The sequence below is a fragment of the Apteryx mantelli genome, chromosome 2 (assembly GCF_036417845.1).
Source record: "Apteryx mantelli isolate bAptMan1 chromosome 2, bAptMan1.hap1, whole genome shotgun sequence".
NCBI classification, from domain to species: domain Eukaryota; kingdom Metazoa; phylum Chordata; class Aves; order Apterygiformes; family Apterygidae; genus Apteryx; species Apteryx mantelli.
The window spans coordinates 81,715,497-81,859,675 of NC_089979.1; positions in this window are offsets into that span (position 1 = coordinate 81,715,497).

Sequence of the window (144,179 nt, forward strand, 5' to 3'; positions counted from 1 at the left end):
ACCAAAATATCTGATCATCAGCTGGTGAGATTTTACAACTTAATGTCCCGAGGAGACAAAGATTGTAAATAGTTTTAGTTGAATGGGTGGTAAGTTTAAGCAATGAGTCATAGTGCCTGGCATAAGGTAGTGTATGGATACTACAAAATTTATTGTCATTTTAAGCATGCATTTTGTGTAGAAGGAAGAAATGGGAGCATTTTTGTGAGAATGAGCATCAGTTTGATACAGAGTCTTTGGGAGAATACCTTATTAAAGTTAATAAATTAAATGCAAGTGGGCAGGTTTCAGTGCTGTGTTCAGTTCATTCTGTGCTACCTCACTGAATTAAAGCTGACCAGTTCAGCTTTATGAAGATCATGAAGATCACACTGTGAGGATTTCCCTGTTTCTGTTGAGGCTGCTACGTCAGCTTCTTATGAAATTTCGAGCCATCAGCAGGTAGGTAAGTAAATATCTGTGGTTTTCATTCTTCTAATGATTCTTACCATCCCTTATTTCAGGTGTTTTCTCATCTTTCTTTTTCCCATCACGCCCATCTCCATAATTCTCTCCTTTCACCTTTTCCAAGAACCAATTCTGTTTGTTTGTTTTTTTTATTCTCTTCTTGAATTTCTGTGGTGTTGTGCTTGCTTGCATTTTTGCTCGCTATTCTGTATAAGTACTAGAGCATGAAAGTATAAAATGTTACTGGGGAGATACAATGAGCTTCTGCCCTACAGGTTTTCTTCATGCTCTAAGATAATAAAGCACAAAAGGATAAGAGAGCTCAGGAAGGGTTAAAGTGCCTGCAGCTATAGAAGCCATTGATAACAGTATCAGCTTGCCCAAGAAGTTTTTTATATGAATAGAGACATCCTTAGCTGAGGTCATCTAGCCTGGCTCTTATACAGTCAATGGAAAGGCATGTGTTGGCTTTGTGTCAAATATGGATGATGCTTCAAAACACCATGCTTGATGGAAATAGTCTCACCCTATGGGAAATGTTAGAAAGGAATCTCACAAGGCCAGGGTAGCTTATGTTTGAACAGGGGAATGAAAAGATAGAGAGTTTAGATATTATCTACTTATTTAAACTGTATTCAAATGCTTGATGGTCCTTTCCATCACTAGACTTCTGAGAAGCTTCAATCTTCTGAAAAGATGTCAGTGGCAGCGCTGAAATTCTCTTGAGTGCTGAGAGTCTCTTGATGGCCTGGGATGGGCTTTGGAGTCCTTCTAGGAGTGAGTGTTGCAATTGCTCGTATACTTAAGCAGTCAAGTTTCATTGCTGTATTGATTTATACATATTCTGCTGGGACATCATGATTGTAGTGAAAAAGATACAGGGGTAAAATACAGTAACCTGGAATTTCCAATTTCCAGATGTCATTGAAATGATATGTTCAAATCTGTCAAATAAAAAAATGAGGACAGTGGAGATGAATTATTAAATTGGAGCAGTGGCAAAACCAAATTATGCTGGTTTCTGTTTCTTACATTTTGAACCTATGGCAAGTTGTTAAAGGGGCTTGACGTGGCCTTCAGTGCTTTTACGCCTTCTCTTCTCTGTACATCATTATTCCTAAAAGAATGATGAATATAGTACAGGTGACTTAATGCTATTACTCACTTCTTAACTGAGCAGAAAAAAAATTACATAGAGAATGAAGTTCAGTTAAACATAGCTATAGCAGTATAGGCAAAAGAATTGAATGGCAAAAAACTGCTGCTGCATGAGAGGAAATCTGGAGGAAGGGGGATAAACATAATGGATTGAGCACTGCAGAGGCAGATTGCTGCACTGGTTGTAGGCAGAGGCTAAGGAGAGAGCAGAGAGGTGTCTGTGTGCAGCAAGGGATGACTGTTTATGAACTGAGAGAATAATATCTGAGGAATGAAAAATCAAAGAATAGCATTTAAGCTAGAAAATGAATTACATATTCAGATACATGCCATGTGTGCATGGAAGAGCAAAGGTTATACATTCAGTAACACAGGAGGAGGTACTTAGAGTAGTTACTGCTAGGCATGTGGAAACAGGCCTTTTTTTGGAGAAGCAGTAACTTCTTCAAGTCAAATAGCACTGTGAAATTCATGTAAAAATGTAAAACACCTTGCTACGTGCATGAATGGATAAATAAAGTACATGTAGTTGCATGCAATTGTTCTTTCCTGATAATCTAAGAAGTGTAAGACACTGATTCTTAGTATTGCAACAATGTTTTGTTTTTCTTTTTAAACTTTGATTCTAAATTTTGTCCTGAACTTTTTTTGTATTGAAATTATAAAATATTTTGGTCTATGATAGTTGAAACATTTCAGGTTGCCTTTTGCATTATACCTTTGAAAAGAAACATGTCTATGTAGAGCAAAACTCAATTCAGTACTTTAATAAATGCATATTACATATTAATGAAAATATTTTATATAATACAAAATATATCTAAATAAAATATTTAGATACTTCTAATACAAATATTTCCTTTTGGTCCCTAAGATTTAGTGGATAGTAACATGTTTCCACAAAACCTTTCAAGACTGTTGAATTTGCATTTTTACACAAGATACTGCCTTGCAGGCATTTCTTCACCTGCTCTTATAACTTCATGTCTTTCATTGTTCAAGAATAAATAATTAATTGTAATCCTTTTGCATAATATGCAATAAGAAATTGAGCAAAAGTCTTAAACTTCTTATAAGAATGATCTCAGGAGTCAGCATTCATTAATACATACTCTTTCATGATGTACCATATATTGACACTGGAGGCAGAAAAATCAAAAGCTTCTCTTTTTCTCCCAGTGAAAATGCTTCTATGAACTGCTGGAAATACTAATATCATTCTGTGTGTCCTTAATAGCTATGGCTATAAACAGCCATAGTCTAGTCCGCTAGGTAATTTGCGGGAGACAGTAAAGGGCACTTCAACAGCAGCCACAGGTCTAATCACAGTGCTTAGACAATCTCTTCCTTAATTTTTTTTTTTAAATTAAGAGTGTGCATGCAGGTGTTTATTTTGTTTAGCTTTATTTTGTTGAGCTTTTGTTTATTTTGTTGAGCTTTAAAAACAGTGATACTGTTATCTTAAAGTTTCTGTTAAATTATTTTAAAAAATCTTGTGTCTTGCAAAAAAAGTGAGTCCTCATTAAAAAAAAAAAAAAAAAAGCATTTCATCCCACTTTTTTCACAGTATCACTCTGTTTCATTTCTTGTGCTTTGCTCTTTTTGTGGAGTTCTGCTTGAAGCAACCGTGAACTGTAATTAGATAATTAAGATTCTATGACTCAAGCATTACTGACCTCTTCTTGTTTACAGTATTGGCTGGCAAGATTAAAAGGTTGTCCTCTCCTCATCTACCTGGAGCTCTGCAGGGTGTGATTTCTAATTACTTTCTCAGAAATTCTCACCCCGAGTAATCTGGATATAGGGCACATACCATTACTTCCTCCTTGCATGTATGCCATTTGCTGATCTAGCAAGCAGAAAGACACAGAACTGGGAAAGGGTTGTGAATGTATATCTTCTGCACAGGACACATCATTGTACTTACTCTCCCTATTGGTGTACTCAGCAGAGGAAAACAGCATTTGATATTCCTGATATTTTTGAAGGAATGCACCTTTTCCTAAAGAAGGCAAAAAAACCCCTCACCCCAACTCAAACTGTACATCAGAAGCAAATTAGAGACACAGGCAGATGTTGTTCTTCCTTCATAAATCACCTTTAAAGAGACATTTTTATTCTGACTATTTCATTTGCTTTTTTATTTATTTATTTTTTTTAACTACTAAAATCAAGTTTTATACCACTGATAAAAGTTCAATAGCATACAGCTTAGATGTCTGTACTTTACCTCTGAGGCAAGCGGGCTGTTTCTATTTAAGAGATTTTCTAACTTGTTGCGGAATCACCCGCTCTATTATGCACAGGAGAATCATTACTGTAGTATTTACAGTTGTCACAATAGTTGATGTGATCTAGGCACAGCTACTTGTTTACTTGTTCATGTGATGTGACATTTTAATAACAACCACCATAATCATGAGTATATACGACCAGAAATAATTTTTTACTCCTAAGGAGTTGTTGTTTTCATCTTCTACCAAGGGCATTGTATCTAGTCTTTTAAATTAGTGCACTTCAGTGGAGGCGTTAAAGGCTGTCTTCTAGCTTTATCAGCAACTTAAAGACAAACTGATTTATCTGTTTCCCTAAAGAAGAAGAAAAAAAGGTGGCAAAGATTTTATTTTTTCAAATGAAATAGAGAATTCAATGGTTAAAAAAAAAAAAGTCCTCCAGCAAGATGAAAACTAAATACAATCAGCTATAAGGGTGTTAAATGCTAGAACAAGAAAGGAAAAATTGATGACACACAAGGATTTACTTTGATGTAAAAGCAGAACAGTTTCCAGCATACTTAAATGCCTAAAGCATGGATCATTTAATTTGCTTTTCCAGATACTGCTACATTTTGTCTGTATTCTATCAGGTTCAAATTAGAATAACAATCTTTAGCAATCTTTTTCATCTTCTTGAAAGGAGGACATTTTGGTATTCAAAGGACAAGGTTCCTATGGGTACCAATTTGGATATTTTGTATGACTAATCCCAAATCTCCTCCCCTCACCTGCCTTTTAATGGCATACAACACCCCAGAGATGGGAAAATGTTAGACAGCCAGACAGTCCTTCATTTCTCTTTCATAGCATGGTGAAGCAAGAAACTCTCAGATGGTAACAGAGCAGACCATTGCATTTGTTAAGCTCTTAATCTTAGTGTCAACCAAAGCCTCACCAGATGAAATGAAGTTTGACTCTTGCAGTTGCGTGAACATTTGTATTGTAGAAGCTCACCTGAGACACTGTAGTTGGATCTTATGTCTATCCGAGACTGGCACATTAAAAAGCCAGAAATAAAGCCCTTGTGTGGCTACTCAGTGTGAATGTATTGACAGATCCCTGCAGGAAAGAATTAAACAGAAGGCTTTAAAAGAAAAGGCAGTGAATTTATAACAGGATTATACAGCTGTTGGAATCAAGTTTGTACAATGTCGAGCTGAGAATTCAAAGAAAAACAAGAGAGGGCACAAAGAATTGGCATTTATAATTGGCTAACGAGAGCTTTCAGCGATGCAAGAATTTTGCGGCCGCAGCAGCAAATTTTCATATAGTTAGGAGGACTGAGGAGGATTTTAATTCCTGTGCTTCACCAGTTAGCGTTACTAAAAGATACATCCCCAAGTGGTAAGTTACACCTAGTTCTTTCTGCTCCTCAAAACTTGGAGATATTTTCAATTAAAGAATTCTTTTGGCTATTCATGTGCATCAAGTCTGGTCTAAAGTTCATGGTGATTTAAAGGCTATTATCAGTTGATCAAACTGTAGTGGAAAGCCTTCAGAACTTTCCTAAATTAGAGGAATTTCATACCCAGAAGGTTCATCTCCTTTTACTTGCTCTATTTTAAAGGTGAATTTGTGGCTTCTTTCATAATGGTAGAGTTAGACTTAAATAAAACATTCAATATAGAATTTTGCATACAAACCAAAGCCCAGACGATGCAATTACCAAGTTCAGTGGGAAGATATAGCAAAGGGAGACAAAAATTAAGAGGTCCAAGTTAGGCAGGATAAAAGCACTTTCAGCTGGGATTTGAAATGAGACGGAGAGTTGATGAAGCAAAAAGACACAAGAAGGCTGTCATTTCAGGTATAAGGTACATATTGTTTCAAAAAATAAAAAATAAAAAAAAAAATCACATTTTACTGCACAAGCTTTCAGCCGTGTTTACCCTTCAGCTGTCATCTTCCTTGACTATTCACATACTGTACCAGACTATAAAATCATCTCTCTGCTGCTATAGAAAACCTTGCCAGAGATTAGACCTTGGGGAAATACTGTCTTTGGTTATTTCACACCAGCGCTGCATACAAAAAAACCTTTCTATTGTAACATGTAATGTAAATTTTTGGATTATCACAAAAAATCACACACATACACACACATATGTATACGCATATATATGTGTGTGTGTATAAATATATATATATATATATATATATATAAAGTAACTGAGGAGGAGGGGTCAAGCACCTCTGGCTTTCCATGGCAGTCTCCTGTGTCCTAATAAACTCGCTACCTGGAGATAAAGCTGTCCTTTCCCCTTGAAAAAGCCTAGCTCACAGCCACAACCAGAAATTTATGGGAACTACCATGCTCTCCAAACTGTATCTCCACCTTCATTAGTGCTTCCCAGACCACTATCTCCTCCTCTAACAAGTCACATAATAGTTATCTCATACAGCAGTTTTAGAGCAGATATCCAATTATATATATTTTCCTTCTCCATCATCAGCCCCATCTGAGCCCTTTTGCCATTCATCTTCAGTGTCCCCTTCTACTCACCCTCCAAGCAACAACCACTTGGTCAAGGCCTAAATCCTCACCCTGCCTTAAACTAGCAGCTTCTTCCACAGGATGCTTTTTGTCTTCAGTGAGACTGCTGCTGTGGGTAGCAGCTGCAAATCTGACTCTCTCATTACAATAAATTGGAAGTAATCAGACTTGGTAAATGGGAACATATGCTATTACATTTTGAAAATGTGCATCACTCAAGAAGCTGGAGTAACCTCCCACCCTACATTTTTTTAAAGTTGATGAGAGAGCACAGGTATTACTATAAATAATTTAAAGCTGCAGCCAGTTCAGTGTTTTGTTTAGTTTCTTTTTTTTCTCCTCCCTTTCTCATGCTCCTAGTCTTTCAGAGAATTTGTGATGATTTGCCCACTTGAAAATAAAATGATAGTCACAAAACTTGGGCATGCAGAGTCCATAAATGTTCTGTTCGGCTCTAAGAGGGATCATTTAGCTGAGAAAGCTAAGGCTGTGTTTAGAAACGATTAAACCTGTCACTTTAAACTGTACCTACTCTCACTTTGACACTGATAAGGAAGCTCCTGCTGCCTAGATGTTCTAAATTAAATTATTCTCTTGAGGAATGTCAGACCCGTTGCTTTAAATGTTGCTTCCCACTGCAGTGTTGATGAAAAGTCTGTGCTTGGCTGAGTTTGCCAGGATTATGCAAAAAAAAGTTCTCTGCAAATTTCCATGTAATTTCCTTTCCTATGGATGTGCATATCTTGAAATGTGTCTGCATTTTAAGTTACCATGTTAAATGTAATAAATGATGCTTTTGTTTCATTAACCACTGCAGCACACTTTGGTCTGGTGGGACACCAGCAAATAAGCTTCACAGAAACCAGTGGCATGTTTCTGAAGCTTCAGTGACATGAGAATGAACTTCAGTAATTTTATTTTATGTCAGGCCTAAATGTTTAAAAATTTTCACAGCAGTCAATCAAGCCTTTTTCTCTTTAGTTTGTTCTTTCTTTCCTTCTCTTTCTCTCTCTGGTGTAAATTGGGAGCAATCCTCCCTGAATTCAGTGGAGTTATAATAGTCTAATGTCTGCTTAAGGAGAGAAAAAGGCCATTCTTGTGTTAGCCTTGCTTTCTGACAGCTGCCTTAAAATGAGCATGAGAGAATCAAAGAAAAGCTAAACCATACTGACAGGGTATGATAGAGGCAGCCAAACTACTGAAAGTCAGAAACCCTGTCAGTCAGTGTGATGACAACTATGACTGTTTGTTTCTTTGGCCTGGTATATGGTCATTTTATCACGACCTCAGGTTACAGTGCTTGCCTAACATTATACAATACCCAGAGGTATTGACAGGCCAGGTCCGTAACCCCTTCATGCACATAACTCTCACAGAGTTTTTTGGGAGTTAATTGTTTAGAATTTTGGTGGACTGTGACTACTATTTTTGAAAAACAACACTTGGGCACTCATTATGTTGTAAATCATCAGATATTATGAGATGATACCAAATTTTCCTTATAATTCTCTGTGTAGTGTCTCCTTGTTTATTTTTAATATAGATATTGTACCATGGGTTCTTCTTTATGGGTGTGTGTGTGTGTGTGTGTGTGTGTGGCAGAGGTTTGATGTATTTTGCCTTGTGATAGGGAAATGGAATAGATGACCTTTCAGGGTACCTAGTTTTCATGTTTCCCTATTTAAAAGATAGAAAGCTTCTAGGTATTTACAATATACTTTGCAGCCCAACTTTATTGTGTCTGCATTCAGCTGAAGTAATATACATATAACAGGAACTTTAGAAGAAATTCATAGATATTTGCATTGCTAATCATTTATAGAAAAGATTAGGAATGTTACAATGTGTTGGTGATATTTGATTCTGTGAAGTAGAGCTGAATTTTAACTGGCTTCATTTCTGCTCTTGAAAAGCAGATATATGTAATCTTTGGTTAAACATTTTACATATTCTAATTTCTTTTATACTTTGATGGTGAAAGTGATTTAATTCTTTAATTAAAATATAATTTTGATTAAATTTTATTGGCTTGTAAGACATTTTTCATTGTTAATCTTCATTAAATGTATTCATTATACACTCCTTACGTTTGTATGTTTTTTGTATACAGACTCTCCAGGTTCTGCTGCTCATTAGAAGCATTCTAATGAGAATCAGTTTCTGCACAGCATTAGAAATTGAACTGGTCACTTAACTTATGAGTGTACTGATTCTTCTTTTGTTTCCAGCAAATTGATGGAATGCATAAGCCACTTGCCTATGATGTAAGGTTTAGTCTCCTTTATAAGTTACAAAGTGTCACTTTTTACACTGTAAAAACATAGTATGGTAAAAATGTCATTACTATGTGATTCTGATACACTACTTAGATGTATGCAACTGGAACTTGATTCTCTTTTAATTGAAATCTCTATTTTGTCAGTCTTCTGTGCTGCTGCAGGCAAAGGAAGGAATATAAGCGCAACCCCCTTCATGTTGTTTTTGAAATTCTTGGCTTTTCTCTAGGTTTTAAACTTCAGTGTGAAATTTACTGCACAACATTTTTTTTCAGCAAAATGACAGTGTTTGGTGAACTTGGAAATACTAGTTTTGAAGCATCTTTGGTGAAGTGAAGTGAACTTCTAAATCCAGGACATCATTCCAAGGATTCTCATCCTGGTGCACTCTGGAGCCTTGCACTTTCCTCCAGGGATGATTGGCTCTCTAATGCTGCTTTACTTTTTTTTCATATTTCCAGAAATCTGAAAGGAAATAATTTTCATGGAGCAGCTGACAGTATCAGGAAGTTTCAGGTCTGATGAAAATCACAGCTTAAAAAATTGCAATGGCTGGTCTGCTCTTGTATCATGCTTTTAACAGTAATCATTAACATATGCTTAGATGTAGGTGTATAGCTGCTTATAATAATCCTAATCATAGTACTGTCACAGGTGGTGTGAACCTTGCTACCATCAGATCCACCTTCTGAGTCATGAACATAGATGGTGACACCTTACATGTTGCTTCTTTGTAAACTTCAAAAGTTTTTTTCTAGGCATGTAATAGAAAAAACTGCCTTTTTCTTTTCTTTTCCTTTTATTTTTTAAGAGTTGGGAGAAGATTACTTCCCACCTCACTTTATGGCAGGTGTTTAGGTTAAGTATTTAGGGTCCCTACTCTGTGGGCTTTTGCAGAGCCAGGGATATAAGGATTTCAGGAGTTGTGCTACAGAAGCAGAATCATACAATCTAAGTGACTCTTGGAGGCTCCTACATAGCCTGCAGTATGTCTCTAAGGTCCTGAAACAGCCCTGGAGTGCTGACAATCACCACTAAAGCCAAATCTCTGGCTATAGAAACAAAATTTCCATCTTCTACTGTCTGGGTTTTGGTGTGCTTAAAGAAAAAGTCCAAAGTGCAATGCCTGAAAGCACAATGTGCTTTCATTTCTTTTTTCTTTCTCTTTCTTTTTCTTTTTTTTTTTGCTAAATAACTCCTTTTTATTCCAAAATGAAAGATGTTTATTTTTTCCAACATTTCATGTTGAATGGAGATTCTTGCTTCGACTCTGCTCTTGCTGCACAGAATTAACCATAGCCTTCTATAAGCCTGATTTGTTTTGCTTTGCTGTGAATGAAACTCACAGGTCTGTTTTTTCCAGTTCTCAGAAAAGGGGTTGTGAGAATGGGGTTAAATGTACACATTCCATGAATTTCTATTTTGTGTATTGGGCTTTCTCAATATATCTTCAAAAGAGAAAGGAAAAAAAAACCTTCCTATTCCACTAGTTGAACAGTTTATATTATTTATTTATTTATTTATTTATTTATTTTATTTTATTTATTTTATTTATTTATTTGATTTAGGTTTATTTTATTTACATTATCCTATTTACATTAGAAATGTAAAGTATGCCTGATTTTCAGAATACAACCACGATGCTTTTGGTTGTGCTTTCCAGATGCATGCAGCCAAAGTATTTGAGCTGCTACTCTTTGATTTGTAGTAAAAAATCAGAAAACAAAGCAATGAAAGCTTTATTCAGCTGTGATTACTAGTATGAGCATAAATATTCCAATATCATGAGGTAATAATGGATTGTGTTAAAATATTAAAAATATAAAAAATAATTGTAGATTAAAAAATACGTGGATTTTTTTAACTTATTTTTGACCTTTAGGCCTCACAGTTTCAGACTCTGAGTAATCTTGATGGCTAGATTTGTAAGTAAAGTTTCGTATATTCACAAGAATCCGAGACTTTAAAAATCAATTAAATTCACAAGATTTGGAATAAAATGTCAAGTGGTGTCAAATGTTGTCTCAGGCTCTTATCAATATCTCTTATGCTTGTAAAACTGAGAAGTGTCTTACGACTTAGTACTTGTCATGCCAGAAGTATAGGTTCATCTGTAAGGTAAAAAGTTTAAAAGATGGTGTTTGTGACATAGTATTCGGGTGAAGACTCTCTTTCTCCAACACACAATTCACCAAAAAACGTTTCCATTGATTTATTGGGGACTATAATGTTTCAGGGAAATACAAGCATCTGTGAAGTTGCAGAAAATGACCAAGAAGCCTGAGAAACCCAGAGAACAGGAAGGTGCTGAGTTTCTCTATAATCAGATTGAAAGGCTGCGTAAAAGGTAGGTTTCCACAGCTGCAGAACAGGCCAATCTTGCAAGGCTTCCATGCTCCTTGGTCCAGAGAAGTGCACATATTCCTAAGGACTGTAGATGAAGAGAGTTACAGGTTCAAGGAAACATATTGGCTTGGTGATCAGGCTTCAATGGTTGTAGCTCAGCTACCTCACCTTTCATTTTTTCAGCTTCTCAGATCTGAAAATGAAAATTTTTTTCCTCCCTTCTTTGGAAATTCTGAAAAGTATTAGAAAAGTCAGAACTGTCATAAAGTTTATGACCAATTCTACTTCAATTACTGTTTAGAATATCTTTTTTTTTTCTTTTTTTCCCCTCTAGTGATCAAAAGAATGTTGTATTCAAATTACGCAAAGTAAAGAAAAAGCAATACAAATTTCCCTATGACTCTTCAGCTCACTGCACTCAGATTAACCCTGGAGTTAGAAGCCCAGGAGATGAGTTTTAGGTGCCTGGATACAGAATCAATATGCAGATCATGCTCCAGACCTGTGTAATATGGGCATATTAGTCTGGGTTAACACAAGTTTGGGACCACTTCTTCATGCTTCACACTGCTGAATATTTCAATCTGTGTACTTCAGTATGCAAACTTCAAGTCTATGAATACTTGAAAAATATATAAACTTGAGGAATAATATCTTAATGGCAGAATTTGTCTCAAAACTTTTACATTTTGTAGAACTGTAGTATCATGATTTCAGGTCAAAGAACGGTGTTTAAAGATACAAATGACTCCAGTTAAATCTTGAAATCAAAACATTACCCCGGAGTTTGTGATTAACTTCCGAAAATGTGCCATACAGTGCTATTTCTTGACTTCTAATATAACGTTGTTTGGCTCACTGTTCAGATATCCTTCTCCACTTCCCATCAGTGGAGGGAAATATTCAAATATTCCTCAAAATATCTGGACATGTATAATACACGTTATAATAGCACAGAATAAGACCACCTTTCCAGAGTATTTGCTTTTTGTCCTGGCTTTAGGCTGCTTCATTTTGGATCTGACTGAGCATGCTGTAGCGTCTAAACTTTCTTCTGGGCTTCCAGGATCCATATGTAGAAGGCAAAATGTAATAGAAACTGAGAATAGGGATAGAAATAAATTACCTATTTAGATTAAACAAAATACAATGAAATGTGTTCCTTATATGTAAATTAACCTTTTTAGATAAACTATCCTCAATTTGACAGGTTTAGGTTTTTGTAATGCAAGTACTTCAAGAAATAAAAGTGAAGAGGCTACCCATTTGTGTTCACTTCTATTAGATATAATAACATTGTGACTGAGACTAAAATGAATTATAGTCCCTGAAAGGAAGTAGTCAACCTGAGTCATTCCAAGTGGAAACCGCTTAGCACCTTAGATACTCACTTCTAAAAGCAGTAGATCAACTTTCATCTTAGTTTCAGATTAGTGTTTCTATGGCTAAAAGTCATTTCTTTGTTTTACATAGAAGGAAAAATATAATCCAGACACTTTTTTAAGAAACTATGTTCATCCTGCTGGATATCTGGGTATTCTTGGACCAGAAGTAATCAGTTCAATAGCTGCTCTGAGAAGAACAGTGAGGAATCATGCCAGTTTATCGGTGTACAAATTAGTTTAAAAGAGATTATATCAAAACTGTCAAGTCAGATATTTAGTTCAGGAAGGTGATAATGGGAGCTGCATAGAACAGCCCTACCCTAGAAGAAATGTGAAGCTGCTCTAGCATTTTGGAGTAATGGCAAATTATGGGATTAATTTAAAATCACAGTCCAAATTTATGGGACCTTACAGAAGCCTACATAAGGCCAGACAGATTTAATTTACTCTCTATTTATGACACATATATATAAATTCTTCTCTTTATAAAGTACTCTGCCTCGGTGAAATGAGTGTATTGGGATATAGCTATATATGTCTATCTGTGGGCACAATGTATTTATTATGTGTGTGCAGATAACTCAGATTTCAGATGTGGAAGTCTAGATCACTAGATACAACATGCTGTCACATCAGTAAGACAGTGTAAAAGAGATGGTTTTGGCTAGCAGAACTCCATTATGAAAAATTAAAATGATGCTTCCATGGCACATGCATTTTAGTCACTATCTGAGGCCCTGAAGTTAGGAGCCTAAATCCTCTATAATCCTTCTAGAGTCAGAGGGATCACCTCCATTTTAGGAATGGAGGGACCACCAGAATTTTAGGTTGGCTGAATTGCCAGCTGGAGTTCTGCACTGCTTGAGTGACTTGTAGAAGTAGGCTAAGATAACCAGGCTCCTAACTCTGGCATTTCAGCTGCCTAGAGTGCAGCTGACAGAGGCAGCCAACAGATGCAACACTTTACACAAAGGGGCACACAGACTGGGTCAGCAGCTCTGCTGGGAACAGCATCCCAGTGCCCAAGCAATGATGGTGATGTGCCACAGGGCACAGTTCCCAGTACCAGCTGGAGCAGCTGTCCCTGTAACATAGACACCAAGACCAAGCTCCTGAGGGAGAATGCAGCCCTGGAGGCTTGGGGCTGTGGGCATGCCTGGGACCTCTTGCTGAGGCTGGGGCAGTGGGAGATGGTCTCCTTGGCTGCTGGAGGGGCATGCTGGTGGATGATCTGCATTGCCAAGTAAAAAGCTAAAGGAGGAAGTCAATAGACACTGTAGCATCTGAAATGATGAGGAGACTGACCAGATCTTCTCTGAGATCTGGCGTGTACAAAAGCCTGAACCCTCAGCTGTCCTGAAGGAGGGACAGACAGAGTCCATGCTCATTGGGCTGGGAAGTGGGGACCTCCATGAGGACAAAAGCTGGAAACTTGTGACATTTGGCAACAAGAGGAAGGCTCCTGCTTCACCTGCAAATCTGCAAACGCAGAAGGGGTTCAGTGCACTGGTAGCAGAAGAGGGCCTGGGAGCTCAGTCCAGTGAAGCATCTGAGCTGGCTGAGACTGAGCCATGCAGCAGCACCAGGGGGAAGCAGGGTATGATGGCAGTGGGAGACTCCCTGCTGTGGGGTATGGAGGCCCCACCTGCTGACCTGACCTGCTGTCTCAGGAGGCTTGCTGCTTGTCGGCCATTCAGATCTGGGATACTGTGGAAAGACTACCAAGGCTTGTCTGCCCTCAGCCTATTATCCCCTGCTGCTTTTCTACATGGACACCAACGATTCAGCCAGAGGAGAGCTGGAGCATATGAAGCATGACTACATGGCTCTGGGGGTGAGGGTGAAGGGCTCGGTGGGCCAGGTATTTTTCTTCTCAATCCTGACAGTGATAGGAAAGTCTTGAGGAGAATTGGAGAAATCCTGTGGGTCAACAAATGGTTATGCAGCTGGCATTGACAAGAGGGAATTTTTTTTTATGACCATGGGACTCTCTCTGAGGATTGAGGGCAGCTAAGAAAAGATGGGATCAACCTCACTAAGTTGGGCAGAATTATCTCTGCCAACAGGCTGCCAAACCATGTGAGGAGAGCTTTAAGCTAGGAACAATAAAGGAGGGAGATGGTGACCCATGGTCTACTGAGAAAGTGGTAGATCAGGTTGGCAAGCAAAAGGTGCCGGGTGATGTGGCCATGAGAGACCTCATAATTAGTAAAACTGGTCTGAAAGACCCCCAGCTCAAGTGTATGCACACAAATAAGGAAGAGGCTACAGGACAGCTTTATGAAGCAAGCTCTCGTACCTTTTATGGGAAATCAGCAAGAATGGGTATCTCTCTGAAGTGCCTGTACACTAATGCAAGTGGCAGAGAGATCAAACAGGAGGAATTAAAATCTGTGCAGTTGTAGGACTACGATTTCATTGGGAACACAGAGACATGGTGAGATTGCTCTCTTGACTCAGTCATCCTCTATGTGAGAGCAGCAGGAATGCATGAGGTTCTGCCTAGGAAAGGGGTGATGAGCCAATTGAGAGTTTATGGGTCAGGATTAGAGGGCAGACTGACATGTGTGACATCGTGAGGGATGTCTGCTAAAGATGGCCTGATCAGAAAAAAAAAAAAAAAAATAGATGAGGCCTTCAGACAACTGGAAGAAGCCTCATGTTTGTTTACTTTAACCAGGCCGATATCTACTAGAAGGGCAACACAGCAAGGCACAAGCAATCCAGGACGTTTCTGGAGTGCACTGCTGACAACTTCCTAATGCAGGTGATCAAGGATCCAACAAGGGAAGGCACTCTTTTGGGCCTAATATTGCCAACAAGGAAGAACCGGTTGAGCATGTGAAGGCTGGGTAAAACCTTGACTGCAGCAACCATGAAACGGTGAAGTCAGGATCCTGAGAGAAGGCAAGAAGGCAAAAAGCAAAATCACAACCCTGGACTCCAGGAGAGCACCCTTTGGCATTTTCAGAGATTCACTTGGAAGAATCCCATGGAACAGGGCCCTAGAAGGAAGAGGGGTCCAGGAGAGCTGGTTGATTTTCAAGAATCACCTCCTCCAAGGTCAAGAATTGTCCACCCTGACGAGCAGGAAATCAAGAAAAAGTGGCAACAAGCCTGCATGGATGAACAAGGAGCTCCTGACTAAACTTAGTCATGAAAGGAAGCATACCAGAGGTAGGACCAGAGTCAGGTGACCCAGGAGGAATACAGATACACTGTCTGAGCATGCAGGGATAGGTTAGGAAAGCCAAAGTCCATCTGGAGTTGAATCTGGGGAGGGACATGAAGAGCAATAAGAAGGACTTCTATAGGTGTATCAGCAGCAAAAGGAATACCAAGGAAAATGTGGGTCTGCTGCTGAATGGGGCAGGAGAGCTGGTGACAAAGGGCATGGGAAAGTCCAAGGTATTCAGTGCCTTCTTTGCTCTGGTCTTGACTGGTAAGACTTGCCTTCAGGAAACCCAGACCCTCGAAGCCCATGGGAAAGTCTGGAGCAAGGAAGACTTACTCTCAGTGGAGGAGGATCAGGTTAGGGAACATTTAAACAAACTGGACATAAACAATTCCATGGGACCTGACAGGATGCAGCTACAAGTGCAGAGGGAGCTGGTCAATCTTATTGTGGGGCCAAGCTGGATTACCTTTGAAATGACAACTGGGAGAGGTTCCTGAGCACTGGAAAAAAGCAAAAATTGGTGCTATCTTCAAGAAGGGAAAGAAGGAGGAGCTGTGGAACAACTTGCTGGTCAGCCACATCTTGATGCCCGGGAGGGAAATGGAGCAAATAATCCTTGAAACCCTTTCCAAACATACTAAAGACAAGAAGATGATTGGGAGTAGTCATCATGGATTTATGAAGGGAAAATCATGCCTGACCAACCTGATAGCCTTCTATGATGACGTGACTGGCATGGTAGATGAAGGGACAGCACTGGATATTATCTTGACTTCAGTAAGGCTCTTGATGATGTCTCCCATAACATCCTCATAGACCCACTGGTGAAATACAGGCTAGATAAAAGGACAGTGAGGTGGACTGAAAACTGGCTGAACTGCCAGGCTTAAAGGGTTGTGATCAGCGGCATGAAATCCAGCTGCAGGCCAGTCAGTAGTCAAGTATCTCGGGGGTTGATGCTGGGCCAATACTGTTTAACTTCTTCATTAATGACCTGAACAGTGGGACAGAATGCACCCTCAACAAGTTTGCAGATGATACAAAACTGGGTTGATACACCAGATGGTTGCGCTGCCATTCAGACGGACCTCGACAGGCTGGAGAAATGAGCTGACAGGAACCTCATGAAGTTCAACAAAGGGAAGTGCAGAGTTCTGCATCTGGGAGGGTGAGAGAACCGCATGGAGCAAGGACTACCTGCAGCAGGGTGGAGCAGTAGCTTGAAACCTGGCCTTGCTGCCTAGTGAGGCTTACCAATCCCTAACTGATATGTGAGGAGTAGCTATAGGAGGAGGGAACCAACTACATGACCTGGAAGTTGTTTCAGGTGAAAAAAAGACTGTGAAATAATTATAGTTATACTTCAGGAATTACGTATTGTATGGTATGGTTTATCTATTTTGTCATCTTCTTTTCTCCCTTAGTAAAATATTATTAGTTAAGCTAATTGATTTAATTGATTAGTATTTGTGAATAGAGAAAATTAGTTCATTAAGTACCAGCAAGTTTAGCTTGTTTTCCTGGGTTTCTGAGTGAAAATTCAAGCCACTGTTTTGTCAGCAGACTGTTCTGTTTTGAAGTTAATTCAAGTTATTGCCAGTCCAAACCTGGGAGGCGAATTATATATATGGATTTTCTACAAATCATTTACCTATTTAGTGCTCATTACAGTTGCTGATAATTTCTGCTCCCTTTAGATATTTTGGGACAGTGGATAGACTTGTAGATAAATCCTATGAACAGGACCTAGTAATCTAACTTCCACCAAAATTAATGGGAAGTTAGAGTTTTCGAGAGTCTTCCTAATTTTTATTCGTATCTTTAGACACCTAAATTCCTAGGAAAAGAGTCTTTAAAAAATCATCAGAAAAACTCACAAGACAGCATCATTTTCTCCCAATAAATTACCAGCAAGGCTCTTGTAGGTTGAGGAAATCCTCTCTCAGATACAGAAATGATCTGTATATCTCTAAAAAGATAGATGTAAAAAAATAAACAGTGTATGACAACTAATAAAGAAGGGAAAAATAAAGGGGGGGAGAAGAGGAAGTGTTCATTGAAAAATTATTTTTTTTCACTGAGAGGGTCTACCAGCAGGCTTGCCTGGATTACTGTTGAAGTAAACATTCAGAAAGGGAGTAAGTTTGAACTCTCTAGTATGCATATACACTCTTGGGGCAATTGCACCTGCACACATTATGTCTTTCAGTGCAATGGGTAACTGGATTAATTTAGTTAACAGGCTGATGCTTTAGGCATACTGTTCCACTGGTTTGCTAGCTTTAATACTTTCCTAAAGTTTAAATTAGAACTTTGACTGCTGCTGAAATATTGAAATTACTTCATCTGATATATAATTTCAGTAGCTCAATGCCAGTAAAAATGCTAATTATTACTTAAGTCCAAATGTAAGTGGAGTTTGTGAAATACAATAAAGTCAGATTTTCTAAGTGTTTTTATAATGTCCTGTTGCAAATGTCATAAAATTTTAAGATACTAATAATTCTACTACTTGACAGCATTATGAATTATGAACAAAGCATATCCTCCTTTCATACCCCTTTTGAAGGATGTTTTTAACTCAAGTAATAAGCAAAAGTTTCAAGTTCTTAAAATATAGCTTCCTTGGTCAAATTGGCTTTGAGGAAATCAAGGCAAGTCCACTCTGTGAGCTTCAACAGAATTATACAATGGACATAAAGGAGAAAAAATAAATTGACAGAGAAAGAGATGTTGAAAAGAAAAAAGGGGAGGTAGAGAGTTTTAATTAATGACAATTTTACTATTGCTGTAGTTTGCAAGCCAAAAAACAAGCAAAAAAAAAAAGAGATCTGAATGAGATTCATAGTGTTTTATAGTTTTCCTGTTATTTTCAATTTTTTTTACCAAAATAGAGTACCAAACATCTGAACCATGATAGTGATGGTTATTAATGACTTCTGATGTCTGCTTCAGCTGTTTAGTTTAATTAAATCGATTCTGGGCTGCCTAGGAGTTCATATTGGTGTACTTCCTGCGTGTGCTTTTCCAGTTTTCTCAAAAAGCAAACCAACGTGCTGAACAGACTTTACACCTCACAGAGAATGATAGTGAACAATAGTAAGAAGGTTGGTATTTTTGTGTCTGGTCTGAGAACAGTGGTCACATCTGTCTTAAATCTCGGGCCAATATTGACTACATTTTTAAATAAATGTCTATTACTTTTATTTATCTGAAAATCTAGTAGAGTTTGAACTGTGCATGAGACCCATTTTATTCAAGTATTCCTCATCTTCTTCTGCATTAAAAAAAAACATTGCAATTTCAAGTATTTCTAAGCTAGCTGTTATTAAGAGGCAACTAATCATTGTTTCTATTTCTGGGCTTTAGGATACACCATCAGGTTCAGTGTAAAGCAATGCATTTTGGGGGGATGAGAGACTCAGCAATCTCTCTAACATCCCAGAACCACAAAAGCAGTGCCTCTGATTTTCCCTTTACTCGCCAGCAAATCATTACCGCTTTCTCCGCAATTCCATCTGCACCTTTGGGTACTCCCGACTCCTCCTTTAACTCTGCGGCCACATGACAGGAAAGCAAGGAATGAAGACTTAGCAGAAGAGTCTTTTCATCACTTCCACATTTTTCTTTGACCATCTTGAGAGTCAGCCAACTGAAAATTAACAAAAGGGCTTGTCTAACTCTCTAACTTTTCCTCTCATTCGGGCTCCTCAGCATTTCAGTTCAGACAAAAGTCCCATGTTCTTTTTCTCGTATGATATGGATGTCTGCAACACCACCCAAAAGCCCCAGCTACGGACCAAGACTGTACTACACAAGGTGCAGTATAAACACAGATCCGAAAGACGATTCCTAACCCAAAACGCAAATAAGGAGCAAAACAGCTAAAAGACTTCTGTAGATTTTTTAGTTGGTCTTTAGATGCTTTGTAGGAATATATATTTAACACTTTGGAAATGATAAATTAAGCCTTTTACTTGAAATGAGGTCCCAAGGGGTATCCAGGAAAGAAGAATCAATGGAAGTGGTCATAGCTGAGAATCTGTAAAAGCAGTGTACTTTTTGTCTATAATAGCTTCAAGTAACCACAGACACAAAATCAGACTACTTTAGAAAACTGCATGGTTACAAAATTAGACTAAAAATTGAATCTAATTTTCCTGAAGACACATAACAAGTTAGAGATATCTATTTGTCAATTTATATTAAAGCAGTTTTCTTTTAGGGATTAGGTAATAAAAGAAGGACTGGCATGATGTTCCTCATATTCACTCCAGGGTTTCCACCTCAGAGACAGAGAAGAGACCCTTGATCTTTTGCATGTTAACATCTAAAGCTTGGGCAAGACTTAACAAGGAGATAACCAACTTGTGATTTTTAGAACTTATATGTCTTAGCATTAAGAATGCTTTCTTTCTGTTAAATCTGCAATATTGTATTTTATTTTGTATTTCTATTGTGTTCATTTGCTGTATTGCATAATTAATATTTTCAGAAACTTTTGGAAGCATTTCATTGGAGAGCTTAGCTTCTTTGAATCAAATACCCCAAACTCTTGATAGGCAGCTCATGCCTATCAATCAGCAATGTGCTGCTTCTATGTGATGGCAACTACCTCTCCTTTCAAGAGTCGTACTCCAGTCTTACAGAGATTCTCCCTATCCTGGATGGTTTCAGTCCCTTCAATTATTTCTTCTGGCTTTGAAACTATAGACAAAATGTCCAGTATGCTATGTGACTGGCTTTATAATTAAAGAAAATTGAGTCACTAGGTCCATGTGTTGGTGTTTTCTCAGCTGAGAATGAGGTATCGACAATGGCTGTGTAAAGTAAATCTATGTTGTTTACATTTAAATGTTTTCAGCATGAAGTTCAAAATTGAAAGTTTAGCATAATTTGGAGCTCCAAGCATGATACAGACTGATCACAATCTGTAACAACAATTAATGTCAGTCAGATGCAAAAATAGTCTGAATTACTTAGTCAGCTTCCAGGAGAATTCCTGAAAGAGGAAATGTTAAATCAATGACTGGCTATACTCAGGATAGGCTTTAATAAGAAAGAGTAAATTATCTTGACATGAGTAAAGTGAAGTCTAGAGGGAGATGAATTAGCAGTAAATTAGTAATTAAAATATTTCTTTTAACATTTTAAGTGTCACTAAATTTGTTTGTGGTTTTGATACAGAATAAAGTTGTTGACATGCCTCCTATGAAAAATTAGGCATTACTCTTAGAGTTTTTCAGCTCAAGATTGATCTAAGTTTAACTGTTAAACTTCTTTTCATGCTTACTCAGAAATGCTCTTTCCAAAATTTAATTCCATTAACATTATTCATGGCCACTGGGATTAAGATTAGGTCAAGCAAGAGATTTAAGTTTTTGATCTGATTATCATAAAATCTGTTTGACTTGCAATAATTTGTGGTAGATATAATGCAGATTTATAATCCCTCAGACTGAAGGGAAGAACAGTCTGTGAGAAGTAAATTGAAATTTATGATTTAATGACCTGATAGACACACTGTTATATTAGTTCCCATTTTTAAGCCTGGAAGAACAACAGATATTTTTCTTCTGTTTTCAAATATCTTAGACCTAAGATGTTTATGAACTCCAGCAGATTATGTATGCCCCAGCTAATATTGTTTTAATAACATAAAGCTGCCCTGGAGTAAAAATATCCGTTTCTGTGGCAGCTTACTGGAAAATTCTAGTCAAAACCAATTATCTATGGTTATTTTCTAGCCTGTAGATCATTCATTATTAATGGATGAGTTAATTAAATTAATTTCAGTGAAAACATCAAGACAGAGCAATTCCTGTTCAGGTGATATGCCAAGATATGCCAGGAGATGTCTGCTTCTTCATTAATTTTGTCTTGACTGAAGTTAGGTGAATCCCTCTATGAGTCTTGTACCAAACCTAAGTCCTATAGATGACAATCAATTTCTACTAAAGGGACTCTTTGGTGTAGCGATGATTTGTTTTTCTCTTAGCTAAAAGAAGAAACTGAGAGTTATATTAAGCCTTCCTATATTATGACTGCTTTTAATTTGTTAAGTATAAACATTAAAGCTTCCGGCTTGTGCAAAATATATCAAGTGCTGCTCCCTTCATGTCTTCTGGTGAGTGGAAAAATTTTTATGGCCTTGAATTAGGTTTGAGCCCTGGCTTCATATTTTAGGTTTTCAGTAGCTTCTGCTTCAAGAACAGGCAAGCGAAAAGTGAAGTAAATTTCTATTAGCAGGAATGGAATTCCCCTGTGCTCCAGCCACTCTGGGCAGTTAGGAAGGTCTGAGCAACACTGTGCAGACATCTCATGATACCCCTTAGAGAGAGAGTTTTCACCATTTAAATTTCTCAGCTTGCCTTGTACAGCTAGGCAACATGACCTAATTATTTGCTCTTATGTTTCTCAGTTCAACAGGAAAGATAGACTGAAACACCAATATAATTAGATGTTGAAATACTTTTTAATAGTGACCAGAACAGGATCTGTGAATATGTTGGTGGAGATTTCATTCCATTCCTGATGGACCCAGTTTTGTGTTTGGAACACACTGGAGCAGAATAGTTCTACTGGGAAAGATCAGGGAGAAGATTCTGTGAGTAAATACCAGGATCCAGCTCCTTTTTTACTAGCCATGTCTAGAAGCATAATTATCTGCCAGACAGAACTTAGTCTATGTGATCTTGTCATATAGCCCTTGCAATCAATACAAGCAGCTTTAACTCCTGCTTGTCAATGGAGAGGATGGAAGAAGTTGCCTCCGTACTGAGCTCTCTCCAGGGCTGGGGGTGCCCTCGGGGACCTGGCAAGTCCTAATACAGTTAATGCAGTCTTTACATTCAGTATAGTTTTATGTGGAGCTTTGAAATTGGCATTTATTTTAAAAAGTACAGTGTGTTGACAGAAATGTTTTATTCCAGAATTCTGTGTTTATTATGTAAAGGTGTTATTTTTATTGAAGGAAGAGCTGTCAATAAAGAGAAAAATTGTCCAAAATACTGTTGCCAGCTGTACACCTTGTTTTCCTTGTGTAGGCTGGCCATATTTAATTGCTTGGGATGAAGCTGTTCAGATGAGGTGTCTTTGCCAGGTTGACTTGTAGTTTCTAATAAAGAGGAAAGTGAAAAATAGGAGGTATTTTGCCCAGCAGTTAACCTTGCACCTATCTTATCAAAATACCTCTATGCCTACAAACAAAGACTTAAAATGTGGTCATCTTAGTGTCAACTGTGCCTTTTTTCTTTGTTCCCTTTTTACAAATGAAAAGACAATAACAATATTTCAATGGATAACCCTAAGAAAACCTGCTGCACACAGACAATTAAAGCAAGTAATAAAATAGTCTGAGGTTTTAATCACCATTGGCCAAAACTTGGCCTGGAGGTCCTGAGCAGGATTTATATGAAACAGACTGGTGGCTGGTCATGGTGGTGGTTGCATGACAGAAGTGAAAGTGACACAGTGTTATTGTGAGAATTATCTGGGGCAGAGCTGCTTTCTCCCCTTTGCTCTCATCGGAGAGAGTTGTATAGAGGGGACAGAGGAGAGCAAGGAGCTGAGGAGTGAGGTAGTTCAGGAAGATGGATCTGGGAGAGAGACCTGCACTGATGGGAGAAATACCAGGACTTTAAAAAGGAAATGAGACTTTTTTAGATGGGCAAAAGTTGGGGCTGTTTCCTTTTAACCTATCACTGGACACTAGGAATAGAGATGAGAGCCAGGGTGAAGGAGGAAAGGGTAAAGATCGCTACTTTTGCTGCTGCTGCATAGCTTTCATCTACCTATTGAGGCCATAAAACTACATCCTGGGAGGAGTGAGAGGAAGTGGGTGGAATGGCAAAGGTCTATTGAATGCCGTGGATGGGTTTCTTTGCTTCTACTGTAAAGAGAGGAAATAACTGCCGGATTAATGTCAGAAACATATATTGATTTAGGGGTCCCTACTATATATACACAAATATGGTGAATTCAGGAATTATTTGTGATGATTTAGCTCTGACACTTTCTACTTTTTGACCAGTTGATTTGGAAAACAATGTTCTTTAAATGTAATAATTTTGTATGAAATCTCCTTGGGCTCATTATGCTTCTCGACATCATTGTTTGCTAAAAACATGGGAGAAATGTAATATAATTTTCTGCTTCTCTAGAAACCTAGCAAGTGTCTGTGGGAACCATTTACCACCTTTAACATAAGTGATTATAGAATTAAGAGCACTCTCCTAATAATATTAGACTTCTTCACAGTATGAAGATGAAGAATTTCATTGTATTTTTAAATGGTATGACATAAATATCTTTATTCACTTTGAATATTACATATAGATGAGCTCATTTCACATAACTGTGAAATCTGAAAATAGTATATAATAACACAGGATTGCTTCAATGACAATATGCTGTTGCCATGTGCATAATTATTATGAAAGGACTGTAAACATGGAAGGTAAACATGAAGTGGAAGGCATAAAAATATCTCATTTTTTGAGATCTTCATTGTGAGAACGTGTGCTGTTTCTTCAAATTTCAGTCAAAATCTCTGCAATGAAGACATGATGTACGCTTTTCTTGTAATGGGATGTACCAATTTATATTAGAAAAATATGATTATTCTGCAGCATTGCATGATTTTTGAGCCCACTACCTAGATTCTGAGGTATCATGCTTGAATTACATCAGTTAATTTCATTTTATTAGAAAATCAGCCATAGTGTCCAGGTTCGATTTTAATGACAAGGGTTCTTCAAAGCTTTCATTCAATAGAAATTCCATTCAGTAATCAGGTACACTCAGTTTTAAAGCTTACAAATCCATTATCATATATAGACAGCAATATTCATCAGTTAAAAGTCTACAGTATACTAAAAACATTTCCTTATTCAGTTTGTTTAGTGTTTTTATTAAAATCTATTTTAAACTGATCAATAGGAATTTATGTATGCATTTGTTCATGTGAATGTAGATAACATTTAATGAAAGTAAAAGCTCCTAAACATTTAACTTAAATAAGAAGCCACTTAATGAGCTACTTATAAAACCCAACCTACTTAGCAGAAATAATCACATTATGATTTATTGCACTTTTGCATAGTTAAGCGGGCAACTAAAGAAGTGATTAATTTATGTTCTTAACTTTAATTTCTTCACAAAGTAAATATTTGCACATAAAAAAATCAGTATATTCTTATATTGATTGTTGTAATTATTTTTCATAATACAATCACAAATTCTAATGAGTCTCCAGTCTTGGCCTTTAGAATAAATGACTTTGATAGATAAAAACAGGTAACTGTATTGGAATAATGGATGTCATTAGAAAAGATAGAAACACTTACATCTATTTAAAGAACCTATGCCAGTACTTGGAGTACAAAAGTAGGAAATCTGCCCAAGTAATTGTCTCTTTTGGGCATATGATGCATTAATAGTTCTCCTAAAACATCTGAAATCACCCATCCCCTACGGAAAAACATATCTGTGGTAGATGAAGGTGTCTCTTATTTGCGTTCTTCTACCTATAGCAACTTCACACTTCATAGAGACATCTTATGCAAACGGGAAAGCTGAGAACAAATTCTTTCTTATGGTAGAGAATGGTTGAGGTTGGAAGTGACCTCTGGAGATCATCTAATCCAAACCCACTGCTCATATCAGGGCCAACTAGGGAGCAGGTTGCTCAAGACATTGAATATCTCAAAGGATGGAAACTCCCAGCCTCCCAGGGCAAATCTGTTCCAGTCTTTGACCACTCTCACAATAAAAATGTTTTTGTTTTTCTTGTGTTTAAATGGAATTTCCTGTATTTCAATTTGTGCCCATTGTCTCTTGTACTTCCATGCAGCCCTGCTGAGAAAAGTCTGGCTCCATCCTCTTTACTCCCTCCCATCAGGTATTTATATGCATTGCTAAAACCTCTCATGAGCCTTTTCTTCTCAAGGCTAAACAGTGCCAGCTTTCTCAGCCTCTCCTCCTGTGTCAGGTGCTGCAGTCCCATAGTTCTCTTCATGGCCTTTTGCTGGATCTGATCAGGTGTGTCAACATCCAAAATAATAAAAGCATCTGCAGTGCTTGCCGGTGATCCCCACTGTCTATGCTGTGTGACAAGTTAGGAGAGAATCAAGATTGTACAGGCATTCTGTGTTTCCTCATTTTCAACCATTTGAGTTATTACTGATGAATTTTTCAAAAAAGTTTAGGTTTTGTTGCACGTGATACTTTCAGAATGTACTAGCTACCACAAACAATTTTAAAGCTTTATAAGCAGCTTTGTTTTGATATTAATTATTATTAAAGAGTTTATTAGAGGTTTGAAAGAATCAAACTCTGTCAATGAAACCTGTAATTTAGCATTTAGCTTATACACAGTGTAATTTATAACTGTGTCATCACTGATTCATATCTTCGTAGATACAGACTTGACCTGAAAAGCATGTAAGTCCCATCGCTGTTTTATATCATCTGTCTTCTACTAGAGGTAGTGAAGTAATGAAATAGACTGATATAATGGGAAATAACAAATATATTGAAAACTGCAGAAGGGATAACAACTATCCTACACTATCAAATAGCTGTAATTAATCTTATGATGCATTTTACTTTTACCAAATGTGCTCACTATGTCCAATGTTTCTTTTATTTGAATTATGCAGTAGTTGAAAGCACATATCTAGGGAGTAAAGTTCCAAACCCCCCAAATAATAATTTATGACAAGGATCATCAACTTTAACTCAATTTAATTTCAAATCCCAAAGTGTGCATTGAAATTTCAATGAATATTTCTAGTGCTAATTACTCAATTTCTATATTTATAAGGGAACTGGCACCTCATAAATATCACATTGTGCTATTATCTCCATGTGTGCCTCTTCCCTCTAAATATAGAAAATCAGCAATTAGCACTAGAAATACTCATTAAAGTTTGAAGGTAGATAAATAACAAGCTGGAATGCCATTTATTTATTAAAATTTACAAAGCAAAGAATCTAACTGCTTCTCATTTGATTAATGTGCCCCATACCACCAGTTACACTAAATGCTTAATCTGACTAAACTACCACTAGATAACATTCATATCACTTAGTGAGAAGATGCAGTACATGGTTTGTCAACTTTGGCATGGAGTAATACACTTTTAAGTTTTGATTATCCTCACCTCTAATGTAAGGATTGCAAAACTGTCTTAGATATACATTCCCCCCACATATAGGATTAGTTCTTTTCAAGTAGAAAAGAATAAAATGGAGTGTGCCTGGGCATGCTGTATGTCAGGAATATTGTTTCTTTCTGTTTTTGAGAAGCTGTCTGTCAAATCAGTGCACCATCTCTACTCAGAGCCAAGCCAAACTGGAAGGGTCAGAATGGAGATTTGACTTCTACATGCAGTATAATCTCTCCAAAACACATTCTCATGATTATTTCTGTACCGTGAACGATCTAGCTAGCTGCTCTTTGCACATGCTAACTGTTCCTATTTAGATGTTGCACTTCTTACTATGTAGAGCAGATTATATCAAGATGTTTCTATACCTGCCCAGTTATCAGTTTTTAGTACAAAGAGGACTGAATACAAAGCTCTAAGTTACTCTAACAGTATTCATACCTCCCTTTGTACCAAATCTCAGTGCAGGAGAAATTTCAGATCTGTACGCAAGGGTATTTGGGGGTTACTACGTTGCCTTTCCTACTGTTTCTCTTTCCTTTGATTTATGACTTAGATGTCTTGTCACATTGCCTCAGCTATTAGTGATATATTTGAAATATAAAATGATTCTGCTTTAAGCAAGTCATTTTGTTTTAAGCACACACTCAATAGAAAACGTTAAAACAAAGTTGATTTCTTAGGTTCTGGTAAATGAATTATTTGATTACGAAAATAAAGGTGAAGAAACATTTAAAAGTATTCTTATAATCTCAGACTGATTTTCATATGGTTTCAAAGTTTGTTTTCTTTTTTCAAGTTTTTCTATTAGTGCTTAATATGCATGTATTCATGTGTTTCTGAGGAAGTCATTTCAAGTTAGATCAGCTTCATGTCTCATATAAGTCAGTATATTTAAGCTGGATATACCTGCTTCACTCACAGTAGATTTGAATTTTTGTGTGTGTGTGTACGTAGATTCTGGAGAGTTTTGTAAAGTGATTACAACAGATACCAGTTACAAAAGGATGTACATTTTAATCATTTAAAAAAGAAATCATCTGAATTTGTCAGGAGTAGGAGGTTCTTCCTAGTATTCTGCTTATCTGCTCTGAATACAAATCATTCAGATTTTGACTGGAAGTACAGAAAGAGGAAGTGTCACCTATTGGTTATTATAACTAATTTCTCTACTCACATGAGCCTGTCAGTAATGGCAAGAGAGCCTTGAAATTGGAAAGAATGAGAATTGGAAAAAAAAGTTTTTGTGATAGAGGATACTGTTCTGTGAAAGCTTTGGCTATCCTAGAGTTGGTTGAGCTTTTAGACAACATTTTCTACTATCTTATACCAGGAATATGTCAGATATTACAATATATCAGATTTAATGGCACTAAAATCTTTGTTTTCTCTCGTTCAGTGCAGAAATCCATTTTGGGACAATTATTTTGGAAATATTTATAATTACCAGCAAAACTGTAGTAAGGCAATGTCAGCACTCACTGTGTGACTTTATTCTGCTAATTGAGAGGCAGAAGTTCTAAAAAAATGAAGGCATATTTTTATGACTACCTAGCAATCTGAGGTATCTAAATCTGACTCCAAATTTTCACAGAAACAGATAGCCTGGCCATGCCCCAGTTTGGGAGGCAGGCAGTGAGCTCCAGAGATCAGCACAAACAACCTCCATAGCACACTGAAAGACCAAAGGGGCATCCATGACTGTCATATATTACACAGGAAGGAAGATAAATAATTGGCCAATAGCAAAGAAAACCACTTGGGACCAGAAGCCATACAAGAAGAGAGATCAGGATGGTTTGAACAGAACATAGCAGCAGCTCAGGTTTCATTTTTATATAATGCTCAAGAATACTGCAAGCTTTGCTACAGATGTCTCTGTTAAATTTATCTGTGTTTTGTTTGTAGTTGACTTTTACTTTCTGTAGTGCTACTTCATGACGTGTATCTGATAAAGCATAATACTTACATAAAGCAAATGTTACCATGCAATGATTTTATTTCTGTGATTTATCAACCTTGTTCATTCATGAGTAATATTCTCCACAGATATTGTCACCTCTGCTTTGAGAAACGGAGGTAGGAGACCTGCATGGATGAGCAAGGAGCTCCTGGCAAAACTCAATCAGAAGAAGGAAGTATACATAAAGTGGAAAGGGGGACAGGCCACTTGGGAGGAATATAGGAACGTTGTCAGAGTATGCAGGGATGCGACAAGGAAGGCTAAGGCCCATCTGGAATTAAATCTGGCAAGGGATGTCAAGGACAGCAAGAAGGGCTTCTTCAAATACATCAGTAGCAAAAGGAAGACTAGGGAAAACGTGGGCCCACTGCTGAATGGGGTGGGTGCCCTGGTGACGAAGGATGCAGAGAAGGATGCAGAGTTACTGAATGCCTTCTTTGCTTCAGTCTTTACTGCTCAGGCCAGCCCTCAGGATCCCCAGACCCTGGAGACAAGAGAGAAAGTCTGGAGAAAGGAAGACTTTCCCTTGGTCGAGGACGATCAGGTTAGAGATCATTTAAGCAAACTTGACACCCACAAATCCATGGGCCCTGATGGGATGCACCCATGAGTGCTGAGGGAGCTGGTGGACATTATTGCTAGGCCACTCTCCATCATCTTTGAAAGGTCATGGAGAACGGGAGAGGTGCCTGAAGACTGGAAGAAAGCCAATGTTACCCCAGTCTTCAAAAAGGGCAAGAAGGAGGACCCAGGGAACTACAGGCCAGTCAGTCTCACCTCCATCCCTCGAAAGGTGATGGAGCAGCTCATCCTGGAGGCCATCTCCAAGCATGTGGAGGAAAAGAAGGTGATCAGGAGTAGTCAGCATGGCTTCACCAAGGGGAAATCATGCTTAACCAATCTGATAGCCTTCTCTGATGGAATGACTGGCTGGGTAGATGAGGGGAGAGCAGTGGATGTTGTCTCCCTTGACTTCAGCAAGGCTTTCAACACTGTCTCCCATAACATCCTCATAGACAAGCTCAGGAAGTGTGGTCTAGATGAGTGGACTGTGAGGTGGATTGAGAACTGGCTGAATGGCAGAGCTCAGAGAGCTGTGATCAGCGGTGCAGAGTCTAGTTGGAGGCCTGTAGCTAGCGGTGTCCCCCAGGGGTCAGTACTGGGTCCAGTCTTGTTCAACTTCTTCATCAGTGACCTAGATGAAGGAACAGAGTGCACCCTCATCAAGTTTGCTGATGATACAAAACTGGGAGGAGTGGTGGATACACCAGAGGGCTGTGCTGCCCTTCAGAGAGACCTGGACAGGCTGGAGAGGTGGGCAGAGAGGAACCTCATGAAGTTCAACAAAGGCAAGTGCAGGGTCCTGCACCTAGGGAGGAATAACCCCATGCACCAGTACAGGTTGGGAGATGACCTGCTGGAAAGCAGCTGTGCGGAGAAGGACCTGGGAGTGCTGGTGGACACCAAGTTAAGCATGAGGCAGCAGTGTGCCCTTGTGGCCAAGAAGGCCAATGGTCTCCTGGGGTGCATCAGGAAGAGTGTTGCCAGCAGGTCGAGGGAGGTGATCCTCCCCCTCAGCCCTGGTGAGGCCACATCTGGAGTACTGTGTCCAGTTCTGGGCTCCCCAGTACAAGAGGGATGTGGCACTACTGGAGCAAGTCCAGCGAAGGGCTACAAAGATGATTAGGGGACTGGAGCATCTCTCTTATGAGGAAAGGCTGAGAGAGCTGGGCCTGTTCAGCCTGGAGAAGAGAAGGCTGAGAGGAGATCTTATCAACGTGTACAAGTATCTGAAGGGAGGGTGTCGAGAGGATGGGACCAGACTCTTTTCAGTGGTGCCCAGCGACAGGACGCGAGGCAACAGGCACAAACTGAAACACGGGAAACTCCATCTGAATGTGAGAAAAAACTTCTTCACTGTGAGGGTGACAGCGCACTGGACCAGGTTGCCCGGAGAAGCTGTGGAGTCTCCTTCTCTGGAGATCTTCAAAACCCGCCTGGATGCGATCCTATACAACGTGCTCTAGGTGACCCTGCTTGAGCAGGGGAGTTGGACTAGATGATCTCCTGAGGTCTCTTCCAACCTCAACTATTCTGTGATTCTGTGATTCTGTGAATGTGTAATGCGCTTAGCATTTTCAAGTAGGATAATCAGAAAAAAATTATAAAATAGAAGAAATTTAAGCACACAGGGCCAGACTGTGAAGCTAATAGTATTTAGAACAGTTGATGACAATAAATACAGTTTTGCTAACTGAACTAAGGGCAGAGTTTACTCCAAAGGAAATGGTACTTTGGATATGCTTTCAGGAGCTTTGGAGTGTGTAATGATGCATGGACTCATAATGTACTGCAGCACTGCCCTTAAAATAAGCATAAACCTTGTTACAACTTAGCATTATAACTTGCAAGGGAGTGGAGACTTAGAGGTGTTGTATAGCTTTCACCTTTACACTCACTTCATGCTGTTGCATTATTGTATTTTATTGTGCGTCAGATAAGAATGCCCCTTGACTTTGCTTTAAATTTATTGTCTTCTTTTTAATACACTCCTGAAGGTGAATAGATGTCAAGAATGATACATTAGTTAATGTCTAAATGTATTCATATTGAGAAATTGAAGGACAGTTAGCAAAATGCAGCTGGACTGAAGGAAAATAAATGACAGAGTTCTCAGAGTGTCAGTTAGAATTTCATGGTTGTCAGTCACCAGAATAAATTCGCATGTTTCTATAATAGGGACTCTAATTATATACATAAGAAGGAAGCTGGTTTTCTATTTTGGCTCTTAAATTAGAAAAAGATCTGTCAGTATTAACTCTTCTTATGACTTATAACTTCTTACATATATATAGGAGACATCTGTACTGAGCTTATGGCATCTGAGTGATTTTAGTATGAATGCTCATTTTTCAAATACCTCTGCAAGTCCATCATACAGTTTAATTATTAATTGATGCATTCTCTGATAATTCATGATGTATTAGTCTTGTTTAGCCATCATTCTGTAAGAAGATTAAATTAAATGTTTTTATTTTCAATCACCTACCAATAAACATGGTTATATTACTACTGGCAGTTACCAGGTATTACTTCTACTCTAGATACAAGATTAATTACATTGGATCTTACAGAATGTTGTGATCCTACAGATTGGTTGCAATGAAGTTCCTGAGAAGAAGTCAGAGGATCCACCAAGAAAACATTCTTGGCCAGGACAGTCTCTGCTATGAAGTAGGCACACAGAACACAACCTGAGAGCTAGCCCTCATAAATAAGGGTCATGGGAGGGAGCCTTCTGGTAACTCTTAGTTTATTTGGAAGTAATGGACCCAGAAGCCTTTTTTAGGCCACATTTCAGTGCTAACTGATTACTGAAAGACAGAAAATGCAAGCACACACCCTATTCTAGCTTGCTCTTTAAAGTCATCAGGGAACACAGAATAGCCACTGCAATACCAAAATATACTCAAAGCTAGTCTCTCACTCATCAGTTCTTCCACACCCTCTGAGCCCCTTTGTTGACCTGTTTCTACTACAATGACTGCTTTGGGCCTGGAGTGACCATTTTCAGTGCTGGGAGCCTTGAAAGTTTCCTTCAATGCAAAGTTTGACTAGAGTCGTCCCTATTTCAGGGATGTGGGAGCCTGCAAATTCAGCTGTCAATGTCGTCTGTGTGACCACCCTCCAACTGCTCACAGGGGATTGTTGGTGAGGTGGGTGATGATGCAGTAGCAAGCCAGGAATACACTACTGAAGCCAGTGGTCAAACTAAAGATGTCGTGTTGGACAGTCAGGTTCTTCTTGTGCCACTGGTGCTATCCCTAGAGGAGCTCCTAGCTGTACTTATCCTCCAAGCACAGAGGTCACTAAAGGAACTGCTTCACTGCATTATGGTTGCTGGGTTATCTTTTCTGCTCAGGCCCTTTATGGGTGAGCTCCTCCATGGACCGGTAGAAATCATGATGGATCTGCTCAGCATCAGGCAAGAGGGTGCATACTCCCTTTACCATTTTAGGAAGTATGGCAACCTTGTGATAGTATGAACATTTTAAGTGTCTGTCAGGGAATGTAATATGTAGTCTCTGTCCTGAGGTGTGGGGGTAATCTGGGGCCCATCCCTGACTCTGGCAATGATATCATTTTGTGGAAGTATTTTTGTAGAAAGACGTTACATGTGAATGAAAAGGAGAAGAAAGGCATTGCATGAAGGAGTGTTGAAAAATGCATTAGAAGGCCAATACTGCTCCAGCAAGAGGTTAGTCCTTTTTCAGCTATCTGAAAGCAGTGCCATAGGAATTAGAGAAGACTTGACAAGACTTGTGGCCTTTTACTAGTGATGGAGAGATCATATGCACTGGGCTACACCTCTTAGCATACTCAATGGCTTGTTTCTACCCAGTGGCTCCTAGCTTACCTAACTTGTTTTCTTTTTAGCGTTCTTGATGGCCATTAGAGTCAGAACTGAGCCAACATTCTTAGAGGACAATGTAGATTTAGACCTATACAAGAACTGTGTAATTGCATTGTGATTTCTACATCTTCTTTCTAATGCAACTAATTTATAACAGGAGTTTTTTTAGCAATATTAATGCAGAACTCTTGAAAAAATATTTTCAGGCTTGATCAGCGCTTTGAAAAATGACATCTTTAAGTTAAATATGCTTAGCTTTCATCTTCCTGCAGAAATGTTCAACTATAGAGTAATTTGGTTAATTTACAGTGCATATTTTAAGAGCAAACCTATTATCATGTCAATCAGGACTTTCCATGTTTTCTTTCCTTTCAAGCAAATAAAACACTGCAAATTAGAACTCCTTAAAATATTTGCAATAAAATGTGTGATACAAGGTTAAACAACTGCAGCTAGTACTAAACAGATTATTTTAAAGTTTTCCAGAATTATTGCTCCAAAACCCCTAATTACTTCATCTAAGCACTTCTGAGGTGGCATGGGATAGAATTTTTGAACTATTTCTTGCTTGTAAAAGCTTTTTTTTTTAAATACTGTTATTTTTGCTTCACTGACAACAGAGTCAGCAAAGGTTGTGCCAACCTGTTGTGTGATGAGAAATGCACAGGCATGACTCCATTGTATCAGAAAGTCTGACAAAATTCAGAAAATTGTACTACTATACTGCAGGCAGTAGTACCTTTCCTCAGGATTGTCTCACTGTCTCCTACAACTAGCTTTTCATTGTCCACTGAAGGCAAATCAGATTTTCTGTTCTGACCTGTTAGAAGGCACAGAGGTGTCCCTCAGCACAACTCATTAAAGGATCTAACCACGTGTAGGATTTGATCTTGGATTAATGTGGATTAATGTGACCTGGGTCCAGCAAAGTGTTTAGGCAGATGATTAACACAATGGATTTGCCCATGTTTTCAAATAAAAGTTTATGTTTAAATTGTATGCTGCATTGGATTCCAGCAATTGGAAAGCTCTCAATGCTTTACAGTAGCTAACCCTTTAATATTCTGTGCTCAAGGTAACATTCTGTTGCCAAGCAATTTGATTTGACTTTTAAATACAATATTCACCATGTGCTTTTGAAACTCAGCTTTTACATTCAATTGGGGAAATATATATATATTAAAAGCTAATGGGCATCTTTGACATGACTTTAAATCTTAGTTTTTCTCATTGGTGCCTCTTGGGCTCACCATAACTTCAGCAATCACAGTTTTGTTTTGCTTTTTGCATTGGTTGCTACAGCGAACTGTTAGGAAAATGTGTGGCTGACTGAAGAATGAAAACTGGGAGATGCCAATTCACTGCAGATGCAAAACATTTTACAAACTGCAGACTCAAGCATTATGATCTAAATTTTTATAATTGCAAGGGGCAATTTTAGAAGAAGCAAAATGTGTTCCATCTGGCTTGAAGAAAAAAATATCTACACTAAGGCCTAATAGAAACATAGGCTTAATTCTGCTCACAAAAATGACCATTTTGGGTGAGGTCTATGGAATGTCTAACTTACTGTCCTGTCATTGGGAGTGTCCTGTTGCAGACTCTTAAGAAAAGAAAGACAGGGCAATCATGTAGTAATACTTTCCCAGGGCAGTCAGACCCACCCAGATGCAAACATTTTCTGGCTTAAGAACTTTCTGAGGTTATATCCCTATTGCTGCTTTAATAACACTGGTATTTTTTTTCCCTCCCTAAATGTGTCTAATTGTTTGGGTTGAAACTCCCAATGGCTTCCAAAATTTATGGGTCAAACCCATGGTCAGAGAGTTTGTATAATTGCATATAAGTATGTCAAGCTGGGACTTTTCCTGTATTATTAGAAACAGTTAGATTTAAAACAACAACAAAAAAAATCTAATTTTATCATAAGAAAAACAGCTCATTTGTTCAATGCTGTAATTTAGAGCTAAGAATCAAACAGATGGTGTATAATATGCTTATTATAATTTTAATTTCTTTTACCTGACAAGAATTTTGGGGGAGAAGAAAAGCTTAGCTATTCTTTCCTGTATAGTCTCAGTGGAACACAGAGCAAAATGGAAATGGGGACATTTAGCTGGAAGATTTTTGCATACAAAATAAATGGCAAAGTTTTAAGGGCACATGCATTTGAATAGTATAATCAAAATGTCATTTAATGCAAATTCCAAAAGTAGTATCAACACAGAATTATAAATTTGACAGTGAGGTGCCTTTCATGAATAAATAGTTAAAGAAAGGTTAGGATATTGCTGTCTCTCTATGGCTTCTGTTTGCTCTTCAAAGTTCCTGCTATTTCAATTTGGTGAAAAGTAGGCGGTGTTATAATCCTTTTTTTTGGGGGGGGGGGGCCGCTCTGAGCCGTCAGATTTCAGTATTTTGTAAGGTATTCCAATCTGTCATTGTCCTCTTAAAAGGGAGCTATAACCACCCATTTAAAAGTATGCAGTCAAGAAATTACACTTAGCGATTAAAGAAATAGTCAGTCGAAGCACTCTAAGTGGGAAAAGAAAGGAGTTTTATTTTTAAGCTTGACAAAGTGCGTATTTTAAGATGGGAAAAGAAAGTAGACCCATCCTAATTCTGTGGTAATGCATTCACTGAAGAAGGGCAACATCATAAGATATATTTAGATACTCCATCTGTACTGATTTTTCCTCATTGGATGCAAGATAAAAATAATTCCACAGAAGCTTTTATCGAAAGTCCACTTAATGGTGGTGTGTGTATTTATTTCCTGTTAAGTTCAAGGAGCACAGAGCAGTTACGTTGTGGGGAGCCTGCGCAGCCTCTTCCCCGCCAGCGCTGGTGAAGTGTCCTGAGGAACAGCAGCCTGGCAGATTTGTGAAGGACATATATAGGGTGGGATCTGTGATACTGAGCATGAGTGGGACACCCAAAGCTGCCTGAGAGGGCAGTTTGCCCCCAAACTGGTAACTCTAAAGAGGAATTTAACAATAACAGAGCTTGCTTAAAGTGACCATCAGCCAGATTAAATGCTATCTGGGGACCTCAAGGGGCATCCTCCCGATGCAGCCTCATTGGGGGCAGGAAGGGTCCAGGGCGGAGCTGGAGCCCACCTCGGCTCCTGCAGGTGGGGTGGGTGAGGGGGGACCCTGCACCCCTGACAGACTGTGGGCCCTCACACGCGCTGCTGGGGGGTGCTTGTGTGTGTGTAACTGCATAAATGTGGGGTTAGGCCTTTGTGGATTAGGCGTGGAAGGATGTCGATAAATTTTCACTCTAAAGCTATGAAACAAAGATCAAAACCAAGACATTAATAATTTGCTGCTGTGTAGATGTGCTTTGAGATGTAATTCATGTATGTATGCAAGAAATGGATAATGCTGAATTCTTTATAATCACAAAGCATTTGTTACTGTTGTAGAGGCAGTAATGAGATTTTTAACCCCACCGAATATACGGCCTTCTGGACTTTAAATCTGCCACAGAGTTGTCTGCGAGAGTCTGGACTTGACAAACTAGGTGCTTACTGAGCAAGGGAAGCACATTATCTCAGTTGCTAACTCTTAAAAATGGGCAGTTTGCTTACTATTTAGCAGGTGGTAGTAATAATGCATCACGTCACAGGGAAGTGGGTCATCTTCAGTCACCCATAAGGAACTGTAGACTGGAGAACTAGAACCGTACGAGTCCTGTGGTGCTAGAAGGGGTGTTTCAGTGCCTCCAGGGTTGGCTGCATCCTGGTAAATGTGTTGGGTAAAACAAGCAAAACACCTGGAACATGTACGAACTATAGTTTCATTATCTATTTAATATAGCACATTATTTTCACAATCTACATGACAAAACGCGTGATAGAGCAAACAATGGAAGGAAGTAAACAAAAAGGAGCAATGGAAATGATAAGGTTTTGCATAGCACATGATGAAAGTAAATCATATGAATGAGACTTACAAAGGAATGGTATCAGTAAATTAAGGAAGATTAAGAAGGTGAGAAGTTTACTGTACATATGCTTAAAAATATTACTTAATGTCAAATAAAGTGAAAAAAGCATAAAAATGGCTTTAAAATTACCCTTAACTGAGGTCAAAACCTTATCTCACTAAATTTTTTCAATTAGCTCTATTAGTTGTTGACAATATAACTATGTAAAAGAAGAATGTAATCACTGTTTGGGCTGACTACTTTGTTAAATGGTTTCCACACTGAAATATATATGTTTTTTTGACATTTTTTCCCTATCACTCTATAGTTATGATCTGTACTATGTTTTTGTTCCTGCCTATTCCCTTTAAATGCTTTCAAACACATAACACTTTTTCTATTCCAAGTATTTTAGTATGCAGAATTGTAATTTAAAGGAGAAACACTTTGAATGACCCAGAACAGGCAAAGGTCATGGAAAGCTTCCCATTTGTTTCAGTCAATGCTATAGTAAGTCCTGTACCACAATGACTGAGTCTCTCAAAATTTCAAATTCCTAGTTTATTGTTAGCTTTGTGGACTATGTTCCTTCCATCCTAACACTATGATGACTTTTTTGTTTATGTGTGCCCATAAGCTTTTAATACTAAGAGTTGTTGCCTCATACTAGCTAATATGATCCTTTTGTGTTGTTACCTTTTTCTAAGAGAACGTCACAGGGATCAAGCTTCCACCAGGAACATAAATTTCAAAACGTGTCAGAATTTATTAGGATTTACAAGAACCATGCCTGATTTTTTTCTTTTTAATTTTTTTTATGGACAGCTCATTGTTTATCTGTTAATACAATGATTCAGTCTACTTTTATCTTGGAGTATACATTGTCTTGCAATGACCTGATTGGTGATGATTGTATCACTATTTTCCTGGTCAGACTAGAAATGCCAACACCCAAACACACCCAACTGTAGGCCCAGAACTGCTTTAATTTGTGTTCTTTTTAATATTAAGTAGCAACAAACTGATATTTCGGATATTCAGATTTCTGATAGTGGTGAAGGAAGCTGAGGAAAGTATTTGAGATTGTCGTGTCCCTAAAAGAATATAAAACTACTTTTTGAGATCTTCTTGGCATTGGAGACATGGAAGAGAGAGGCAGGTGAATATCAAGATTCTATATTTTGATGATTAGTGCTGGCAATCTAGAAGTCTGGAAATGCTGCCAATATCATAATTAAGTGCCATACAACAGCAACTTTAACCCCTTTCAGATTAAGTGGTAAGTGCTTCAAAAAGGTGATGAAAATCAAATTTCGCAATTTCTGTAGTAGCCTGTGTCTTAGCATAAGCTGAGTCCTGAGCTGCTCAGAAATGCAACTTGCAAGAAAATTAGCAGCAAGGGTTGACTAATTTGAGTGCTCTCCCCATCCTGCTATGAAGGACAGACAGTTTCAGAGAGCGAGGTAAACAGTAAAAGAATCGCTGTTTACCAATCTGCCCTTCCTCCTTTCAGTATCACAAAAAGCAAAACAATAATAAAGTCCCTTATTATTCTGGCAGAGCTAGTAGGAAGGCTAGAATAACTGACAAAGTATTTTTGTCGGAACTTAAAAAATGAAGTCAACGTTTCCGAAGTAAATTTACATATTTATTTTGATCACGTTATGTAAGAAATGCTCAGGCCTCTGACCTTCACTGTGAAAAACTAAAACAGTTAAATGTATATACTCTTTAAGATTTTTCTTGATCTTTCTCAAGGTGGAAATACAACGAAAAATGTTAGAAATTTTGCTAGAAGATGATATCCCATGAGGTTTCAAGCTTCTTGAAGAGACTGAAGAGCTTCAGGTAAGTTTGAATAGATTAAAAAATTAAGTTTAAATCTTTACATTTATCTATGGCTTTTCATAATCATTTTGTTGTCTTAAAGAGGCCAACAAAAAAAACCCTGAATAAACTTATTTGAACCAAACTAAACCTTTGAGAATGTTATGGTCCATTCTTTAGTAACTATAGCCTGCTCATGGCTACTCTACTTAAAAATTACAAACCACACTTCTGTTTGAAGATGAAAGTGGTATCTGTAGTAACTGAATGACATTACATTAATCAGAAGATAGAAAACAGTATTTTTCCATCAATAGCATACATTTCTCTGGAGACAGAATACTGGAAATATGCTTTGACAGGGATGATAATATGGAATTTGCCTTTATCATAACACATGTTCAGCTTGGCCACTAGTCCTCATCTTGTCATACTCTTATCTTGTTTTGTTTTTGTTGAACGCTTCCAACTCCTCCAGCTTGCAGGAAAGTGTTGTTTTAGTTTTATACAGCTAGAGGAAGCACACAGAAAACATGCAAACAGGAGCATGTGTGACGAATACTGGAGGGCTAAGAGTACCCTGAAATTCCTGATAGATATTTTAGGAACTCATTCTTGTTAAAATTTATACTAACACAAACCTGTTGGTTTGATATCAGAATGCTATGAGGAAGCTTCATCAGGAGACTTTCATTGTTTTTTCAGTTCTGTAGTTCAGCTCCATAATATATAGTAGTTGCCCATGCAGCTTATAACAATACCTTAAGTCTTTGCAAAATAGAACAGAAGTTGACGTAGTGGAGCTGATCATTCTTACGAAAATAATAATTCTTACTAATTATTTATGACAAACTATTTTCATTGTAATATCACCAAGGAATCACAATTGTTGAATGGGACTCTACTGTAGCAGTCACTATGAACAAAGCCTAGAATAATAGGACAGTCAAATGCAGAGATAAAGTGATATGTACAGCTGAGTTTACACCATTAGGTTTTTTGATATTCACCCAGAATAAAATCTTTATCCTTCCAGATGACATTAAAACTCTCTCAGGTACAACTGAGTCAGTAACCGATCCCTGCTTACTAGTCAGTTAACACTCATTAAAGACAGGAAAGAGTTTAGTTATGGCAATGGTATGTATCTTGGGGTTTGGGGGACCAGTCTTCATGGAAGGCCCACTAAGTACCTCTGCATCATATCTTTAAAATAGGATATAACATACCCTTAAAATGAAGCAATATTTATCAAGACAGATTGAAAGTAAAAAAAATATTTAATTATCTTGTTACGGTGTGCTTCTTCCTAGGATAGGGTTTCTGGGGGAAAAAAAAAATCTTCCTAAGAGTTAGCAAATAGCTTTAAATAACAGAAGGGAGAAGTGATTGGTATGACCTACCCCTACTTAGGCACAGGACATCTGTGTACTCCATAACCTATTTTGCAACCATTAAAAGCCTCAGAAGTTTTTAAATAATAAGAGAAATTTAAGAGACATTTAACGATGGTATAGTAGTATAAGGGCTATTTGTGGAAATGTTTAGAAATGCCACCTCAGTATGCTTTTGTAAGTCTTGTTTTCCTGGTGGAGAATTTTCAAGATCCTTAGCAGTTTATATGCCTGACTGCAGCTGGCCTATAATAAAACCAAAGAATCTTGCTTACCAAGATTGCTTTAAAATATCTTCTCTAGTATTTTAATTTGGCAGTATTTAAGATCTTTTCTTGACGCTTGTATGTAGCTGGCATGATCTTAACGACAGTATTTCCAAACTCTGGAATTTTCTTTTCATTAGTTAACACAGTTGTCTGTATGCAGTGTTTAAAGATCAATAGCAATAATCGTAGCCTGACTGATTTGAAAATGATGGAGCACCCCATTCAAATTAAAAGACAAATATATCATGTACCATCTTTCCAGATAACACAGTCTAGATGCAGTTGACAGCATTTGCCCCAAAATATTGTATAATTAATATGTCTAGTTTTATTCTACATTTCAAATCAGGATGGGGGAGTGCAGTTAGTGGATCTTGGCTTTTAAAAGTAAGAATCCTATGATTATTAATAAAATAAAAGGAATCAGTAACAAACCCATTGTCAACATTCCACCTCAAGACACAATTTAACAACTTGTAATAAAAGTAGAAGAATGTAAGAAAATGTGGCAGCTCTAAAGTGTGTTTATATACATGTTTCACAAATAAAATTGGCTGCAAGGAAGTAATTAATTACAATACACCTACGGAAAGTGAATCAATATCAGTCTGACTAGCCAAGATGGCTGTATTTCAAAGTACTAGAAGTGCAAGAAATCAAATTAATCAAAATGTAACTTTATTTTTCATTTGTTTTATGATAAGTTAGCTGATAAAACCATAACTGAATAATTCAATATTTCTATGTTAAATAGTAAGCATTAATTATTAAGCTTAAATTTCTCTACTTTTATAAGTGACAAACAACAACTCTCCCTCAAGCCCAGTGACTAATCAATTTAATGTGAACAAAAAGATTGTTGAATTTAGACATATAGGTTTCATTCAACTTGAAACTCATCAGTATATTTTCAGCTGAGATAACAAATGAGATACTAGATCTCAAGCCACTTTATCAAGGTAGGAATGTATTTTCATATGTATACTGCAGAAGAAGAAAGAGATATAAAGAGGTACTATTTGCATTTGCTTTGGAGTGGAAAAAAATGTGACATTCAGAGACTCATCACAAGTTACACATAAAGCCCATGGCAGATTATGAACATTTTGTAGCATTTCCTAGCTCACAGTCAGATCATATGGTTCAAGCAGCATCCCATCAAAGTTATTGATTTAAAAATGAGTCAGACAATAAATAGCAACAATTTTTTAAAAAACATTCCAGATAAAAGCTAAGGAATGTGTCAAATAAATCTAACTACTGTTGTTAAACGTCAATTCTGTTTCAATGATTAATATTAATTAACAGATTAACTATGCTTTAATTCCAAATGGAACATGTTAAGCTTATTTAGGACAGTTAATTTAGTGTGTTTACATAATTGAATCACTATACATAAACAAAGCCAGAGCTGGTACAGAGCCAGACTCCATGTGCATGTATTATAGAGATGGAAAACGGTGTTTCACATTAAAATCATTCCATGCATATTATAAAAAACAAGAAACGTGTAACAAGACTTCAACAGGGAAGTGTGGCAATAACTTCAAATGAGTTTTAGTTCAAGAGAGCTTGTTGAAAATGTGTTGATTGTTTTCTACCTCAAAAATGTGTAATTTCAGTTGTTTCCGCAACTAACATGGCCCAGTACTCCATTTACAACTCCAAAGTGTTGGAGATCTGCTTTTCTCCTTTCTTCCTTCTCAAAAATTTTAACCAACATCTCCCAACTCCTAGAAAACTCTCAGGGCATTTGAAAGCAGGAAGGGAGCTTGTTTTTCCCACTGATGTTGTTCACTACAAATTTGCTGTTTACTACAAATTCACCTCCAATGTGAGTCATTGGACTCACATTTTCTCCTTTTCTCAGAGAAAAGATGAGTAATTTATGCGTACTGACCATACCTGACAGCAGGATCTAAGGGTATCGTCAAAGGATAGTACCTTTCATGCTCAAGATCCAAACCTTCTAGCTGGTTGATCCTGGTTCCAGTCTTCTTTAATTCAGCAGAGGTATTTGAACAACTGCACCACACTTTTCTATCGAGATATGATAGGTATTTGAAGAAGAGTCCTTCTCAAAATTCTCTGATGGGCATGATGTATTTTGTTTAAAATATTTAAACACTCTCTTTCTAGCATGATGGTTATGACATTCACCTAAAGATAGGATGCCTGGATTTAGCAGAACATTGTGAAAACCAAACTGAACCACAACCAGCAGGTATCTGCCCCGTCTTCACAAACACATATATTAGAGTATGCTGTGGCTTGATGGTTGGGAAGCTGCCCTGAAGAGGAAGTATGTGTGTTCTGACCTTCTCAAATGGAAACCAGACTCCCACATGCTCTACAAATGCTGTGAGTAGCAATTATAAAAGGAAACAAAGCCATCCTAGGAACTGTAGTTGGAATTTTGATACTTTGATAAGACAGAAATAAATTAAATTTCTTTTACTGGTATTTTATTCAAACTGCATGATTTCATTTCACTTTTACTGACTTATCTTGCTGGGTTAATATAAAGAATATAGAATATACAAGAAATTCCTTTCACAGACTGTTTTTCAAGAGCAATCACAGAATGATAGAATAATTCAGGTTCGAAGGGATATCTGGAAGTTATCAAGCAAACCTAACTCAAAGTTTTCAGTTGGAATATTATGCCTTTTCACATGTTTATCACTTAAATAAAACTTGCATTAGATTTCATAGACTGCACTTATTGGATGTTTTAGTTTTCAGCTGAACTGGTTTTCAGAAGTCTCTTTTTCCTTACTGCCTGATTCAGTGTTAGGTCATTAACTGAAATGAGATCGTGACCATATGTATCTATTTGAGATTACAGAGAAGGAGTGTAGTCAGGAGCCTTTTGCCTATGTTTAGAAATAATGTAAAACACCATTGACATGATGGCTATACATGGTTAGACACCAATGACATAGAATGACAGCCAAGATTGAGACTGCTGTTAAAATTTTCATTTAGAATTCGGTGGTAAAAATGTTGCATTGACATGAGAATGGATGCCACGCTGATATGAAAGAGAACACATGATACAGAACTATCAACAACAATACTTAACAATTTTATCTCTTAGCAATATGTCACCTTCAAACCAAACAAACTGGTGATTTGAAGATGACTTAGTTATAGCAAAAGTTTAATAGATTTTTAACAAGAATGTTAACAGTTTTGAGCTAGGAGCATATAAGCATTAAGCAAAAAGTCAGTTTCACATTCAAGTAAAATTTTTATGATTTCCACAATAAACAGATTTTCTTTATAATTCACAGGCCTTTAGGGCCTTAAACAGAATATATCTAGCTGTTTTCAGGGTAGCCAACTCACTTTCCAGCTTTAAGTACTACCAAAACATCTCTCTGGGTTGAAGGACCGTGACTACACACATTGATGAATTCTGTAGTAAGCTCTGGACTTGGACAAATTGCAAGAAATAATGTAATTTTAGTAGGGTGCCTTTTTCTTAACATTATGTCTAGAAAGTGCATCCTGCAAACTATAATGCAAGGTTTTATCTCAGTAATAACATGTAACACAAACAAACATAACAAACTGTTATGCTACACTTGCTTAGCAATTAATGTGCTATTCCTTGCTCAGAGAAGTCAGGTAGTATAGACATTTGACTTGTCTCAAGGAAATAAGGCATTGTTTAGCTCTTACATTAACTACTAAAATTATTTAGTATTGCTATTTGGAGTTGAAAACATAATTTCTGGTAAAGATAGATGGTGAATACAAAATAGACCTAAGCTCTTTTTGATTCAGATTTGTTCCTAGAGCAGTTCTCCTGATGTTAGTTCAGTTACACAATGGAATGAATTTAACCCAAGAATTTTAAACTGTAATACATTGCACAAAACCACTGGTTAAGAAAGTTTACTTGAAGACTTAGCAGTCCTTAGAAGTAAAAACTTTTTAAACTTCAGCTTAAAAATTTTTTTTTAGGAAACGTACTGACTGAAGTAATACGAAATTCTTTTCTTATTAAATGTAATTTATTTTAAAGTTCATGAAAGAATTAAAAACTTGATCATTCAAGAATATTAAAGTGTTATCTATAAATAGTTTGCAAGTTTTCTTAAAGGTATTTAAAATATCTACATAAATGGTACTACTGAACATGTAAAATTCATTCAAATACAGTATTTTCTTAGTTGTTTATATATACAGTCCACTGAGGCAAAAAATATTTGATTTACTGTACATTGCACTAAGGTACAATACTACAAATACACACTATGTATCGTTCTTGCTCTCAGTTCATGAACTTTACGTAATTTGACACAAACAGTAAGTTTATGACTAAGCTATTTCATGAACTCCTCAGGATAAAGGGCTTGAGGCTTAGTTAACTATTCTTCAAAATATGCAGTAATTTACACTAGAGTGAACATTTATGTCTATGTTTATAAAATGTTACTGTTCCAATCTGGGAACATTATATGCTTACTTCACATGCATTACTGATGACTGTACAATGTCCACAGGAATGATGATCAAGGAAGGGTTTGCTGTTGTAGTATCTGCAGAATAAGCCTACAGCATCCTGAGCTGCATCAGGAAAAGCATCGCCAGGAGGTCAAGGGATGATCTTTCCCCTCTGCTCAGCCCTGGTGAGACTGCACCTGGAGTGCTGTGTGCTGGGCTCCCAGTACAAGAAAGACATGGACCTGCTGGAGCAAGTCCAGCGAAGGTCCCAGTAAGGGGCTGGGGTATCTGTCATATGAGGAGAGGTTGAGAGAGGTGGGACTGTTTAGCCTGGACAAGAGAAGGCTCAAGGGGATCTTAGTGATGTGCCTAAAATGCTTGATGGGGGGCAGTAAAGAAAATTGAGCCAAACTCTTTCCAGTGGTGCCCAGTGACAGGATGAGAGGCAATGGGCACCAACTGAAACAGAGCGAATTCCAGCGTTTAGAGTGAAAAAGCTTTTTTACTGTGCGGGTGATTGAACAGTGGAACAGATTGCCCAGAGTGGCTGTGGAGTCTCCATCCTTGGAGATATCCTGGGCAACATGCTCTAGGTGACCCTGCTTGAGCAGGGGGGTTGGACCCGATGATCTCCAGAGATCCCTTCCAACCCCAATTATTTGGTGATTCTGTGAATAAGCGCCCAGGACTGTGGTCTTGCTTGGTATTTACAAAGAGCTCCTTTCAAACTACTCACAGACTAAGAAAGAGATGGTAATTTTCAACAATTCTGAGTGACAAGTAAGCTTTAGTAATTTGATATAAATTCATCATGGATAATATGAAAGCAGAAAAAATAGGTCATATTCATTAGATAAATTATTAATTAGAAATTCTTTTTCATGCTGCAGTATTTAAAATTACTGATAAGAAAACATGCAATAGCCTCAAGCATTATTATGCTTAGCATATCAGTTTTTAAGAAAATCTGTGTTTGTAAGTTTGTAAGTTTCTGAGCAATTATCTTGTTTGCGCTTTTTAGTTCCTGGAATGTATGAGTGGATATTCTTATATATAGAAAAAGGAAAACAGTCAGAGGGGAAGGTCTTCTGGATTTGATGTTAACTATTAGGAATGAAGTGCCTGAGTATTTGGAAGGTGACAGAGTTCACAATCCCTAGGAAAAAAAAAGCAGAATAGAAATAATAGACTTCAAAAGGGTGCACTTGAACAAACTCAGGGCACTGTCAGAAAAAAATCTTAGTGAAAAAGGAGCTAAGGAGAGTCAGCTGACATTATTAAGGGCACAAGTGCAAGCTGTCCAATTACAGAGGAAGAATAAGAAGTATTTTAAGAGATCAAATGATCTAAAACATAAAGGGAACCATACAGACTATGGAAAATAGGTCACATCATAACCTGGAAATACACGAAAAGTAGCTCACATAGGTAGGAACAACAGCAGGAGAGATATAGCTCAAGAAAATGCAATTAGGAATTGACGTGCAAGAGTGAGGAGAAATCATTCTGCAAATACATTTTCTTAGGAAAAAGAAAGCCAGGGATGGCAATGGTCAATCAATGCGGGATGAATGTGTTTTCTTTACATCAGTGTTCACTGAAATGCTCTACTTCACGCTTAGCTGATGTCAATGAAAAGCTCTTACTCTCAAACATGGAAAGTATACGCTGGAACATATTTGGAGAAGAATCTTCTAAAATCTCTTTTTCCTGATTATACTTACCTTAGAATGCTTTAAGAACCATCTAAAGTAATGTCACAATTGTTGGTCATTATTTCTGAGGATGCCTGAAATATGGATGAGGTGTCTGAAGTCTGGAAAATAGAAAATATAGTCATGTTTTTAAGAGACATGGGAAGAAGATTTGGGAAATTATTTAGTTCAGTTTTGCACTCTGTTCAGTTCTTTCCCTTCCTCCAAATACTATCACAAAAAATCATATGGTTTCCAAGATTGTAAAAGATAGTGAGTAACAACCAATATGGATTGAAGAAATTTATTTTCACTTGATGCCAGATAACCAGTTTTATGTATAGTAAAGGTTCAAAAGATACTATCTATGATGACCTTAGTAAGACTTCCAACACAATTTTACATATTACCATAATTAAGCTTAACATATATGGTGTAGATGAGACTGTTATAGCATCATAGCAAAACTCATCACAAGACAGTATTGAGAGAGATACTATCAATGGAAGGGTGTTTTGAGTAAAACACTTCAGAACGTCCTAGCTTGATTTCTAGTTGATATTTCACTGGTACCCTGGATGGTGGAATAGAAAGTATGCTTATTAAGTTGCCCTAGTATAAACTGCTAGCATATTAGAAGATTGGATTGTAATTCAAAGTGCTTTTGACAACATGGAAAAAATGATTTAAAAAATGTATGATTCAGTTCAATAAGGACATGTACAGCATTCTATTTTTGGGTAGTACTATTTGGGTAGCATGAATACAAGACAGCAGTTCTACATGATTTAGTTAGATAGCTATTCTGTCTCAAAGGGTATGAGGATAATCCTCAGTAGAGCATAAGCCACAGATCGATCAGCAGTGCCATGCTGCTGTGAAGAAGAGCATTGTATATCATACTGGGATATGTAAATGTACAGCTCACAAGAAATGCTAAGTAATCCATCTGCCTTGTTCATCATGTGTGAAGACTTTGCTGGAGCTAGTAACCTGTTTTGGGGAGCATTTGGACCCTTCAAGAAAGATACAGACTAATACTGCAAATAATTCAGAGGGAAAGAAAAGAATATAGTCAGAGAGTTAGATGATATTTCTTGTGAGAGAAAACTGAATTTCTTGGGCTGTGTTCTTTGAAAGAAGGCTGTAGAAAGACTTTAGGGTATTCAAATATGTAAAATTCTAGTTGAAAGAGGAAAGTAGTTGTCAGTTCTCCATATTAGTGATGTTAGGACAATAGGTAATTAATAGATTTAAACAGCAATCTAACTTAAATGTTGAAATAATACAGATAGTGAAGTACTAAAACAGGCTAGATTTGGAGGCTGTGGAGTCTCCAGTACAGAAAGTCTTTAAGGACAGGGAATGTAAACATCCACAAGGATGCACAGAATTATAGTTCTTTCTGTCTTAAAGCAAAAAGATGAACCAATGACCTCCTGAGGTCCCTTCCAGCACTGCTCTGTAACTCTATATTCATTAATTTTAAAGACCTTATAAATATCTATATTTTTACTATGCAAATGGAAGTCAAGAAAAAGTGGTACAGCAAACTTTCCAGCATAATTATGACACTCTAGGAAAATGGAAAACTGTCAGTTATTTCCCAAAGTTATTTCCCCAAAGAGCAGGCTTTTAAGTTGGCTAATTGATCTACATTTGCAAAGAAATGTAATTAAATCTTAGGGCAAATACATGCATTCAAATCCTGTTAGCAAATAATGACATTCAAAGGTATAATTTCTCAGCTCCTGCATACAGCTTTGAAAATATACCTCGAAGTGTAAACATAAAGGTATCCACAGTGACAACAAGAAAGTTTAAAAACAAACATTAAACAGTTTTATATATGTTCACAAAACAAGATGCCACTTTTCATAAGGCCCTGCTTCAGGTGTAGAAGTAAAGGGAGTTATTTTTGTATCCAAGAGTCTTTCTCAAAAACTAGTCAAACTCAATAAGCTGAATCCACTCTAAAGCAGATGACACCAAACTTTGTAGTCACTGCTCAGTTCTGTGGGAGACTTCCACTCACCTCTGTTTTTTAATTAGAAATGACTGATTGGCTCTGTTTAGCATAAACAAAATGATGGCACTATAGAAGAAAACCCTGAACTTCAGAACTATCAAAAAAGCTGGTTCTTTCTCCTGTGGCTTCATGGTTTTGAGGCTGAACTCATCACATGTATACTGCTGAGTGGCATAAAAGCATAGAAATTAATATTAAGTGTTCAATTGAAGTAATGTGGCATTTTCATGAATTAAATCAGCTAATTAAGCAATTAAGAGCTTGCAATGTTATCAAGTAATTGTATAGTAGGTTTTTACTGGAGTTTGTCCATAAGCTTATCTTATATGCATTTTAATGAATTTCCTAATTGTACTGACACATTACACAAATTAGAATCAGATCAAAAATGTGGAAAAAGCCCTGGACAACACTAATTCAAGCTTCTTAAGCATTTATAGATAGCTTAAAACAATTCTTATTGATTTAACTAATTATATTTGCTATTTAATCTAAATGGAATACTTCATTGCAGCCTGAATTGCAAGTTTTATTGGCAGTTTTAACACAAAATGTTATGCAGATAATTGCTGGTTTTAGAACTGTTGATACAAGAAGACTTACAAAAGATTATATGCAGCTTTCATAAAGCTTTAAAGTTGAATTCAGAAGAGAAAACTACTTTTTTGGGTCACAGTATTGAATACTACAGCACAATTATCAATGTTTTATCGCAGAGTTTTAAGCTTTCATCTTAGTCTTTGATCATTTTATATCAACAAAGGATTCATTACATTGTGGAAAAAAGCTTTTTGTGCAGGTTTTATGTCACTGGAAAGGGATGGTATTTGTGTGTGTTAATGAAGAAGTTATAAATTATTGATTTAGGAAAATAAAATTTAAAAAAAATGCCGTAACCTTCTTCTGCCTCCTCACTTCCCTTTTACTCCTGCACTACTGTCTATGTATTCAAGAACAATGGAATCCGATGGCATTCTCCCTTTTTTGGAGATAGAGCCTGTGGTCTTGCTGTTTCAAAGATTCACTTCTCCTTTATTAAAAAAAAAAAGAAAATGAAAATTACTCCTGCATGTAAACCAAATCTTTTCTAATGCGTATATTGGAATCTGCTTGATCCTAAGAGGTTCCCCTCTAGTAGTAAGTAATATTCAGCATCAGACTATTTCCTCTCTAGCCCTTTGCTGTTCTCCTAAGAATTCAAGGAATAAATTTCTCGTAAGACTAGTGGAAATCTGTTGACAGAAAATGTTAGCCTAGTTTGGGGGTTGATGAATATCAAAACAAACTGTAAAAGCATTTAGTTATTTAATTTGATTTTAAAATACAAACACAGCATTATGCATACATGTACAAGTGCCCAAACGATCAGGCAGTTGCCTACTGGGAGGAGAGATACAGAAGGGCTGTTTATGCATTTACTATAAAATATACTATATTATAAAACGTCATACATACAAATGAGAAAAAATACTTGAATAGTAATGGGAATGTGTTCACAAGAAACTCAAGGTTCCCCTCTTTCATGTGAGAATTCTGCTCTTTAGAACCAACAAATTAAACAAAAAGTATTTAGAAAGACAAGTGCTCATTCCCCAGAAAAGAATAGGTATTGATTAGTGATCAGGCACATTTCTTATAAGAAACAGATAAGAAAGCAGATAACAGATAAGAAGAATCTGTTTAAAATCTCACCCAGGTAACTTAGACGGTGTTCATCTTTTCCCTAACTCATGTGCAGGAATTTTTTATCCATCAATCTGCCACAGAAAAGGAGGCTGTTGGGTCTTCAAATGAAGGCATCACCCCCTCCCAAGCTCTTTAAAAAACAGTTCAAAATAATTCCTTCCAGAAAAAGTTCATAGCAGAAAGCCCTGTGTGGACAGTTGCAGAGTAAGGAGTCAAACATGAGAGGGGCAGTATGTAAAGTGAAAGCCTTGTCTGCTGTTTTTGCAGCTGACTAGGTTATAAGGGACTTCACTCAATACTACCAGATGTGATCAACTGTGTACTGAAGCACTCTCCCTATATTGTGTATGAAACAAAGATTTGGGTCTACGGCTCATATATATGGCATATATATATATGTGTATATATATAAGCCCATAAGATAGGAACTGCAGCCCTAACTATTGAGATTCCTTAGTTCTTTTCTCCATCTAAACCTTAGTTTGTTTTGATGCCTCTCTCCTCCTCATCTATAAAATGGGAATTATAAACAAACAGTGCAAGATAATAAGACAGTGAGGGGATCTGCGTGGGTAGCTAGGACAGACAGTTGCTTTATGTATTTCCTGAGCTCTCCTCTAAAGGAGGCTAAATATCAATTTTATGAACACTTCTGCTTCAAAATATAATCTCACAGAAGGTTTTCCAATAGGACTGGTTTCTCTTCTTTTCTGCTTTTTTGTTACCTCTTTTCCTGAACGAAACTGTGTATTAAACAGAACTGGCTAACTCCTTTGGGAAACAAGGCCTGTGTTCACAACATGACTCTCAGCATACAAAAGCCTCTTTTGTCTCACTGAAAAGATCATTTTTGTAATTCAAATAAATCTTATAGACAAACTGATTTTATAAGCCAACATATAGTGTTGTAATTTGGTCATTAATGAGGAGTCTGACTCCAAGCTTATAGCTATGATGTCATTGATATTAAAGAGTTACAGCAAGAAATACTGGGGGAAAGAACTTGTTAGGAAAGAAAAGGATCTGTGTCTCATTCAAACTGTTCATTGTCTAAAAGCAAGGAGTCTGTATCAAAACTGTCTGGAGAATACTATATTTCAGAGTAAGACTCCTAAAGGACTAGTTTTCTTACAGCTAATTAGGGGTGTGGATGACACAGTTTCAAAATTTTACCTTTCAATGAATTTGAATCACTCATACTGCAGATAACTGCTCTGCTATCAGTTATGTAGGGTTTACCTCTCTGATTTTGTCCCGAAATTTTATTATGGCTCAGAGACACCTTTCTAAATGAAAATTTCACTGAAGAGATGCATGTGTTCTTGAAAAGTAGTTCTGTTTTCAGGTATTAAAAAGTATTTCATAAAAAAAAAAAAAAAAAAAAAAAACCCTACCCCCAATCTAGTAGAAATGCTTGGAAATGCTGACCCACTTCACTAACAGGCTCTGGAAGAGGTGTGCTTTGGACAGCTTTACAATTCCCTTTTCACATTCAAACTATCTTCATACAGCTTTAGCATTTAAAGCTACCCAGATATGGCAGAGGGGTAGTTTCAAAAAGTTTCAAGGGACATGAGCACTCTCCCTGGCCATTCCTGGCTCCCAAACCAGGTTTTCAGGTTTCTGCCCCACTTTGTTGGCATTAAAGAGAAAACACCCGATACTTCTGCCAGTGTCAATAATTCAAAACCTTGCAACAGTGACCTAAGAGCTTGAAAAGATTTATGCTACTTAAAAAATCTCTGGAACATACTGTCTCATTCATGATAACCGGAGAAGGTAGAAAGAAATCATTCCAGAGTCATGAAAGCTGGAAAAAACCCACCTCATGAAGTGATAATAATTAAATATTTAAAAGTCTGACAGTCAATATGAACCAAGTGAGCTAAATTCTAAAGTTCAAAAGAAAATATGAAACATTTTGTTTCATAGAACTATAAATTGATACCTTTAAAATAGCATTTAGGGATAGATGATTGGAAAGGAAAATTGGAAAAGCATATTATTTAATACAGAATGTGTAATTTTACCAGACTGTTGATATTGACTGAGATATAGAATAGATTTTTCATCTGGAATCACTGAAAAACATTTTAAAACTGAGAACAATTCCACCTAGGCTACATACAGCATGTGACCTGATTTGTAAACAGAAAGAAGTATGACTGAATTTATTGAGTGGTAAATATTTTCTTTTGTGTGCCTGCCTTCACGGGGATTTAGCTTAATGTTTCAGACCTTTCTGCACAGCAAAAAGCTTTTATAAGTCAATCAACTTAGAGAAAAAAGTATTCGTTATGCAAACTTACTAAATGTTACTCACAGTTACAGGGATTCTATAATAACAAATATTGGTTGTTTAGTTGAACTGGTCTTTCAGTAAAGGTCTGAAAAAACTTTAAATATTGGGGTTATTTTAAAGTGATTTTTTTTTTCAAAACCAGAGAATAAAATGAAGTTCTGACTACAGGCTGATCTTTATCAGTGGGCATTATATCCCATTTATACCTTATAAATTAAACAGTTTTTTTTTCTTGAATTATTTCCGAATTGTTTTGAATTTCTTTTTAAATATGAATCTTTCTACTTGACTGAGACTATCTCTTAACATTATACAACACTATGGATATAATTTTTCTATTCTATTTCGCACACATTAAAGGAGATAAACATCAAGGTTCTTAATAATTTAATACCATAGTTTTGGTGTCCCTAAGTTGTCAGTGTTTAAGAGCTACATAATGTCCACTAATGGTGATTTTGTCTGCACGTTTTGTGCAGAAAATAGTGTTGAGTATCCAGAATTTCTGCAGTTTCAGAATTTCCTTGCAGAAATAAATTAGGAAAGTGAATTACTTCAGTTTCAGAATGACTATCTGTAAAAATACAAACCACGTTGCTTGGTTTAAGAAAATGGTCCTATCATTAGATCTGTGATTGTAAACTCTACTTAGTGCCATTGTTGCCCATTATTGCTCCTTTTTGGTTGGCAAGCTGCATCTCAAATAGCAGGATTGGAGCCTGAAACTTTGTCCTAATTAGGAAAAATTATCAAATAGAAAAAAATAGCCAAGTCCGTTCTGAAACTTGGTCTTTTTCTTTGTATAAAATCAAGGTAATGCATTTTATTTTCACATGAGACCTGCAATTTCTTGTTAGAATCAGATTGTTAATCTCAGAGCTTCCTTTTCACCAGTAGTCCCGAGATGTAAATCCTTTATAATCTCATTATTCCTCTTCCCAAAGCCCCTCATCTCTGATTTCTATGTCCTGTTGAAATTTGGGCTTATTTTCTGAAAGTATGTGTTGTCTAAGAAATTTTAATGTGTGGGGGGTTTTTGAAATACAGATATATAAGTGAAAATACAATTCTTTTTAGTGGCATAACTTTTTTCTCTCTGCATTTACATATTTGCATCATACTAGAGAAAAGATACATTTATTTAAGTTGGCATCTGTTGGATTATGACTAAGACCTACAAAATGAACCCAAATCTATGCTAGATATTAAGTAACCATAAAGTATCTCAAACATTATAATACTCTCCCGACATGAGAAGTAGAAGTCTTTTGTTTGAAACAATTACTGTTGTCCTGGAAAATATTCTTTAAAGAGAAGTCCTATGTGGAATCAAGTACATTATTTCCTCTCTGATATTTATAATTTACAACTCAGTATTGTATTCTAGAAGTCTGTAAATTATTTGGCTTTAGCTTGAGCCATCAATTCTACCTGCATGTATTTATAGGTATGATTTTATAATATGTCAAGAAAGAGTATCATGGAACAATGAAATTGGTTGTAAAACCGACAGTAGAAATCCACAAAGGTCCATAAAGTGTACGACATGAGTACTTAACTGAATATACATTATCATAGCAGTGTGTTAGCAGTACTACTGATATTCTGCAGAACGGATCATTAAGCATCTCATCTGGATATTGTGAAAAGTATAAACAAATTCTAATGTTCTTGAACTCTATAGTTCTAGGTAAAGTAAGAAATGCATACTTTATCTAGAAAATTGCATGTGGAGGTTTGTTTGCTTTCCTTTAATATTCATTTTAAATATATTGCTTAATCTTGATTAGAAATGAAACCTTCAAAATTAAAATGGTATTTTCTCTAAGGCTTAACAACCCTATATAAATGGTTTTAAACAAACACCATTTATGTATTATTCTTAAATCCAAGAATTTAAAACAGCATTCATTGTACTTTAAACAAGTTTCATTAATAAAGTTACAATAATCTCAAAAGCATTCTAATTCTTCTTCATAATAAAGAAAATAAAAATATAACATTTTTTCACAGTTAGCAATCCTAAGTTTGTGCCTGTTTTTCATCAGCACTTTTGGAACTATTAATTGAAATTAAAAAGTATAAGCTGACAACTCTCTGAGGATATTTAAATAAAAAGCTATTATTGCCTTTACATGACAATCCATTAACTTCTGGATTCTCAAATCCACTGAAAAACAGATGATGGAAAAGCTTTAACAGTCTTCAGTTGTGAAACTGTGAATAAATATGTAAATTGTGCAAATATGTGCAAATTGTATTAATAAAAACATTCCTGTTCAGAATGCAACAGCGTTAATCAGTTAAGGAAAACAAACTTATTAATTTCTTTATTTCCTCATCAAAATCCCACTTCTTTTTTTCCCCTCCTTCCTCATCTTGTCACTTGGAAACCAGCTATAATGCTTGAAATATTAAAGCAGCTGGAAGTTACTAGCTTTGAGACCCCCTTTGTTCCTAGCCAGAAGACAATTCTTAGCACACTGTTTTGTGGTCTTTATGCCCGGTGCTGCGTGCTCCCAACTCTCGTGGGCTTCTGCAGGGTGAAGCGTGGGAGCACATCTCTCCTGAGCTGGGCCGGGACTGCACTGAACATGCCTATCACCAGCATGACTGTGTTCTGTAAACTCCGTTGGCTTTGAAATCTCTGTGAACTTCAAGTCCATGTTGAAATGAGCATGAGTTTGGGCGAAAGGATGGTGAGAATGAGTTTTCAGGACGGGATCGCTGCATTGCCCTTTGGGAAGTCTGAACTGTAAAAGCGCCTAGAACCAGGTTTGCAGGCTGCTGCAATACCTTGGCATTTCAGCTAGACTTTTCCTTATAGGATCGACAGCACCAATGGGATGATTTTTTTATAATGGGGCGTGTTGGAACTACAGAGTGAGACTGTTCTAGAGAAATCCCTATATTCTTGCTTGTAAAATAAAGATACTGCTGGTATGGCAAGTTGGACCGAGTCTTGAATGAAGGCCATCTCTAACTGTGCCAAAAGCACAGACGTGTGCCGCATGCGTGCATGTCAAAAATGATCAGACCTCTGGCTTTATGGGAGGGGAACTGTCTTGACATGCCAAAGAAAGTTTTGAGGGCTGTACTTTGTCCTGAATTTTTATCTAGAGCCATGATTTTTTTCTCTCTTCTTTTTTTAAACTGTGTCCCTACAACCTAGTCATTTCTAATGCTATGGCAGAAGAGACAGGAGGCAATGCTGAGTCCTGTAGCGAGCATGTCTTCATCACGACACACGACAGTGTCAAGACAGAGGGAGGCATACCTTTCCCTGCAAGCGAGATCTGTGGGCACACAATGGTACCACACTTTTAAAGATTTCCTTCTGCTTCATCAGGACACATCAAAACACATTTGAAACACTTTTAAAGTCTTTTTTATAACACATTATTGACAGCACCAGCTGACCGCCATGCAACTAGCAATGAGTTCATTATCTCAAAAGTTACAGCCTGTAAAAGAAACGGCTTGAAATGCATTTTTCCCTTACGACATTGCTGGTTTCTACAAGTATAAGAAATTGACTGTAATGCCAACTTTTTTGTTAGTTGTTGAGGAAGATGTCAAAAGTGTTTTTTTTCTTTAAATTGGCCACATTTAATGTTCAAACAAAATGTGGGGTTTTTTTAAATTTATTTTCATAATAGTTCCATATTACTATATTTGAGAAAGGCTGTACTTTGAAATACGTTATAGAAAATATGCTGTGGAAAGGAAGGGTATTTTAAGAGAGTGTAAAACAGTTTTCTTTTTAAAAAAATACATTCTAAGTAAAAATAATATTGTTTTGCAACAAATCTGAAGTTTTAGACTTCAGTCAAATTCTAATATAATGATAGCCTATGTGACATCATATGAACAGCTAAGATAGGCCCTCACACGGCACATAAGCAAAACGACCAAGCTAATTAATCATCTATTGCATCTAGACAAGGCACCACAGACATTATTGAAGTATCCTGATTACGTAGCCAACAGCTAGACACAATTCCAGTAATTGTTTGGAGTGTCTAAAGTTGGATTCAAAAGTTTAATAAATGAAATACTGCATTGTGATATATTTCAGTGTCCAGAATACTAGTTGGCTGACAGCTGGCATTCTCAAGTCATTTGAGGAGCAGTAAGAGTGGGTGAGTAGGAAAGAAATTCCTCCATTTTTGCAAAATAAAATATAAGTAGTATTGGAAAATATATTTCCTATTAGTAATTTCATACCTCTGCTTGAAAGTAGAGTACTGGAAAATCTCATGTGCAATTTTTCTTTGTAGGGAATTTACATTGATCAAATTTTAGATACACGTGAAATCACAGTTCCAGATGAAACACTGTTAAATTTACCATATTTATCACAGGAATTAACCCTTACCTTTGCCACTCCTTCTATTAGTTTCTCAGCCAATGTGAGTTCTACAGTTCTCAACAGGACCCTGAAGATATTCCAGTTTTCACAAATGATTCTTTAGGCTTGCACTGTGACATGAAACGTTAAGACATTCACTGTGCTACCTGGAGCAACTTACTGCTTTGGGTTAGGGACAGCAAAGAATGAAAAGGATCAGTATTTCTGTATTGGAAGCCAGTATCAATAGCAGAACAGAGGAAGGAAGCCTTTTGCAGAACACAGCAAGAGATCATTTAGGATTTGCTACGTGTTCTGTAGTGCTGCCTACTGGTTCCTCATTTACATGGAAGACTTCTTTACTGTATTTGAAATTCTCTGTATTTTGTATATTTATATTAAGATCTAATTCTGAATTCTCTGAATATATAGCTTTTATCTTCTTCCAGTAGCTAGAAAACATAGGACGCAGAATCTCATAGCTTTGAGCAGCACACCTTGGTCATAGCCTTAGTAATTCACATCCCTCTTTTAAAATTGCCCATCAACTTGAGCAAAATTAACCATATAAATACTTTCTCCTAATTAGGCCAGTACTTGCTACCAAAGCCAATCCCATTGTCTTCAGTGGAATTACTTATACAGGTAAAAGGAGTATTTCTTGAGTTGGTCTGACAACCAACCATAGATGATGAAAAGATGAAAAGTGTGACATAAATGAAAACAACTAGTGTTGCTTTGTAAACACTACATTGTTATGGTCAGGAGTTTGTGTATGCTTGTACACACACAGATACACACATGCATATGCCTTCCTTGTCTTTCAGAACTGCTAACTATTATTAGGAATTACAAGAAGAAGGCAGTTATGTACAAAGAGAGAACACACACATGCACACAAACAACAATTCAGGTTTTGCAGTTCTTAAAGTAACAGTTCTTCCTAAAAGTAAATAACTGCTTCAGGTTTGAAAACAACCTCCAAAAAACCCAAAGTGATCAAGGCAGAATTTATTGTCTCTCCCAATCTTTCTACTCACTCCAGTAAAGTATATTTGACAGAGAAGCTTCTATGCTGACCACATAAATACTGGGAATGGAATTACACTTCCACTGGCATCAGTCACTGCAAGTCAGTGGGAAAAAAATGTTTCCTGTAAACACAATAAATCTCAACATGTTGTGCTCCGCTTCTACTCTTCTTTTGCTTTAGTAAAAGTGGAGGGCACGAAAGATGTCCTGTGAACCAAAGTTTGAGTGAGTTCTGTAAACACGAATGGTGAATTGGCAACCAAACCTGAAAGCACTTGCTGTTAGCTTTTCTGCAAATATAAAATAGTGTCTACATGTTTCAAAGGCCATTCTGGAACAGAATACTGTAAATTACTGAACATGCAATGAAATTTGTAGGATAGGTCTAGAGGAAAACATCTTATTTGAAAGGACTCAAAAGGTCGTAATTTGAATGTTTTCTCAGAGCTTTCTTAGGATTTGACTAATTATTTATCATATATGGGATACAAAGGATGGCTTTACACATGCTACATTAATTTGTAAGCTTCAAAAGTATTGTTGATCCTTAGCAAAAATGGTATATCTCACTTTTGTTTTACTTTCTTCCTCTACTGATTTAAATTGTCTTTAGCTTGGTCTCTTTTTAGATCTGTTATAGCTGAAGAGAGATCACTACTCAGATAAGCATCGATCATATAAACAACAAGTTGTATGCAACACCTTACTTTCTAACTCCACTAAGGTATTAGTGAGATGGTGTATTCACTGCTTAACCAAGTCAATATAAATAAAAGAGGAATGGACAGCTCACCAGTTGTCTGTAGGTTTTGATATCATACGGTGAAGTGACATAATTGCTGCTGAGAAGAAAAAGGAACAATGGATTCTTGCAAGCGTACAAAGCTTTTAGGCAACAATCACATCTGGTACCATGCAGAGGAGAATGCCTCCATTGCTACACCACACTACCTGAGTTCCCATATCTAAGCACCTGACAGTTAGGATGGGAGAAAATATTGATAAGATCAGTCTTGCTCTGGCAGCCTGTGTAAAGCTGGGAAAGTCTGTGACAAGGCCTCCTTTGTCTCTTGGTTAGGGAAAAGCATGTCTCACTGTTGCCTTCTTGTCTATTCAGAAGGAAGGAAGGAAGCAGCAAGCAAGCGAGGAAAAAAAGCAAAATAGTGAAGTTCTGTTGAGGATGTTATTCATCCTATTCAGAGGCTAACGTTATTCCAGGGACTGGGAGCAATTTGGAAGAACAATGTATATCCTAACTGTGCTTTTCCTGCTGTTGATTTTCTCACTTCATTTGAGTTTTTCATCAGTCAGCAGAAAAGCAGAAAGCTGGGCAGCTGGAGGGAAAAAGAGCGGAAATGCTGCCTTTACTGATAACTGAAGAGCGGCAGAGAAAAGGAAATCTTTCCTATTCTGGTCATGCAGAAAGTAGTATATATTACCACTGTAACACCACTGTATAATACTGTAGGAGTGACAGTGTGAGTTGGAGACTACTACTTTCTAGTCCCTTTCAGCTGACTGGATACATTTTTCAAAAGCCGAAGCACTGTCACACTGTGAGGTCAGTGCCTCACTACCTTTAATGCTTTCTATTATGCATTCGCATTCATAGGAAAACTGGTCTGCTAAGCGCAGGGATCTTTCGAGACTGATTCTGCAATGTGCAGGTAACTTATATTGCTATCCAAGCCTGTTCTACTTTTCAGTGAATAGACAAAAAGAAGGTGAAAATCCCTAGTTAGAATATTAGGTGTTATTCATACCTTTGCATATCAATAGCAGCACATTAATTTTTCTTAAAAGTCAAGCAAGAAAAACAAGTATCTTCACCAAATATAATAACATGAGAGATTACTATTGTTAGACATCACAATTCTTCATTTAGTCTGATCAGTATTGTCATGATTGTTGCACCTCCATTTATTGCCATCTCTCATGACATTTTTTTTCTCCCAGATTAGGGTAAGAGTTGACTTAATCTATGTTTGGCTTCATTTAAATGTCCCTAGGTCTTTTTGGCATATGTTGCTCATGGAGTTTTTGCTTTTTTTTTTGTTTTGTCATGGGAATAGGAAGGCATGTTTCTTAGGCCACTATCATCTATAAAAATAATTTCCTCCATGGCCCAACAGCTTTTGTAATAACACATAGGTTAATTAGCATTAGCATCTTTTTGATTCATTGACATTCCAAAGAGTCTCACATAAGCATTAATCAAGAGAATTAATCTTGATAACCAAGCATAATCATGTCTGTTTTTTCAGTGCCACAACTCCCTGATATGCTCAGGTTGTTAACAACCTTGACTTTTATGAGCAACTTGTTGAAAATTTTCAGTTGTCCTGAGCATATATAGGGCTTTCACAGTACGTTGCTGCCAATCTAGAGCAGTTTCAGCTGTCTGGATGTGCAAAGCAGAAGTGGCATTTTGGCAACAATCTCTTTTAGTCACAGAGCAGAAACAGAGGAAATTACAGGGAGATTAAAAAGAAACAAAGTTCCCTTTGGGTTCCTTCCCATGGGGTAGAGGCACCCTATGTGCACCCTTCTGAAACCCTTGCTAGAATTTCAGTGCTATCTTGTCAAATTTAAACAGAAACTTACTTAGTATGACTAATTTTCAGAACTGAACTAGAAAAAAACACCTTTAAAAGTCAGATTTGTGATTTATGTATCTGTTGTGGGGGCATAGTGGGAAAAATTTAAGGTGCCCCATATGACTGCGGAGGTATGATAATCAAACCGTTTACAGGACATGTACCTTTATACATAGTTGTCTAATCAACATGAAATATGAAAGACAGATATAATGATGTATATTCCTTGCTTCTGTAGGAACAGCAGCACACTAAGTTATGAAGTTAACATAACAAGCAAAAAAGGTGTACTTTGACCTTTCAGTACAACTGTTTTAGAAGGAACTATTTGTTAACTGTCACGGGGATTGAGTGCTCCGGAGCATGTTAAGCCTTGCTAACGTACTGGATTCGTTTCTGTAGATCAGACTGAACATGACAAATATGCCTATCAATATATTCCTTGGAGCTACATGTGCTTGTGTGTGTATTTTCAGGATCAGCAGCCTTGTTAAGTGAGAAGTCATGGTAAGTACGTATTCAGGATGTTGCAACCAACTGGTTTTACAACATAAGGCTGAATGTATCATTTATTTATTCATTTAGGAGAGTAGGGAGGACAGATTACATTTTAAACAGTTTGGCTATAAATATATTTTTATGCCCAGAAAAATGGTTAAAACAGTGGATATAAATTTTATTCTTGGTGTTACAGTAAATTGCATGGATTCTTTCCTGAATATGTATGTAAATTAGCATTTTTATGTATTCATAATGTGACCTTTATGTTTTAAAGTTTCTTTAGGAAATAGTTCTCCTAGAATCTGTGTAGTTTTTACCAAGTCCTTACAGAGAGGCAAGCAAGTGAGTTCTGTGGCATCTGTCCTCTACAATTTCATACAATATTGTGTGCAGTCTTGGAAATTATAAACCTTCCTCTTTTTGACATTTTCCATCAATGAGCTTTTCAACATCAAAACTATTTGTGTTGTTGTTATTGTTCTCGTTGTTCTTGTTCTTGTTTGTGCTTAAGAAATACACTTTTCCAATAGAGAGATGCTGCTGTTTTTTTCAAAAATGTTTATCCTTGGGAGGGAGTAAGCAAGTGGGGTATCAATAGAAAATGCTTTTTTCAGTTTTCTTTTTCCAAGTCAATGTGGCAGTGAGCTGTTACAACACAAAACAAGATCAGCAAATGATTGTCTCCTCTTTTGGTTGTCTTTCATGAGCTTGGATGGGTGGATTGAATTTGTTGTCTGGAATACAACCCACTTAATACTCCTCACTGAGCCGAACAGTGAGAATCATAAGACTATTATGCTGCAGAAAGTGCACTTTTCACAGAATGTATACTTAGGAAAACAGCTAACTATGTTGACATTAGTTTCTTTGCTGGATAGCATAAATCTGTCACAGAAGTATAATTAGGTTCATATTTATCTTTAGCGATTTTTATTTTTACATTAAATGTATTATTGGAAAAAATTGTGAATCCAAGTACTAAAAATAATAGCGCTCAGACTGAGCCTGATTTCTATCAGTGCCTATCTGCCTAGCAGTCAAATGGGAAGCAGACAAAAAAAAATTTTTTCTTAAGATATCTTTATTATACCAAAAAGATGTGAGTTAGGAATCTTGTTATTGAAGTTATGGGTGGAACACTTGAAAAGATTATCCATATTACTGATCAGCTCATTGTTTATCATTAAAAATATTTGTCAAACTGTGAAAAAAAAACAAATACTTATTTATTTTCAGCATATTAGCTAAAACATTAATTATTTGCAGCTATTAGAACATCCTAATGAAGAAATTATATTAATTCATCTAACAAAGTTCACTTTTATTTCAGACACTCACCAAGGTAATTAGTAGACTCCCTTCATTCATTAACATTTCAAATCTCATTAAAATGTAAATGGTGGGTAAAGGTTTTGCATATTAGAGGGTCTTTATCAGCATTCATCATAGTAAGTAATTTGGTCTTCATTAATTATAAAGAATATAGTAAATAGTCATTTACTTTTGTGAAAACAGATGCTTAAAGGTTGTTGTACTTATGATTTTTAGTGTTGCACTCAAAATGGATGATTCTTTGTATAGATATAATTAATTCTGAGCACTGCACTAGATGGTGTACAGAGTTGAACGGACTGTAAAAAGGGTTCCTGTTCATTGTGCAGCCCTCTATCTGCAAGACAAGCACCTTGAAGTGAAGGAATGTTTCTAGGCAAAAAGATACTAATCTACAGATTACCTCCCACAATTCAGACTAAGACTACCACACTATTTTTGATAATGACTCTAATGCTCTTATTCTTCTTGTAAAATGGTAATTCAGAAAGGAAGAGAATAGGTTTCATTAAATAGACAGATTTATTGAATCTGAAACCTTTTCATATGGATGCCCTTTACATTTGTAATTTTTTTTCCAAGCTAATAGGTAATGGTGAGCAACTATTTAACCTCTAATTTACATTTGTATCTCTTTGTGAGCTATCTTTAACAATTTTTGAGACTTGCATGGTTCTGGGCATAGGAGCAGAGAGTAGGCAGGGCAAGAATGGAACAAAGGGAGTAAAAAGATGCAGATGCTGCAACAAACCTGGACTGATGGAGGCAGGATACACTCTGAAGCTTCACTGGTGACCAGAAAGCAGTCACCAGCTCCTGTAGTGAAGACACACTGAGTCTCTGTGGTTCTAGTCCTTTAACAACATGTAGCTTGACCTGTTGCAATAGAAGCCTGTGCACCTGATCCTCACTTCTTTTTTTTTTTTCCTGAATTTTGACTATGTTTTTATTTTGCCAATCCCTAAATATATATATATATATATATATATATATATATATCCTTCCTATCATAATTTGTAAGGTTTTCTGATATGTCTTTTAGGAGTAAGATGTCCAGCCGGACCTAATCATTTAAGTCTCACTGGGTGTCATTGTTATACTGACCACCCATCTGCCAAGATATCGAAGGAATTCTGTATCAGATTTTCAGTCTGAATCACATAAAATCTGATTTGTACACTAAAATTTAACAGGCTGCTTGAAATAAACTGTTTTCTATTATTGTTTTAATCTAATAAAGAAACAGGGCTTGCTTTGGCATCTAATGCTTGACCTTCACATACTTTTAATTTGTTTTTTGTTTTTTTTTTCTGTCCTAGCATGTATATCTCCATTCTCTTTATGTTGATGCAACCCATACAAATACAGAGATGAAAGAAGAAAAAGATAAACAAGAGGAACAAACTGAAAGACATAAAAGTGTTAAAATTTATGTACATTTCCATAAGTTCAATTCCAAATTAAACTGTTCTTTTTTTAGAGCAATTTAACTCCCATTCTGTCAGCTTTTTATCCTTATGTCAAGAAGGTTTGGTGCTTGTTTCATCTGAATCATTTTATGTAGGTATAATAGTTGGATAAATTTGACCAACACTTACTAGAATAGTTGGATTTTGAAGAATTTATTTAAGGTTCGTTTCTCTATAACAGAGCATTTATCTCAAAGTATGTGGCAATAGCTGGCATTGCCGCTCAGCATAATTTATAATATACTGAGAAGACAAAAACTGATGCTTATTTTCCTTTTTTACAGCAACACTTGGAATGAAGCATTTTCTTTCACACTTAAGAAAGCAGCTTTCATAAGCATTCTGAAGTGCCATCTTCAAACAAAGCATTTATAAGCCAATTGAAGGAACACGCATACTGTAAAATAAATGAGTGGCTTTTTTATAGAAGAAGAGCATAATATGTCTTTTTATTTGATAAGCTCTAAAAGAATCATTGGGAACATATAATAAATTTGGCAAGGCACCAACCTGTGAAACTTACCTGCTGAGTGACTGAAAACTAAGAATAAATAGTTTCATGATCTTCCTAGGTACTATAGAAAAGATTGCCTCAATACAGGACTGCATGCCCAAAGTGGGATTTAACTAGAGTTTGGGTATCAAAATGTTCACAGAGAAAAGTTAACTCAAAACTTCTGGCCACCTGAAGTCCAAGACTGAGGGTGCCAATGCTCTAAAACCTGCTGATTTCTCTTCTTCTTTCAAGTTCTCCAAGCACTTTGAGTTGCACCTCTGCTTATCCTTGGTACTGTCCCAGGGTAAGTAGCTTACTACCATGTTCCTCCTAATGGTAAAATGTGTCATTTATTTATCCTACTACACCAGTCTGGAAGGTGTCCTGCAACACTCACTTAGGAGACAGGCTGCCACAGAATGCCTTTGTGGTCAGTACTTTTTATGCCATCAAAATTGTGGTAATGACTCAATCCGCTTTTTGCTTAAAAGACTGCTGATTAGAGGTTGATGATGTGCTCAGAGTCTTCATTTCAATGAGAAGGAAATTCATTAATCAGTAGCAAAATCATACTTTTTCTTATCTTCCATTTGTCTTGCTCTATACATTTTTAATTTTTATGCTGAAGGTTGGCACAGCTCCTTCAAAACAGACAGAGAGATCTTTCACCCAGTATGGGCTGTATCCTGGAAGTTAGAGCAACATCTGGTTAGTAAATGTGGATGTGAACTACCCTCAGACTAATAAAACAGTTATATCCAGGCCTCTTACCTCCTCAGTAAGTGTTTTGCTTGTTATGCTCCTGTAAACCAGTGGATGGGTTTCTAGAGATATATCTAACCTCTGCTTGGTTCTTTGAAAGAAAATACCTACATCTGCAAATATGGGGGACAGATCACAAGTGCAGGATTTTATACTTGGTCTTGTACTTGGTATTTCTTTACTGACAGCTCCAGGCTGACCCTTTGCTCAACACAGTGGCTCCTCTAGATCCCATCAAGAGACATTTACTGCCTTGTAGGAACGGTGTGTGCTGTTCAGAGAGGCACCAGCACAATATATTCCACACTGGGGCCAATGTGCAGAAGTTTGAGATTACAGTGCCTAATTGTAAGCATGTATTTATTTCACTGAATTTAGTTTTACCACCATCTTCACTGCAGAATTCCTCAAAGCCCAGCTTTTTTTATTGCTTTTTTTTTGGCCTTTGTAGGTCATATTTTTAGCAATTCTCTTAACTGTCTCTAGGATGAGTACACTAAAGAAAACCTTTCTGTAGTGATTCAAGCAAAATGTATAATATGTTGCTCTGCTCTTCTTTTCAAAATATTTCCTGCAATGAGCCTGGCTCTACTGCAGTGATCACAACAACCTTGTTTTTATCTGCTGTTCAGTCTGCTGTTTGTTATAACAGCCTGGATTTTTATCCCATGCTTCCAATGTGCATCGTTCATGATAAAGATCATTACTTGTTGTGTTTTCATAAAATACTAAAAAAAGTGATCTGGGAGAGGTATTCTTGTAAAACAAGTAATGATGGTAATAATTAAGATACTACAACCAGTATAATGCCAGAAATGATAGTGACTGAACTATTAACTTGAAAACAAGAACCATCTCTGGTAGAGTCAGTACAGTATAGTAACAGAAAGCAATTAAATGGTAGTTTAATTAGCATTTCAGAGTATATAGCACCTGTGTAGAAGTAGTCTCTGAGGGACTTACCATAGTTTCAACAACATATTGAAGTTTCCTTTCCCTGAAGTAAGTCTGTCATTAGAGGCATGAAGTTGATAATGAATTCCCTAAGTACCGAAGTAGAGAGAGATTTTACATCTTTGAAAGAAACCCACAGGTACTGTCTCGCTTGTGCTTGTCAGGAAAAGGCACTAACTTGTGCCTCCTCTCTAAGTAAGACAGTCTGGAAGTTGGCTTAAAAGAGAGGAAGATACTGTGTTTGCAGCTAAGAAGATAGAGCAGAGAAAAATTTATGTTGGTCCTCTAACACTGAGTTTTTGTCACTGATCTCTGTTCTGCGTTAATCCTTTCTCCCTCTTTAACTTCAGCTGACTTAGCAAATACTTTGGCTACCCATATCTGGATTGGTGAAATATTTCAACTTAATATGATTCAAACACCTATTCCAGCAAACAAAAATAAATATTCAGGAAATAGAGTTCATGTAAGCAAGAAACTTATCAAAATCATGCCACTAGCTTGGTAATGAAGTTTAAGAACAATTTACCTGAAGATGTTCTGCCTCTGTCAGACAGCTGATCAGACTTCATGGCCACTATGTCTATAAACTGATGGATGTTCTGCAGTGAGCACTCCATTACCTGTGACTGAAATTCCCAAGTTGTAGATTAACTCTTCTTTGATCGCACTTGTCCACTTACACAGTCTAGAAAAAACATTATATGAGCTTGCTTGAGGCAGCATTAGCCTGGGAATTTCTGTTCTACATTCTTCCATCTTTGAGAGCTCTTCTCCTATAACCTAGTTTAGATGTTCTTTTCATCATTCATGATGTAGTTTTTCCAGGTTATTTATTCCCTCTATCACACTAAATAACTGAGCCTAGAGTATTACTTTTTTTGTTTTCTTTGAGAACAAATTTACTCAAGTGTTTTTAAGTTATGATGTGCAAGTGTTTCTGTTTCTGCATTACTCAATTACATATATGCCCCAAAGGTATGTATCTACAAGTATATGAGGGAGTAGGTTAGACTGAAAAAGACAATCATTTACGGATGATTTAAATTCATTATTTTGGTTCACAGGAAATGCTGGTGATGTTTTGATCTGATTGCACCTAAATCTTTAAAAATCTCAAAACAGAATTTTTGAGAAACAAATTGACAACAAAATACCTGCCTCCTGCCTGTAGGGCAAAATCTGTTGGTTTTGACTCTTTGACTAATGCTCAGTAGGCTGCAGAAATTCACCCTGGTGGGGTCTGCAGAAGGATCTCTAGACCTCAAGCCTACCCCAGGATTTCCAGGCTCTAACTCCTGGGCCCCATAGCCAGACCATCCTGATAGCTTTATTCTCAGTGACTTTCTAAGTGCTGCCAAGCAACCAGTTGCAAGGCTGTGAGACAAGACTGTTGCAAGTGGGCACTTCCAAGGGCTTACACACCCCTTGCTCTGTGGCATTGAGACTGTAAGCTCTGATATGGCTGGTTGCTCTCAGATGCAAAAACTGAAAGGACCTGTATCTCTGGCCCAAAGAAGACAGCCAGGCTGCCTGGGGACAGCAGGTTTGAGTGCTCCCAGGCATGGGGAGTGCTAAAGGTTCTGCAGCAGGGGCAATCTGGTGGGCAGCACTGCCAAGCAGGCTCTGCAGGATCCCTGACTTCTGATTTGCCATGAACAAATCAATTCGGAGATAATTCCAATGCAGCATTTTTGGCTTTGATGAAGTGGCATTTTCCAAAGCAATTCAGTTTCACTGAATGTTTCCAGTTAGCTCTGCATCCATGCTTCCCTTAAGTAGTTCAGTTTGCAGATGGTACATCATAGGCTGCAGCAGCTGAGGTAGAAGGAAGAAATTATGAAAAACTGCTACAGAAATGTTGTCAGGTGCTGTTCTCTCAGAGTGGGGCTGGAGGGAGGTATCTTTTTATATCCAGTACCAACCTTGTACTGCCAGTTTTCCATGGAAATGAGGCTTGGACAATTACACAGTATTTCTGTCTGCCTACGAAAGATACTATTCAGGGTTTTACTCACTCCATGCACACTCTTGATGCAATTTGGCTGTATTTTCCAAAACTACTGCTGGGTTCTCTCATCAAAACTTCATAAAAGAGGTTTAGGGGTTTTTTTTTACTCATTATTGTCTCTTAAAAAGGGGTAGTGCTGTCTGATTTGTTTCTCTGATTTTTGTATGGAGGTCCAAACTAATTTTGTTACACATTTTCATGTGAAATCTTTAGATTGCAAATTTGACTCCTGGTGGTGCTGATAATATCTGAAAGCAGGCATATGCTTGCGTGATTGCTATTGTCAGTTTGTAAAAAATTAAGGGCAAATCACATTCCGCAGTGTATGCATGAGGGAGACTGCAAACAGAGCATCTTTCTTTCCATGTGCAATTCTGATATTACCAGCTTCTGCAAAATAGGCAAGAAGGGATAAAAGAGTCAGTGCTGCATAGTTCCTAAGGCTGAGAATCAAAAGACCTGTCTTGTATTTCTAGCTCTGTCACTTACGTGCTGTGTGAATTTGTGATCCTTTCTGTAAAGGGCAACACACCGTGTTTGGAGTTTGACTACCTTTGTGTATTTGTCAGCAGTCTCTGCTTCTGCTCTGTGACAGGTTGCTCTGCAGAACAATGACATCTTTCTCCCAGGCTTAGGCAGAGCTTTTCCTCTCGGCTTTTTGATTAGAAGCCTTTTATGATTCCTGAACTTCCTCTGGGACAGAACTCCCAATACAGGGCTGTACTTTAAAGGGCATAACAGAATTCTTGATTTTATAACGAATGTGATTTCCCTCTAGCCAAACTTTTCAATGTCTTAGCAGAGCCCAAGAATGTCAAAACAAAACCTAATAGAAACTGCGCAAACTGCTTTATTCAGACAAGCAGAAGCTAGTATAAAGCCAAAAATAATGTACTGTGTATTAGCTTACTTTAATGAAAATAGGACTTGTATCAGAAAATGAAACATGACATGTTAAAAATATTAACAACAAAGTTTAAGATTTTCATTTTGAATACCTACTTCAAAAAGGTATTTGGGTGTAGAGAAAATATTAACTTTTTCTAAAGGCAACTGAAGTACATTTTCAAATTAGCTTGCAGAGAAAGGGAATTATGAGAGGGAATTTGGTTATAATTTTGATTTATGTTACATACACTACACAGCTCCTTTTTGTTTGGAAAAGCAGATATGGTCATTCTTCCACTTACCTGACCTCATTATCCTGACAAGTGTTGACAGTCATCAGGTGATATAGAAATTAGTAGGTAGCACAGGCACAAAGGAGAATATAATATGAACTTTTATGATTTGAATGAATTTTGCTTAAAGCATTCCACATTTAATGGATATAAGTGAGTTTCATTCTAAAGTACATTTTTGTTGTTGACACTGCTTATTTCAACAGCTGGTTCTTTGTCAAATTGGATGATATTCAAAACAAGATTTTGTTGTTCTTTTTCTTCTTGCCATCTGTTGCTGTTATAGGCATTTTACAAGAGAGAGCTTCTAAAAGAATTAGGTCATATTGTAAATTTGTTCTTCTTATGAAATGCTTAAAGTCAAAAGCATAAGGAAAATTACAGTATAACTTAATTCATGTACAAATTTTCCATTTTTAAAACAACAACAAATACATTTTTAGATATGCATGTTCAACTGACATAGCTTGTGACTTATTCTTATATTAAAAAATCTGATTGCATACAATCCTATAATTCAGTTTGCTATTTGAACACCAGGCAACTTATATGAAAGATATAATTAGGTACTTAAATACAATAAAATAAAAACAAAAGAAAAATATGATCCTGAAATCTTCTTTTAAAACATTGTTATACATCCTGATTGTAATGTCATGTGAGACTTTTCACCCTCATTGAACAGAGTAGATAAATTACTTCAGATCCTGATCTCAGCAAATCTCACCACTGTATGTGGGTCTCTAAGCATGTGAGCAGCTTTTTTTCACCTCACTCTACGTGACATGAGTTCCTGCATGTTTTATTTTAAGGATCAACCATTAAACCATACTTGAGAGAAGAATTACACATGCAGAAAATTAGAGGTTTTCATGACTGTCTCTAGCACAGCTAAGCACTTTTTCAAAAGGAAAGCTAGGATATTTGGTCTGGATATTTGGGGCCTGAGCAAACATCTGATTTCATCTTCAGAACACAGTGTATTCTGAGTCCTGAATGAAACACAAAGATGCAAACAAGGTATATGCACCTATTGTTAAGTACAGTGTCTTCTGCAAAATTAAAGGCCAAAATCATATTCACACTTTCTAGTCTTTGAATGCTTGACGTTCCAACTTTAAACATGTTTTTACTTTAGCATTCAGTATGTAGCATATTCCTAAGGACAGAGGATGTTTGGACTGCAATAGGTTTCCTGGGACAATGTTCACACTGTGTTTGTGACCTGGGTCAGTACCCAAGGTTGCATTTGTAACCTTTTCTGCATACAAAGAAAGGAAGAAAAGGTATGTAGCGAAGCCACTATGAGTGGCTAATCATTTGCAATACCAGATAAATGCTGTTAATGTACTCTCAAAAAATAATGTTTTCCAGCTGTTGATCACTGGTTGGCAACTAATTGCAGTTACAGGAATTTATTCCTCTTGTGGCTTGAAATCATGGTCTATCAGCCTAAATTCTTTCACGGCCAGGTTATTCCCATTTGTTTAGTATCAGTGTTGTTCTTTAGCTTAGATAGTTCTCCCTTCCTGGAGTTTATTCCCCTAATCTACTTACGAAGACCCTCATTTTAATCTTTGGGTTGCTTGCTAATTTCCATACAATAGCTTCCCTGTTCTCTGAGAACCTTACTAACTTTTCTGTGTACCTGTATCAGCTTGAATTCCTTTTTTTAAATAAGTGATCATTGCTGTAAATTGAAGTGATATCAGTCTGTTTTTCGAGGTCCCCATGTGATATACAGAGCTATGACAAGCAGTCCTAATTTGAACAGTATCACACAACTCAGTATTGCATGTGGTTACACTGATAACACATTAAAAATTTAAAGGGTGGTAGTCAGTAAGTCCAAAACAGTTTGGGAGTTTATTGTACACACTATTTCATACAATCTCTTACCAGTGTCTTGCACAATGGCATCAACAGCTCCCTGTTACTGCATGAAACATAACGTAAGTTCATCTCATTTATATTATTCCAGTCTTCAAGGTCACTTAGTTCTTTCTATATGGTTTTTGAGGCCCCCTTTTCCACTGGAGGGACCGCACAGCCTTATGGTGTCAGCATATTTCATCAGTCTTGTTTCTGTGCCATAGTCATTAATGAAAATATTAAAAATTATACATTTCAAGGCCAAAACTTCAGGAACTGCTCTGGTCACCTCCAGCCATCCAGGTAGTTATCCTTTCAGTATAATCTGATTTGCCTTAGATAATTCCTTACCCTAAAGTTCTTTCACTAACCCCCAACTGCTCCAATTTAACTAATGATTTCCCATGAGAAACCATATCAGATACTTTTTTGAAGTCGAGGTAAATTAGATATACTACATTTACCCTTTTACTGTGTTCTCTGCTGGAAATCAGTGGTATATTAGCAGTGTACTCTGAGTACACATCTTATTGCTGATAGAAATGAAGGCATTTTTATCATCAACATTAGATGTCTTTTCCCTTTATTAATAACCCTTGTTGTTTCAGGATTCTGGTGCTTGGGGAAAGATTTCTTGCCTACCTAAAGCATTTGATAAACTCTAATCTTTAGATAATAGCCTATTATCAGTTCAAAACCATCAGATCAGAGGCTATAATCAGTGGTAAGAAAATAAAGCTTAGGAATCTTCATCTGTTTTTCAAGGTTCAAGTCTGCAGAGCGTGGTGTGTCTTCCAATCTTGCTAAGGCAGGAAGTTAAGCTTTTTCTGACAGAATCAATCTTTGTAAAAAATGTTTGGCTTCTGAGAAAGCGGCTATTTTATTTGAAGCTTGTAGGGGCCATAATGCCAATTTCTGTTTCTCTGAAGGTGGACGTAATAGCATTTCCTTCTGCATGTTAAGTCTACCTATAATGATATACCTAGTTAGTTTTTTCTGAGATGTGTTGAATTCTTGCTTATTGGCATATTATTTCATTACAAAATCCTGTTCATCCAGCAGAGCTTTTCACTGTGGGAAAGCAAAATTATTATAGCTGTAAACTATTGCGGATGGCATAAGGAGATACAAATTGCCTCTATGAAAGATTTTACTATTATTGGGGATAGCACTAATTTTAAGTGCAAATAAAACCTATCTTCTTCTTTTTTTTTTTTCCCTGTCTCTGAAGTGTAATAATAACCACTGTAAACTTTCAGGGTTGATGACTAAATAAATGCTGGAATATCCAGCCTCACAGACTTCAAAGTGTGCAGAGCAAAGAAATATTTCAGGGAAGGCAGGAAGGAATGTAACTTGTATTCTGCATAGAACCATAAGTCAAATAAAAACAGCAACAAAAATAGAACTAATTAAGAGGTTTCACACTTCTTTTTTTTTGTTTTAAATAGTCTAGTACACCATTTGCGACTTAATCCAAACCATGACTCCATGTTACAAATAAGTTTTGAAAATATCTGGGTATGCTGCTATAACTATTGTGATGGGAGTTTGCAACCTGCTATAATTTGATGGAAAATTAATGTTCTAAAATATTAACCAATAATTGTGCTCTTATCAACATTTTTTTTTCTCTGTTTGACTTCTCTGCTGCAAAATGTATTATTTTTCAAGGCCTTCACAATGACTGCGGGCTCCTGTGATTGGTTGGTAGATGTAAATCGATATTATTTTTAGACACCAAGGTTTAGTGTGGTACATCTAATTTCCTGTCAGAAGGTGTATTCATTAAATAATTGGATAAACTTATATTTGAAGAATAGAACTGTGGTTCTGACAGTTTTATCTTTTATTAATAGAATTGTGAGTTTCCAGAGTGTTTAAAACTTATGAAACTGTGTGGATTAATGAAAATAAGTATAACAGAAATATAGATGACCCCCAAATAGGAAATTAAGTGTATGTATTCTATAATTCTACATGCTCTAAAACTAGAATATGTAATTGTTTTGGTTTTTCATTCCTGAAATTGTTTTCTCTAAACTGTATTTTCAGTTATGCACCTGATTTACACTTATGGCTGTGTGCAGGGTTCATGCTTTGGTGTCAATAAACAGCCTGCTTATATAGGTAACTAATCATTCACATCTACATGTTACTCTGTGCATATGGTGATACATACATATTTGAGGTAGCTTTCACAGTCAGTTTGCTATTATATTTGCTCAATTAAAAAAAAAAAAAAACACTTTTATTATTTTTTTCCCAAACTTTTAAACATAGCTTATGGCAAAACACTAGTTGAGACATCAGGATGCATTTATGTGAAATCACACTGAATATCTTTCAGATATAATTTATTATTCATAACTCTTCACCATAATCTCTGTCTTCTTTGATGAGCAGGAATGACAGTGACTGAGCTAGATCACAGGTCATTTCTGGTGGTAAATGTCAGCGTCTGTGAAGTAACACAAATAAAAATATTTGAAAAGATCTATCTTCTCTTAGCCAGACTAGTTAGTTGGCAAATACATGTATATGCTTTTGATGTGACATGCCACTTTTCTGACTTGTCACTTCATATTTATGATACACAACAGTATTTTTAATCGTTTCATGAGGAGTCTTGCCATGGTAAATCACCTTAATATAAAATGAAATGCAATGTAGCATGTCTAGACACACAAATGCAAAACGCAGAAAACATATAATATGCCAAGACTTTGACATGATTAAGTGTAACACTGACAGGTAGCAGAGCATGTGCAATAAAATTAAAGATATTATCTTTGAAAGGCAGGAAGGATATTCTTGCTTTTCAAGTGGTTTCATGCATTCAGTGTACTAGCATACGAATTCTCTATTACAAGGAATTTTAACACATATAGCACTGGACTTGGACTCAGGAAACATAATTTCCTTGTACGTGTCTTCCACTGGGCTTGCTGGATCACAGTCACAATAGCTAAGGAGTATGTTCATTCTGTTGGCTCTTCTATTTGAACCATAACTCCTGAAGGATGTGCTCCAGCAGCTCCTCTTTTAGCATTCAGTTAAAAAAAGAACGTTTACTAAGTATGTGATTTATAGGTTTGTCGTATTCCTACCTCCTTAAGACCTCTCCTATACTTTGAAGGGAATTAGAATTCCTCCCCAGTTGTCTTGGGCTCCTGTTTTTCAAAGAGGACAGGTTGTTTGCCATTCTTTAATTTGACAAGAAAAAATTCTGTTTCACTGGAATTATAAATAATATCTTTTCATATTACCCATTCACTTAATTCCTATCCTTGCTTAGCAGGAATAAGATCACCTTTGTAAGCCCCAAGTTTCATGTGTTTACTTTCTATTGTCTTCTGTTTTTCTTTCAGTGTTAACCATTATCGTTTCACTTCACCAATTTGTGCCCAACATTTAATTAATGTTCCATTTACTTTTGGTAAATAGTTCATTCACTTCTGCTGCAACTTTCTCCAGTGCTTCCTCTGGAAATAGTGGCACAGCTTTCATTTCTTTTTGTATGCTCTGCATATCGCCAAACACTTGCAACTTTTGCAAGGTGCTGGAATCCACGTGTCCTTAGTCTACATCTCGGTCACAATCCCTCTTATCAGGTTTTCATTTCTCTTCTGTCTTCCCCAAGCTGCCCTCCGCATAGCAGACTTGTAAAATTGGTTCTTTTGGACTTGTACCAGTCAGAAGCTCTTTTATATTTTCCCTTTTGTATTTTGTTTGAAAATATCTCTCTCATCTCTCTCTTTTTTGTGAGGAACACAGTGCCTTACTTTTTCTTTTTTCCTTCTAGCATCATAATTAGCATCCCCTGCTTACACTAACTGAAAACTATTAGAAATGTCAGGTGCCACTGAACCAACAGGAGGCACTTTTTACCTGTCAGTTTTTGCCGGCACTCACTGTGTGAAGATACAATTGTTTCTGTATCTCTGGGGAACTTTAACCTTGGTAAAGCTTGTAGGTACACTATTCCTGCTACCTGGTGTATTTTCTTAGTTTTAATACTGGTGCCTTGTATTGTTTAGCAGTCACACAGAGCAACGGAGACAAAGGAAAATTTGCTTCATTCAGTGTCTGAGTTAAACTGATGTGTAATGGGTGACAACTTTCCTAAACACTTTTGGTATAATTTTATTAACATACATAAAAAACCATTCCCAATGACAGCTATTCTTTCCAACCATGCATATATTTAACTTACTTTTTTTCTAAATCTTCACGTGGAAGCAAACACATTCTCTTATAGTAAATAGGTTTGGGGAGGGTAAATAATTTTGCTTATGAAACATTAGCAGATGTCTATCCTGTGACATATTAACTCTAGTCAAAAGCTCAACATGCAATCCATTGGTCATAAAAGGAATTTAGGAAGCTGAAACTCCAACAGCCTAAAATATGTGTCACAACAATTTGTAGCAGACCTTGATGCAAAATGGAAGCAAAGCAAGAAGTGTCGCTTGTAAGGAATGAGAGTGAGAGGGGCAGAGGTGTGTTCGACTTGGTGGGTACATGGAAGGGGAACATGGTGGCTCCTTCTCAGTAGGAAGTGGAGAGGAAGTGGCTCAGATAAACCCCTGGAGACCCTCAGCAGCAGGAGCCAACAGAGTTTCCAAACCAAAGTGAGCTTAGAGACAAGTCCTTCTCCACTTCACATAGCAGGCAGGAGGGAGGAAGAAGGCAGAACACCATCAAGGCTGCTGTTTGTAATCAGGCCAACTGGGCAGATATTTATTTTACTCCTCTAATGTCTAGGAACAACTGATAAGCTTCTGTCCAGGTGTTATCCTTTCATCTTCTCCCAGTTACGGCCAAGCTGACTTTCCTCCATAATGAGCTGTAGGAGAGGTGATCCCATTGCTGCTACTCCTGGGGCACATGACAACCTTAAACGCTGGCAGGCTGGATGATCTGCAGAACAAGGTGTCTTGAGACAAATGAGAAAAGTAAAGATAATGCTAGCTCATCCTGCATGTCTGCCTGCCACAAGACAGTAAAGTAAGCTACATATAGACTTAGCTGAATGCCACAGGTAGGGAATATCATGTTGCTATACTGCATAAGAAACAAGACAAGGGGAAAACTATGATTCTGTCATAATAATTTTTGGGGTTCAAATCTTTAAACAAAGATTGGCAGAAAAAAAGGAAAAAGAAAGGAAAGAGGTCTTTCATCCTTCTATCAGATGACAACTGGCATTATCACTTTCTCATTAGACTAGTCAAATTAGCCATGCAGGTGTGTTTCCCTTAGACCTTGTCTCCCTGTTGCTTCCCTGCTCAGTTCCTAAACAGATGGAAGGAGTTAAAGATGGCAAGCAGACAGCTATTACTCTTTGCCCAAACTGACACAAAAGAAGAAAACACAAAGGTGGGAGAACATATTTTGAGGAAAGTGAAGGGCTTATAATTCACAGCTATATTAAGGTATTCTGGCCCTAAATTACTCAATTGATTCAAGTAAAAGTGAGTGACATTAGGGTAAGTAAATGTTCCCAGAATACCTCTGCAACAATAGGCAGCCACTGAGCTGAATTTGCATTTAAAGTAGAAATTACTTGCATGCTAAGAATAGGGAGAACTCTAAATTGTACTGTTCTCCACATGTTTGAAAAACACTTCTCGATGGGCACAGTGGGGAAAAAAGGAGGATTATGAAAGCTAAAACAGGAGTCAATCTCTGGCTTCTATGAGAACACATAAACCCGTTCTTAATAAAAATACATCCCTATTTTTTAGGACATTGAGTGCCACTTATTATACTGATTTGTAATATTACTGCATAGTATGTTTGAAAGTTACTTATGAACCTGAACTTGGTTTACCAAACCCTATGTTATTACTTACCAGCATTAGGCATTACTTTGGCTACCTTCTAACTTCAGGAAGAAGCAAGGAGTTTCTTATAGAAAATAAGACACAATTGCAGAAGAAAAGATTTTAAAAACATTTTCATAGCTCATGTTTGCTGCTAATTTCTTATAGAAGGACCTTATTCAGGCTTGGAATCCAGATACACTGGCTACGCAACAAGCGATCCCTCTTTCATGTGGTTTGATTTGACTACCTACAGCTTTTTCTTGACTTTGGGGAAGTTTAGGTCTTCTGCCCCACCCTGCCTGAAGGTAACAAGCTTCCTACTTCAAGTACAAAGGTTGAGGCTTGAAATATTTTTATATAATCTACAGAATTATTGTGTAATTTAAATTTTAATACCTGCTGAAGGGCTAAGCCATGCTTGAGAGAGAAAGAGAGAAAATAAAGGTGACTTCATTATGTCTGCTTTTAGATATTGCCTTTAAAACTGCACTATGTGGGAGACAAGACTTAAACTCACAAAGATATAGGTCAATAAAGCCTACCACACATTATTTCTGTCAGAGTACCTGTTTCATCATATCATATACCGGTTTCATATATATCATATATATATCATCATATTCAATGTTTCTGAGGTCCAAATATATATCATATCCAATATTTGGGAAACATGGTTTAATGGTAAAGACTAAATAATGAAAATGAGAGGAAGGTTTATGAGTAGTTAGGATACTCTTCCTTTTTTTATGAAGGGATCTTTAATGAAAGACAAAGTAGAAGGGAAAAAAGTGAAAATGTTCTTGTCATACTGGCAAGTAAAATATTGTCACTTAAACTAAATGGAATTTTATGTTGATTAACTGGCAACAAATTTTGGTTGTTTGTGTTCAATGAAGCAAAAGACTGATTAGCTCCATCAGTTCTTTCAGAAACTCTCTACCAACTCAGGAAAGTGAAGGACACATCTTATGTATTGAGAAACTTAGAGTAGCTGGGCTTTGAGCTATTTTTCCTTGCCTAGATCTGAAGATAGGTTTCATCTGCCATTTCTAAATCTTTCTAAGTCCTACCCTGCACCAGCTCCAGCTTTTCCTCTGTGAAGTGCTCCCTCAAGCAGATTTATTTATCTTTTTATATTTCCTGATGTTTATTGCCTCTGTTCAGTTGTGAACCTCTAACCCTCATCATCATTCCCTTTATCTTTCTTTCCTTCTTTTTTTTTAACTGCGTAAATTTTAGCACTGTTTTACCATATGTTGTTGACAAGAATCTGAAGAGTAACCTTTTTGCTTGCCAGTCTTATTTTCCAAAATAATTTAAAAATCTGTCATTACATTCTTTCTTTTTCAGAACCTTCATTTCTTCTGAAGTGGACAATTAGATGTTGCAGATAGTCAGACAATAAAGTAAGAAGTTATGTGTAAAACCACATTATTTTAATCACTTAAATGTTCAACCCTGCATCCCATTTCAAGAAAATGGGTAAATATTTGTTTGGAGCTAATCTGAGACCTTGCCTGATGTTACAGCTTCTTTCTTTCCCATGTTGTAAGCCAGCTGTAACTGATAATGAAAATATATGAGACAAGAAGATTCCTACCCATGTCAGGAATGAAAACTATGGAAACTTAAGACATTAATTGTTAAGAGTATGCAAACAACAAGATAACTAAAAATAGATAAATTTGAATTTATTTGCTCCAAGGAAGATAGCTAATCTGGAAATTCAATTGTCCAACAGTTAATTCCTCAGATAAACTTGCTTGAGTTCCTAAATTCGAATATAACTTTTAGATCTAGAACTCTTTAAGGTTAGAAATGAGGACATATAATTATAAACATTCTTTTTAAGGCAACATTTTGAAAAAAGCAGCTAAAATGTTGGTGGGATTCGCTGATATAAATAACAACTATTAATTTCTTTAGTTCTAAAAAGCTACTATCAGAATCTGTTAGCAATCAGTCCTGACTTTAACTATGCAAAGGTACACCATTTGAAATAAACTCTTCTATCCTTTATGGACATGATATTTTAATATGCTGTCGTGTGTTTATATACCCAATAAAACATTAAAAGTTGAGTGTATCAGAAATACAGAAATATTAAGTAAAATAAGTAAAGTAGTGCCCTTCTATGTGTGTGTGTGCTTATCTAATAAACCAAAACTTATGATAGAGAAAGAAAATCAAGAGACTGAGGTCAAACATTCAAAAATAAGAAAGCACCAGATTTATTGCAGTCCTGTCAACTTCAATTTTCTTGTTCTGGCCACATGCATATTTCAGATATGTCTTCTATCTCAGTGATGTCAGTCAAAATAAGTTTAAAATAGGACTTCAAAGCTTTGTCTAATATAAAGATCATGTAATGGTAACTATACCAGTCCTCATTGGAAGACAGTGGAAAACATTCTGGGATAGGGAACCTTTTTGCTGTTTTTTTTCTCTTTTTGTTCAATAGGATTTCATGACGGTTGACTTAGAAAAAAAATCCCCTAACCAGACTCCTAGTTGATAAAGAAAACCTCTATAGCTCTAATAAAGGCTATTTGTTTGTATGAGGCTGAAGAAAGGTTTTTTTTACTTGAATATTCTCTATGGAGTTTATTAATTAATCTAAACACCTTAACTAGTTTTGTTGTTGTTGCTGAGAAATGAGTCTCTTTATATATGTATATTAAAAATATTATATATGTATATTAAAAATTACTCTCAGCTTTTTGTGTTTGTCTGGGATTTCTTTTCATATTGTCCTATTGCCATACAGGGAAGAAAAGCAAAGCATAGAGCCCATATGTTTTGGACAGGCCTGGGTACAAATAACTAAGCATGAGAACTAGACATTCAACACCAGGATACCCAGTTTAAGTCTGCAAGCAGAAAGTGGTTATCATTAACAAAAAGTATGATAAAGAGATGCCAGTAACAGTATGTTGGATAATTCTAGGGCTTTCTTCCTTGCTAAATCAAAACTCTTGAGCTGGCAGGAACCTCACAAAGTTCAACAAAGAGAAATGCAGAGTCCTGCACCGGGGAAGGGAGGAATAACCCCTTGCCCCCAGCTGGGGGCCAACTGACTGGAAAGCCACTATGGAGAGAAGGACCTGGGAGTGCTGGTGGACAACGAGTTCACCATGAGGCAGCAATGTGCCCTTATGGCCAAGAAGGCCAATGGTCTCCTGGGCTGCGTTAGGCAGACCATTGTCAGCAGGTGGAGGGAGGTGATCCTCCCCCTCTGATCAGCCCTCGTGAGGCCACATCTGGAGAGCTGTGTCCAGTTCTGGGCTCCCAGTACAAGAGAGACATGGACATACTGGAGCAAGTCCAGCCAAGGGTCACAAAGATGGTTGGGGGCTGGAGCACATGGCTTGTGAGGAGAGGCTGAAAGAAGGCCAAAGAGCGATCTTACTGCTGTCTGCAAACAGCTAATGGTACAGAGAAGTACAAGGAAGATGGAGCTAGACTCTTCTTCAAGGTGCACAATGATAGGACAAGAAGCAGCAGACACAAACTGGAACATAGGAAATTCTGATTAGATGTAAGGAAAAAAAAATCCACTAAGACAGTGGCCAAACATTGGAACATGTCTAAAGAGGTTATAGAGTCTCCATTCCTGGTGATGTTCAAAACTTGACTGGACATGGCCCTGAGTGACTGCCCTAATTGGACCTGCTTTGAGCAACAGTGTTGGACTAGATGACTTGCAGAAGCCCCTTCCAACTGAAAATATTCTGTGATTCTGCGTTTATTTCTGAAGACAAAAAAAATATGTCTTTGTCTGAAATGCAGCACTGAACCACATAGCAACAAATTTCTGTTAAAGTTTTTATGCCTCCTACAACCCTCTCATCCGGCCCTTCCTAAATTAATACTATTTAGAGCATAAAAAGAAGGGAATTTTGCAGTTAGAAGCCAGTGAATACACACTGCTACTAAGGAATGATTGCTGTTCTGTAGATTACTTTTTGAAAATTTATCTTTTAATCCAGATGTACATTTTCTGGGGAAAACTCCATCAGCTTATAATTTTCATCTGCATTAAAAACTGAGTATTATTAGCTTATTTCTCTTAATATGCCTGGAAGGAAAAAAATCATTTGGTTTGGCCAGATGGACAGGGAGCAATTTTACCACACCCAGTTAAGCTTTCCGTCTGCTTCAGCCATGGTGCTCAAGGGATGGATTATGATTTCATATTCACAAAAAGCTCAAACTTCATTCCTCTCAGAACACATCAAAATAAATAAATATGGATGCTACTCTAACCTTGAACATGTACAAAAAGCACTCAATCATATTACATGCATTTTCTTGTTTCCTTTTTACCTTTAGGTCTCTTAATCTTCAGTCCAAATAGTTATAAGGTAAAGGATGTGCAATATAACAATTGTTTATGCCTTCTACCAGGTAGGCACGTTCTGTAACTCAAAGTCCCTGAACCGCTGTAGGGTGTTTCATTACAGTGTATTTACTGACTCTTTAAACCAAATTTTATTTACAACAGCTCAGCCCTTGGTAGTTTGTGTGCTGCAGTAGGACAGTTTCCAGGGACATAGAACGGAAGCCTGCCATAACTAATAATTACAATCTCAAAGCTACTGAGAACTGAGCATTTGTGTGATTAAAAAAAATAAAATAAAGGGTAGACTATAGCCAAATGGAAAACTAAAGCATGGCTCTACACAGAAAATGAAAGCAGAAAATGGTTCATTTCCTCTCTTTCCATTTGCACAATGGTAATAAAAATGCCAAACAGATTGATTTTCAGGCGAACTCTAAACTTCAATAAAGTCAAGAATACAAGAGGAGATGTATTAATACACCATATTTTTCTTGCAATACTGCATTTCTACCTCTCTTTTAGGGATGTGCCTATGTATATGTTCATTTTAGATTTAATTGGGTGCTGCCATTTGATTTTTAATATTTACACAGAATCACAGAATCACTGAGGTTGGAAGAGACCTCAGGAGATCATCTAGTCCAACTCCCCTGCTCAAGCAGGGTCACCTAGAGCACATTGTATAGGATCGCATCCAGGCGGGTTTTGAAGATCTCCAGAGAAGGAGACTCCACAGCTTCTCTGGGCAACCTGGTCCAGTGCGCTGTCACCCTCACAGTGAAGAAGTTTTTTCTCACATTCAGATGGAGTTTCCCGTGTTTCAGTTTGTGCCCGTTGCCTCGCGTCCTGTCGCTGGGCACCACTGAAAAGAGTCTGGTCCCATCCTCTCGACACCCTCCCTTCAGATACTTGTACATGTTGATAAGATCTCCTCTCAGCCTTCTCTTCTCCAAGCTAAACAGGCCCAGCTCTCTCAGCCTTTCCTCATAAGAGAGATGCTCCAGTCCCCTAATCATCTTTGTGGCCCTTCGCTGGACTTGCTCCAGTAGTGCCACATCCCTCTTGTACTGGGGAGCCCAGAACTGGACACAGTACTCCAGATGTGGCCTCACCAGGGCTGAGTAGAGGGGAAGAATCACCTCCCTCAACCTGCTGGCAACACTCTTCCTGATGCAGCCCAGGAGACCACTGGCCTTCTTGGCCACAAGGCCACATTGCTGCCTCATGGTTAACTTGGTGTCCACCAGCATTCCCAGGTCCTTCTCCGCACAGAGCTGCTTTCCAGCAGGTCATCTCCCAACCTGTACTGGTGCAGGGGGTTATTCCTCCCTAGGGGCAGGACCCTGCACTTGCCTTTGTTGAACTTCATGAGGTTCCTCTCTGCCCACCTCTCCAGTCTGTCCAGGTCTCTCTGAAGGGCAGCACAGCCCTCTGGTGTATCCACCACTCCTCCCAGTTTTGTATCGTCAGCAAACTTGCTGAGGGTGCACTCTGTCCCTTCATCCAGGTCATTGATGAAGAAGTTGAACAAGACTGGACCCAGTACTGACCCCTGGGGGACACCGCTACCTACAGGCTTCCAACTAGACTCTGCACTGCTGACCACAGGCCTCTGAGCTCTGCCATTCAGCCAGCTCTCAATCCACCTCACTGTCTAATCATCTAGCCCACACTTCCTGAGCTTGTCTATGAGGATGCTATGGGAGACAGTGTCAAAAGCCTTGCTGAAGTCAAGGGAGACAACATCCACTGCTCTCCCCTCATCTACCCAGCCAGTCATTCCATCAGAGAAGGCTATCAGATTGGTTAGGCATGATTTCCCCTTGGTGAATCCATGCTGACTATTCCTGATCACCTTCTTTTCTTCCACATGCTTAGAGATGGCCTCCAGCATGAGCTGCTCCATCACCTTTCGAGGGATGGAGGTGAGGCTGACTGGCCTGTAGTTCCCTGGGTCCTCCTTCTTGCCCTTTTTGAAGACTGGGGTGACACTGGCTTTCTTCCAGTCCTCAGGCACCTCTCCTGTTCTCCATGACCTTTCAAAGATGACGTGACATGACATGCAAAAAGGACATGACTTTCTCTGAGATAGCGGCATAGAATTTGCCTTTCACAATTCTATGTATTAAGGGTTCTTTATGGGATAACTAAGATTTTATTATCCAAAAAACTCCACCCAGATAAAGAGGGGAGAAAATACATGTTCTAATGAACTGGTCACTGCATGCCCTGTACCATTTATATTGTATAAAACTGTTATTGACTCAAGCCCCCTCAAAGACAGAACATGGCAGATAATTTTGTGGTTTGCTCTTGTTTTATCCCAGACAGGCCTCTGATATTATCACCTTTTGGCATGCAGATTGGTAATGAAATGCTCTAAAAATCAATGAAAAGTCTATATTTTATTATACAGTTGCAGTATTAACATAAATGTCTTTAATACAGAAGTTAATATAAAACTCCTTATCCATACAAATTAACTTTTGTCTGAGACTTGGTATGCAGAGTGTATACCACAGTGAAATTAAAACAAAAATAAAAGCCACTTTGTGATTTGATTAAAGGCCATAAGGCTACAGCTTGAAAAATCCTGTAGGCAGATAAAGGCAAAATTCCATTTGGAATGACAACAGGGTGTCAGCTAATCTTTTCAAAAGTTGGGAGGAAGAGAATTTCCTCCTGTTTCCCCTTTGGGTGTGAAGCCACATGCACACACATTGCTGTAAGAAAACAATGTTATTTCTTCTTTTATAACAAGTACCTGAGCGTAATTTTTTTTGTAGATTCATGTTGTAGAATAAGATTAAAATCCTTCAGGTATTGCGTTTGTTCTTGTCCTTAACAATGCCCATGTGTATGAGATGTCAACAGAACTAAAATGACAGTATTTTGGAGGATTTTCTAAATTATTCTAAGGTATATGGAGGCACATGAGAGATATGAGATGAGAATCATAGCTACATGAACAGTTAAATGCTTTTCCATGATGGAAGTTTATGAACAAAGTGGAATAGTTACAAATTTATATTCCACAAGAAGTCCAAGAGAGCAGTGAGTAACAACTGCAAAATTCTTCCAAGCTTGCAGAGTTGGAAAAAAAAAACCCACAAACAAGCAAGGGGTCACCTTCGAGCTCCCACACCTCATTTGTTTCTTTGAAAGTTCATCTTAACTAGAACTTGATTAGTGAGTGTTAGAGGAAACCATGTCTCCTTAGAGATATAACATATCTAGGTAAGATATTTCCCAAAATGAAGGAAAATGTGCAAGGAAAGAGAAAAAACTCAAAAAGCTGCAAAAATCAAAGCATGCAAGATTTATTGGACCAAAGACACGGGGAAAAAGGGATAAAATGTAAGAGAGGGTCTCAAGCTGTAGATTGGTGAGGGAAGGACTTCCCCTATGAGGACTCATCCTGGAGCCTGGGAATTGATTAAACATATTCTATTGAAGAAAAATTGAATAAGTGCAACTGTAGTAAAGACAATAACCTGGGATCCTCCTAATCAGTAGTTTACAGAATCATGCCCCCTCTTGCTTGCTCCCCCTACCCACATAAACTGGGTATCCTTACATGCACAGCAGCAAATCTCAACAAGAAAATGGTCTTCTTCCTGGCTATTCTAATAAGGGGTACAGAATGGTGTCCTGGAAAACTGAAGTCTGGATTCAACCCTTCCTCCCCATTCCTGCCTCGTCCACCCCATAAAGATCTAAAGTTCCTAAAGATCCAAAGTTTCTTGATCTAAAAATCAAGAGCTTTTCTTTCTCATTTAAATGCACTAATCATCTTGCAATCCGATCCAAAAGTGACCCACCCTATCCCATGAGCTAGCAGACATTGCTCTTCTAAAGAGAATTTGGAGTCCTGAATCTCAACTGGACTGGGGAGTAAAGGACAACCCAGAGACAAGGGACACTCATCAGTTGGTTTCCCAATCAGTATGTATTTTGTTTCGTAATTAGCTATACTGAGTAGCTCTATGGAGGTATGCATCAAAGAGAGAGAGATGCTTCTGTTAGGACCTCTGAATTGTTCCTCAGAGGTGCTTCCCTCTCTGTTGACAAGGCCTAGGAGTCTATGGGTCTATCTTATGTTCTGAATTACTGTGTTGAAAACTAGGTACCTATCTTTTTTTTAGGCTTTTTCAGGTTTAAGTATGCTTCGTTGAGATGGTCAGAAGCTGCCCCACAGGATTTAACAACATGACATCTTTTCTTGTGTGATGTGATGAAGTCTTATATGAGAAACAGTATTTTCTACAACCTTTTTATGTATACTACTATAACCTTTGCCTAGACCCAGACTATGTCTTTATTTCCTTTGAGTAGTACCTGATTTCAATAGTCACATTAAAATAATTATAAAAAAAACTTCACACAGCTGCTTCATAGCTTCAGCTTATTATCAAAGAGCTATAACAATTGTCTTCAGATGGAAAACCTTTATTTTGTTTGTATGTTTATCCTCTCCTATTCTCCTTCCCTCTAGCTACTGTTCATACTGTTATTAAACAACCTCATATTCAAGGACATCTCTCTAGAAAATGACAGCCAGATAGTTCATCCATAGTTATCCAGAAGCAATCATCCTATTGAAGATAAATAGCTGACAGGACAGACTGTTCAGTTCACTCCCAGGAATGGAAAACCAGAGTCCTGAATATTTGCAGAAATGTGGGAAATACCAGACCTGCACTGAATCCAGATTTGATGTTAGTGAATATGCTGATGAATACACATACTCTTAACTTAGCATATGTTAAGATACTAACGTATGTTCTATGTAATGCTATCATTCAAATGAAATAATGTACAATACCAAACACAATGGCATATACTTGATAATAAGCAGAAAACTACCCAATCAAGGCTTCAGTTCTGAAAATACATTTCATTTTAACCTTATGATTAATCTGGACTGTTTTGTGACACTACCTTTTCTTTAAGATAATCAAATAACACAATGCCTAACTTGGTAAATTTAAACTTTCTAAAAAACTGTTTTTTTATTTTTCTTTTGAGTGATAATACTATAGAATTCCCTAGCTATTTAAACTTGGCAGTTGTCCTGGAGATAAATCTATAAAAAGTATGACTTTCTATGTTCATGGACTGTGACATCGATGTACATTCATATTTTTGTGTTGTCCTTTTATTGGAGACAGAGAGATAATTATAATTACATAAGCCAGAATCTCTTGATGGGATAAGGTTAGGCAGTCAAGGAGAGAAATTATGGCTAGAATGAAAAAAGTATGATGTGTGTTTAAACCAATTTGAGTTATTTAATGAGCAGCTTCAGAAAAATGGATAGTACCCCATCATGCCACTTAAACATATTGAATAGCTCAAGGGGAAAATGTTGTGTGTAAGCTTTAATTAATTTCCACTTTCAAATCCTCAGAGATACCAGAGGAAAAATGTCTGACACATGCTGTTGACACTGTGCACAGGTTCCAAGGGCATACAGTGAATAGAGGTATTATGATCACGATAAAATAATTTTATAAAAAATTTTATTTCACTTACTAAATTTGTGTACATGAACCAATAACTATACGGACTTTTCATAAATTAATAAAGGCTCTCTCTTTTTTTTTCCTCCAATCAGCACAATTTGATTACTGTAGCTCCCACTTTGGCTGATTATACACCTGTGATGGGACCCTGAGATGTCCAGAATTTTGGAACCGCCCCACCTCTTTTCTGAAGGGAGTTCACTAAAAGGTAGCAAAAGGTATCTAATCTCTAAGGCTAAGGCTAACACAAAATAATACATTAGAACAACAAAATCTTTTACATGGGGAAACTCAGATGAGCTCGATAAGCAGGATTGAATACAACAGCTTAAAACAAATGTTACCATTGCCAACAGTCTTTTTGTAGGGTGGTCCTTCCTACCAATCCTCATTTTAGTCCAGCAATTTTTAGAAGTTTCACTGGTTGCAAAAACATCAAAGTCCCCTTGGGGTCCCCAGAACAGTCTCCTTTCCCTCACCTTTGATGCTAGCAAAATCTGTCCTCCTTTCGGGAAACTCCAGGTTCTCTGTGTCCTCCACAACCCTGTCCCATTCACAACCTGCCATCCAGACAGCTCTCTCAGGTGAGCTCATACTGCTATTTTCAGAAAAGGCAAAATTCCTCCCTTACTCTGTAAGTTTTCTCCTACCCCAAAATGCCACAACCATTGCAAGAGAAAGAAATAGCTTTCCTTCTTATTGACCAACCACGTCTTTCGGTAAAACAATGTACACTATGCACAGAGCAATTGGTGCATAAAGAAATTTACCTCAAAGTCTGTATTTGCTAATCTTTTCACTGAACTGCCATCCAGATAATGCACCCTAATGTATGCATTAAAAATATCTTAATTTTGATTTCTAAACAGGAAAAGCTGCAAAAATGCTAGCCAATTTTTGTCATGACACACTTTTTGAAAACAGGAAAATAGACTCAAGGTGGGGGTGGGGAGGACAATGGATTCAGAGCAGCAGCTAATCTAGTAGCAATCCCCAGTGCACTAAAACTCTGCTCGTTTTTTCCCTCTGTCTCCTTGCATCCTAATTCTCAGTAAGCCCTTTCTGCCTCCAAAGGCTGCATAAATCAATGTGCTTAGCAGCTGTCTTCAGTAGTTCTGAAATTCCTATTATTGCAGCCCAGGTTTTGAGGAGCAGATTTTGAAGAGCAGGGCTTCTTATGGGTTGCCTCTCTGTCATCCCAGAAGGGACATGATATCTCTGCTGCTATATTTGAAGTCAAATTCCCTGACTGACCGTAATGGCTTGGCCTCCAAGCACATCAGCAGATGAGGAAAGTCTGAGGGCGTCTGGTCTTTACACAGCCCTATAATGCCCAGCTTGAACAACCTCTGTGCTGCAACACTCCTGCCAGGAGAAGCCTACGTCCACCGAAACATGTCAGTTAAGTTGTATGGCCTAGAACTCTCCATTACAGCTCTCCAAAAAATGCTTTATTTACAGAGCTGCTTCTGCTATCACACTGCAAGAAATCACTCACCAGAAATGAGGGATACATCACCCCGAAGGTATCCCATGTGAGCGTCTCCCTACACACAGCCAGATCTAGAGATGTCTTATGAATTAGGTCTTTTCAACACTCCCTTCTAGAGTCCTAGATGCACACTGAACTGCATCCAAGAGAGGATATAAACATCTCCTTAGTTTTTAGCACACTGGGGAAGTTCCAGAGCTGGAAAATTTCTTTTCTGAATTGTGGCAAGGGTTCACAGGACCTTAGATGGTAAAGACGCTTTATGTAGGTTGAAACCACTCCCTTACATTTGATTCATAAACAGAAAGAAGGCAAGATATTTGCTAGTGCACATGTTACATATTCCTATTGGGATATAGAGTTTAAAAAAGGTAATGGTATGCACATAACTAATATACATTTCAGTGTATTATCTCCTGGCATAAACAGCAGTGACAGAGACTGCTACAGAAACAGATATGACTTGAAGCTGAAGTCATGCTTAAAGGATCAGACTTGTATGTTTATATTGATCATCTCCAAACATGTAGGACAGATCATAGAAATCCTGAAACCCCATAGCACTTTCCACACAAGCTTGACATTTACATAATGGCATACCTAATACCTCTTTCAATCCTCCAGATTTTTACATAAAAAGTAAAGTTCAGTATCAGCTAATCTATATTTAAATATCAATTGCACAATATCGTTCAGAGCCTTGCTATCAAAACATAGGCAAACACACACCTGGCCATTATATACACAAATATATTATTCCTACTTCTTTAAAAATATTTATTTACATGGATAGAATTTTGCAGGATTTGGGCCACAAGCTCCCTACATATTTAAGATCAAATATTTTTAAAGTATATAGTATGCTACTCATCAAGTAGAAACTCAGTTTTATTATAGTTCAAATGTTCCTAGTAATGGTTGCTTTAGCATAGCTACTACAAATCCTGTTTTGTCCATTCTTAGTTGTTGTATGGAAAAAATACTTTTCTGAAAATAATTGAGCAGTGTATTATTTTAATGCACCAGGCATACAAAAGTACTATTGTATAATATTTCTAAAGTACTGAAGTACTATAATATCACTGTTAAATTTCCATGTGAAATGTGAGCAATCTGAATGAATTGAGATTAAGAAAATATGTCTGTTTGCAGCAACTGAGAAATTTTCTATGAATAACTTAAAGATGATTTATATTCACCATAAACTTGTACTGATAAAAAAATCAAGTTAAGGTTTTTCAGGTAAAATTCTTTTATACATTGTTGTGAAATGCTGACCTGTAGTAGTGGTAAGAAAAAACAATGTCCTTGTAAATCTTTAACTCTGCTGCTGAATATAATTTTCAGTTTATATTGCTCATGCAATTGACTGCTCTGCCATAATCTGATTCCATAAAAGAAAATATGTATGTTGAGGAAAAAGACAGAATGACAACTAAGAAGGAATGCTATTAATTTAGATAATGTCTAATGCTGTGAGATGAAGAGCACCCTCAACTTCCTTGATAAGAACAGACAATTCTAGGCACCATCTAAGGATGCTCAGTAGAACTTGTAGAATTTGACTCAAGGATATAAACAAAAACATGCCTCTGCTAGATAGCAAAATGAATTTAAGAAGGTGGTTATGTAATGCAGAATAGCCATTGTGAAACATGTCTGCTAAAAGAATGATGGTGGTCCTATAATTTAACATTACTTAAACAATATTTTCAATATATAACAATTCTGTTTTTATTGGTGGCTTGCTTCTGCATCATAAAATGAGTATGTTCCATCCAGAGGACACAGTTAGTTTGCTCCATTTGTGGGCATTGTTTTCTATTTAAAAGTGTTTCTGGGAATTAATGGATTTTACATTTTATAACTTTGTGGTTATTTTAGTGTAAATGAAAGGTTGTGAATCAAACCGATAGCATAGGAAACTGTATTGTTCTATCCACAGAACAGGGTTAACCTAAGCAATATAAAATTTTCTGAGGTACTCAGAATTGGCCCAAAGTAATCAACACCACTTACTTTTACTAGAAACAGCATTGCAGTAACTCTGGTGCAGTAACTTTGAAATCCCACTAGAGATGAAGATCCCAGGTCAGAGATGTCACAGTCTAGTTCGGTGGTGTCTGAGTTTGCTCCTCAAACAGATGTAGAACCTAGAACTTAATGTCACAAGTCTGCCTATGACATCCACAATCCCAAGATTTTGAAAAGATTGCTGGTACTGATGGGTAACTGCATCCAGGCATGCCAGAAATGACTCTTACAGGTAGACCCAAAGAAGCCAATTGTAAGAATAACCTCCTTGCTCCAGCAGAATCAAGGAACAAGCAGCAAGATATCTATGCTACCAAGTATATTGGATGGAGTTATTTGGATACTACAGATCACAAATGTGTCTGTTGGAGGATGAGTTGGCATGACTGCCTGCCTATCATTTGTAGGATTTAGGTCGTTGCCACCAGATGTGCATACTTTTGAGGGCAGGCACACTGAGCGGCAGCTGATTGCACAGACAAAATGGGGATTGCTGCCTCCTATCTCCTTCAGTTGGTCTTCCTCCCCCAGGTAGAAATAGAATAAAAGTGAAAGCCTCAGGGAACCACTACTATTCTCCACCATTTATGGTTTCTGTAAGCATACAGACATTACATTAAAAAAAAAAACATACCAAATAAAGGATAGGTCATGAAGGAGGTAGGACTAAGGGTGTGACCTCATGAAAAGTTTGCTTAATTGCTTTCATAGGTATAATGGACCACAATGCGTGGCATAAAAAGATGTTCCTGCACTCCAAACTTTCCTAGACAGTGTTTGACTAGTGTTAAAATTTTAAGCATTTAAAGGCAGAAGAGGTCTGATGTCTTTCTTAATTTAAATGTTGTCCTGAAAAGAGATAAAGGAGTGGAAGATGACACTGGGAAAATACAGATGGTTGAGTATCTCCTAACATATAAAGACCTTTCAGAGACACAGGACCCAGACCCAAGTCTATTCTCAAGATGTAAGTTTAGAATATTTAGCTCTTGGTCCTGCAAATTTTGGCATCCAATCCAGAATTGGAGTAGACTGACAGTTAAAACCTTTACATATATGGATTACATACATGGATGAAATAATTCAAAGTAGTGTTTTAACTCTGTTCACCAAAAGTCCATGAAAACTAATAAATCCAGACACTGAGCATTAAAAGAATATATAAAAGGCAAAAGCCAAGCTAATATTTATAGGGAAGTAATTTAAAAAGCAGGCAACGCTAAAACATGAAAAACACTGAGGTATAAGAACCAGACAGTTGCAAACTCAAACTCAAAACATAGCCCATGGGAAAATATAAAAAACAGATGCACCTCCAGCAAAATGACAGATGTGTTGTAAGCAAAAGCCTGTCTTTATGCACATCTGTGCAAATCAGAAAAAATGTATGAGGTTAATGAGGAGCATACATTAAGTTTCAGAAGAATCCCTCAGAGTGTCAATGCTTTCAACAATAGGCCAAGTGGCTAAATGTCAGTAGTTCATAGAAATGGTCCATGGGGAGAGAGGTCAACAAGTTAAGATTAATTAGACATGAGTATATGCAAATTAATGTAATACTCACAAAAGTATAAATGTAGACAAAGTCAACAAACTCCTTCCTGTCTGTCCTTATGCATTAGTTGCATGCAATGCAATAAATAAACACAGGATATACGTAAAGTTATTCAAAATAAATGCCAAAGTACATCAATACGGAACATTTGGGTACATGCTGAGGAAAGTATCACTTTTTACTCGCCTTGTGTTTATCTCATGTCCTTAAACCACCAGAGACTGACACTATCAGAGACAGGACACAATTCTGTGGATATTGGATATTGTCCTTTAGGTATTTTCATGTTTTTATATACCTGTGTTCTGATACATTAGGTTCAGAACATGTCTCTACCTCAGGATCATCAGCTATCACTTGGGATGATACAAAATATCCAAGATCTGGAAGCTATATTAATCTTAATGCAGTTAGACGGAGATAATAAAAAAGTAAGATGTACTTTGCATTTTGCATCTAAAACAAATATCTATGAAATAAAAAATATAACTCTAAGGATTCCATAGAGGATCATCCACAATTATAATTATATAGCAACATAAATGATAATTCAGTAAGGGGGTTTTCTAGCTCAAATTCTCAAAGTCCAGTGATTACATCTGATGTTTTCTTTTCTTTTTTTTTTTTTTAGTAGAGTGTGCTTTTTAAAAAAACACATAAATGTGACTGCAGTGTCCTCTCAAAGGATATTAAGTAAGCATATATAAGTATGCATCATACTTTTTTTTCAATCTTAGTTCTTAGTTCAGAAGCTGTTCTCATAATTTTGGGTCTTGTTTCTTGGATATTATCAAATTTATGCTCTTTGAAAAATCTCCTCTGAGCTGAGAAAACTTTTGATATTTAGGAATAGTATCAATCAAGAAGTTCATTTTCTACCTCAAATAACACCTTTATTCCAGGAAAGGAACTTACAATATGTTTAATCACAAGTCACATTTTGTTCAGTCATAGACTACATTAGGCTGATTTAGAACTATGTCTAGACACCAAACAAGCATAAGAAACTCTCAGATACATCACAATTTTACATATGTTTCTGAAATCTTATATTTTGAAACTAAATCTATTCTCATTCAAAACAAATAGAAGATTAATATTGGATGCCATCTGAGGTTATGATTCAGCATAACAAAACTGGAGAGATTCTTCTTAATTGTGTTGCGGTTATTTTTAGACTTTGAGAATATCTATTTTGCTGAAGTGATTCTCTAAGAATGATTATTTTGTGTAGCTGTTACTAATGTTACCCTTTGAAGCAAATAAAGCGTTAAATGCTACTTATTATTACAAAGCATGCAGTGAGTAGCACCATGAACTGATTAGTTTTTTGATCTACATAGAGAAGGAAATAACACCTACTCATTGCTTCGTTTGATTTTGACAATTACAGAAAAAAAAATACACATATTCCCGTGACTCCACCAGCCGACCTTCATCCACATAGTCAGAGCTAACCAGGCAGAAAATTGATAGATCGAAAAATACATTCAGTCTTCCCATGAGCAAAAATCTCGTCATGTCACTCTCTCCTGAAAGGTTAGAAAATAATGAGATCTGCACCGTCTCCTAAAGCTGGACTGAGGTCCAGAGCCAAGGAAGATCAATCCACCAGCAAACTCAGAAAAGTTTTAAACTCAGAATATTTTCTTTATCATAACTGTGGAAATATTGTGCAAAATGGGAAATTCTTCTCTATCTTGATGCATAACATTTAAATATTGGTCAGTGAGTACAGGAGAAGACCTACGCTGGAATCACAACAGAGGAACTGAGTCTCAGAGTCACAGAATGGTTGAGGATGGAAGAGACCTTTGGAGATCATCTAGTCCAACCCCCCTGCTCAAGCAGGGTCATATAGAGTATGTTGCCCAAGACCCTGTCCAGAAGGCTTTTGAATATCTCCAAGAATGGAGACTCCACAACCTCTCTGAACAACCTGTTCCAGTGCTCAGTCACCCTCACCATAAAGTTTTTCCTCATGTTCAGACAGAGCTTTCTGTGTTTCAGTTTGTGCCTGTTGCCTCTTGTCCTGTCACCAGGCACCACTGAAAAGAGTCTGGCTCTGTCTTCTTTACATCCTTCCTTCAGATATTTGTACACATTGATAAGATCCCCTGGAGCTCCAGGCTAAACTGTCCCAGCTGTCTCAGCCTTTCTGCATATGTCAGATACCCCAGTCCCTTAATCAACTTAGCAGCTCCTAATGGAGTCAAAGAGGAACCTGATGGCACCTTGCTTGGGGTATGTACTGTCTAGTGCAACTATTGGAGGTTGAGTAGTTGTGCTGTAAAACATTCCGTGGGTAAAATGAACCAGCCAAAACATATCTGTAAGTGAATTAAGTAAGTAACAAATTCAAGTTGTGCTGAAATCTATGCTGGTACCACAATTCTGCTTCGGGAGTTTGAGCTGGCTGTTTTAACTAATCATCCTTCACTCCTATTTCAATCCTTCTACTTTCAGGAGTGACCTTGGTGAGTGTTTCAGGGGAGCCTAGCAGCTCTGTTGAATTTGGTTCACATATGATTTGGTAATCTGCTCCTGAGGGCTTATCATAGGAAGTAAAGGAGTGTAAGCTGGAACAGAGTTACCTTCTGTGAATCTGTGAGGTATCTTTTATTCCAACTTTAATATTAGAATTTCTGTTTCTTTCTTTTTTTGTGGTCTTTCTTTAGTTTCTCTTTCAATTCCCTTTTGTTGTTTCTTTTTTAAATACTTTTTCTAAGTCATAAGTCTTCCTTAGGAGAAGGAAGCATTCACCCATCAATGCACTTCTAACCTACGGATATCACCATTTTTAATTAGTGGGGTTTTTTTGTTTTTCTTTAGGTCATAATAATTGGGCACCATGTAACGTGTGATCAGGTAACAAGAAATGAACTGGGTACATTTGCTGTTGTGTCCTCAAAAGCTGGCACAGCTTTATTTATAAGAAGACAACAAATCAGCACAAAATGAAGCAGTTTATTTATTTTAAAATGCTCTTCTTGCTCCCTGAGTTAATTTTGGTGTGACAGGAAATGACAATATCCTATTTACAGAATTGCCCTCTAGTACTGGTATCTGCTAATAAACAATACTGTTGCAGGACACTCATTCTTGCTTTGGACAGATAATGTCACACTATTGCATCACAGATAACTGTGGAATTTCTTTTATTATATCAGTCACAATGCCATGCTAAAAAAGCCTTTATACTACACAATGTTGGTAATAGGACATTGTGAAAATCCACTTTAATCATGAATGTTACTTTACTTTTTATCATTTGTTAAGCATTTTTATCTGTTTTTTATAAGCACTGCTTCAGAAATGTATTTTATGCTTTGCTACTTAAACCTTTAATTTAGGGATGGGCAAACCAGAGACTTGGGGAAGAACACATATTTTATTGGTTTACAGTCAGATGGATGTTGCCCAGATAGAGTCCAGTGGTAAATTTAGGAAGGAAATGTAAAAACTGAATGAATAGGAATGACGCTCGACAAAAATAATACAAGGATTCTAGAAATGACTGAAGGAAGATAAATTTGCACAGTACAGAAATGAAATGAAAAGACTCAAGGTTCATGATTACAGCCTATGAATTCTTTCAAGGTACAAATAGTAAGGAAAGGCAGAATGATTCACTGAAGGCATATGGAACTTGCAATTCATAAGCAAAAAGGTAAAAAGAAACCAAAAAGGAAGAGGTAATTTATGCATCAAGCAAATCATTAGTTCAATACAGGTCAAATAAAAGTATCAGCATGGTTTTACTTAGACAATTTTCAAGTAAATGCCCATATAACCCTCCTAGAAACAGATAAAATTAAGTCTAAAATCAAGTAGAAAAATCTCAAGAGGCTTATTCACATTATAAAAAAAAAATAAAATAATAAATTATCTTAATTCAGCTGTGAGCACTATTTGCTCAATATTTAGAGTAGCAAGTTTAAGTTTTACTCATTCTTATGATAATTTCTGTTTGCTTCTTTTAAGAAGCTGTACCTGTGAGCAGTAAACATATGTCCAGACATCATATATTTATATAAGAGCTTTGCCCATTAACGATCTTTTCTCTATCCCGTTTTATCCCCCATTTTACTCACAGAATAACAAAAACAAATGATTACTTTCTTACCTCAACTATGACTATGACTTGAGACAAGAGCATAACAAACCTGCTCATTTTTCTGCCCATTCCAGAACATATTGTCTTCTGTACCCATTACCATAGAGATGAAACCTGAAAACTCTTGACTACATTTATTCTTACAAGTTTATGCTGTCTTACTGCTTCAGATTTGAGAAAGGGGAAGACAGATTAAAAAAAGGGAGCTTAGATTTGGGTTCACTGAAAATTGGATCACCTCCTTAGGAGTGCCAGGAGTGAAGAAAGGACCCCAAACCACTGCGTCTGACACCTATGGTCGCCATCAGAGAGGCTGCGTATTGCACAGCTGGCTGATCGTGCTGGACCTGCCTACTGGAAGGAGAACAGTGCGCCAAAAGAGTGTGCTGAGGAAAGAAATACTGGTGGAGGAGGCAGAGACTGTGGGTGGTAGCAGACCAGCTCATGGCTGGGTGGGCGGGAGGCGCGTGGAAGACGGGACTCAGGGAACCTGCCTGACAGGCTGCAGGCGCGCGGCTCCCAGCTCTCAGGGAGTGCTGTAATTACCTGAATATGAGCTGTTATAAAGTGAGAAATAGGACTGTGTTCATGCCTTCGCATTAAAGCTCCCTGCAGGAGAGAAACAACTCTTTCCGATCTGGACTATGTGCCAACCAAAGGCTGAGCAGCTCCGTGCTATCATGACTGAAGGATTTCTCTACATGCTCAAAAGCAGAGCAGGTGCCAAGGCAATATTAATAGCAGTGTTTGGTGTGTTTAGAGTTTTTAGGGTATTTTGATTTATAATTTTCTACTTAGCACTTAATTTCTTCCTGAGACCTTCTTTAAGAACCTGAGTCCAGTCCTAGGCAATGTGCCCACAGTCATATTCAGAGATTTGCCAGAGGTTTGAAACTGACTTCCAAATGCTAGATAAGAGCTCCAAGTTACAGAAACAGCTTTGTTTTCCTCCTCTGTATGGTATCTTGTGCCATGATTGTTCCACAAGGATGCCCCGCTGATGAGATTTCTGCGTGGTTATCTATCCATTAGGAATTAGTCTCAAAAACATGAATTCCAACAAAAGCTTTCTGGCTGCTACTGAGCTGGACACAAGTCATCCTTCTGTGATCAACAAAAAAACCATGAATTATTCCTGAGGACATTAACTACTGCCATTGTTATTTATAGGATGGTTCTAAATCTCTATGTCTGAATACACAGTGTGGTGGTATCAAGGAAATGCATTCTTGCTGCAGTGATGTAACATCTAGAATAATTATGGTAAACAATTTATTTTCAAGCAAAATATTATCAGCACCTCAATAGCAAAAATATTTTTCCCCCACAGAAAGCATAAGCAAGGCATAATCCAATGATCAACTGCTTTGTTCTGTTAGACAGAAGTCTGCTTCTCAGATTCTTTTTTCTTTCAATTAGAAATTGAAACAGTGAGATCCTTCTGTGTCCTCTCATAGGAATACACATTTTATAACAGCGGCAAAAGAAGCGTAATGTGAAAGAGACATTTTGAAATATTAAAATTTCACTTGAGAGCTAACATTTTCACAACAAATTGGGCAGCTGATGAATGTTTGGTCCCCAGATCTCAGAGAGAGAGTTAAAAATCACAGTGTCTGGATACTAGGAAAAAAACAATTAACAGAGCTTGGCTTGAAATAGAACGATTTGCTATAAATGCTTGTTGTGAAGACCCATATAGGGGATTTATTTATTGCTCCCCACAGGTATTTTGCCAGTCTTTTCCAAATTTAGTTTTTTAACAGAATCATGCTATTTCTTTGCTTTGAAATTGCTTTGAAATACAGACATCAGTGTTCCACCTGAATGAGTTGTTATGTTTCTGTTTTGGAAGTGGAGGGGGAAAGATAATAAAAACTGTTTCAGTTCTACCAGAACAGCTTTAAAGGCTACTCTGTGAATTAGTTTTTTATTCAAATATTTTTATACTTTCCTCATGATTTGCAACAATGCTGTCCAAAGCATATATAGCATAAGCCAGCAAGATATTGATACTGGTAGATTAAGACAAATACTGTTTTTCATCAATTACTTTTATAGTTTCTTCTTATTTTATATCACTGCAGTGATAACAATTTCAACAGTGATTATTAAAAAGTTTTAATAGTTTTTTTTTTTAATTTGCACAATAGCTTTCTCACAGGCAGTGTAAAGTATAATAATAGACAGGCTCAAGCATCAGAAAATATTTACAACTATTTATCTTACTCTTCAATCTTTAGTGAACTACTTCCATGCTTTGCCTTACATTTACTGTTGAAATAGATGTATGTCTATTTTTTACACTTGTTATTATATCTGTGAGCTTCATGCTGTGTTGGGGATGGAAGTAGATACATAGATTATGAAATGCATTGTGCTAAGCTAATTTATGAAATTTCCTGTCTTAAAACTTCTGTACCCAAACTGGAGCATCAGACAAAAATGAAGCTCAAACAATCTTGATTTTAAAGTGTTCAGTGATGAATGATCTAACACAAATTTGACATGATTTTCCAATGATTAATTACCTTTGCTGCTAAAAATTTGTCTTTATTTGTAGTCGGGCTTGGTCTAGTTTTAGCTTCCAAGATCTTCTTATATGCCACTGCCTTGTGAAACTGCAAAGCATTTTATTATATAGATAGTCACAATCCAATCAACTTTTTCTTTGATAAATTAAGAAGTCTGAGCTCCCTGAGGCACTTGCTGTAGAAAAGTTTCCCAAAACTTTCATTATTCCCACAGAGTTCTTCTGAACTCTCTCTGGTATTTCAAAATTCTAATTGTGAATACTGGCAGGCTTGTAACAGTTAAACCTTTGCCAAAGATTAAGAAAGGGCATTGGTTCCACACTGCACCTTTTCCTATTTGTCTATAAATTGCTGTAATCTTTGAGCCACACAGCAGAATAAATTCCACAGATTAGGTTCTACAACTAAGTTCCACATGATTCTCTTGTTTGTATTTTGGAGAAATCTGTTTTCAAAATCTTCCCAGAGCATTTTGTAAATACAGCCAGGTTTCTTTGCTGTGAGAGAGGACTGACTAAGCATTTTAAAGCAATATTATACCATGAAATGTGAAGCTGAAATGATACATTGCAATCAAATTATTTGACTTTTTTTTTAAAAAAAAAAAATTCTTCAATCCAACATGGAATTTCAGGTCCTGAAAAGAGTTCCCCCTCAGTAAACTGGTTATGAGACTACTCAAAATGTAAAAAACACAGAGTCTGTTCCCTCCTCTTCTTCCTTCAAGAACTGGATGTAAACAAAAACACCACAAAAAATATCCAGAAAGAAGTTTTATTGCAGCATTTGTAATAAATCTCCAATTTCCACATAGAAATGGACCTAAGCTGATCAAAAGCACCTTATCTTTTTTTTATCCATTATTTGGGCAGCTCTTGATTTTTTCCTAGGTCCCCTTTCCTCCCCCTCTTATTTTTTAAGCACTTTCAGATCCTAATTATTTTAACTATTATCAATCACTTTCCCTTTCCCCATTTGTCTTATCTACTCAGGTGGCATAGATAATCACTCAACAAAATATGACCCAAAAGGTTACATGCTAATGTTTTTAGCTTAATGTCATAGAAGAATGTCTTTATTTCAGTGTTTGCTCTCTAGGTCATTTTGAGTGTATCGTTAAAAAAAATTTTCCCCCAATTCATAGCTTACCCTAATATATTTAGATACGGGATGTGACAGCAAGGCAAAAATGACAGTTATGAAAGATCAGATGTAAAGATATATTCAGTTTGTTGTAGAAAGTATGCTAGCCAACATTATTACACAGTTTTCAACCATACTTGATCAAACAATATTTGTGGTTGAATATATTAGGTTTTCTTGATGAGTTTCGTAATCTAGCTATATTTTTTGCACTTTTCATATGATGACCACATATGTCTCTTCTTCTGTTTTTGTTTATCCATTACTCATAGGAGATACAGCAAGGTATTCTGAAGAGTTTTTACAGAGATTTCCTCAGGTTTGTGAATAATTTGTTCAAACTCTATTCTTAAATGTTTGAATGAAATAATAGTTATTTTAGTTTTGATTTTAAAAGCAGTCTACAGATATATATAATACAACATGTTACAGAACACCCTTGTAGCATTCCATATGGTATCGATGCTTTACCTCCCACAGTTTTATTCCCAAGTGCCAACTTTATGAGTGAATTCAGCCTCATCTGAATTGGTCAATGATATATTATTTATATCTATTATTTATATCATAAGTGTAACCATAATTTTTCTAATGTATCAGTTTAACAGCATCCTTATTTTTTTACCTCTCTTTCTACAAGATAATTATAAATTTTACTAATCTAATTGAATTTCATGGAAGTGTAAATAAAAACACAATTATGCCAGTCTTTAAAGTCCTTTAATGTCCTTTAAAATGATTGTATGATAAGACATTACAAAATTATTATAACTAAATTATCAAAAGCATAGATAAAACATAACTAGTTTAGTCTGCAAGATGTATATTATATGCCAATAGAATAAACACATGAATTAAAAATAATATATTATAAAATCTGGGAAAAATCAGTAATTAAATCATACTTAAGTATATACAGCCAAATAATTTAAAAATAATAATGTTAATTGATTGCATGTTCTTTATTAACCTAAAAGGCAAATATTTAAAGTTTGCAAAGTAGTGCTAGACATTTTTTCTTAAGAAAGTTAAAGAGGATAATTAATTGCATAATTGTGCTCCTTCTGTAAAATGCAATAAAGTTTAAATAATTTATAGAGAAAATTCTAATTGTATTTTTAAAGGCAACTATATATTATGGCCACAGTTACTTCCATGTATACCATAAATGTGAAAGGCTAGTATAAATATGTCCTGAAAAATAGACAAAAAGAGAAGAACCAGGTCTCTCATTCACTAAAAATTGTACAAGTGCCTAGGCAAGAGCATGGAAGACTTACTAACAAAGAACAACTGCCCACAAAGTAACACTTTGTACCCAAGCATGAAACCCACAGCTAAATTTATTAAGAAGAATCGCCTAATACCAAAGATATGTAAATCAGGCACCTCGACTTCCATCACAAAGCCAGAAATTGTTATATACACATATGTTAATTTTAAATATATTTATGTGATTGTAAATAGATCACAAACAGCTTTACTTACCAACAAGAAGCATCAGAAGTGGCAGAAAGGGAAGCCGAGAATGTCCAGAAAGAGATGAACATGACTAATGCCCTCAGTTATGCTTATTAAGTAGCTGTAAGGAACCAACAGAGCATTACAGAATTTCACCTCATGATGAACAACTCACACTGGTATTATGAAGGATAATTTTAGTCATATTTAAATTCTTTAATAAAAAGATTATCTGTCAGTGGTAGTCTGCTTCAACATGCACCTCCATGCATAAATGTATATATTTCTTTATAATCCACAAGCAGAGAAGCAAGCTGGATTACAAAATCTACTTTATTATTTCATGATACTGTCATAGTTGCCATTAAATTAAAATGAGCTTCACAGGATGCAAGAAATAAGCCCACCATTAAGAGGTCAAACCCATCTGATTTTTTCTTTAAATTCACTAAATGCTCTGTTGCCTTCTTCTCAAGAGACTCATTTTCTTTCTAAATAAACTAACCCCTCCCTGAGAAATGGGTGTCAAACATTTTTTCTCAGTAGGGTCCAGCTAAAATGTAAAGGCTTATAATTTTTCACAAAAGACCTTTTAATGATCAGGTTTTAACTCCCAACTTAGAATATAATGGCTGACACCAGACTGATTCCTATCAATCTTGCCTCTCCCCCTCCCCCCAAAAAAAGTCAAAATATTGTGCTATAATCAGTTCTTGAAGGCAACAACTCCTCCTACTAATATTCTGTACTTTCTGGGAGGAATTATAAAATGAATGGCAAACCTTCAAGGAAATTCATCAGAGTTTAGCACAGATGTGTGCAGAAATGTGGAGGAGCAGAAACATGACATGCTTGTTTCTGTTACTGTGGTTGGACAGGATGCAGGACCTGAATTCACCCTGTATTTCTGAGAATGAAAGCGCCACTCCCTAGCTCAGACCCCCCACGCATGAGCAGAGAGCTCTCGTTCCAGCGGAAGGACAGAGGGACGCATCTCCCTTGCCCAGGTAGGATCTCTCCACCCTGCAGTAACTTCCCTTGAACAGCACCTGGCGGGTGTGTGAATCCTGCAGTCCTAGGAGCACCCAATAATCATTTCACACTAGTGAACTTCTGCTGGAGGAATACCAGCGTAAATCCTGATTTACCATTACTCTTAACTTTTATCCATAATGTCAGCGATTACCATGGTTCTTAAAGGAGTATTAACTGCTTTGGCCAATTGACTGTGGGAGTCCTACCTAAAACTGACTGGAGTAGATTGAATTTCTTTCCTTACCTACAATGGACTTTGGATCAGACCCTTGGTGTCCACTCTGAGAAGCATCCACGCAAATAATTTCACCAAAACAACAAAATCATCTTCTATTCAGATCATTTGATAGTTATTTGAGGGCACTCTTGAAATTGCATGTGTTCTATTATTTTGTTGAATTAAACTGTGCTGAAATAGAGGGAAACACAACACAATAAATTGATACAGGACACTCTGATCCAAAACAAAAATGTCCGCATGGAGACATGTACCAAATTAGAAAGAGGTGTAGATTCAGGCTGATGTAGTTATTTTAGTAAAAATTTGTGTTGCTTACAGCAGGAGAGCAAAGAAAGCTTGGGGACTGTGCAGGTGACTTACAAATCTGTTATACGTTTTTCAGCGAATGTTTCACAACTCTGCCCAGCGTGAACCAGTGTTTTGCTGCTGAGGCACTTTTCACATTGAAAGGTTTTCCTGCCAAGAAGTCCACTGCTTCCCTCATCTTTATATTTCATTTTTGTCTATTTGTGGCTAAAAGCTCAAAGAATTTGCCAGGAAATTACACTCAATCAAGTGTTCCTTTCAGATATCTTTAAAACATATTGTTTCATGCTTTCTTTTTCCCACTTTGTAGATCATTAGAGAGATGCTGCTGAGCAACCCTGTGTCATCCATCCAAGCTATGTGCTTAGTACATCACACCTGGTCTTTTATTATTAGTACTTCAGTGGATGCAGGTGGCATTCTGCCAATTTTGGTGAAATCTGTCAGCAGGGTGCAAAGATGACTGATGTAAAACTTCTGATCTGAGTCTGATCTGAAGTCCATTGTAGGCAAGGAAAGGAAATCACTCCACCCAGCTTTAGGTAGGAGTCCTACGGTCAGACTGGCCAAAGCAGTTAATATTCCTTTAAGCACTATGATAATGCTCTGAAATTATAAATAATCTTTAAATTAAACAGAGTAGCATGCTTCTGTTACTGCATCTAAGTGTGTGCACTAGTGTAGGAGGGGTAAATGTTTGCTGTTAGCATGGGGGAAGAAAGAAGATTTGATTTCACATTGACTACCTAGCTTTCTGGATAAAAAAAGGCTGCTTGTCCATAAGTGTTGACCTGATCATTCAAAACATTTTCATTGCTAATTACTCCTATTCTGGTTGCTGAGGCTGCAGTTCGATCTTCCATTAGCAGAAGATCCAGTTTCAGTGCGCACTCATTGGCAAACCAAAACTCCTCTGTGACTCCTTTGGTAATCTCAGACCTACACATAGTTTGGAGGAGCAAAGCATCCCTCCCACAGTGCCAACAGGAATCCCAAGCCCATGTGGAGCTTTCAGATCTACTTAACCAGCATCTTTAAGTAAATCATGAAGCTAGAAAAGAGGCTAGAAATGATTCTGACAATCTTTGTTCTGGCACACACAGTATGTTCCTGTTTTTATGAAGCCAGCAGAACAGCCAGCTGTTTCCTAAATAGCTGAGTTTTCCTCCGAAAATGCATGTTTTCCATCAATTCAAAATCCAGGTCAGCTCACCATGTCAAAGTCCCTTTTCATATCAGAAAAACCTAAACCGTTTGCTTTCAACCTTTCATGTGACTGAGCTACAAAAAAAGTTCAAGTGTCAACATGATCTAAACAAAGAGTTCTGTCCCAAAAATGCACAGAAAATGCTGAACATAAATGAAGATGATTATTCTATTTTTGCTTTGAATGCTACAGATTATTGAAAAGAGAATAAATATCCAGGTGCCTATTAATTACCAACTGTTTGAATGCCAAGAAGAATAAAAAAATGATATGACAATGAAGAATTCTGAAGGGAAAGTAAGAGTGAGATTTTAAAAGAAGATAACAATATTAGCATAGAATTTTATATTTGACTATACTCTCAAATGGAAATTCACCCAGAGGCATTTCCTAAATTGGCACTAGATCATGAGAACAGTGAAGAGTTACATCTCTCAATATCCACTAAGGAAGCTATAGCTGCAATTAGATACCTTATAGCTCAAAAAAGGCTCCTCAGATTGACAGTTCTTTGCCAGTTTTGCCTTTCCTATAAAGATACTGTTTCTACTAAACTCCTAAGATTATACTCAGATTCTTAGTATAAAACCCCTCTTGCTTTTTCATTGAACATTAGACAATTATTTGTTTAGAAAATAGCTAAGATAGAATCAGCTGACTGAAGAAAAGGAAAAGAGAAGATAGAGAAAAAATAAAGAAAAGGAAAAAATTAACAGCAACTTTGATAGCAAGATATGTACTGTGTTTTTGCAGCAAAGTTGGTTGTTATTATCCAGGATATTTTATATTCATGTCAGTTTATTCAAATGTATAATTGTATGACTCTATTAGGAATTCACAAGAGCAACTTAATCTGGAAAAGGCATTTTACTGTGTTGTAAAGGCAAAAACACTATGTTTTTTAAATGTCTTGACTTGGAGCAAACTTTTCCTGATTCCATTGTTGTATAATTATAGTAGTACAAAAAACAATATGTGAAATTTATATTCATGGGATACTTACCACATTGTCCTCTCTTCCACATTGCCCATTGAGTTTGGTGACATTGGCTTTGGCAATCAGTTACAGGATGGCTGATGCAATCTGGACAGACTAGATATCTGGCCTTCTTGTTTTCACTGATTGTGTCCAGGTGATGCCCTGCTGCTTTACTGCATCAGTACATCAAGGGGGTAAGAAGTCTAGGTCCAATGCTTTGTCTCTCTTGTTTGTGTACCAGTATATTGACGGCTACCAAAAGAGATGCCATATAACAGCTAGTTAGAAATCAGGATCGTGAACTCAGCAGTGAAAATAAAAAGGGGGTAGGGAGCAAGCAGGTCTATGGACAAGGAAGATGGAATGGGGCAACATCTTCAGCTATTCCCATGGGTCTCAGTTTCTTATAAGCATTTTTGTCTCAAATTCTGTGTAAATCACCAAGAAAGGCTGAATTTTCACACACACTTCCAGATATTAACATGCAGGAGAAAAAAGGAGTTGAGATGTGTCTGAGAAAAGACTTCCTCTTTTCCACTGACAGAAGAAAACTATTGAAATTGCAGGAGTTAGCAGTCTGGACATAATGACAGACCTTTCGCCATTTACTTGCATGACAATATAGATCTGAGCAGTCATGCACAAAATACTAAAAGGGATCTTCAGGGTCACTGTCTTGCTACTCTAGGCAATAAATATCATGAAGTGCCTCTAATAAAGGTATTCAAATTATTTTTTTCTCCCTTCTGTTGGAAAGCAGTATCAGAACCTCACTCCTCCTGTGATTAGGATTCTTAGTTTCTAGGCTATGTTCAATGAAATATCCCCATTCATTCCTGTGGCAATTGCCTTTTGATTTAAATAACTGAATTTTCTTCCTGGAGTTTACACAGCTGTGTAAATAGTTTATACAGAGCAATCTTGCTCTCTCTGAGCCTTTGCTTTTCTGGATAGAGCAGCAAAATTCTTTTAATCTCATACCACAAGTTTTTGCTATCCAGTTAGCCCATGGTGTACAATTTCAGTTGTAATTCATCTTTCTTGAACACGAGTCACAGATGTCATATGTGCTCTTTTTGGATTGTTTTGCATAGTGCCTCTAACACTGCCTTCTCTCTAGTGGTTTTATTTTGTCTCATATGCCTTTGGATGTTGCTGCTCTTCTGACAGTTGCATTGCATCGATAATTCACCATCTTCCTGTTATTTGTTTCTAAAAAAGGAGTTTGAGTTCACCCAGAACTCAGGACCTCAGGACAATTGTCTTCCACAATGTGCTATTAACTTTTTTTCCATTCATCTCTCTTAATTTCATTCTCCGTCTCTGTTGATGGTATCTTCCAACACTGTAGCATCAGCAAGTTGTAGTATCTCCTGTCTATATTCTTCTGCATCTTGTTTCTATTAAAAATATCAGATAAAATCAGTCCTAAGACTCATATCTGAGAAACTCCACTAAATTCTTCCTTCTGGCTCAAAAAACAACTTTTTTTTTTTCTTTTCAGCACAGTGCATTCTTGCTTTCATTTAACCTCTTCCTTGTCTACTTTCAAACTCTTACACAAAATCTTAGCTTCTCTAAATTAACTTATAGTACTGAAGTAATTTACCTTGTCCAAAGAATTGAAGCCTTCTTTAGGTTAAAAACAGTAATTTTAAATCTATCCTCAAGGAATTCTTTTTCTGTGATATATAAATCAAATATTTATTCTACATTTCTAGATTCACCTGTATTTTTATTTCTCCATGTCATGACTGTGCAAAAATTGTTATATTATAAAAAATTATTATCCAACCAAGCAAAAATTACAGTCAACTGAAAATAAATACTTAAGGATATACTTAATGCATTTATTTTCCCTTTTTGAATACTCACACACTGTAGAAAAAGGACTGTCACTCCAGTTTGGTAGGTATGAAGATGAAGACACAAGATCAAGCAACTTGCCTTAAGTTTACAGGTAAGCAGTCTTTAGCAGTACATGAATTTGAGCATGGAAAAATCAAGTCTTAAACTTACAGCTCGACAGTATTTCCTCTCTCATTTATAAGCAAAAGACATTTTGCATTTCTTAAGGATATGGGAGATGAAAATGTAAGTCTCACCTTGCATCTTTCTGAATATGATCTGCTCATCTCTGAACAGGAGGCATGTATCATCATTTAATACTCAGAGGAATTAAGTGTTCTTAAAATTGCACACCAAGGAAACAGAGAAGATTTATATCAGATGCTCCAAATAGTATTAGTAAGAATAATAATATTGTGCAGCATTATTTGAAATAAAACTGTCCCCCCTTAGGAACAAAATAAATATTGTTACTGACTTCACACCATTGAGAAGGTTACAGTAACTTCTGAGAGATTCACAATTCTACATTCTGAATCTATTAAAATGTAATACATTGGGATTGAATTTATTGCTTTTTTTGCCATGCAGTGTACAAAAATATTTATAGAGTGAGATTCTTCTTGCAATAAATTACCTATGCCACTAATAACTTTCAAAAGGGGTACATCTGAATTTGGGTTTTATAAGAAAAAAGTAATACTTAGCTAAAGTTTTATCCCTGTTTTATCTTTCTGACTGGCATATTAATGCATCTTAAACTCAAATAACAAACACTTTTTTGGCCCTGAAATAGGTTTTTGTGACTAAAAGTCACATAAATATGCGCTAATGACCTGTTAAACCAGTCAGAACAACAAAGGTAAAATAAAAAATTACACCAGCAATAGCACATAATGTGTTTCTCCATTTTACCTACCAACACTTTGTCAAGAACAATTTGATTATTTACATTATTTAATCACTAGCAGCAAATTTTACCATTCCATCTTAATTAGCATGTCATCACTAAGAAAATGCACAATTCTTAGAGCTAAAAAAATTAGCCAATTACCTAAAAGAATCAAAGTTAACCATTTACTACCTTTTTACAATTTCAAATTATTTTCTTATTATTCTGTGACTGTACATTGAGGTAGGCTAACAGAATATCAGTTTTCATCTATGTAGTTTGAAGTAGTTTATTTTACATAAAAAAAATGAACTGAGATATAAGCTTTAATCCTTTTCCTCTTTTTGGAGAATTGTTCTTTTGGATGTATATAGTGAGGGCAAGTCACTTTATTGCAAGCGGTTATTTTGATGTGCAAGGCTGTCTACACAAGAAAAAAATAAGAATCAATAATTGAGCCATCAAAATAACTGAGAACAGAATGTTTGTTTTAGCTCTGGGTATGGCATTTTATTCATTTGTGGTGCATAGACATTAACATCTTTTTTATTTGGCTGAAATGTCTTATTTTTCTTCTGTTATTTGTTGTACTTGTGTGAAAATGGTCAAATAATATTAACTGTTGCTGAGAGCTTATATAGAGCATTGTTTTGAAACATAGATCAAAACAGATGTCTGCACACAGAATATATACAGATGATGCTCTCAGATAATAAAAATACTTTGTCTCTATTGAATGTCTATATACCATTCAGTAGTTCATTATGCACCCAACTGTAAAATCTGAATAAACATATACACCATTTGAAAGAATTGCAGTGAGCCATATAAGGAAGCCGGCATAGCTTCAAATAATGCACTTTGTCTAGTGTTCAAAGCGGAGAGACAACCTGGCCCATAAACTTAAAATTTTGTCTTGCAGTCCTTCTCATTGCTCTTGGCATGTCCAAGTGAAAGGCAGAGAAAAAGGAGGGATCAAACAAATGACATCTTGCAGTATAACAGACCTGAACTCCTCTCAATAGCAGAAGTGAGTCACATCAAAATGGTAAATCTAAAATCTTTATTTTATATCTAATCTAAAAAGAAAAAAGTCTTTCTAATCTAATTTCAGATTCTTTAGTTTCTAAATCTAAGTCTCGAGTGCCTCAGCTGACTTCAGTTCTTACAACACTACATAAAAAAAACAGGTATGTTTCCGCACCCACGCATTTTAATGTCTTCACCTCAAATTATTCCTCAAGGTGAGTGAAAATCAGTGTACTTCTTGAAGCAGTTGTGCAATATATCATTTGCAGAATAGTTTCAACATCCTATTCTCAGTAGAGGTATGGAATATTTAAAAAACAGTTTTTCAAAGCAAGAAAATTAAAATAAAATAAGTGCAGGAAGAAGTAAAGCTATTATGATCACTGATGCCAACAAAGAGACTAAAGCTATTTATAGTTGCAAAAGATCTCCCACAAAATGAACATCTTTAGTGAACATTGAAGAAGTCTCTTCAGCAGTGGAAACAAAACCTTTTTCGCTTATAAATTCAGAAATGTCTTTTTAACTAGCCAAGAACACTTCTGCTGTGTATGAAGCTTAGATCGGTTCTCACACTGCAAACTTGGCTAGTCACTGGAAGAGGAAAGGCATTGAGTCACCCGAGTCTGACAAAACTGGACTGAGGGATGTTGGGAAGAGCTGTAATCTTGGAAGCTGCCTGAGACAGGCACTGTGTTGTAGAGAGGGGAAGGAGTCTACAGACGGCCAACTCACCCTTCTGAGAAGACAAATGGGAGAGGAAGGTTAAACACATGATAAGAAAAGGGGAACAACCTAATATCCTCCTACTCTTTCTCTATCTAATGCTATATACCACCTCTTACCACATTAATCACATACCTTACAATTAAAATGAATCCTAAGTTTTTAGCCAAATTCATCCAATTTCTAATGTTTCTTACTTTTTTACTCTTTAGAAGAGAGTGCAGAGGTTCAAAGTTCTGCTTCTGTTGGGCTTTCATCATTACTGTCTGTCTGTTGATTTTACCAATACCTTATGTGGATTCAAATAGATGACAAGTATGAAAGTAATGCTTTGTGCTAAATCTTAAATAAAGGCTTATAGACGGTTAGATTAAAAAGAAAGAGAAAAACAGCAAAAGAGTCTAGGTGACTACAGGAAGCTGCTGGAAAGGGAAGAAATCTATAATAAATATAGCATGTTTGGATCACAACAGTAGCGTAAAAGTTAATTTAAAGAATTTAGAAAAGTGCTTATGTAGAAAGAGAAAGTTAGAAGACTGGAGCAGAGAATGAAACCAAGGAAACATGATGTTTTATTACTTTGTGTAAGCAGCTATGTCATCAGTTCAGAGCCTGCTCCTGTTCATAACTTCCAGGGTTTTTCAAACATTGCAAATTTCAATAATCTTCAAAATACTAAAACAACGGCATTCAAAACTTGTCCAGTGACCTAGTCCATGAAGACACCGCTAGCAGCCAGGAAGTGACTGAATACCTGGAGTGAGGTCTCTAATACAGTGTGAGAATATCATCTGGAGTTTTTCCCAGAAGCCAGGGATGAGTCTCCAAAACTGTATATACCAAACTGGAAGGGGTAAGTAGTTGCTGTCCTTGTACCAGTTACCTTTCTCTAAAGAGCTGTTGAATGGGGATCTTTGGATACCACATACGGGTTTTCACACCTTTTTCAAAAATTTTTATTTCTACAAGAGTCCAGATTGAGATGCCAGCACGATAAAACTCTTTGTATTGTGACAGTAAATATTCAGTGCAGACCGCAGGTTTAAAAGTAAGAGGGGTGTAAAATATTAGACTATTATTATGCTTCATGTCCTCCCACTAGCGAAGCCAAACGCCTTCACTGCCTTGGGTGACAGAGCACCTGGCAGAGGCACACAGTGAAGACACCCCGAGCCAGCACAAGCCCATGCAGATACACACATGCAACACAGCGGAGCTCCAGCCTGAGACTCAGAAACAGTAATACCACCGCAGGGAGACATTCAGATCAAAATAATAAAGCCTGCTTCTAAGCTGTGGGAGTGAACACTTCCAAATGAGCTTTTTTCAAATTTGGGTGCAGCTCTGAGGTAACATAAATGCACTGTTTCCAGTTTGGTAGATAACTGAGTGATAGTTTGACTATTTCTGTGCTTCATTGCACTATGTAGACCATATACGTCCAACTGTATGGGACTTGAAAGATATTAAATTTATTTTTAAATGGACTAAAACGATTTTCATTTTTAAATACAAAAAGATATTGTGAGTATCTGGTCACATGTCTTGTCTTCTGGAAACTGTAGTGTCGCCCTCTGGGAAGTGGGTAGTTATTAAAAAATACATAAATCAATCAATTTTAATCCTAGAAGGCCAAAACCACAAAACCTTAAAGCCCTTACTGTAAGGAATTTTGCTTCTAATGAATTTCCAGTCAGTTGTGTTCCTGGAAGGGCTGACAGGATAGGGAGATAAGAAGTTCATGGAAAAGAAAGAAACAGGGCTTGTTTCTAATGTAGCAGTCAGATATTCATGGAATATGAATGTCAGAGACGGATTAGTGGAGAGAGGGTAGTAAGAATAAATAATGTATGAAAAATTTTTTTATAGCACATGTAACGCATAGCATGTATTAAAAAAAAAAAAAGAAAAAATAGACTGTCCAAATCATTATTCTACTGAATATGCTTTACACTTCTTTCTGAACATTTATTACAGCACGGTTGTTTGGAAAACTAAATGCATTTCAGATATAACTTTTTAACTTTTTTCTTTAAAAAACAAATGCAATTAATTTTTTTTTTTTTTAAGAAATGCAAAAGCATTTCCTACACAAATGAGAATTAGAATATTACATTCTGGTCATAATGTGTTCTGGTCATTCATGGCCCACCTAAGTAAAATGAAGACTCCAAGTGTGAAATCCAGGTCCTGCCAAAAGGGATGTTTTGTGTTTTTATATTTGTGCAGTGGAGAAATGCTTCAGATCTATCATTTTGAGGTTAACTACTGGAATTTATTTTGTGCATTTTTCTTAAATTGTAGCAGGAATTTTCAGAGATGCCTAAGAAAGATATATACCCACTGAGGTTTAGAGTTGATACCTAATTTCTACAGGCTCCTTTGAAAATCCTATCTGTAGATAGTACAGATTTTTTTCTGTATATATCATAGGAATCCTGATGAGGTCTTGAAAACCAAAATCTTGACAGTCATTTCATCATAAAGCTCCATGCTTTGGAAAGGAAATTCTGTTTCTACCTGGGAAAAGAGGGCATTAACTGAGATGGAAGTCTAGCCACTGACTGAAGGGACTTTTTAAAAAGAACAGTGAAAATGTCATTTGCGCAAGTGCTACATGAGGGAGTCCATACATATGGCCATTCCTAGGCAGCAATCATGGTAAATAAATATACAGTTTGAAAGAATGTGGAGTTGAGGGGGAATATTCAAATGGCATCTATAGAACAGGGGATATTAAGTTTAATCTGCAGCTGTAACTCTTGTGGGAACTTATGATGAGAAACAGCAGTGATTATTAAAAAGGCTTTGTAGGATGAGGGATTACTCTGAATGAAAAAATGATTATGTTGGTAGCATAAGCACACTGAATTTCACAGTATAATGTAAGCTGTCAGCTTTCTGTTATTTATTTATTTATTTATTTTGTTTGTTTGTTTGTTGTTTAAAGTAAAGCTGTTTGCACTCATTTCCAAGAATAATTTAGTATATTTTATTTCATCTAGCTTTTGCTGTGTTTTAGTAATGTTATTTATGGTGCTATACTATAAATGCAGGTTTGCTGTCATTTCTTTTATAAACCTCTGTTTTCAATTGTTTATAACTCAACTAAAAAAAAAAAGGAAACATTCTTAGCTCAGACTTCAAATACTGTGCAAATAGGTTTTTGACTAGTAAGGGCCATAATTTTGGGGTTATGCTTTCTCAGTCATTTGTGCATTTACTTTTGCTGTACACTAGAGTGTTGTTTGAATGATAGATGTTCACGCATAAAACTGTTAGTGCCCTCCTTGCATGTGTAAAAATCCACAGACAAACAAGTAAGCAGGGTCAAATATTGAGTTTTTAGATGTCTGTGCACTTGCACAGAGGGAAGTTTCATCTTTAAAATCGGTATTAAAGATCAATCAGTGAAAGTGATAATTTGATGTGTTCCTCTGTATGGATGCCTATTTAAGTCACTGGTAGAATTTTTGTTTTATTTTCAGGATGTGTTTGAAACACAGCTATAATTGTGTTACACAGAGTTTAGATATTTATATATAAATAGCTGAAAATCAGCTATTTAAAATTAAGCACACTATATTGCTAATAGTTTTTTTGAACAATCTTAGCTGCAATTTTTAATAGGCAAATTATGTTACTGCTTTGACATTAGAAATGTCGGACACAGGTAAGGAAGACATAACTCAGTGTAACTCTTGATGTGCATGAATAAAATAATTCACTAAATCATTACAAAAGTTAAAAGAGTAAAAATGAGCACAGTCCACAAATGAATTACCTTGATGAAGTGACAAACATACCACCATAGCGTCAGGACTCTTTTTAGCAGAGTGAAAGACACTGAAGAAGCAGGAGGAGAACAGAATTCAGATTTGACACCATCTATGAGGCCCTTTGAGATGCTGAGGACTAGTTTGACCAATGAACAATTTAAGAGCAGCCTCAAGATTGATATGTTTCTTCCTTCTTGTGTCAGATCCTGGAGAATATATCACATTACTCACAAACTGCCAGAGCACCGTGTACTCAGCCCACACACCTGGCACACTTTGGACCCTCTGGGAGGATTCTGCCACATACGAGAAGGCAGGCTTTCCTTTTTGTTTTTTCAAGGGTTTAGTTATTTTTTGTAGCAATGAGGTAAACCAAAAAGACCAGATGAGGGGTTATGAATCATTATACTAGAAATAAGTAAACAAACAGAAGGTGAAGCAGTTTTTACGAAAATAAATATTTGTTTCTTGAATAGCAATAGTAGATTTTAATAGTTACATTGTCTGTTTTTTTAGATATAGACAACGGCAAATGGATTATGTTAAAACCATCATATGTTAAAACTAATCATGAATCCCTGAACACCCCCATACATATGCAAATACATACATACTTGCATTTCTACTTCATTTGCTTAGAAACACATACCTATCTATGCTGGATTCCAGATCTGAATCAAAATCAACCCCAAAAGTAACGTATTCCAGAGCAATTTGTATACACTTAAGTAATGCTATGCAGGCCAGCTAACACCTGGCAAGACTATTCTCATGTTTCTAAATAGCACTATTTTTTGCAGTAATTTAAGCACCATGTGCAATTGAAATAACTACCACCACTGTTTTCTTTTGCCGGTTTTGAGAAATTCCACTATTGCACAATTGTATAATCTCTTTGTATCCATTGTGAACACATGATCCAATAAAACATGGGTTATTCTTACAGTGAAGAAAGACATTTCCAGAAGAAATTTAAATTTGTCCTATTTTCTTGAGATGAAGATCCATTATTTATTTTTACTGAACATAATTGCATGCCTCAAAATCATAAAATCTACTGTCCTGTGGACCCTTTGAGAATATGTGTTGCTTTGTTATGCTTTTCATTTTTGCCTATGGGAATGCGATAAAGCCTCAGTTGCTTTCAGGAGTGTTCTGCTAATTAAATAGTGTCAGCCCTTATGAGGATATGCCTGGACACTATTTCCATTGCATTTTTATATAGCAAACTTAATTGTCTTTTTTCTGGATGGGTTTTAGACCACTTGTATTTAACTCTGCCTAGACTAGTGAAACTTTTTACAACAAGTAAAAACTGGATCAATTCTTCATAATCAAATTTCCCTTTGTTCCCAGAGCTCCAGGATTTCCTGTGGGAGCAAGGGTTTCTAATGTTATCCATAAGTTTAGAAAGCAGACTCAAACAAATCTACCATACTGTTCTGCCTGGGCATGCATACTAGTGAGCCATTCTTTTCCTGACAGTATTTTTCTCCCTGTGGTGTGTCATTTATGCTCAAATCTTTTTTCTGAGTACATGTACTCATGGTAAAAAATAAAAATAAAAAAGTTCTACCACAGCCTACTTTGCACAGCTATCTTCCCACAACTTTTAGTTTCCTAAAACAAATAATAAAAAAATTGATAAAAAGGGAAAAAAAAGGGCGAAAAGTTAGTTTGTAGTAGTTTTAACTACTACCCATCTCTTAATGTTTGCTTTTATAACTCCTTTGGTGTCTGTCTTCTGCCAAACTCATGGGATAGCTTAACGTGGACTGAGATTTCTCTTCTCTTTAGTTCAATGTGTTAATTCACAGCTTCAGTGTAATTATGTATTTTAATATTTACTGTATTTAATACCTAGAATTTAGGGATACACCCTGTCCAAATATTTTTCTAGTCAGAATTAATTACAGAAACAAACTAGATTCAGTGTTCATTTATCTGTCTGTTTATCTGTCTGTTTTTGACTATAATATCAACTTGTTACATATAGAGAAAAAATAATTCTGTCTTCTACATTACAGGACTAACCCATTCCATGGGGTTCCTTTCCTTCTTCTCCTTTTCCTTTCTTTTTCAGACTACTGAGTTCCTTTTCTGGTTTTTGGTGAAAGGGTTTCAGTAACCTCATTCCTGCATCTCACTGGTTCAGGTTTGCACTTTTGCATTTTGATTTTTCTGTTGCTTGTGACTGTGTACTGTGCTCTCCTGAAATTTGGCTGCTCCTACAGAGAGACATGTGAATGAGAAGGTTTATCCATCATTGGTAGAAAAGCCAGAAGCATCTCTGTCCAAATACCTTTTATTCAACAAAGCCTTATTTATGCACTCATAGGTGTGCCAAAAGCTCTAAAAGAAACCTACTTCCCCCCCTCCCGACATTGTTGAAATCTCTCTCTGTATTGCAGTTTCTTCAGAAATTTTCTAGTTATATTCTCAGCAAAGATTTGTCTGTTATGTAATTAGTGGGCCCACTTACTGGGTGACAACAAAAGTGCCATCAGTTGTGTTTGGAAGCCAGTGTAACGCATTAACACTTGGATACTTCATGAAAATGTACTTCAGCATCTAATATCTTTCTACATTCTCATTGTTGAAAGTGTCTTAAAGCGTTTCTTTAGTGATCAATTTACATTAGAAAAAAATCAGATGAAACCCAAATTCTACCTTTATTCTAACTCTATTCTACCTTTCTATTGTACTCTGTATTCTTATGCTGCTTTATCACCATCATAACCAAGTGTCATTCAATAGTGCACGAAGTGTCATGACAAACATCTGCCATAGGTGTTTTTTTTCCTCGCTCTCATTGTCTCCCAACGGAGGAAAGGACAAAAGGACAGATGCTCTGTGCCACATAATTTATACATTCATTACTGTGTCTAAAATTAATAACCAGGACTAAAGACAGTATTGAAAGCCTTAGTAAACTCACGATACATACAACATCCACTCTTTTTCCTTACCCATGAGGCCTGGAATCCTGTCACAGAGGAAAACCAAGTTGGCTGGTCATAAGTTTTATCTGGAGTATCTTTATGGGCAATTATGTGCTCCTAGTTATATTTTAAGTACTTAAAACAGTTTGAATATTCATTCCAGTATCAGGAAATCACAGAATGGTTGAAGTTGGAAAGGATCTTTGGAGATCATCTGGTCCAACCCTCTTGCTCAAGCAAGGTCACCTAGAGCAGAATACTCAGGAAGCTGGCCACACAGTTTTTGAATATCTCCAAAGATGGAGACTCCACAACCGCTCTGGAAAGTCTGCTCCAGTGCTCAGTCACCCTGACAGGAAAAAACATTTTTTCTTAAATTCAGACAGAATTCTTTGTGTTTCAGTTTGTGGCCATAGCCTGGTGTTCTGTCACTGGGCACCATTGAGAAGAGGCTGGGCTTGCTCCAGTAGCTCCATCTCTCTCTTGTACTGAGGAACCCAGAACTGGACACAGCTCTCCAGGTGGGGCCTCTCCAGGGCTGAGCAGAGGGGAAGGATCACCTCCCTCCACCTGCTGGCAATGCTTTGCCTGATGCAACCCAAGAGACCATTGGCCTTCTTGGCCATAAGGGCACATTGCTGGCTCCTCGTCTACTTGTCCACCAGGACTCCCAGGTCCTTCTCTGCAGAGCTGCTTTCCAGCAGGTCAGCCCCCAGTCTGTCCTGGTGCATGGGGTTATTCCTCCCTCCCTAGGTGCAGGACCCTGCATTTCCCTTTATTGAACTTCATGAGGTTCCCCTCTGCCCACCTCTCCAGCCTGTTGAGATTGCTCTGAATGGCAGCACAGCCCTCTGGTGTATCAGCCACTCCTCCCAGTTTGGTATCATCAGCAAATTCATTGAGAGTGCATGTTGTCACCTCATCCAGGTCATTTATGAATAAGTTTTAAACAGTATTGGACCCAGTCTTCACCCTTGAGGTACACCACTAGCTACAGGCCTCCAACTAGACTTCATGCCAGTGATCACTACCCTTTGAGTCCAGCACTTCAGCCAGCTTTCTGTCTACCTTACTGTCCATTTATCTAGCTCATACTACATCAGTTTGTCTACAAGTATGTTATGGGAGGCAGTGTCAAAAGCCTTACTGAATCCAAGATAAACAACATCCACTGTTCTCCCCTCAACCATCGAGCTAGTCACTTTGTCATAGAAAGCTATCAGGTTTTCTACTGCTCTTTTTTCAACTTGAAACAGTTGTTTTCATTAATTATTACTGCTTTCATACTCAAACTAGATGAACAGATACTTTTTTTTAATGAAGTAAAAAGACAAAGAAAATGTTTGAAGGTATTATTCATAGCAAGAGTAGGCTTTTGGTCCTTCAAAAGAAGCTGTGTCGGCTGACTTTAGAGACATAACAAGGGGAATCTGGGAAATACAATATGTAAGAGCATACTTGGAATGGGAGTCTGGGAAGAAGCAGTTTATGCAAAACAGATTTCCTATAGCACAACAGAGAAGAAAAACAGTTTGTTGTGAAGAGTTCCTGGAAAGGAGCATCTGAGCAGTAGTTGGGCACCAGCTCTTTTTGGAAGGGAGCTAAAGAAATCGTACAAGCAAGGCAGATGGAAAGAAATGCTTGAAATTTTGTCCCAAATATGAATAAATACACATGTTGTCAAAGAAAAGATATATTCTGTAATGAATTTCTACCACTTCAAAAAAAGGAAGTATGATTAGGAAAGAAGAAACAAGTTAGTGGCCAGGGTACAGTAAGCAATTTGTGAATTTAGCTTTACTCAATGTTTGGTAAGACTCTGCAGAAAGACTTATCCTTTCAGAGATGATTATAAAGCCCTTACAGAGAAAGACAATTAAAACTGCTTTAAATAGACTCATCCATGTAACATGCATCTTAAGCTCCTTCATGAAACCAGAAAAAGCTTGCAAATAACTGTTTTAACTATAGCTGTTCAGAAGCCAAACAGTTGATATATTTGCATCCTGGTAGATTATCAGTCCATCATTTATTTCAGTTTGTGCAAGAAAATATTTAATTAGATACCTGTTGGAAAGAATGAAAAAAAAAATCAGTCTTGTGTATAATTCATAGTAACAGAAATTTTTATATAATGTTAAGTTTATTTTCTTGGTTGAAAAAGGTGCTATAACAACACAGAGAAGGAGGAGCAAGGAAATAACAAAGATATGAAATGCATAACAGTTTGACAGGGGATTATTTTTTCTTATTAGGCCAATCTCATGGTATGGAATCAGGTTACAGTTAATTCTCTCTTTGATGTTGCAGGGGCAGTATCCATGGATTGCAGTGATTACTCTTACAAGGTTGGCAGACATTTGATAACTTGCTTTGGGGTATTTTTTTGTGCAGGATATGTAAAGTATCTTTTTCTGGGTTAACAAGGGCAGTATATAATTTTTTTTAGAAATGTTGACTGAAGAGCTCTCTGTTTATTTGCAATTTTCACTGATAATGAAGGCATTTGCAATGCAAACCATTTTCATGTTGGTAATAACAATAAAGAGTAAAAGAGTAATAAAAATATAATGGCCTAACAAAAGGGAGTAAATAGTGGTAAAGATATCTATTCAAAGTTAATAACAGTAATAAGAAAATAAATAATGTATAATAATAATTATAATCTCAGAGTATCTGGACAAAGTTAGTAAAAATAAGTAGGTCCATTGTAAAGAGTCTTTTGATGGTACAAAAATTCTTATTAATTTACTGTACTTGGTAAACAGTTTTTCCATATATTGTGCATAGTAACCTAAGTATATCCATACAGTATATAATCTTACAATGCATATCGTACTGTATATAAAGAACAAAGCTAAACTATACAAGGACTATTGCATGAATATTAAATATCTCTCAACATCACTAGGAAAGTCTAACCACATGACCTGTTTAATGAATTCCTGGTGAATCCCTATCTCTTGTTTTATGAAGAAAAAGGTCTGAGGTTTGAGGAGTTTTCTAGCTGAATTGTAAGTCAGTTATGAGGAATGTGATTTAACACCTTGCAGACAGATAAAAGTCAACAGTGTTTCCATCTTACATACAGCTTGAGAAACAATTTGTATTGACACAGCAGCTGGCAAAGAAGAGAAAGTTAGAAGGTTGCAATTCACCCTTAGTAACTGTGGTTGAGAGTGAAAAGATGGAGTAGCTTTCTGACAGCATCTGGATAAACCCACATGAAATGCTGCTGATTTCTAGGAACTGTTGCAACAGCTGGGAAGTGACATTGGCAAAGAGCAGGAGGAAACGTGAGACACAGACTGCACTTTCGGAAAGAGACTGAGCCACGTGGCAGCTCTTCGTAATGCTGCTGAGCTCAAGTAAGTGTACAAGTGCACGTAGACTCAAGCCTTATTCTCATGGCCCTGCATGGCACACTGTGCACGAGTAACGATCTTCTAGTCTTCAATAAACTTCAGGAGGTAGAAAAGATGGGATGGGGTCCTTGACTAAAATAACCAATTCTCAGCATCTCTCCATGCTTATTATCACAAAGAGAAGCAGAGGAGGAAGGGGGAAATCAAACAAGATAGGTGTGCAGGGAGCAGATATGATCATCACTGCTCCTATCTCCAATCTCTTCTTGCCATTTCAGTTTTTTGTAAAATGCATCTTACTGCCTTCATTTTGTACTTTTCTTGTTTTATTTAGAATTTTGGTTTTATTTTCTCTGTTTTGGTTTGTGTATCATTGGGATGTCTATATATTCACTTTGGGCAGTTCCTTTTCTTAAATTGTTTCTATTTTCCTCAATTTATTTGAACTTTTCTGTTTGTTAAAGGTCTTACTTTTATCCACCCAGATTTAAAGAAAGGGGAAACTGTGTCCTTGCAAAAAAAATATTTGATTGAAATATAATAGCAAATAAAGCACTTCACAGGAGCCATTGAATTGATGCCCAATTAGTTGAAAGTAGTTATCATAAAGAGGTATAATTAAAATCATTATCCATTTCAGCAGATAAATCAATACTCTACCTATATGATCAGTTTGTTCCTCTCAATCCATAAAATTCATCAGGGGCAAAATGGCACTTACTTCACCCAAGAGATGCAGTGAATGTTCAGAGCAGGCAATTTTTGAAATAGCAGGAGTATCCAAGCAATTACTCTTCAGGCCTGCCATCTGTGACATGGATGTGAAATTAATTGCATTCCTTTTTCCTTCAGCTTCCTTGATCTGGGGTGCTCTCTGTTTGTGGGTCAAGTCCACCAGTGTCCATTTTCCATGGCAGTCTCTCTAGCTTTATAAGCAGGTCATAGGAATAATGCCTTTCACACATCAGCTTTCAAGAAGTTTTGAAGGCAAGATTTTTGTCATCTTCAGTTTTCCAGGTATGCATTTCTGGTTGATACAAGTGAGATGGAGGTTATATACCTCTCCAAACAGTAAGGAAATGGATTTTCACATATATCGAGTAATGTCTGCTGCCAACAAACCTCTGGGGAAGTATGGGGAATCTAGTGTCCTCTATGTGTCTCGTATTGTAATTACTTGCCAGTATTACCAAATGCAGAGTGATTGAGAGGAAACAAAGTCATATATCATTTAGTTCCCTCTGATTTGCCCTGTCTGCTGGGCTAGTTTAGCAGGAAAAACAATAAAACAATATAAGTTCACCTGCAGCCTTCCCCTTCTAAAGGACTATATTCTGTTTAAAAAAGGTAGGTTTCAAATAAAATTCAGGATGAAAACACACATACTTTTGGTTGCGAGGAAATAGAAAGCCTAAAGACATGCTAATTCTGTTGGCCAGCATCTTAATCAGCGTGTCAGGGACTGAGGATCCGATCCATGCAATGTTCACATAGTCTATGGAGCGGTGCCATGTGAACTGGGGACTGGGGCTTCCTGCTGATGTTCCGACCCACTGAAGGCTGGTCCAGAGCAGGCCGGAAAGAAACATCCACCAGTGAGATTTGGGGTTTTCTCACCATACCAGGGCTTCTGCAACACTTTCTTGTGCCCCACACCACTCTTGGAAGTCACCTTGAGATGAGAGGCAGCGACTGTGTTAGGGGCTGAGACACAGTCAGATGAGAAGGTCCTAGCAACAATGAGTTTCCCCACTTCTGTTCTTTGTGCTCTCGTAACGTGGCAGGCTGGCTAGTCCCAGTTGTTACTGGCTAAAGGGAACTTAGAAGATGAGCAAAGCAAGATGAAATGTTGACTATAGTGAAAACTTGACTTTAGGCAGACCAGCCATAACATCCCAAACATAATCTGAGTGTTTTAAGTCTGGAAAATGTAGGTGTAGGGTTCTTGGTCAGCTGGACCTAAATACTCCATAACTTAAAAAGCTGTTAAACAACAAAATACATGTGTTATATTGAGGTATTTCAATGTGTGTATCTACTACTCAAGTCAGTGATTAAACCATGATGGGGGGAGGAGTTTACAAGTACCCAGGTGATTTAAGAACATTGACTTTATCTTGCTTTGCTCAATCCTGATCTAAGGATTTTTTAAAATGTTATTTAGTTATGTTACAGGCATGGGAGAGAAATAGTAGAAAGTAAAAAGAGCCAGCTAAAACTTGACAAATAAGCTAAGATTCCAAAAAAATGAAGTGTAAAGTTTTTTAGTCTTTGACAAAGAGACTGAATAACTTCTGGTCTGCAGGTGTCATTGTGGATACTTGTGGAAGACAAGGAGTTAGCTTAGGAAACCTTTAATTTACTGAGAGAATGGATTAAAATTGAAAATCTTACACCAACATTTCTAGTCTAGGAAATGTTACTGTGTCAAATAGCCTATTTAATAATTTAGCTTCCTTGCTTCTCCATGAAAAGGAGACATTTTCTGAGAGGATAAAGGGTGATAAAAAAGTTTCATTATACAGAATGATCTGTATAGAAGAAATCAGTAGCTATGAGAAAATGGGAAGTATTTCATTATTTACCTACACCTAGTTTCTGACAAGGCGAGATCATGTGCTGTGATCTCCCATCTTTTCCTGAAGGTTTAGCAAATGACCTTTAAACTTTCAGACTCTGTGAGAGAGGACAATTTAGCTTAAACTGTGAAGGGAATTAACAAGCTTATACTTGGCATATTTTCAACAGAAAAAAATTGCTCAAAGTGGCTTGTGAAATTTTTGCCTTAATTTTTGATTTTTACTTTAATTTATTAATTCCACCAAATTAAATTAATAAAGTTTTACTTGAACTTTACTCTCTGCCTTTTTGGGTTGGAAAAATACCATATTTATATAAAGAAAGTTTTATCTTTGCACTGGCACTCAGTAGATTTTTTTTTTTTTTTTTTTACTGAGATTACTCTTTGCAATAAGTAGAAATTTACACTGGCACCTCAGTAGCAAAAGTACTTTTAACCACACAGTTCACATGCTGTATTGCAACACTGGCTTCTCTGAATTTCAGAAAGGCCTGGGGTACCTCAGCCCTCCTGAGTACTAACCATATATGCATGACGACTTAGTGCAGAAAAAGTGGTGCTCTTTAATCCGTACCCTACTATTCTTCACAGTAATTTCTCTGCATAATTCTGCAGGCAGGGTCAAAACTTACTTCTTTGCTATGCAGTCCTATAGCAGGCCTGTGCCAGCTCCAAATTAATCTGAGTGATTGATATTGCAGACAGTTACCTTGATGGAGGGAGATAGATGGAATCTGAACCCAGGCTGGAAATTTCATTAATGAGAATGAAATTGGTGCCCTGAAGGCACTTGTCTTGTATAATTTCTGTAAATCTTACCTCCACTCAACCAGTGAATTATAGAGGTTTAAGGTCTTGAAGAAGAGGATATAAATGGTGGGGAGGAGGGGTATGAAAGGGAAGGAGGAGAAAACCAACCCCAAAGAAGTTAAAAATAAGTATGTTCTGGAGAGGTTTTGAGTATCCCTGCAGACTTCCTTTTCTTTGTCTCACTTGCCTTGAAATCATGAAATTTATTGGTTGTGTAAGCATTGTTTGGAAACAAATCGCCACATGGGAACAATCCCCAGACACCAGCTTGTCCAGGGTCTGGACTATGGGGTGTGTGCATGTGTATGTGTATGTACTTACATACATATACATAATAATCTACAGATGCCTGGCTTAGGTGCCTGGCTTATGGTTTTCCTTACGTTTCCTTGTTATCAGTAAAAACCTAAGAATGTAAAGTCAAGTGAGGTTTTCAGAGGAGGAGAGCACCACACATTTTTCAACAGGTGATGTGTACCTTACCATTCGCAGTGACTAAAAATGTCTATGCAGTTGTGATAAGAATAAGGCTGAATAAGGCAGTGTGATCTATTCAGTGTGCCCTAGATATTGGCTGATTAGAGTATTTTAATTTTGAAACATTGTGGTGATGCAACAAGAAATGGGGTTTGTTGTTGTTTTTAATCAACCAAAAGATTTGTAAGCCTGATGCTGATTTAGAGCACAGGCAAGTCCTCACTGGTATGAGGCCACTGTATAGTGCAGATTTTTTTTTCCCATGGATAGTACAATGAATGATTCTTCACCATGTTGTCTCACATTTCACCTCTGAAGGCTCCTAAAGGCTTTTGGCTCTTCCATACACCTCTTCATTTGAAATTCCCTCTGGAATGAAAAATACTCACCTTGCAGCTTGAGTTGTGAATGCACTGTGTGATGAGAAGAATACATTATGAACTTCTGAAGGGAAAAAACAGTCCTTCATTAAGTTTGTTCACAGCACTTAGAACAAAGTGACGTCAGTCTCCTGCTAAAGCCTCCAGGAACTACCACAAAGCAGAAAATGCTTTAATAAAACAAATCTATTGAGATAAGAAAGTGAAATTTGCTGACCTGCAATATACAGGCCTTGGATAACACGATCTGACAGGTCTTTCCTACTTACTCTTTCAAAATCTATGATTAAAAAATGTTTTTTGTAAAGGTAACTATTTTAACTATGTTTATATCAAGGAGTTTTCACAAGTAAATTAGTGATTTGTAATTATATCAGTTCCCAAAGAGGTTAGTATTTTTTGTTCACTATTGTATTTGAAAATAACATTCTTTTTATTTTTGTATTTTTAAATTGGCCCCATTCTGTATTAGTCACTCTAGCTCTTCTTTCATATCACTGAGAAATTTGCCTGCTTAGCCACTGAGAGATATGGTCTCTGAGTTTATAGTATAGTCTTATAACAGCTTGAATAGTTTTATTTCCACTAGGTGGAGCATTGTTATCACAACAGAAATTTTTAAGTTAAGAAGCAGCTTTTGAAGTCAAGAAAGAGAAAAAAGGAACCAAGCTGGAGAATTTGGATCAAAATCTAAATGAGAGATTTTGTAAACTGTGTGAGAGGGAATATATGCAAACTTCTGTATTTCAGCTTGATTGGTCTGTCTCTTTATCTTGTGCACTATGTCTGTCTAGTACATCATTATCTCTTGAGGGCTTTGACTGTAAAAGTTTAAGGGAAAAGACATGGGGATCTGAGACTTTTTAACACTTTTAGGAGAAAAAAATCAAGATGGCTGTTATGGTGCAGATTTAGGTGCCTGACGGTGGGTTGGCAAAAGATGAAATTAGGAAACTGAGTGGTTATTTTAGTAGACTATATTTAAGGACTAGTTTTGTAAATATGTCGTGAATCATATGCCAAATTCGCTAGATTTTAGTTCTGACAGACCCCAGAGGGAGTAAAATTCAAATTTACAGCTGAGAGATGCCTTTTTAGAAACTTGGGGTAAGATGCAATTGAAACTGGAACATGCAGAGGAAAGAGTAAGGATCACCCACAGAAGAGCAGCCTGGATGGGGCTTCTCAGCTATCCTGAGCTGTCTGTGATCAGAGCTGTAACACATCACCACTAACTTCAGCTGCACTCAGAAGTACAAAATCTCTAAAAAATTGTGACAAACGAGGGACAAAGCACCAAAGCTATATCAAACTATAAGGAGAGTTGCATATGGATTCTCATGGCTATCACTGTTGTCACCTGTCTTCTCCTGTTTTCAAAAACAATTTAGTTTAATCTTGACTAAAATCAGTCGAAAATCAGTGGCAGATCAACTGTTTTTGCTGTCTCTGTGATGAAGCTTCATACTCCCTGAGAATGCCCTTTGTAGGATTGTGCTGATGGTTTCCTTCTCAATTTTTAGCCAAGTATATAGCAGCCCGAGATTTTGGAAGTTTTGTGTAACTATGTAGGTGTACTGAATGATCATAACGCTTCAGTATGTCCACAGGAAGGTGGGGTTGCGGCAGCGTGGTTGAGTCACTGTAGAATTTCCCAAGGGATGAACCTGGCCACAAAGGGACTTTTAGGTGCCAATAATTTCAATCAGAAATGGTGCCTGCGGCAGAAAAGCAATCAAGAGCAGCTGTTTTGTGTTGTGTTATTAAACAAGCTGTTCCATATGCTGCAGCTGGTGAGAAGTGGGCTGTTAGAGTTGGAGTGGGCTGTGTCTGCTTGGCAAAGTAGATGGCAGGTTTACGCTTGCTAACACTGTGTGTGTGCACAACTACACTGTATCAATAATTTGAATGAGTTTGTGCAGATAAACAAAAATTAAATGTAAACTAATTAGTTCAGGTGTCAATGGCAGCATGGACTTCAACCTAGTCTGGCTGTCCATGAATGAACTGTTACTGAGATGTATCTGGAGCCTGTGTGGATGGAGCACTGAAGACTTTTCTCCTTTGAACTTGTGGCTTTCTGACTCCAACTGAAGGCATGATCTACAGTAATAATATCCATTAGAGAATATTTCATTGTTGTTATAATATCCAAAATGTTTGATTTGGAGTCCCCTATCAAAACTAGATGAGTCTCCTTTTTTAACGGGATGTGTATGGATCATCTTCTTAGGGTCAAAGAATAGTAATGAAATGATAAATTGAAAATTAATATACTGAGGTGTAGTAATTTGAAATTCAAGCAAACTTATTTATTAATTATATTTCTCCTACACGTTCATATGCCTGAGGAAAAGAAAAATATGTATAACAACTTAAATATTGCTTAAAATATATCTTACATCAGGAACTTACATCTGCAATACTGCTCTATGTGGAATACAGATCCAATCTGAGGGGTGACTGACTGGAATGTCTGTACTTTAAATGTAACTTCTTTAAAGATTGTCAACCATGTTCTGTCACCAAACAGTAGACAAAATGGAGGATATCAGTCAAAACACTTTTGTTGAATTCCATGTGCTTTACTGTGATATTCATTTCGATAATTTACCTGTCACTCTAGCGTAACGGAGGGCTATTGAAAAGGAGAGCAATATTTTCAAACGACTTCTTCAGTTATGGTTTTGTAACTCACTTAAATTGTCTTAAATTGCAGGAAAATATGTATTACATATTGTGTGAATAGTAGCTGAAAAAAGATTTAGGTATAGATCACATTCAAAATGAATGTTTTGCCAGAGGAGAGAGGCTCAGTGTAAAGGAACTTTTCCACAGCTATCCGTGGAATGACAAGGCTGCCAATACACAGCACTCTGGGAGCTTGTTGTGTCCCCCGACTTTCAATCCTGTTATTAAACCAATAGCATCATTTTTCTTTGTATGAAACCTAATGAATAACAAATGGTAGGTTAAAGAAAACACTCCATTTTCCGTAGCCATTTGGGTTCCTGTTTGCATAGTGTTCTGCTCATTATCTAGTGACAATTGAGAGCCATTTTGTTTAATGAGTTGGAATACAATTAAATCAATAAAATGTTTATGGACATTGTTAAAAGAGTGCATTAAAAGCGTGCACTACCTACCACCTATTGAAATCTAATTGACAAGCTAAAAGTTAAGTATGAAAGACTATACTAAAATACACTGTCATTCATTTTTGTCTGTGCAGTTCCTAAATGTGCCTTAGAATGTATAAAATCTGTGTGATCTGTCGGTAGGACATAGTGAAAAGACAAATCATATGTTAATCTATATGATAAAGATACCATATATGAAACTGCATCAGGATATAGTCCAAAGAGGTTAAGTCAAACCCAGACTCCAGTGAAAATGACTAATAAGGGCAAATTTTAACATGAGTTTGAAGGATTACATGGGGTTGCTAAAGAAGTTAGGCATTATAGTTTAGGGAGAGCTAAACCAGACCATACCATCCTTTTTGGCTTTACAACGTGCTCCATGAGGTGTTTTAGGTGCTACTCACTAAGTGTCCCCTCTGGGGCAAGCACAGTCCCAGACCCTAAGTGCCTTGGGCCCCAAGCGTGCCCTGACTCCATCCCAGCTCCATACTGGGAGGAGACGTTCACTTGTATGTCCAGCTTCTCTCACAGACATGCAAACAAGAATGAGTGTATGAACAAGAAGGGAGATATGTTGCCCCGGTAGATCCTCCCCTGGGTATGGTCAGGTTATTAGTATTTCAGGAGACACACAGCGCACTGTAGTGACAAACTGGGGACTCAGTCGTTGTTGCCTTCCTCTCTTCTTCATCCCTTGTTTACATAAAATTATTTGGAGCTTGCATATCCCTTTCTAACTGGATTTTTTTTTTTTTTAAATTCTGGCCATTTATTTTCAGAATTTTAATTCTCAAATCCTTCACATTTCTGTTTACATTTCCGCCTCACCTCAGGTTTGAGAAGATGACTCCTTCAAAGAGCAGGGAACAGAGCACTTACCTCCCTGCCACTTGTCAGGGTCCCCGGTTGTTTTATGGCACATAAAGGAAACAGCTGCTGAGGAGGCAAAAGTTTTGTTGAATTCCATGTGTTTTTCTGGGATATTCATCCTGCTGCAGAGATTAGGCGATGAAATGGTCGGAGAAGCATCTTCCTCATCCTTGTGCCTAAAAGATGGGAGCATCTTGTGTGGCTTTTATTTACCTTTTCTTCTCTAGACTAGGGAAGAGAAAAGCTGTTACTTCTCTTTCTTGACATGCACCAGAGCATGGAGAGTGCCATTCAGTAAAACACAGGTAGCACCAACAGTGAAGGTAGCACCTTTTTTCCTGTGGAGTCAGAGTCAGAAAACCTGACATCACCTCCCTTGGCCATGGCTGCGAGCCAGTGGAGGGCAGCCGTACACCCACCCACCAATCAGTTATTACACTATAAGGTATATTTTATTGATGTCTTAAAATGGATGGCTTGCTGTATTTATGATAACACTTATTACAGGACATAGAGTTCATCATGCTGGAACAAACCATTTAGTTCATCTTGTCCAGTAAGCTGTTGACAGTGGCAGTGAATAACTGATGTCTCAGAACAAGCATAAAAATAAACAAGATGCACTCAGCCAATTGTGCAGTGCCAAACTTCTGCAGGCGATTAGCTAACACCCTCAAGCATGAAATCTGATTACCTTATTATCATCTTAGCTTTCCCAGGCATAGGAATAGCAATGCTATTAGCTATACACTCCTTTTTAAAAGATAGCTATAGTGTTTGCCTCAAAGAGTTCCTGTGGCAATGATTTTCAAAAACACATTATGCAAGCTTTCTTCCTTTTGATTGGTCTTGTTAACCGAAATTTAACAGCAGAAACATTTGTTCATGCCAAAGATATAGTAGCTGATACTTAAATAGATGCTTACTTTAAATAGATTTTTAGACTGAAAATTTTAGACTGAAAACCTCAATTAAAAGTCATATGCCAGGTCCATAACATGACCTTAAAAAATGCAGTGCAGGGGTTCTTTTTCAAAGCAGAGAGAAAGAGTTTTTCTTCATGTCCTACAAGGACAGAAATTCATGCTACTTTTTAAATGAATGCTCATGTGGTCACATGGAGCTGAACTGAAGATTTAAGATAATGATGAAACAGGGTGAGACTTGCAAAATTCTGCAAGTTGATAACAGCAGGTTTATAACTACACAAAAGGGAGCCCATCCTAATCTACAATGCCCTTGACAAACTTAAATACATTTAGTAGTCCTAAGCAGGCTTGATCGATTAACCACTGATAGCCCTTCCAAAGCAAATATGCCAAAAACCTAACAAGACTCGCAATCTAAACAGCTATAGCCTCTCAACTTCGATTCCTTCTCTCCTCCCCTTTGCAGGCAAGCTGGGAGAAAGGATAGGCCTTGAAGAACAACTTATGTAAAACTGAGACTTCTGTGTAGTTAGACTTATTATATTACTGTTGATGAAATCTGAGTACTAGGATTTTTAAGACAGAAATGATTGTCTGCTCACTGTCCAGTTTGTCAGAAAATGGCCACAACTCAGCAGCTCCCTCTGAATCACCCATGTTTGACTATGAGTTTGTAATCACACATGGTTAATTACTCTTCTCACAGGTTGCCATATGCTATATCTTCTCCTTTAAATGCCAGTGAAATAGCACTTTACTGTAGATTTTACTGTACTGCATAAATCTAGCATCATCTTCTGCTGTAAAGAAGCTAAGAAGTGTCAGATGTCAGATTGCACGTGATGTCATAAAAGGTCCATGCAGAAAAGGCAATGGCAAGTTAAGCATCTGGTTATAGGAATTTTGGTTTTTTTGTTCTGTTTTGTTTTTCTATAGGTGCACTGCTAAGACAGTGCAGAAAATGGCTATGAGAATGAAACAGGAGGGTTTATTTGAATTGCACAGGGAGAGAGAGAATCAGCACATGCTGAAAAGAAATCTTCCCCTCTTTGTACCAGTACTTCAGAGAAAAGAGAGAAGCTGACAAAACAGTGTTTGTAATATCCCAGAAATAATGGAGACAGTCCCAGATGACAAGCTGAAGCACATTAAAGAAAAGGGGAAAATGAACAGTACACATCTCTGTTTTACCTGCTATACATCACCGCTTTCAGCAGCACAAATACCAGAAAAAGCAGACACAGTCCTGTTGATTATTCTTCTGGTTCCTGTTCTCAGGACTGTATGTATTTTACATTAAACAGTCATGGATTAAACCCCAAAGCAGTACTGGGATGCTCGGAAGAGATCCCTGTTCTTTCACCTGAGTGTAATAACCACTGGGACATAGAGTCGTATGCTTCTTTTCTCACCCCACCCTAAGGAATACTGTGTTCTCTTCTGCATAATCAGCTATTTGGACAAGAGTAGAATTTTCTCATAGTTCTGCAAGCACATACTACTGGGAAAACATAGTTTCATAATGCCCTCAGGGTACTGTGTGCTGCTGTCTCATCTGTCATTATTTGCTATATGCATGTCATCTGACTTGGTCTCCTTTCAACCTAACAGGGAATATTACACCCATTGTCATGATAAAAACCTTTGACAGCTTAAAATGTCAGCTTCTACAGAGGTTTGTCACCTGTATACATAAAACTTTGTCCTTAAGTCATATGTCACTCTGCCTTATATTACAAAGTTAATTTCTGCAGCCTTTCCCTGGAAGCCATGTTTTCGTGGTTGTTTTTTGGGGAGTTTTTAGTAGCCTTTCCCATGACATAGAAATTGTGGCTCCATATTCCATTAGGATCTTTCCCCTTAAATTCCAAGCTAGATGCCGCTTGCTGGAAGGTTGTTTCAGAACCTTGCATTTGTATGTAGGTCATATTTTTGCTAGTCTGGCCGCTGCTGGGTTTAATCTGGCCAATCTGATGGGTGAAATGCCCAGACTCCTGATACTGCCAGCAGTAGGCTCATTTCTCTGTGTCATTTGCTGCTCCACTTCAGAGCCTGCTGAATCACAACCAGGGCGCTGCCTGGTGCCCCTCCGCTGAGACCTGCGTGTCTCAAGCTCTGGTTGCTATGGAGTTTCTTGCTGCCTTTCAGTCTGGAGATGCCTGACTTCCTTGGCCACTGCTTCTGAGGCATTTAACTCCTGTGTTGATGCCTTTGCTCTTAGCGCAGTGACCCTGAGCCCTGTGTCCCCAGCCCTCAGCGCTGCTCCTTTCCAGCTTGTGGATCCCTTCCATTTTGCTTGTTAGCGTAATGGCTTTATTAAGCAGCACTCAGCCATGTGAGGCTGTGTAACAGCTGCTAGGAGAGGACTCTGGGTGAAAGAGATCTGCATTCCTTAGGAGGTGAGGCCACGCATTTCTGAACAAGTAGGATTTACGCAGAATCAGAAGTTTGTTTTAAAAAGTCCTCTTTTTTTTTTTTTTTATTTTAATGATTCGACTTCAGATGGAATAACCAGAAACATAGGAAGGACATAACATACAATACAGAAAAATAAGTGGGAACGAGGGGAGTACTTTGAGAAGAAAATTGAAAGCTTACTTTTTGAGCTCTATGGCTTTGGTAATTGTCTTCAAGAATGTAAATGCATTTGATTTCTTCTGAGGGAAAGAGAATTCTTTTTAATAAAATTTACACCATGGAAAAAATAATTTCTTTTTTTTGTAAATAATGACTCTTCAATACTTCAATTTATGCCTTGCATACCAGATAGTCTCATCTTTCCATTATATTTCATACTAGTGCTGAATGGTTTTCATTTGCTAGCTTGCTACTGTAAATGGAATTCATTAATCTGAGGCAAAAGTAATTATAACAAAGAACATAAAATATCAGATTATTAAGATGATATCTTTCTCTGTTGAGATGGGTTACTTCAATCCATTCATCATCTCATAGAAACACTAAGTTACTTTAGAAGAAATGTGTCCTGAATTTAAATCTGAGAACATACGTAAGAGTATGTCTTGCACTAAAGAAAAAAAAGCACTCAAGAATGTTATGTGCAGTATGTCTGATGTATTAAAGACTGATTGCTAAATCTTTTGAAATACATAAAATGTCCAGATATTTCACCTCTGTTGCTATTCATTTTAAAACGTGACTCTCACATTGAATCAGACTTTATGAAAGTGAATTTCAGCCCTGTCCAGACTGTCACAATGAAGCATGAATGATGTGAGGATATTTGACAGACTGTGGTAGCAAGCGTTTTCAGTGTTGGGGAAAATCAGTATTTCAGCCTCTACCTTCCTGTGACTGGGAAGGGATCTCCTCCGTGGTCCAAGGGTGCCCATGGACTGCCTCCAGGTACTTGTCACCCACTTCCTTTGAATTGCCTCAAAACCTGGTTGTGCAACCCGTTTCACCTTCCCTTCCACACCTTAGTGCCGTTGAAGTGATCTTTTCAGTGTTGCTGCTTTTGTCCCTGCCAGAGCACGGAAACAGAGCTCAGCAATGTCCCCGGCCAGCCTGTATTCTCCAGGGCGTTAAACTCGCTGTGCCCCAGGGGAGACATGTGGCCTCACCGGGGCAGGGCTCTCTGGGAAGCCGGCACAGCCGCGGCATGACGCTGTGGGTCCCAGGCACGCTATTCGCTGTGTTAGAGACAAGCCTGTGCACGTGTGCCTATGTATGTGTGCATGGCACCCTGCAGGTAACAATTGCTTCCCCTGTTAAAAATTCTTTTGGTAAGTAGAGAGTCATGGCTAACATCACCATCAACAACATCATGTATGGCATAAGTTTCTGAAACCTTCTTTTTTCTCTGATTTATTTGGATCCTGCATAAATTGCATGTAGAGCCTTTGTGCAAGATTTTCGTTTTCTTGTATTTGACAAGTCGTTGGTAATAGTGTGGACCTTCTCATTACAGCAGAGAACTATATGCTCATTTCACGTATTCCCAAAAAACTAATGCAAACGATATACTCTGAAATCATTTTAAAGTGTAGCTTCCAGTCAACCACAAAAGTTGTTGCTACTTTGGGGAGTATCCGAAGTACAAAAATATAGCTGACAATCATGCTGTTTGTGATAGATCTATTACTACTTTTCTGTGAACATCTAGTTGATTATTTCTGCATGTCAGTGAGTAGTTAAGCATAACTGAAAATTCAGATGTATACCCTTGAAATGTTTACCCTTGAAATGTTTACCCTTGAAATTATTGCTAGCTTTGATAGTGTTAAGAGAATGTCTTCAGAAAAACTTATTTTGCTGGAAGATCTTGCTCCTATTTCCAGAAGTAAGGCCTTTTTATTATTATTATTATTTTTTTAAACAATTGAAATGACTGCAGGAAAAAGAGCACTCTTCTCTGCCATTTGGCTGGGAGTGTTCTAACATCATAAACCACTTAGAATTAAATCTTTTGAAAAAAAATGGTTTTATATGGATCAGGCAGAGAAAAGCATGATACGAAGATAGAAGTGCTGCACTTATATGAACATATTCAAAGCAATATATAGTTCAATGTTAGCAGAGAGTCTCTTGTTTGTCATAGAATTTTCTAGTTTGAGAAGGGATGTGCAATAATAATGTTGCCTGTCAAGCTATCAGGAATCTTGACCATCCAGAAAAAAACAAAACAAAACAAAACAAAAAACCCCTAAAAACATGATCTTGTTTAGAAATCATGACAAATTAAAAACCTGTAAAAAATTTAAGGATTCTTTCCTTCAGCTTTTTGTATTACAATGAGAAAAACGTTTTTATTTAATATTGTAGGTGAAATTCTAAATTTACATGAAGTATTGAAGAGAAAAGCAAGTACCATCAGTATAACATTAAAATATCAAGAATTAGCTGTTATGGGTAGATTAAATGATCCCAAACCAAGTGGGGTTTTTTGTTTGTTTTTTGTTTTGTTTTTGTGTTTTTTTAAGCTAAGTTCATATGGTATTGCAGACTCTCAGAGATCTGCTGCAGAACTGAGGGACTGCTTCACTAGGAAAAGAAAAAGAAAAAGAAAAAAGAAAACTTCTATATTTACATTTTTAGGAAGGGTTCAGTTTGTGGACTGCCTTAATTTTGACTGTCTTTGTATTGAAACTAGAAGCAGAGTTCAGTTAAGTCTTCTTATCTGTAGGCAATCACCTGTTAACTTCCATTTTCTACCCCTGAATGTCAAGAATAGATAGAAAAGTATCAACAGCATCCACTGATAGTTCAGCCAGGCGAGAATCAGAGCTGAGTCCCTCAGGAAAACCTGAGACTGACATTTTTGTCAGCCCAAAGTGGTTACTCAGACTGTTTTATAGGACAGACTGTTCAGAAAGTTCATCAAGTTTATGATTTAGAAATGACAGACCTGCTTGTTTTAAGTGAATTCAGTGCTCAGCTGAGTATCCCCATGGGGCTACATCACTGCATAAGGGCACTCCTTATGCTTTCCTCCTCATGGGTTAGTCTGCGCTCTCTCGTGATGTATCACATGGCTTTGTCAGATAAGACATTTTAGCAATGTTATAACCTGGCCCAGGAAGGTCTGGAGCCATAAGAAACCCACACAGCAATTTATACATAGCACTGTGGCATCATTGGTATATAGAATTAAATACTGAACAACTCAAATGAAAACTGTACTTGAGACCAATGATCTGAAATATTTTGAATTGATTCCAATTTATTAAACTAAAACAAATTATTTCTTCATTTTCAATCAGAAAAAAAAAATTAAAACTGCCACAGATTTTTGAATTTCCATGGAGGAAATTTCAATTTAGAAAAGACTTCATTTACTCTTCTTTACTTAAATGCAAAGTTCTTGTCCAGCTTTTAGGTATCATAATAGCTTGTCACAGAAACAGTAGCATTGAAATTGAATTATATTTCAGTGACTCTAGGTTTTTATAGAGACTGTTGGAGAGAAGAGCAAACCTCTGTGCAGCCCTGGTGTCTGATTCTGTTCTTTGCTGGATGTCAGTGGAATTGCAAGGATATACTGGTGTGTGAAAGGGAGACAAATATCAAGCTGAAGTTACTTTGGGGGACAGTACAGCACAGTGCATCAGAAATTGTGGCTTGGTAAACATGCTGTGGACCAGCCACATCCTTGTCAAAGCAGAGACCAAGATCCTTCTTTTGTTTATTTCTGTGTACAATTGCTAACTGTATTACGTCTTGATAGGACTTTCTAAGGATGACGTTTGTACCATTTTTCCTAGCAAAAGGCTGGTCCTAACAAAAACCAATACATAAACTGACTGAAATTTGAACCTAAATTACATGTAAAATAAAGATATATTGTATTACTGAGACACAGCTTTAAAATTGGCAGTACAATATGTTTTCTCTTAGTCTTTCTATCACACATATGTCTTAGGAAAAAAAAGCTGAAAGAAAGTTTTTTTTTTGTTTGTTTGAGACATCTTCTTCTGTTACTGTGATTATTTTGAGAGGAAGAGTTTATTATTTCTCTATTTCTTTAGTTGCACAGTCCAAGAAACTTAAATTTTCTACTTGAGGTATTTCTTCTCTATCATTTTTGAGTGCTACTTTGCCACATGACTTATTTGGCCTCATGCCTTCAGGAGTCTGATATCCTCACTGACTTACATAGTATAGAACTATTTTCACTTCTACAAACTAGAGAGGGAGCAAGAATCCACTTTGAGTGCTTTACATAAAAGAAGGGACTTAAACATGTTCAAAAAGATCCTTTTTGGAACTGTAAAATTATGAAATTAACACTATTTCACACACAAATCTTGCAGCAAAAAGAGATTGAAAAGGAAACTGGAAACAGGTATCTGCATAATCATTTGGACTAAAGTTTTAAGGCTACTGTAAACAGTGGAAAGATAGCCGCTGATTTTAAATCAGACCCTAAAAGCAGCATCCTTCAGCCTATATATTATCCCACTGAGGAATGCTTCCCACTTTTAGATTTGAGTACATACTCCAGCTTTGTCCAGACTGCACACCAGCTCTCACTTCACAATAACTAGATTTCCACTCACATGAAATAGTGCTTTCACTCCAGATGGGATGAGACAATTTAAACAGAGGCTGATCTGAATAGCTAGAGGACTTGACCCCTAGGACAAACATGCATTGAAAGGTACATCTAGATACAACATCGAATTGCTAAGCACTCTGACTCTAGTCCAGCAAGGCATTTTAACATGCTCCCCTTCCTAGATTGGCTCTAGAATACTTGGCTCTTTACAGAATAAAACTTACCACAGCTTAAAGACCAAAGACCATAGAAGTTAATGACAGTGGATAACACCATAATTGTGAGGAACATAATATAAGGAGTTTAGTTTTGATTGAAAAATATTAACATCCCTATAAAAAATTCATCACAGTAGATAAAAAACACCATGGCTGAACAGTTAAGAAACATGAATAAACAGTATGATAAAAGATACAATCAACTCTCTTCATTTTTCCATAAATATTCAAGAAGGCCATTATTTGTAAGCATCATTTGTTATAATTGCCATACCATTGACAAATAATTATTGTGCTCAAAGGAACAAGGAGCATTTGCAGTGAAATGCTGACAAACATCTTAATTGTAAATCTCTGAAGATCTGATACATATTAATATGGAAATTAAATTTTAAAAGGCTAATGCTGGACTTTGCAGTTTGTTATCCTGCATCCTAAGCACTTGCAACTTGACATAGCTCAAATGCTTCATCAGTATTCCAAACGAGATTGTTCTTTATTTTAGTTCAGAAAGTAATGGCCTATTTGTTTAATATATGTATATTAGAAGCCTTACTGTTTCAGTAAAATACTGGAAATTGCATCTCTAGTAAAGCATCCCTGAAATCACTGTATCACACCTGGGTCAGTGTTCAGTGGGTTGAATCATACAGGTCTCATTCAAGTAAAAGGATTGCATGTTGCCTATGACTAGTTGTATGCCGCTGGATTTTCTTCCGCTAATTCATACTGGATATGGCTACTCTGAGGGACTGGGTTGCTCTGCAGTATGTTCCAGATCCTCTTAGCCAGGTCAGGTACTTGGCCAGACAATGCATAGTTGTGGTGGAGAGTTCCTTCTCCCAGAACCAGAATAGGGCCATAGGGTATATCTGGTTCCAGTAACCAGGATGCACTCCTACCTCCCACAGTTATTCATAAGATGGTAAAATTATAATAACAGATTTCAAAATAGGGATATTTTTATATGAACAGCATCTTTCACCAAACTTGTCAGTTGCCTACCTATAGCTAGGAAATGGCATCCAGTCTTTTCTCGCACTCAGCATTTACTCAAAAATTATGACACCTTGTTTCAGCACTTTAGAGAGACTAATGGGAAGGATCTGGTACACATGGAGCTTGTGTCATATTCAGAACGTCACCCTCACTGTGCCATCAGTGTGTATTGCACTTTGCAAGATCAGAGGCAGAGACTCGTCTTGCAGACCTAGTGATGGAATCAGCCTGCATGACTGCAGTTGCACACTGAAATGGAAATCAGCTTGACACTAATATATCTTAATGTGAAAACACTATATCTCTGTAGGGAGCTCTGATCTTCTTCGGTTGAAGAGGGTGCTAGATGAAAACACACGCCTCAGAGGAGTGCCAGGTCTTCCTAATGCACATCAGCATTATGTACCAAGAAATTAGTCATTGTCTGGGCCCCTTTCTGTGGCTAAACATTTTGTTTCCCTTAAAAATATCCAAATTTTCCAAAGGCATATCCTTTACAAAGGAGTGGATTTTACCTGGAATGCAAAACTCTGGAGAGAAAATTTTCAGAAAAGAATCACTATCATTTGCATCTACAGCTTTCTGAGGAGATATTCTTGCTTTTAAGTGTTCCTCTGACTGAAATTTTTAGCACTCTGCAGATTCTTAAGATGTATCTTTAGAGAAATTTCAAAGATATTCATTCAGAAAGGTAGATCATGTACACATCTTCATGGCATGTTTCATTTTCTGTCTTAAGAATCATTCATTCAGAAAAGATAGTATATTATAATTGAGGAAATCTTAGTGGAAGAGTAGTTATAATTAGCAAGCCTGAACTGCAGACTTGCCGAAATAATACTTTTGCGCTCACATAAGTCAAGACAAGATTCTTTCCTTTGGAATCATTCTTTCTTGTTCTCTCTTTTTCTCAAAAGCAAAACCTTCCAAGTAGCTTGTCATCAGATATGTCTAAAATATATAACTCTAGTAGATGGCATTGAATAAATTCTTTTCAACCTTTTACAGTAAAGGCAGCTGCAGCAAGCAGCTGCAAATTGTTTGAAGTTTTTAATCAAGGTTTCATTAAAAGAAAATGGCATATATACAGGATATGTGTGTATTATCTATCTTTGAATGAGTATTTTTGATAATGGGGCGTAAACATTTTTACACAGTTGATGAAATTGCATAGAAAGGACTACTGTTTTACTGGGTAATGGGGTTTATATAAACATAGGCTAGGCTAGCTCTTCAGTTTGAGACTGATATTCTGAAGTTTCTTCAAATTGTTTGAGTTCACATACAGTCAACAGAGAAGGTTTGGTGTGTAGACGAATAGTAAAGGATTTCCCTACTGATGGTTTGCTCCAATATGATGTTTTTTAAGATTTAGAACTCCTCTGTAGTTCAAACAGGGGGACATTGTGGTAACTGATACCCAAGAGAGGGTTGAATGGCAAAGCTGCCTTTGTGCTTCCTATACAATCCTAATCTGTATGAATTCCATCCTGATTCCATGAAGTTCCATCCCAAAGAGCAAGGAGTCAAGCAAAGGGAGCAGGAGACCTGCATGGATGAACAAGAAGATCCTGGCAAAACTCAGACGGAAGAAGTAGTACACAGAAGGTGGAAGTAGGGACAAATCACATGGGAGGAATACAGTGATGTTGTACGAGTAGGCAGGGATGGGGCTAGGAAGGAGAAGGCCCTTGTGGAGTCGAATGTGGCAAGGGATGTCAAGGACAACAAGAAGAGCTCCTTTGAATCCATCAGTAACAAAAGAAAGACTAGAGGAAATGTGGGCCTGCTGCTGAGTGGGGCAGGGGCCCTGGTGACAAAGGATACAGAAAAAGCAGAGAGACTGAATGCCGCCTTTGCCTCAGTCTCTCCTGGGAAGACCGGCCCGCAGGAATCCCAGGCCATAGGATTTTGCCCAGGCCAAAAGTCTGGAGAAAGGAAGACTTTCCCTTGGTCGAGGAGGATTGGGTTAAGCAACATTGGAACAAATAATTAGACAAACATCAGTCCGTGGGCCCTGACGGGGGACAGCCACAAGTGCTGAAGGAGCTGGCTGATGTCATTGCAAGGCTACTCTCAAGCATCTTGGAAAGGTCATGGTGATCAGGAGAGGTGCCTGAGACCTGGAAAAAAGTAAATGTCACTCCAGTCTTCCCAAAGGGCAAGAAGGAGGACCCAGGGAACTACAGGCCAGTCAGCCTCACCTCCATCCCTGGGAAGGTGATGGAGCAGCTCATCCTGTATTCCACTTCCAAGCACGTGAAGGACAGGAAGGTGATCAGGAATAGTCTGCATGGCTTCACAAAGGGGAAATCATGCTTAACCAACCTGACAGCCTTCTCTGATGGAATGACTGGGTTGGTAGATGAGGGGAAAGCAGTGGATGGTGTCTCCCTTGACTTCAGCAAGTCTTTCAACACTGTCTCCCATAATATTATCATAGGCAAGCTGAGGAAGTGCAAGCTAGATGAGTGGACTGTGAGGTGGATTGAGAACTGGTTGAATGGCAGAGCTCAGAGGGCTGTGATCAGTGGAGGAGCCTGGATGAGTGGCCCCGGAGGCCTGTAGCTAGCAGTGTACCTCAGGGGTGAAGACTGGATTCAGTCCTCTTCAACTTATTTGTCAATGACCTTTATGATGGGGCAGAGTGCACCCTCTGCAGGTTTGCAGGTGATACCAAACTGGGAAGAGTGGCTGATGCAGCAGAGGGCTGTGCTGCCATTCAGAGCGACCTCAACAGGCTGGAGAGGTGGGCAGAGGGGAACCTCATGAAGTTCAATAAAGGGAAATGCAGAGTCCTGCACCTAGGGAGGGAGGAATAACCCCATGCACCAGGACAGACTGGGGGCTGACCTGCTGGAAAGCAGCTCTGCAGAGAAGGACCTGGGAGTCCTGGTGGACAACAAGTAGACGAGGAGCCAACAATGTGCCCTTATGGCCAAGAAGGCCAATGGTCTCCTGGGCTGCATCAGGCAAAGCATTGCCAGCAGGTGGAGGGAGGTGATCCTTCCCCTCTGCTCAGCCCTGGAGAGGCCCCACCTGGAGTGAAGGGTCCAGTGCTGGGCTCTCCAGTACAAGAGAGAGATGGACAGGCTGGAGCGAGCCCAGCAAAGGACCACAAAGATGTTTAGAGTGTCTGAGAGAGCTGGGAATGTTCAGCCTGGGGATTAGAAGACTTGGGGGCAGGGGGGGGAGGGAGTTCTAATCAACATAGGGACCTTCTCAGAACTTATAGGGACTTCTGTTCATTTCTTTGTGGCCAAGACAACACAAACATTATACAAAGATGTTTTATAAAGATTTCTAGTCCCAAAATGATTAAAGGAGTGAATATTATCAAGGAAACACTAAATTTATTTGATAATTACACTGAGTCCATAACTGTAAATTACTGACACTAAGTATTTCCCTGCATTGATCTGAAATGTGCTACCAACATCAGAAACACTGGAACTGACTAATTGAGATAACAAGTATTAAGGCACCAGGGACTGAAGTGTGAGGGAAGACACTGACACCATACTAACTGCTGACAGGTAGCTTCTTAAGCAGTTGTTAAAGGATATTAATATGATACAGGATGTCCCGTTCCTTCAAAGCTTCTGCAAGAGCTGTTTTGGATAGGAAATTCCTCAAGGCAAAACAGACATCTAATGTGCTAATTATTAACAGGTATTCCCAATAATGTATTTTTTACTTTGTAAAAAGGATTAACTAAAACTGGGACTTCTTGCCTTTAGTCCAAATGCTAGGACTTTGTTGAAAATAGTTAAATATTCCAAAACTCCTAGAGCATAGGAAGCAGATCTATCCATAAGGATCTAATTTTATTTATCATGGCCTGATTAGCAAAAACTCAAAGGTAATACTGTAAATAGTTGGGTTAAGACACGAATATGTTATAATTTTTGTCATGTGAATGCAAATAATGGAAAGGAAATGAGTGATGGCCAGGATATTTTGTTGTTTATGATGTTGCATAACTTCCTGCATAGCCTCAAGAAACACCATGCTGCTCCTCTCTGAAATCATCCTCTGGCTAAGCACAAGGCATGAAAGAAGAGTATGCATGCCCAGAATGGACTATCTATACATAAGTATTCCAAGGAGAACCTCTGTTCCAGGAAACAAATTCCTAATTGGAATTCCTACAAAATTTTATACAGTGTTTATCAGGTTTACTTTGCACCCTCCCCTCTCTGTTTCATTGAGAAGTCAGTACATCTAGCAAATTTTTGGCATAAAATAAAATTAAAAATTATTTGCATACTTTTCATGTATTTTGTGGAAAAGGGGAAATTTTCCTTATCATTGCATGAGAATTCTGCCATTTCAGACAAGAGTTTAAACAAGTGTGTCAAAATTCACTAGCTCTTTAAAAGGAGGATTAGATTTAATACATGAATTTTCTGCATTCTGGTCAGTAACAGAGAAACTTGTAACATGTAATCCTGAGGAACCTAGGTTATATAAGTAGGAATTTTATATAAAAAGACTTAAATAAGAAGGAAAGACCTAGAGAAAAGAGGAATTTATTCTCCTAATGGAAGGCCTAATAAGAGTATGGGTTTTCTTATATCCATGAAAGTCTTGCAAGCAATATCAATGCATGACATTATTACATTTTCCTGTCTAGATTTCCCTGTAAGCAAGGTGACCAGGGTGGGTATATCTGGATAAAAACCTAGTCTACCTCATGACAACACAGTACAGTGTTTTGTAAAGCTAAGTCAATAACTTGAAAACAGAAATTTTAGAAATGAGTACTGCCTGAGATGGTAAATTCTAATGAAGTCCTTCAAAGACATCTGTCAATAGACTTTGTTTAAAATAGTCTCTCTGATTCAACCATTGCTTAGAAGCAGATATTATTTTCTTATCCTCCCATATAATTTATTTTTATATTCTGAAAAACTTTACACATTTATTTCTTGAAAAGCAATTTAAAATTAAAAATATATTATTAGTTTAAGTGTACCATCAAAAAGGAATGCAAGCATGTTACTTTTTCTAAAAGGGAATTTTTAAGGACTGGATGCTTCAGACATAATTATTCTTCTCCTTTTCCTCCCATTTCTCCTCCAAATCTTCACTTTAGCTATCTCTTATAACCTCCTCCTATTGCCAATGTCTAGAGAAAAGGATGTAATGGTATTTCTCAAATGTCCCACTCTCTGCTTTGAGCAACAACAAAGATGTTTCTAAATACACTCCTGTCTGCTTTGAATATAACTCCCTTTTCTAAGATATTCACAACCCCTTTTCTGAGTTGCTGTCTGCAAATATTTTAAGAACATCTGGCCATACGGTTTCTGTGAAGGAGATGAGAATTTTCTCACACTTGAGATGATTCTTTTTAAAAGCATCATAGGCTTATCCCTCCTGTGACTTCATTAAGTCGTCAGCAACATCTGGTGGGGTTAGCTGACCAGTTGATAGACTGGTAAGGTCTTTCTGATAACACTCACTAGATTATTCAGTATTCTCAAGCATTTCATGCAAGATTTGAACATGTCCTCGGTCTTTTCAAACGTTAGGTCCCTGGAGATTTGCAGGAATTTGGTGTTATTCAGTTATGTCAGATCTTTCAGTTGTCTCAAACAAGTGCTTCATTGCTTAGCAATTAAGCAATATCTATTAACAAATTCTGCTTAAGACTAATTCTTACCTGGAGTGTGTTTTTGTTTGCTCTCTCTTCTGTTACCTGATATATTGGGATTCTCCAGTCCGAACCAACAAGCTACTGAATAACAGATACATTCATACATGCATAGTTGCGTAGTGCATAGCAGACGTATTTTGGATTGTATATCAAAATGGAGGGTATCATGGTGGGGATGGAATTCAGACTCAGCATCCATACCCTTCCCCTCAGTTGTCATAAATCCAAGCAAAATGTCAAATTAGTGTAAGAAATCCAAAATAGTGAAAGGTTTCCATTAGCATCCTCTCTTTGATAACTGAGGTACCCTTCAAATAGATGCGTGCTTTGTGAAAATGAGTAATTATAAAGGACTTAATCAAAAAACACTTAGCAGATGTTATCTCAAGCACTGCTGAAACGTTTAAGTGCCTCTTCCAAGTGGGCAACATCAGCAATGTAATTATCTTGTAGGCAAGGAGGAAATTCACTCCATGTTAATCTAAGAAGTGATTATATACAACTTTGTAGCTTCAGTACTTGCATGTTCTCCAGTGACTGGCTCATAACAGCTGGAAAAGGGCAGCTTTATTTTAGGGAAATGAATAGGGGGCAGATAGAACTTTCTTATAAAAGTTCACTGAAACAGCACTGCAAGCCAGCAAAGGGATTAACTCATCAAACCAGACTGGGATTATTTTGATATGAAAGCAGGCAAACAGACATACCAGATCAATCACCTTTCTTCCATGCATTGCACTGACACTATTCTTTTCCTGTACTGGAAACGCAGAAGGTTCAGTCATTTCTGAACGTTGTAATAGGACAGAAACAATATGTTTATACAGATTATTCTCTACTTACTTTTTGTAACATTAGTCAATGTCTTTCTGGGTGATGATCCGGTGAAAGGAAACAGAAAAGAAATTTCATCTACACAAGGCAATGTTCTTTCCTCAGGTTTGCCAATTTTGTTCCAAGGTGGAGTTCTATACCAGAAAGGTTGACTATTTCTGACAAAATTAAAGGGATGTATCTTTCTCTTTGATAATTCAATGACATAAACAATGTTCCAGATGTTTTATTATTCAGAGAAGTTCCATTTTGCCTGTTCAAAACAAATTATTTTTCATTCTAGGCTATTTTTACTCATGTGATTGCAAAGTCCTGGGTGAGGAATATTACAGGTTGCGTTACCTGAGCTGAACACTTCCTTCTGTCCTTATGACAGTGTTGAAAGCAAACATCTATCTGAAGCACTTGTATTTATTGACTCTTGATTCAATTCTGAGAGTGAAGGAGGCCATGACTCATTCATATTCATACTTAAACGTCATCTTTCAACTATAAAGTTGCTTTACTTAAAATTACTTGGATGACTGTTACTTTTGATTTGTCTGCTTTCAGCTCTGTCTTTAGTACTTTAAGCAAGTTTATCCATCAACAAGGTTTCTAGATAAGCAATAAATTCCCTTTGT